The sequence below is a fragment of the Aspergillus neoniger genome (assembly GCF_003184625.1).
Source record: "Aspergillus neoniger CBS 115656 unplaced genomic scaffold BO87scaffold_36, whole genome shotgun sequence".
NCBI lineage: Eukaryota > Fungi > Ascomycota > Eurotiomycetes > Eurotiales > Aspergillaceae > Aspergillus > Aspergillus neoniger.
In genome coordinates this window covers 1-111253 of record NW_020291164.1, presented here as the reverse complement: position 1 = coordinate 111253, position 111253 = coordinate 1, and the positions used below count along the sequence as shown (strand labels likewise).

At 50.6% G+C, this 111253-nt stretch overlaps 34 protein-coding genes across 34 annotated transcripts; 15 read left to right on the top strand and 19 right to left on the bottom strand.

Moving 5' to 3' along the window:
* Positions 1–2829: 2829 nt before the first annotated feature.
* On the bottom strand, positions 2830–3187 carry BO87DRAFT_379780 (uncharacterized protein). The gene has a single exon (XM_025624143.1). The coding sequence runs from the start codon at positions 3136–3138 to the stop codon at positions 2959–2961; it is 180 nt and encodes a 59-aa protein (XP_025475977.1). The 5' UTR covers positions 3139–3187; the 3' UTR covers positions 2830–2958.
* A 1294-nt stretch (positions 3188–4481) lies between these two features.
* BO87DRAFT_152947 (uncharacterized protein) lies at positions 4482–4862 on the bottom strand. The gene has a single exon (XM_025618188.1). The coding sequence runs from the start codon at positions 4775–4777 to the stop codon at positions 4577–4579; it is 201 nt and encodes a 66-aa protein (XP_025475976.1). The 5' UTR covers positions 4778–4862; the 3' UTR covers positions 4482–4576.
* Positions 4863–4885: 23 nt separating this feature from the next.
* On the bottom strand, positions 4886–10708 carry BO87DRAFT_400360 (putative RNA polymerase II transcription elongation factor (Ctr9); the record flags this gene model as incomplete). Its single annotated transcript, XM_025625519.1, has 6 exons — positions 4886–5083; positions 5186–7657; positions 7730–8598; position 9081; positions 9464–9779; positions 9843–10708. 6 exons carry the CDS (start codon positions 10706–10708, stop codon positions 4886–4888), a joined length of 4722 nt encoding a protein of 1573 aa, XP_025475975.1.
* Positions 10709–11257: 549 nt separating this feature from the next.
* Positions 11258–13211, top strand: BO87DRAFT_379778 (NADH kinase POS5). The gene is made up of 4 exons (XM_025624142.1): positions 11258–11477; positions 11539–11729; positions 11810–11924; positions 11989–13211. The coding sequence occupies exons 2-4, from the start codon at positions 11582–11584 to the stop codon at positions 13058–13060; spliced, it is 1335 nt and encodes a 444-aa protein (XP_025475974.1). The 5' UTR covers positions 11258–11477; positions 11539–11581; the 3' UTR covers positions 13061–13211.
* Positions 13212–15464: 2253 nt separating this feature from the next.
* Positions 15465–18259, top strand: BO87DRAFT_400358 (serine/threonine protein kinase CLA4; the record flags this gene model as incomplete). Its single annotated transcript, XM_025625518.1, has 4 exons — positions 15465–15481; positions 15612–17625; positions 17688–17787; positions 17847–18259. 4 exons carry the CDS (start codon positions 15465–15467, stop codon positions 18257–18259), a joined length of 2544 nt encoding a protein of 847 aa, XP_025475973.1.
* A 753-nt stretch (positions 18260–19012) lies between these two features.
* Positions 19013–21512, bottom strand: BO87DRAFT_379775 (uncharacterized protein). The gene is made up of 2 exons (XM_025624141.1): positions 21282–21512; positions 19013–21219 (listed from the first exon to the last, which is right to left on the bottom strand). The coding sequence occupies exons 1-2, from the start codon at positions 21417–21419 to the stop codon at positions 19363–19365; spliced, it is 1995 nt and encodes a 664-aa protein (XP_025475972.1). The 5' UTR covers positions 21420–21512; the 3' UTR covers positions 19013–19362.
* Positions 21513–21748: 236 nt separating this feature from the next.
* BO87DRAFT_152746 (glycine--tRNA ligase) lies at positions 21749–24393 on the bottom strand. The gene is made up of 2 exons (XM_025618187.1): positions 22239–24393; positions 21749–22166 (listed from the first exon to the last, which is right to left on the bottom strand). Exons 1-2 carry the CDS (start codon positions 24078–24080, stop codon positions 21783–21785), a joined length of 2226 nt encoding a protein of 741 aa, XP_025475971.1. The 5' UTR covers positions 24081–24393; the 3' UTR covers positions 21749–21782.
* Positions 24128–26017, top strand: BO87DRAFT_379773 (rRNA-binding ribosome biosynthesis protein RPF1). Its single transcript, XM_025624140.1, has one exon. It carries the CDS (start codon positions 24452–24454, stop codon positions 25796–25798), a length of 1347 nt encoding a protein of 448 aa, XP_025475970.1. The 5' UTR covers positions 24128–24451; the 3' UTR covers positions 25799–26017.
* On the bottom strand, positions 25948–27746 carry BO87DRAFT_379772 (class I SAM-dependent methyltransferase). Its single transcript, XM_025624139.1, has 2 exons — positions 27132–27746; positions 25948–27053 (listed from the first exon to the last, which is right to left on the bottom strand). The coding sequence occupies exons 1-2, from the start codon at positions 27281–27283 to the stop codon at positions 26165–26167; spliced, it is 1041 nt and encodes a 346-aa protein (XP_025475969.1). The 5' UTR covers positions 27284–27746; the 3' UTR covers positions 25948–26164.
* A 788-nt stretch (positions 27747–28534) lies between these two features.
* Positions 28535–29666, top strand: BO87DRAFT_379770 (aminoacyl-tRNA hydrolase). The gene has a single exon (XM_025624138.1). The coding sequence runs from the start codon at positions 28560–28562 to the stop codon at positions 29571–29573; it is 1014 nt and encodes a 337-aa protein (XP_025475968.1). The 5' UTR covers positions 28535–28559; the 3' UTR covers positions 29574–29666.
* Positions 29667–29704: 38 nt separating this feature from the next.
* Positions 29705–31327, bottom strand: BO87DRAFT_379769 (amphiphysin-like protein RVS161). The gene is made up of 6 exons (XM_025624137.1): positions 31080–31327; positions 30934–30984; positions 30782–30827; positions 30638–30711; positions 30415–30562; positions 29705–30342 (listed from the first exon to the last, which is right to left on the bottom strand). The coding sequence occupies exons 1-6, from the start codon at positions 31090–31092 to the stop codon at positions 29889–29891; spliced, it is 786 nt and encodes a 261-aa protein (XP_025475967.1). The 5' UTR covers positions 31093–31327; the 3' UTR covers positions 29705–29888.
* A 3467-nt stretch (positions 31328–34794) lies between these two features.
* On the bottom strand, positions 34795–36423 carry BO87DRAFT_400351 (serine/threonine protein kinase SAT4; the record flags this gene model as incomplete). The annotated part of the gene is made up of 1 exon (XM_025625517.1): positions 34795–36423. One exon carries the CDS (start codon positions 36421–36423, stop codon positions 34795–34797), a length of 1629 nt encoding a protein of 542 aa, XP_025475966.1.
* Positions 36424–41223: 4800 nt separating this feature from the next.
* Positions 41224–42093, top strand: BO87DRAFT_400350 (uncharacterized protein; the record flags this gene model as incomplete). The annotated part of the gene is made up of 4 exons (XM_025625516.1): positions 41224–41380; positions 41468–41533; positions 41734–41800; positions 41922–42093. The coding sequence occupies 4 exons, from the start codon at positions 41224–41226 to the stop codon at positions 42091–42093; spliced, it is 462 nt and encodes a 153-aa protein (XP_025475965.1).
* Positions 42094–45724: 3631 nt separating this feature from the next.
* BO87DRAFT_317235 (uncharacterized protein) lies at positions 45725–46180 on the top strand (the record flags this gene model as incomplete). The annotated part of the gene is made up of 2 exons (XM_025619760.1): positions 45725–45926; positions 46014–46180. 2 exons carry the CDS (start codon positions 45725–45727, stop codon positions 46178–46180), a joined length of 369 nt encoding a protein of 122 aa, XP_025475964.1.
* A 119-nt stretch (positions 46181–46299) lies between these two features.
* Positions 46300–47651, bottom strand: BO87DRAFT_379762 (TRAPP subunit BET5). Its single transcript, XM_025624136.1, has 5 exons — positions 47472–47651; positions 47182–47392; positions 46961–47106; positions 46804–46892; positions 46300–46754 (listed from the first exon to the last, which is right to left on the bottom strand). The coding sequence occupies exons 2-5, from the start codon at positions 47346–47348 to the stop codon at positions 46737–46739; spliced, it is 420 nt and encodes a 139-aa protein (XP_025475963.1). The 5' UTR covers positions 47349–47392; positions 47472–47651; the 3' UTR covers positions 46300–46736.
* A 368-nt stretch (positions 47652–48019) lies between these two features.
* On the top strand, positions 48020–51464 carry BO87DRAFT_366830 (putative calcium/calmodulin dependent protein kinase). Its single transcript, XM_025621857.1, has 6 exons — positions 48020–48467; positions 48604–48673; positions 48784–48933; positions 49002–49793; positions 49852–49989; positions 50059–51464. The coding sequence occupies exons 1-6, from the start codon at positions 48382–48384 to the stop codon at positions 51028–51030; spliced, it is 2208 nt and encodes a 735-aa protein (XP_025475962.1). The 5' UTR covers positions 48020–48381; the 3' UTR covers positions 51031–51464.
* Positions 51465–52563: 1099 nt separating this feature from the next.
* Positions 52564–53853, bottom strand: BO87DRAFT_400345 (putative AT DNA binding protein; the record flags this gene model as incomplete). Its single annotated transcript, XM_025625515.1, has 3 exons — positions 52564–53438; positions 53588–53702; positions 53812–53853. 3 exons carry the CDS (start codon positions 53851–53853, stop codon positions 52564–52566), a joined length of 1032 nt encoding a protein of 343 aa, XP_025475961.1.
* Positions 53854–56553: 2700 nt separating this feature from the next.
* Positions 56554–57397, top strand: BO87DRAFT_400344 (uncharacterized protein; the record flags this gene model as incomplete). Its single annotated transcript, XM_025625514.1, has 4 exons — positions 56554–56742; positions 56918–57014; positions 57080–57205; positions 57273–57397. The coding sequence occupies 4 exons, from the start codon at positions 56554–56556 to the stop codon at positions 57395–57397; spliced, it is 537 nt and encodes a 178-aa protein (XP_025475960.1).
* Positions 57398–61045: 3648 nt separating this feature from the next.
* On the top strand, positions 61046–64376 carry set2 (SET and WW domain protein; the record flags this gene model as incomplete). Its single annotated transcript, XM_025627502.1, has 4 exons — positions 61046–61568; positions 61883–63501; positions 63564–63644; positions 63711–64376. 4 exons carry the CDS (start codon positions 61046–61048, stop codon positions 64374–64376), a joined length of 2889 nt encoding a protein of 962 aa, XP_025475959.1.
* A 1347-nt stretch (positions 64377–65723) lies between these two features.
* BO87DRAFT_317199 (translation initiation factor 6) lies at positions 65724–66775 on the bottom strand (the record flags this gene model as incomplete). The annotated part of the gene is made up of 5 exons (XM_025619759.1): positions 65724–66084; positions 66159–66347; positions 66419–66505; positions 66569–66640; positions 66741–66775. The coding sequence occupies 5 exons, from the start codon at positions 66773–66775 to the stop codon at positions 65724–65726; spliced, it is 744 nt and encodes a 247-aa protein (XP_025475958.1).
* Positions 66776–67209: 434 nt separating this feature from the next.
* Positions 67210–70523, bottom strand: BO87DRAFT_152220 (uncharacterized protein). Its single transcript, XM_025618186.1, has 4 exons — positions 70259–70523; positions 68615–70206; positions 68451–68555; positions 67210–68394 (listed from the first exon to the last, which is right to left on the bottom strand). Exons 1-4 carry the CDS (start codon positions 70350–70352, stop codon positions 67645–67647), a joined length of 2541 nt encoding a protein of 846 aa, XP_025475957.1. The 5' UTR covers positions 70353–70523; the 3' UTR covers positions 67210–67644.
* A 3274-nt stretch (positions 70524–73797) lies between these two features.
* On the bottom strand, positions 73798–75208 carry BO87DRAFT_342523 (uncharacterized protein; the record flags this gene model as incomplete). Its single annotated transcript, XM_025620743.1, has 1 exon — positions 73798–75208. The coding sequence occupies one exon, from the start codon at positions 75206–75208 to the stop codon at positions 73886–73888; it is 1323 nt and encodes a 440-aa protein (XP_025475956.1). The 3' UTR covers positions 73798–73885.
* Positions 75209–77800: 2592 nt separating this feature from the next.
* On the top strand, positions 77801–79337 carry BO87DRAFT_390060 (putative UV excision repair protein (RadW); the record flags this gene model as incomplete). Its single annotated transcript, XM_025624916.1, has 7 exons — positions 77801–77818; positions 77889–77936; positions 78009–78081; positions 78183–78262; positions 78327–78653; positions 78715–79158; positions 79218–79337. The coding sequence occupies 7 exons, from the start codon at positions 77801–77803 to the stop codon at positions 79335–79337; spliced, it is 1110 nt and encodes a 369-aa protein (XP_025475955.1).
* A 1275-nt stretch (positions 79338–80612) lies between these two features.
* smp3 (glycosylphosphatidylinositol-alpha 1,2 mannosyltransferase smp3) lies at positions 80613–82908 on the bottom strand. Its single transcript, XM_025618185.1, has 4 exons — positions 82628–82908; positions 82039–82421; positions 81852–81979; positions 80613–81793 (listed from the first exon to the last, which is right to left on the bottom strand). Exons 1-4 carry the CDS (start codon positions 82734–82736, stop codon positions 80800–80802), a joined length of 1614 nt encoding a protein of 537 aa, XP_025475954.1. The 5' UTR covers positions 82737–82908; the 3' UTR covers positions 80613–80799.
* Positions 82909–83945: 1037 nt separating this feature from the next.
* On the top strand, positions 83946–85404 carry skpA (SCF ubiquitin ligase subunit skpA). Its single transcript, XM_025624135.1, is given in 7 exon segments — positions 83946–84156; positions 84240–84245; positions 84261–84391; positions 84482–84567; positions 84631–84798; positions 84861–85030; positions 85103–85404. The coding sequence occupies 5 exon segments, from the start codon at positions 84316–84318 to the stop codon at positions 85107–85109; spliced, it is 507 nt and encodes a 168-aa protein (XP_025475953.1). The 5' UTR covers positions 83946–84156; positions 84240–84245; positions 84261–84315; the 3' UTR covers positions 85110–85404.
* A 657-nt stretch (positions 85405–86061) lies between these two features.
* BO87DRAFT_379752 (60S ribosomal protein eL39) lies at positions 86062–86852 on the bottom strand. Its single transcript, XM_025624134.1, has 3 exons — positions 86800–86852; positions 86544–86644; positions 86062–86222 (listed from the first exon to the last, which is right to left on the bottom strand). The coding sequence occupies exons 1-3, from the start codon at positions 86803–86805 to the stop codon at positions 86174–86176; spliced, it is 156 nt and encodes a 51-aa protein (XP_025475952.1). The 5' UTR covers positions 86806–86852; the 3' UTR covers positions 86062–86173.
* A 3303-nt stretch (positions 86853–90155) lies between these two features.
* Positions 90156–95086, top strand: mdr1 (ABC multidrug transporter Mdr1). Its single transcript, XM_025621856.1, has 3 exons — positions 90156–90980; positions 91043–94350; positions 94405–95086. Exons 1-3 carry the CDS (start codon positions 90585–90587, stop codon positions 94760–94762), a joined length of 4062 nt encoding a protein of 1353 aa, XP_025475951.1. The 5' UTR covers positions 90156–90584; the 3' UTR covers positions 94763–95086.
* BO87DRAFT_366800 (SWI5/SAE3 family protein) lies at positions 95077–95960 on the bottom strand. The gene is made up of 4 exons (XM_025621855.1): positions 95879–95960; positions 95663–95757; positions 95520–95605; positions 95077–95451 (listed from the first exon to the last, which is right to left on the bottom strand). The coding sequence occupies exons 2-4, from the start codon at positions 95744–95746 to the stop codon at positions 95292–95294; spliced, it is 330 nt and encodes a 109-aa protein (XP_025475950.1). The 5' UTR covers positions 95747–95757; positions 95879–95960; the 3' UTR covers positions 95077–95291.
* A 334-nt stretch (positions 95961–96294) lies between these two features.
* Positions 96295–98234, top strand: BO87DRAFT_379748 (Ytp1 family protein). The gene is made up of 5 exons (XM_025624133.1): positions 96295–96490; positions 96553–96630; positions 96737–97579; positions 97636–97765; positions 97822–98234. Exons 1-5 carry the CDS (start codon positions 96365–96367, stop codon positions 98148–98150), a joined length of 1506 nt encoding a protein of 501 aa, XP_025475949.1. The 5' UTR covers positions 96295–96364; the 3' UTR covers positions 98151–98234.
* A 286-nt stretch (positions 98235–98520) lies between these two features.
* BO87DRAFT_379747 (E1 ubiquitin-activating protein AOS1) lies at positions 98521–100290 on the bottom strand. Its single transcript, XM_025624132.1, has 4 exons — positions 100049–100290; positions 99911–99968; positions 99670–99841; positions 98521–99617 (listed from the first exon to the last, which is right to left on the bottom strand). The coding sequence occupies exons 1-4, from the start codon at positions 100086–100088 to the stop codon at positions 98718–98720; spliced, it is 1170 nt and encodes a 389-aa protein (XP_025475948.1). The 5' UTR covers positions 100089–100290; the 3' UTR covers positions 98521–98717.
* A 149-nt stretch (positions 100291–100439) lies between these two features.
* On the top strand, positions 100440–103119 carry BO87DRAFT_366791 (uncharacterized protein). Its single transcript, XM_025621854.1, has 3 exons — positions 100440–100724; positions 100838–102492; positions 102557–103119. The coding sequence occupies exons 1-3, from the start codon at positions 100722–100724 to the stop codon at positions 102678–102680; spliced, it is 1782 nt and encodes a 593-aa protein (XP_025475947.1). The 5' UTR covers positions 100440–100721; the 3' UTR covers positions 102681–103119.
* Positions 103120–103995: 876 nt separating this feature from the next.
* On the bottom strand, positions 103996–107142 carry BO87DRAFT_151762 (RFX family transcription factor). The gene is made up of 4 exons (XM_025618183.1): positions 107033–107142; positions 106173–106899; positions 105799–106116; positions 103996–105745 (listed from the first exon to the last, which is right to left on the bottom strand). Exons 1-4 carry the CDS (start codon positions 107046–107048, stop codon positions 104149–104151), a joined length of 2658 nt encoding a protein of 885 aa, XP_025475946.1. The 5' UTR covers positions 107049–107142; the 3' UTR covers positions 103996–104148.
* A 638-nt stretch (positions 107143–107780) lies between these two features.
* Positions 107781–110241, bottom strand: BO87DRAFT_342491 (florfenicol exporter). The gene is made up of 5 exons (XM_025620742.1): positions 109550–110241; positions 109252–109492; positions 109149–109202; positions 108638–109066; positions 107781–108580 (listed from the first exon to the last, which is right to left on the bottom strand). The coding sequence occupies exons 1-5, from the start codon at positions 109808–109810 to the stop codon at positions 108024–108026; spliced, it is 1542 nt and encodes a 513-aa protein (XP_025475945.1). The 5' UTR covers positions 109811–110241; the 3' UTR covers positions 107781–108023.
* A 36-nt stretch (positions 110242–110277) lies between these two features.
* Positions 110278–111187, top strand: BO87DRAFT_342490 (uncharacterized protein; the record flags this gene model as incomplete). The annotated part of the gene is made up of 2 exons (XM_025620741.1): positions 110278–110529; positions 110963–111187. 2 exons carry the CDS (start codon positions 110278–110280, stop codon positions 111182–111184), a joined length of 474 nt encoding a protein of 157 aa, XP_025475944.1.
* Between the last annotated feature and the right edge of the window lie 66 nt (positions 111188–111253).

Genomic DNA, 111253 nt, shown 5'->3' with positions numbered 1-111253 from the left:
GATGGAAAAGGGATCATTCCCTTCTCCTTCCTCCACCCAAAGAGGCAACCGAGGGAGGAGGGGGCGAATTGAACAAACCTCCTAAGACTAACCCACGGGATCGTTCGATCCCGAGGCAGTTGAACCAAAGATAGACACTATCATCCTTCGTGGGGAAAAACGACACGATGCTATTTTGAAGGAATACGCAATAAAAAGAAAAGGAATTATTTTACCCCCCCTCCCTTCCCCCTTTCGCACAGACATTCAATGGCTCGACTGCCTAACCCGTGAGCCCCCAATTGACCCGAACTCTCCTCCCCTATTAACCGTCTAGTTAGTCAATTGCCCCTTGAACTACCACCTACGCAGTTCCCCCAACTCCAAGAATACCCAAGTGAGTAATAGGTATCACCCAAGATGGGAAAGGGGACGACAGACTCGGATACAGAAGCAGAGACAGAAGAGAGACAGTGTGAAGACGAGCGGGACTTCAACCGAATCTATGCTCGATTGCTTTCCCTTTTCGGTCTTAATTTTAATCACTATTATCTGTCGGGGTCCATGGATTGCGCCGTGCGCTGATCGATCGGGTTTTTGCCTAGACATGGACTCGAGATGGACAGAGAGACACACAGAAAGAGAGAGATCCCTCAAGGCACTAAAACTCCTCCGGTGCAATAAAACAACACACATGGGCTTCCAGCCATGGTTCTAGGGTTTTCCGTCGAAACGACAGGGGGGATAAGAAAAAAAGTAAGAGAAAAAGCAAACATGCTGATTAGCGGTCGGAAATCGTCTCCTCGACGGACACACACATAAAGCTGTTGTTGTCGTTGTTGCTTATGGAATGATGAGCTGAGACGGTAATCTAATGAATGATATGCGTTCTACCTTCCCCAAGACAATTAACTAAACGATGCCGCAATGACCTACAGAGTCCACTTTGCTACAGATTACTATCGATTATCTATTTCCCCAAGGGCCCAGAATCAATAACATGATAATTAATCTATCTGACCGTCGAGCCCCGAGCTCTCAGCTCGGGGCTCTCGGTCAGACGCGATGATCTCACGGGGACTTCCGTTGGGCGAGTATTGGCGGTGGGTTCGATGGAACCACAAAGGGCTGATAGGGAATCAATTGATAGGCGATGGATGCGATACAATGTGCAATGGGATCATGGATAATCGAAGTCATGCATGGACTTCGGCCATTGTCTTGGAGAATTTTTCTTTTTTTTTCACCGGCTGAAGTAAGACAAATCTATCATTGGCACCTTTACTCTCCGGCGGACTACTCTTGCGAAAGAGAGAGAGAGACAGAGGTCAAAATATTCGCGCGTTTGTTCGGGGTAAACTCCATACTGTCAGCAGGCGAGCACGCTGATTGACGGGTTCATTGTGGACATGCATACGTACCTACATGCATGCATGCAGCTACTGGGTAGGTACAGACAGACTTACGGAGCACAGTGCCTAGGACTACCTAGTGCATAAGCAGTCCTGAGACTCTATGAACCCAAACAGCATGACATCCGAACAGCCTCGAATTTGACCGAGGGATGTTTTGTTCCTCCTTTCCTGCCTCTCCCTTGTCCCGACAATACGAGCGAGACGTCAAACTCAGGCACCACCGGATCTTCATTCGCTTAGAGGGGAGACGTCGGGGCCCAGTTTCAACGTTTCTCTCCACCGGGCAACAGAGGTCGTGCTAGCCCAAAGTTGCAGTGTCTTGACTGGACGCCCGACGGAAGCTTTCTCGGCCTGGCTGAACCTTGTGAGCGCCAGAGCGGATCCTGTGTGTCGGGATAAGCTGGTTGACTTGCCAGATTGGTTCGGGACCCAGAGGGAAGCCACGGGCTGGAAGGGGACGCTTGAACCATGGTTCCGGTAAATGGCAATTGGGTGAAAGGTTGCATCCGCGCCAGGCACAAAACAAACATTTTCCAACATGACAGGTATAACTCAAACTCAAAAATCATTATTCTCATAACTGCTAGCCAAGGGTGAGAATAACAACATATACACATACATTATACATACATACATCTACAGCCACAACCCACTAATATCTACTAGTACTTGCGCTCTTCTCCATTGCTGTACTAACTACTGGATCTACCTGCTGGAATTGGAGGACAGCTCCGACGGGAGGGGACGGTGGCAGACGCGAACGGCGCACAGAATCCGCCCAAGCGGTGGTGGATTATTATATCCACTTAACGTGGTGTGAAATCGACTCATCATATTAAATCGACACGCGACCATCCTGGTCAGTCCCCATCTTAATAGAGACAGATTCATGCAGTGACCAGGATGTCCGGACTTGAGAGACCCAGTGAGGATATGGACAATTAACAGTAGTGCTCCTCTCTGTTCCACCGCGTGCGGTTCAGTCTTAGGTACCGAGGGACACCAGGGAAAATTACCACGCGAGCCACCTGCAAAGTAAATAGTAGTACTGAGTACTGGGGACGCGTTGCTTCCCAGCAAGTGTCATGATTGATTGATGGTTCAGTCGGTCTCCGTCTCCAATGGGTCTTGCCTCGGGCCCGAGATGACAGAATTTCCACATGTGCTTCGGCCGTCTCCAACCGACAAAAAAGACGTTGGATGAATGGATACTCTCCCAGCGTCCGTTGAAAGTCAATTGGAAACGTCATATCAGCTGTCAATTGCTACTTTCCCCATGGTCGGTTATCCTTGGTACCGGAGACTACGGACTCTACGGGGTGGACCTCGGAATCTGGAGGTGAAAGGAACCATTGCAGGATGAGAAGGAGGGGAAGAAAAGAGGGAGGAGAGGGGAAAGGATTCAGATTCAGATGGGTTACTCGATTGAGTCATCCCAGATCTCAGTTCTCAGATTGAGTGCGAACACACCGCTAATATGTTCTCATCTTGACTAACCCAGAACTTGCTTATGCGCCTCTTACATGTACCTGCATCTCTCGTGCAGCCCGTCACGTTTCCCCCTTCACGTTTCTTGCTTTTTTTCTTTTCTTGTTCTTCTTACATGGACCGGCGGTCTAGATGTGCATCCTGCTCGTGGGAGAATCTTCCCAGCCAGCAGGAAGACGTGTCCAATATGGAGTTCAGTCACTCCAATGACTGGGGCAGCTGTGGACAGGAACACTGCATGAGAATCGGTAGGCATCCGCCTGCTTCCAGCCGTCAATGGCTACTAATAATAATGAATAATCCCGACGTAAGAAGCAGTTCTTCCGGTGCAGCTGAGGCTCGTCAGCTGATCCACCGAGGGTCTTTTTTCCCTCTCCTTACGTATATTTTACTGAAATACCCTTCTCCAATCAGGTATTGGAGATACCGAAACAGATACGGATACCCACCAGTCGCACCGCCCATACCATACCATACAAGTATAGGTACTATACTTATCCTCCTCCATCTTTGTGCAGATACCCACAGTAAGGCCATAATGGAGAGCCCCATTGAGAGATAATATATCACAGATAAGAGAAGCCACACACACAGAGAGAAAGAGGGTCGCAGAAAGAGACGGAGCAAGGAAGAAAGAAAGAAAGAGAAAGAGACTGACCGAAGGGAAAAAAAAAAACCCCTCTCAGACATACGCACACGCACAACCATCTCTACAAAGAAAAATCCCATCACCAAACCAACAATTTCCCTCACACACACACATCTCTCCCCCCAAAACTAGCCCCCATCCACATCTCAAATTCTCAAACAAAACAACTAACCTCACACATCTCGCTTCAGCCCCAAAAGGCAGGCAGGCAGGCAAGAAGTAACACCACACCCAGCCTCCCAACTACTAACTACTACCACACCACTGTCTCAGATCCAACCTTATTAACCACCACTATGTCCATCCCTTTCTCTTCCAAGTTACACCTATCCTCCCCTAGCGTGTAGCACCATCTAACCCAACCCACCCACTTCCCCCCTTCCCTTCCCTTGCCCCCAACTTCTTTCTCCATCGTTCGAAGGACTCCTGACGATCCCTGGTGTCTAGACTCGAGACTAGAGACCATAGGTTGTAGCCCAGCCCTTTTTCCTTTCGCTGTTACTGTGGGTGGTGGGGGTCGTGGTGCTGGTCTAGTTTAGTTTAGTTTTAGTTTAGTTTTCTACTTAGGTCTACTGTTTTAGTTTTGTACCGAGTCAGTACTAAAACTAAACCAATTTATGACTTGAATGAGATGATGGATTGGGGGGAGGGAATCGGGGGTTGGTTTCCTTGATTGTTTGTTGATGCGTATCGTATCCCGTATGCGTGTATTTATTGTATGGGTTGGTATTTAGCTTCTATCTATATCTACTTCTATTTCTATACTCTCTATACATAGGTCGACTATATATATGATGCTACCTTACTTGTTATCTAGTAATATAATGTAGGGATACCAATTATACTACTACTTTACAGGTAGAACACGTGTTGTACACGTTTCATATTCAATTTGACTTATTGCACATCTAACAGCATATATACTTGCTATACTGCATGCTTAGTACTTGGAAAGGGTCAAAAAGGCTCTACAAGGAGAGCCATGTACTAAATACTACTACACAGCACATCCATAACAGCATCAATGGCTCATTTCATGCTTCGATCATAGTATAGACAAATCCTGCCCCGCCCCCCGTAGTAAGTACCGATATAAGTAAGTGGTAGCAGTAGTAATAATATCTGAAGTATCGAACATCCAATCCCAACGCCATCTTTTCAAATACATGAATGGAAAGTTGGAATCAAAGGGGGACAAAAAAATAAAAAACAATATAGAGAAAGATAACAAGCAAGGCACAACCATCCGTAAAACTACATGTTCCTTTCTGCTCTGCTCTCCTCCCCACCCAACAACAAGCTCCTAAAGAGGTAGTAGGTAGGTAAGTAAGGTCTAGATCACTCACTCACTTATTCACTCATCCTCCTTCAGATCCATATCATCATCACCACCATCGTCATTGAACAATCCATCATCATCGTCTTCGCCCCCATCGCCCCCAGTTGTGGCCCCTTCGCCCCCTCCTCCAGCCACCGCCGCCCCATTATCCTCATCCTCATCCTCATCTTCATCATCATCAGCCACTCGTCGACTGACCTTGGCCCGACGACGCTGCACCACATCCTGCTCTTCTACTTCCTCGTCATCATTCGCCCCAGTATCACGCATCGCCTGATCCTCATCCCCGCCCTCCTCCTCGTCATCCGAATCCACCACCATCTCACTACTCTTGTACTTGCTCTGCTGCGCCTTACTACCAGACCGACGTTCCAGACGCCGGCGCTTCTTCGGCGCCGCCGCCGCTTCGCCATCGGAGTCCGGTTCCGAGCTCCTCTCCCTGGGAGGAGAATCACCTCCATCATTGATGAAGTCGTCCTCATTGCGCTTCTTCTTGCGCTTAGTAGACGTCGTCCTCTTCTTGCGCTTAACCTTAGCACCCGTCTCCGACTCAGTGGTAAGTTCCGCTTCTTCACGCGCACGCTCTTCTTCCGCGCGCTGCTCCGCCAATCGCTGCGCTTCCTCGATCATGCGCTGCCGCTCCTCCGCTACGCGCTGTTTGCGCTCGCGCTCTGCTTCCTGCGCCTTGCGCACTTCTTCTTCGCGCAGGCGCTTTTCGGCTTCACGCGCCTCACGCGCTTGTTGGAGCTTGGCGGCGTTCTTCTCTTCGTATTCCTTTTGGCTTTGGAGCGCGCGCTCGAGTTGCTTCAGGATGGTGCGACCCATGTTGGCACGCTGTTCCAAGGCACTGGATGGGTACGGTGGGTTCTTGGCTTGAGCTACGCGGTTGAAGGTCTCCACGGCTTGTTGGAGGCCTTCGGCGGCGTCTTGGACGTCTTGGACCGTCTTTTGCGTTTCCGGGAGGCCGTAGGTGAGGGAGGCGATTTGGTTCTGGACGAAGGCGACGTTGAATTCGAGGTGGACTTGGCCCGGTGCGACGGAGTGGGCGCGCTGCGCGTAGTCGAGGGCGGTTTTCATAGCCTGCAGGTTCATCTCTTGCTTGCCCTTGGCAAGCCAGACGCGGCCGAGGCAGGCGAGGATTTGTGCGTCGCGGGCGCGGTCTTTGGATAGTGCGGCTTCGTAGTGCTCGATCGATCGGGTGTATTGGCGGAGCTCGGCGTAGACGTGGCCGAGGTTGAGGTAGACGCTGGCGTCGCGTAATGTGTCACGGATCTTGGAGAAGATGTGCACGGCGGAGGCGTGGTCCTTTTTGTCATCGACAAGGGCGATGGCGATACCTTGGGCGGCGTATGCGTTGCGAGGGTCCAGTTGGAGGGCCTTGTCGAAGAATTCGACGGCCCGCTCGTACATCTTGCGCCGCTTTTCTTTATCCTGGTCGCTGTCGCGGCGCATGTCGCGCGCTGTGGACAGGTGGATATTACCCATGCCCGTCAGGGAGTATCGGTCGTGCTTGTCGTAGTATTGCAGGGTGTGTTTGTAGTGGCGCTGTTCGTGGTCCTCGGCCAGGTTGGCTGCCCGCTTCTTGGACTTGCTGAGGTACCAGCCGAACAGGGCGCGCACTTCCAGGTTGGTCGAGTCGGCTTCGTAGAGCTTGGCCATCTTCTTCGGGCCCTCGTCTGTGGGGCTCTGGCGCAGGGCGATGTACGTCAAGCGCGCATTGGCTTCGGTGTAGTCAGCGTGACGTTCCAGGAGACCCTGGTACACCTTCTTGGCTTCTTCCGGCATGTCGGCCGCCTCATAGGTCCGGCCCAGGTTGAAGCTGATGGTGGTGACGAGCGCGTCGGTGTCGAGCTCGCTTTCCTTCTCCTTGGATCGGACGCAGGCATCCAACGCTGCTTGGAACATGGTCCGGGCACGTTCGATCTTCTCAGCCTGATACAGGAAGCATCCCATGTTGTTGAGGAGTTGCGGGGGAAGGTGGACGCGGAGAGCTGCCTTGAGCTGCTCTTCATCTTCGACGCCTTCGGGGCGCTCCTCCTCTGCGACCTCTGCGAGCTGCATCTCCTCCAGCTGGGTGAGACACTGCATGCTCTTCTCGGGAGCGCTCTGCTCGTACAGCCGGGCCAGGTACACCAAGACGGACTCGTCGGGCGAGATCTTCTTGGTCTCGTCCTTCCAGAGGGCGCGAACCGATTCCAGAAGGTTGGTGGCCTTCTTGATCTCAGCCGACTTGTCTTCCTTGCTGCCGCTTCTCTGCGCAGCGAAGACCTCCTCCGCATGGAGCGCGCCGAGCAGAACCATGCATTCGGCATTCTTCGTCTGCTGAATGATCTTCTCGAGGCGGAACTTGGCTCCGTCAAAGTCCTTGTTGGACACTTGCATCTGTACCGTGCCGAACTTGGCCGGGAGGTATCCCTTCTCACCACCGCCACGAGCCTGGTCGGAGCGGTTGTAATACTCCGCAGCACGCGTCAGGTCGCCTTCATAGTGGGACTTCCGACCAAGGAGATACCAACCGTCGCTGGCAATCTGCATAACATCGGTGTGTTCGATGGCCTTCCGGGCCAGGGTCTCGACGGTGGAGTAAGCCTTCCGGAGGAGGAAGTACCCGCCAAACAGAGAACAAGTCATGGGGTATTCCTTGTCCAATTTGAACGCCTTCTGCGTGTACTGAGTCATTGCTACCTTGTACAATGAACCGAAGGCCGGGTCTGTCGTGGCATGTCGTGAACTGTCGTAGAGATAGTATACTGCGAGGAGAATATTGGCGACCTTGGAGTCTGGGTTCTGTTTCGCAACAAAAAGTCAAGCGGTTAGTAAACAAGAAACTGGTACGGGTAGAATCTGTGTGGAACCCACCAACGCCAGAGCTCGCTCCCAAGCAACCTTAGCCTGCTCTTTGAAGCCCAACTGCCACAAGCAACTGCCGATACCAATCCGCGGGTCGGGATCTGTCAGACTGGGCATCTTCATCAGAACCTTCTGGTAGCCTTCCAGGGCCTCGGCGTATCGGCCAAGCAAGTATTGCGTTCTCGCGCGCCCAAGGATGGCCATGACATTCCGACCACCAAAAGCCTTGGACGACTCATCGAAGCACTTGAGCGCCTGCCGCAGCGATTCTACCCTCTCGGATGTGTCAACGGTGCCCGGGCGAACAGGACGGGGTGGATGTAGCGAGGCGCGCAGCAGCGACAGGACACCTCGCGCCAGGAACAGAGGGGGGAACGCCGGATTCAGTCGTGAAGCCTCGTTCAGAGTCGACGTCGCAAGTTGGAGATAATGATCCTTCGTCTTCGCCTCGGTGTACAATTCTCCCTCGGGTGCAACGCGGGGGGCATTCCGACTCTTCAACATCAACAGCCAGCAAACCCATCCCAGCAGGCCGAGTTTCTCTTTCGTGGCTCCATGAGCGACCGACGCGAGACCTTTGTTTAAGATGTCGATGGCATGATCGAGTTGCTTCTGCTTGGCGTATGCCAGCGCGATCGTGACCCAAAAGTTCTTAGCGGCCTTTTCGTTCTCCAACAATGTACAGAGCTCGGTTGGGTCATCTGGAAGAATCTCTAGGCTGACCTCGACTTCACTGTCGAGGGTGGACGCGGGAATGTCGATGGCGGAGGGAATGTCAGAAAAACGGAGATTGGGCAACGGGTTGGCCGCTGAAAGAGAATCGCCATTCGTGCCATTGGCGTGGCCATTCTGAAGGGACGCCATGGCGTGTGCGGGCACTGCGTTGAGCAATGTGTTGTGTTGTAGATGGGGCAATGGGAAGGATTGCGACTGTTTCGGAGAGGTGAAAGGAGCTTGGCTCGTAGTTCAGCTCAACTCATGATCGGGATGAAGCCAAACTAGAGCGGGGGGTAAAAAGATGCGGTTGAAAGAAGTGTCTTCTTGCCGGGTGACTAGCAAGAAGCGCGCTCCTGAAACTGTGGCAGTCAGAGGACAAAGCCTGTGGTTGCAGCAGATTGAGATCGATGCTTTCTGTAGCGCTCCGGAGGTTTGGCATGAGAGACAGAGAGGGAGAGAGAGGCTGGCCGGGCCGAGTTTACACCGCCACCGCCCGCCAGCTGTGGCTTGTCATTCACTCACTGGCACTCTCCGTATGTTTGTGTTTACATAGTGCCAATTATTTGAATGATGTATTCAAATCATTAGAATATGGTGGAGAATTAATATTATAGCTATAGATGGCATGCAGAGGCTATCATACGCTGTGTTGAAATTTTGTCAATAATTAGTGTTTCACGTAATGCACCTGCTCGGTGCTATATATGGATTACACTAGAAAGCTATATCGATATCGTAGAAGAAGAAATCAAAAACTGCCCCAAGACCACGTCCAAAGCAATATAGTGGAGGAGAGAGGCATCTATCCAAGTGAGACCCATCACGCCAGTAACTGAAAAATAGTCATAATAATACTCTAAGCGCATCTGCTCATGTCATGCAACGGGTTGGTTAGAGTGTCGGTCATAGCACATAACGGCAACATCGATCCACGGCCAAGAAGGCATTCCCACATTAGAATCCCAGGAGCTTGGGCAATTTACAGAGGAACACCGCGCCTAGAAGCACCATGAATATCCGGCCAACCTCGGCCCAGTGTCCCAACCGCACATGTGTCTCAGCATACCCTGCAGCCGCAGCAGTCTTCCGGTCCTCGAATCCATGCCCAACCTCGATAGACCCAGCCAGCTCGGACGGGAACCTCCCTGTCTCGTAGTACTCCTCAAGCAACTGATCCTTCTCGGTCCAACGCTCGCGGAGCCACGAGTCAAACTCTTGCTGGTCATCCAGAGGGATCTCGGACACGGCAAAACGTCTCCAATGCATATTGACCGAAGTGGGCGGTCGCCCCTGCAGATACGTCGACCGAAGGGTAAAGTACTTGTCAGGTAGATTACCCTTTCTGTTGAGGAAAGTAGTTAGTGGAATGCTCATTCGCTTGCAAGCAAGCGCATCGAGTACTTACGGAGGTCCTTCGTAGGCTACGGTGCAGTCATAGACCCACTCCACTGTCCCGCGCAGCTGCTGTAGACAGAAAAATAAACCAGTGGAGCGGGGAATCAGCTCATGCTTCAAAGGGGAGAGTCCCTGCTTTGCGGCATACTCTGCACTCCGCCGCCTGGTGTTGATGGATAGGTTCGTCCCCTCAGGAAAGATCAGAAGCCACATGGGGTCATATTGCGGGGACCCTGACTGCGATCCCGTATGCTGAGTCTTCAGCTTCTCCAATCGATGTTGCAGACGGGGCTTGTCGGACAACCATTTGCGAGCCATGAAAATAAAGCCGTAAAAGGTCATACCCTGGCCGATAATAGGAATGTACTTCAAGGATTCCTTAAGGATGATGAAGATGCGGCCGTGCATCGTATTCGTGTATGCCACCCACCACAGATAGATCCAATCAGTATACACCTGGTGATTGGCTATGATGACCAATCGCTCTGGGAATTGGGTCTTTAAGCGCCCATCCTCTGCGACGTGGACCTGACCCCGTACACTCTTGTCACCGCTGACTCGCACAAAGGTAGGACAGCCCCATTGAGTGAGAGCCGTGATGACCAAGCCAAAGGACTGCTTTGTGTATGCCATATAGGAATAATACCAATCCTTGTTTATCACGTATAGAGGGGAGCCGATGACCTGGGTCGCTAGGATGGCAACGCAGCAGCAGTTGAACCATGTGGCCAGGAGCAAAGAGCGGAGAAGCTGCATCGCAATGCCATGCTTCAAACGGGGTTCCTCATCTTGACTGTCGGAAGGCTGCTTCTTCGGAGCGGCTGTGTGATTCAGTTGAGGGTCATGCTTTCGTTGTCGAACCTCGGAGGTATCCATGATGAGAATCAGTTGTTGGCGACGAGGCGTTACGAAGGGACTTGCAGGCCAACTATATAAGGGAGGATAAAGTTCTAGAGATAATGGAACTGGATCGGGCACTGATTAGCTTTCCCACCCTTGAATCACGCGAGCAACCAGATGCAGCACACTGTACCAGGAAAAGCGGTGTCTGCCGGAAGGCCAGCAGTGTTTGTTGTAAGATCAAGAGGGATCGGAGGACAAAGGGACTAACGGAAGCCGGACCTATACCGGGGAAGTAATGATAATGTGGGAGATGTAAAAATAAAGTAGATTCAAGCCATGTTTTGGGGGAAGAATACTTGAGAGGGAGAGAGAGAGAGAGGAAAGACGGGAGAGAAGTTTGGTTCCTGTCTCGAGGGAGCAGGAAGCTTGAGCCGGAGCACAGCTCTCAAGTGTCTCAATAGTGTGTGGGCGCATGATCAATGATCTCCAGTCAAAAACCACTACGTCAGTTGGCCCGGCCCTCCCCTCAAGGCGGTCAGCGGAGATCCGGGGGGTCTCGATCGGCATCACGCTTGCAGGAGTCTTTTCGACGCTTCGGAGATAGATGAAATTTCTCCCCTGTGCATGATTTTCATTTCATTCCTATATATGTTTCTGTTTTATGGACCAGAAGAATCTTACAGAAATTGGGAGAATATAGATGCAGATGTCTACACCTCCCAACTAAACCTGCATGTCGGGTCCCGCGCAACTTTCTCTCATATGCTGCTTTGGAACAATGAATCAGACCTAGATTGATAATGTGAGCGCTCTAGTCATATCTTAGAAACAAGTCTCGAAGTGAGCTGATATCATTCTTCTAGAAGAGCGTGCATGGTCTTTTTCGATCTCATCAGCTACTAAAAAATGTATTTTGCGAGTATGCGACCACGGCTTGCTCATGTCGGGCCTCCGGTTCGGATGCTTTGGTCACGGAACTTTTCCTCCTCCTCACGACGTTACGAGATTAGAGATGTTGCAACTCTACCGAAACGACTGATACCAAAATACCAAGGTGTGCGTCAACGCAGTGTCGTCTGCGAAATATCTTTAAGCTCTTCCTGGTATGCTGACCTGCTTGTGCGCCCCGAGCAGAATCCCAAGAGGGCGATCTCCTTTCCCTCCAATGGCCAGCCCCCCCGCGGAATATCTTCGTCGTGAAGAAAGACTATTCTCCGGCCATCACTGCCTCTCTGATTGAATTTGCTAAGTACGGAGTCCCAAAATCGGCTGACCGAGAAGTCATGGATGCTAACCCCTCACCGGCAATGCAGTCATGCGACATCTACCTACCCATCGGCCTCGATCATTCTAGAACCCAGTGTCGCAGAGGAAATACACTCGTCACTTCAGTCGCCTGTTTACACCGCCCCTCTCGACCAATTACGACCGGCATTGCACGATAAGGTAGATCTCACCGTTACTCTCGGGGGAGATGGTACCATCCTACACGCCTCGTCCTTGTTTGCCACGTGCTACAACGTTCCGCCGGTGCTGTCATTTAGCATGGGAACATTGGGCTTCTTGAGCGAATGGAAATTTGCCGAATACAAGCGCGCATTCCGTGAGGTATACATGTCAGGAGCCGGCGTTGGGGATCGCGCGACAGTGCTGGGAGACTCCCGGCCGGCCTCGGCCGACGAAGCACTGGATCTGGAAGCGAATCCTACTGGATGGTCCTCGGTACGGGGGAAGTCGATGGGATTAACGCGCGGCGCCCGAATCTTGATGCGCAACCGACTGAAGGTTGGGCTCTTTACGGCAGACGGCAAGCCAGTCCAACGGGAATCCACATCAGCGGCCATGCCAAACGTCTTGAATAACCAGGGAGTGTACGTAATGAATGAGGTGCTTTTGCATCGAGGCAAAGAGCCACATTTGGCGGTGCTGGATGTCTATGTTGGGGGCCGGTTTCTGACGGAAGCCGTGGCCGACGGAATCATTATCTCGACACCGACAGGTAGCACAGCATACAGTCTGAGCAGTGGAGGCAGTATTGTGCATCCACTCGTGCCCGCGGTTCTACTGACACCGATCTGTGCGCGGAGTCTAAGCTTCCGGCCCTTGGTGCTGCCATCCAGTACTCCGATTACCCTCCGACTGAGCGAGAAGAACCGGAGTCGCGAGTTGGAGGTCAGCATTGACGGGGTGAACTTGGGGCAAGGATTGACCGCGGGAATGGAGGCACGAGTATGGGACGAAGAGATGCGACATGGCAAGAATGAATGGCAAGGAGGCGTGCCATGTGTCATGCGAAGAATCACCGGTGGTGAAGCACACGATGGATGGGTTGGAGGCTTGAATGGGTTGCTGAAATTTAACCATCCATTTGGTGAGGAACGCTGATTCAAGTACTCACTATGATTGACTACACACCACATATGCTTGTACAAACTAGCGAAGTGTATGTGTGGCCTGGAAGAGGAGGGTTAGGAGTTAAGCATGTAGCATAGTTAATGACCAAAATCTGTATGAATAGACAATTATTCCACAATGCCTTTTTAGTAAACGAGGTGATGCATGAAAGAAGCCTTAGTTCCATCTGCACATGCAGCAGCACCACAATTGACATGGACTGTTGCTGAAGCGAGCTGCTGGTCTGATCCAATCAATTCCAGTGCAGTTGGGCTTGACCTGAAAAAAGGGGCGGGAAATCAGGGCCGCTGGTGGGCCTCCCTTTCTTTGCGACCCTCGTCTTCTTTCTCGCTGTTGGAGACTCGAGACCACCGACCCGTGGGTCCCTCGGTCTCTCTATCCTCACTGGTGGCTGTTACTTGACCAGGATTCTATATGCAGGGTATGTGGTCTGTTTGACCAGCTAGTAGGCTGGCTGCCCGTGTGTGGCTTTGTTGGGTGAGGATTAGGATTAAGATTTCATGCTTACCCATTTGAATTTGATTTGGGACCGCAAGGAGACGCTGAGGAGCCCTGAATAGCTTCAAAGACTAGGAGAATTTAACGATTAGCATGGCTTGTCGGGGCCATCCGCGCGGATGATGTAATTCGGTCCTGGCCATTAATCAATCTGATTCGAACCGACAAGCAACTGCAATCCAAGTGGAGTGGGCTCTGGCGTACGCTTTTTCTGGCTCCCCTTAATCTGGGTCCCGTTGGCCAAGTTTCTATCTTCGATTTGACGCATGCATAGTAGTTAGTGATTTAAAGGGACAATCAAGGAAGTGACCATCAATCAATCAATCAATATATAGGGATTGCGACAGTAAGGATGCATACTCCTCATTGCCTGAAGGGGGGTCATTGAAACTACCATTCATCGCCCAATTGGACTCTTTCTAGGGCTGGACTTTGATAGTACTATGATGACCATCCATTCCATTGGATAGGAACTACTACTTGATTAATCGCTTCTCGGAGTTGCACTCGCAGTGAAATGCGTAAGGGTGCTTCTTTTTACTAGGATGGAGAGGTTAATTGTGCATCATCACAATCAGGGGAGAGAAGAGCCCTGGCTGTTTGCTGTTTGCTGCTTCGGATTTAGCTTTGTATATGAAACCTCCCAAGACATGCCCACGACAATCCATTATGATCAAAGTCAAGGACCCATCGATCGCTATTTGGTGACCCTCTCCTACTCTGTTTGTGGTCAACCAACAGGAATATTTGAAGTAGTGTATCCCAGGGGGGGCCGAAGACAGTATTTACTTCTACCAAAATAGCGATTGTCAATTAGTTTATTTTTGCTGGATTAACTTGTAAAGTAGTCAATTCCTCTGCTTCCTTGTCTTGTTCTTTGCTTTTCCTCCTTTCCCCTCCTCCCCCCCCAACTTCATTCTATCTTCCGGGGTTTTTTCAGTGATCTGCTTCACAGGGTTGAAGAGGAAGCCCATCACCATCCCTCCAAAGAGATAATAATAATATTCTTGAGGAGAGTTAGAGCCGTGCGCCCCTTGGAGCCGCGGGTGGTGAAACCTCGAGTGCCTTTTGTTCAACTCAACGGCCGGCCTTCCCTTTTTGCCGCCTCCTGTTGGTGCTCCTTCTAACTTCCTACTTACTCCCTCCCTCTTCACACCCTCTTCTCTCCCTCTTCCTTATCCTCTTCCCCCCTCTTCACGTCTTTCATCCTCTTTCCTCCTCCTCATCTCTGTCTTCTCGTTACTCCCCGTGGTTGTATCGTGACTCTCGTTTATTGTTTGCAAATCCGCCACCTCCTTTTCATCTGAACCCCAGCACGCCTCGGGTACCTCCCTCTGCCATCACCTGCATCTCTCTTGCATTGTGTACTTGGCCGCTTTGGTTGGTAACCGCTGGTCTCACCGCGTCTGGATATTGGGGTTGTCACCTTCGAGACGTGCAGTTCACGCTCGGAGCTTCCTCGCGGGCGCGAGGCTTCTTTTCGGCTTGAAGATAGGCTTAAAGTTACCCTTCAAGGTATGTTTAGATGTTCAATTAGCTCTGGTCGCTTTCCTTGTTCCACCTCTATCATCCCGCCGCCTATGGAGTAGGTGGTGGAATATAGTTCCCTTGGGGAAGAAGAGGCTCTACCGCATCCACGGGTCACCAGATTGACAGACCCAGCCTTGCACATGCCACAGTTCTCATGCTGACTGGCCTGCAGTGAACTGCACCTGGAGATTAATCTGGGTGTGTTGTCGGGACCGCCCTCCCCTTCACATTGTTTGCTCCGTGGATTTCACGGTTGCCCCCCCCCTCATCCCTCATCCCCCCCTGAGGAACCCCCCTTCCCCTCCTTGGGAGTTCCGCGTCTCGGTTTCCACTCCGGCCCAGCTTAATGGCCTCTTATGAAAAGTGAGCCAGACTTCATTTCCTTGTCCCCCTCTTTCCTACCTATCCACCCACCCCCTTTGGCCCTTCAGCCCCGATTCACTCACAGGTTCTCGCCTGTGATCAATTCCGGGCGCTGCTGACGCGCCCGCAGGATGTACTCCCCAGACCAGTTCATGAATCCGGGGCCTGCCCCCCGGCCCCCAGCCGACCGCCCACAACTCAACCTGCCTACCAACCCCTCCAACAACATGGCTACCTCCTTCAGCCAGATGAGTCTGAATTCCCCGAGTACCCCCGGTCCGGCCAACCTTTCGCTGTTCCCCAACACCAGCACCCCGTCGCTCACGCGCACCAAGACCGATCAGTCGGGCGGAGGAGGTGTCACCGTTATCAAGGAGGGATACGTCCGTTGCAAGGAGGACAAATTTCTGGCGACGTGGAATCAACGATACTTGATCTTGCGCGAATTCCGTCTCGACTTTCTCAAGAATGAGACGGGAAAGATCGTGCTTTCCATTCCGCTGACGGCGGTCACAGGCGTTTCGAGATCGGAGGATACTCGCATGGCTTTCGAGATCATTCGTCTCGCCAACCCCAAGGATGCCAATTCAAAAACCGCCGTAATCACCCGTGACGTGCCCACCAAGAGCATCACTTGCGAAGTTAAGAGCGATGACGAAATCTACGACTGGATCGACAAGATCTACGAGCGCTGCCCTGGTATGGGAGGGGTAAGCAACCCCACGAACTTCAGCCATCGTGTTCACGTCGGATTCGATCCGCGCACCGGCGCCTTCGTGGGCTTGCCGCCAGAGTGGGAGAAGCTCCTGACCGCGTCCGCAATCACCAAGGAGGATTACAAAAAGAACCCCCAGGCCGTCATTGAGGTGCTGGAATTCTACTCGGACATTAAGATGCGCGAGCAGAACCCTCAGTATTACGCTGGGCTTTCCTCGCCGGCGAACCAGCAGGCGAAGCCCTTCAGCGGCGGCGGGTCCGTGGGCAACTCAATTGCACCCCCAAGACCCCCGCCGCCTGCTCCCGCACAGCGTTTGGACAGCGGTGGCCAGTCGTACTCCAGCCAGTCCCCTGTTTCGTCTCCTTCGCAGTCCAAGTCGGATTCCGATCGTGCTTTGGAGCAACAGCAACAATTGGAGCGGATGAACGAGTTGGCGGATAAGGAGCGTCGCCGTATGGAAGAGGATCGTCGCGCACGTCAGCGGGAAGAGGAGCAGAACCGGCTCGACCAAGAAGCATACAATGCCTCTTTGCCCAAGACTCGCGTCCCCTTGGCCAAGCAAGAGCTCGGGGGCTACGGCCAGTCCTCCGATGATCGTTACAAGCCCAGCCGCCCCGCCCCGCAGGCCCCTGGCTCCTCTCGCCAGGAGCCTCCGCGCCAGCTGACAGCTCAGCGCCCTGCCCCATCCGCTCCTACCGCCGGACAGCGGCCTGGAGACTACGCCAATGGCTCTGCCAGGGCTGAGCAATCCTCTCCGGGCTCCAGACACCCGGCTCAGGGACAGTCCCCTGCACGTGCTCAGAACAATGGCGTCAAAGCGCAGCCGGCCCAGGGCCCTCCTCCCAGCAAGCTACCTGCTCCGGTTCAGCCTGTGAAGCCCCTGAACATCGCGAACAAGCAGACCGCGAAGACAAACGTCCCCGATGGAGTCCGCCAAGCCGAGGCTGCCCTGAGCAAGAAGGCAGAGCCCCGCCAGAGAGAAGTGCGCATGTCGAACATGAGCGAGAACGAGGTCATGGATCGCCTGCGTTCTGTCGTCTCCAAGGACAACCCGAACGAGTCTTACAGCAAGCAGCGGAAGATTGGACAGGGTGCCTCCGGATCCGTGTATGTGGCACGCGTTAAGGAGCATGCTACATCCGGCGTTGCGCGGGAGCTTTACCGGCAGTACGGTCCCCGTACCCAGGTGGCTATTAAGCAGATGGATTTGCGTAGCCAGCCTCGAAAAGAACTCATTGTCAACGAGATCATTGTCATGAAAGACAGCCAGCATGCGAACATTGTCAACTTCCTTGACTCGTTCCTGCAGGAGCAGAGCAACGAGTTGTGGGTTGTCATGGAGTTCATGGAAGGTGGTGCTCTCACGGATGTCATTGACAACAACCCGGTGATCCAGGAAGATCAAATTGCCACAATTTGTGCAGAGGTGCGTGAATAAACATCAACCATAACCGGAAATTTGATACTAACTATGGGAACCGCGAGCAGACCTGCAAGGGATTGGCCCATCTGCACAACCAGAACATTATCCACCGTGATATCAAGAGTGATAACGTGCTTCTTGACCGGGCTGGTCATGTCAAGATTAGTGAGTAACCCTTCCAGTTCTCTGATGACCATGGGGAATCGAAGCTGACCACTTCTTAGCCGATTTCGGATTCTGTGCTAAGCTTACCGAGTCGAAGAGTAAGCGCGCCACAATGGTGGGTACTCCGTACTGGATGGCGCCCGAGGTGGTTAAGCAGAAGGAGTATGGCCCCAAGGTGGACTGCTGGTCATTGGGTATCATGGCCATCGAAATGATCGAATCAGAGCCCCCTTACCTCAATGAGGAGCCGCTCAAGGCGTTGTACCTCATCGCCACCAACGGCACTCCTCGTCTCAAGAAGCCAGAGAAGCTCAGCAAGGAGCTCAAGTCGTTCTTGAGTGTATGTCTCTGTGTCGATGTGCGCTGCCGCGCTACCGCCGATGAATTGTTGGCCCATGATTTCCTCAAGTTGGGCTGCAGCCTCGCGAGCCTGGCGGAGCTGCTCCGTTGGAAGAAGAACAGCGGACAGTGATAAACTGTGGAGAGGAGAATGTGCAATGGCGATGTTGGTAGCCACATGGTCGCTGCCGGTTACCTTGTTCCTCTTATGATTTACACCAGATCTTGTTTTCACGCACATATGGGTCACATTTACGCGCCTCCGGTTGATTTTTGCTGCCCCCTAACGACCTGCATTGCAACTCGATTTCTACTTGTGATATCCTCATTGCACAGCTCTGTCGTCTGCAGACTCGGCATAGGTAATTTGGCGTTCTTTCTTGGAGTCGATTCCCCTTTCTGATTCCTCTTACATTCGCAACTAATCTGGTTATCCCACCCTTCCCGCTGTGCGGTTCCTTGATGCTCCGAACCATGCCTGTGAGACGGCACTTGATGTATGCGTGCAGCTGATCTTTGGCTGCATCTCTGAGACAAAGAAATGCAAAATGAAGAGAGATCCGAAGTACGATGCACAAAAACTGTGTCTCCGAGTACTGAAGATCGATGATGAGCTGAAATGCTCTGGTATATGAACATGCACCAAAAACCTGTTTTGTTACCCTCATGTATACGGTCATGTTTGTTTCAATTGACGAGTCCATGATGGAATACTTGCATTGTGAGCAGCTTTTTAGCAGCTACGTCTGAATGGTATAAAAAAGGAAGAGAAGAAAAGATAGGAGGGAAGACAAAATATTGATGGTCGACTGATGCAGCTAAAAAGAAGCGAGCTAAAGGAGGGTACTTGGGAACCAAGGGACTTAGTAAAAAAGAGGATACTATATTTCTTTCTGTGATCATAATAACTACCAGCGGCCCACGGGTCAATGATAATAGTACAGTTGAATGGAACACGGAGCATGATAGCGTACAATCATAGGTATAGTAGAAGACCAGAAAGGCAGAAAAGGAAAAAAAAGAAAAGAAGAGAAAAGAGCTTTTCATAAACAATTATCGGCACCAGCAAGCACCACATCCAAGAAGGGCAACATGTGCAACGTAAATAACCAACCACAACCACAATCATACCCACCTACCATTACTTGCATCAGGCCCACATCCACACATACATACACACATACCAGCCATGATATAGAAGAAAAAAAAAAGGGAACAAAACCACAAGAAACGGCATCACAACTCCTCATGAATGGGCACTTCCGTACACAAATCCCCGAACCTCACCCCCTTGAAAATCGACTCCACATCAATATCTTCACCAGATGGCTCGTAGCCCGCTTGCGTGAGCTGACTGATCCACCGGTGTCGAGTCTCCTCGGAGAGATCTTCCCAGATATGGATACCCGAATCGGCCTCAGAGGAAGAAGATGAAGATGGATCAGTCGAGTCAATCCGGAGGGTGTTCATCTCCGGATTGCAGTTTATCAAAAGAAATTGACGCCCCTGCTGCTGCTGCTGCTGGAGATCATCCGAGGAGAGTAGGATATCGTTCAGTGAACGGATTTGCGCTGGGTATTCTACTTCTGGGGGGATGGGAATAGAACTGGTAGTAGGGATAGATGGAGAAGCAGACGGAGAAGGAGTAAAAGGTTCATAAGGGATGGCGACAGCATCGCGGATACTAGGCGGTAACCAGTCCTTCGCGCCGAGGTAAGGAGGCATGGCGCCACGGATCTCGGTGAAGGCCTGGAGGATGAAGCAGACGGTGAGGATGGAGAGGATGGCAGCGAAGCTGGAGGTGAGGTTTGTCCAGATTTCGGAGTCGCCGGGCATGGAGAGGACGTAGCGCGGGGAGCGGCTTGTTGGGGGACAGGGGGATAAGGGGAGGGTGTGGACGACGACGGTGTTGCCCATGCTGACAGAGGCGAGTTTGATGTATTGCGGGGGGGTGTCGGGGGAGACGGGGAGAGATGGGGTGTGGAAGCGGGAGAAGCAGAGCTTGGTCATGGAGAAGGGGTGGACGTCGCGGAGGGAGGTGTAGGTTTGGAAATGGCTGTAGCGGTTTGTGGAGGGGTTGAATTCGAGGGTGAGGAGCTCGATGGATTGGTCGCTGCCGGAGATGGCAATGACGGCTTGTTGTTGGTTTGTGGTGGGGTCGGGGCTGAGGAGGCAGGTGTCGAGACCGAGGCCGATCTTGATGGTTTTACGGAGCTTCTTGCGGCGGAGGATGGATGCTTTGGCGCCTTTGGTGGTTGGTTCTTTGGTGGTGGTGGTGGTGGCTATGGCGGAGGTGATGATGGCGGGGCGGAGGTCGAGGAGGACGAGCTCACAGCCCTTGCGGTCTGGGGCGTTCTGGAGGAGGAGAAGACTGGTTGAGGAGAGGAAGCGGAGGGCGCGGAACTTGGGGCGCATCCGAGGGGATCCCTTGTCGGGGATGGGGGTGGTGTAGACGCATTGTACGTCGGGGGAGGCGTTGGAGCGCGTGTCGGCGGAGATGGTGCAGATGCAGATGTCGACGCCGTTAGTGTAGGCGACGCGGAATTGACCCTTGTTGCCGGGGAGAGGGGTGAGATCGACGTCCTCGGCTTCCTCGTCGCTGTTGAGACGGATTCGTCCGATCACGTCGGATGGACTGGGGGTGGGGGTTGCGCTGAAGAAGACGATCTCGCCGGCCGGGGCGAGACCGGTAGCGATGGCAGCGACACGCGGGGAGGTCGAGTCGGATTGCCAGGGGGAGAGGCGCAGGGTGCGCTGGTAGGTGTCGGGAGAGGCGGCGGAGGAGGGGCCTTTCACGGTGCGAAATAGTGATGTTCGTGAAAGCGCGGTGGTTTGTCCATTGTTCGTTGTCTTCTCGTTCTCCTTGTTGTTGTCCTTCTCTTTCCGGGTGGGATGATCAATGCGAAAGGAACGCAGATGCTGGTTATTGCCTCGCTTCTGCTCCGCCACGGAGCTGTTGATGCCGGCGAGGGCGACGATGGCTTCGTCGTCGGCTTGGACGGCGGCGAGAGAAGTGACTGAGTCCTCATCGCGCGACAAGTTGATGTCGACAACTTCGGAGATTTCGGAGCGCTTGGAGGTATTCAAGAGGGCCTGAGAGATTGACGTGTTAGCATGGAGCTGCACAAGTATCATGTCGCTCAGGAGGAACTTGCGATTTTGTTGCCGACACCACTACGGCCTTCACCACCTCCTCCACCGACCAGTAGCAAGCCGTGATGACGCGGGTCGAAGTCGGCGGCGAAGAGCGGGCATGAGAGAGTCAGTTTGGCCGAGGGAATGGAGGGAGCCATGTTGGGCGGGTGGGATCCCGGGGGATGGATCGAGTTCAATCCCCGAAAGATGTAATTATTATCCGGATGGCACGGGAAAGAGATAGATTGTAGGAGGGGGAGAGTTGCAGAAGGAGAAGAGAAGGAGAGAAGAAGCGAAGAAGAAGCCAGAATGACGAAGCGGAGAGCATGTCGATCTCTTGGCGATCGGCCGAGGCTCGAATCGATCCCCATCGTTACTTTTTACTGCCAGCAACTTCTATTATTGATAGATCTTCTTACTATTCATGCAATCAATGAATTGAATATGGTCTAGGGCCATTCTTCAGCCCTTCTAAATAGACAGCGTTCTTTTGATTTAAATTAGACAAATTCTCTCTTCATCTACTCAACCTCCTGGCCAGTGAACTCGGGCAGGCGCTTGCGCACATCCTCCCAAGTCTCCTCACCCTCCACCAGGGACTTGATCGCCTGGGCAATCTCATCCTCGCTGGCACGAACCTGCTTGGTCGAGTCACGGTCACGCAGGGTGAAAGTGTTGTCCTTGACAGACTGGAAGTCGACCGTCACACCGAACGGCGTACCCAGCTCGTCGTTGCGCGCGTAGCGCTTACCGATACTGGCGGAAGAGTCATCAACACGGTTGGACACTCCCATGCGACGCAGCTTAGTCGTCAGGCGCTGCACCAGCGGCGCGAACGACTGGTGCGTCGACAGCGGCACGATCAGCACCTTGGTCGGCGCAATCGCGGGAGGGAAGGACAGGACCTAGCAATTCATCCATTAGCATCACAAATCAACCATAGTAAAAACAAGATCGAAAGAGGGAAGGAAACTTACACCACGGGCCTCATCACCCTCACGGGACCAGTAGACCTGCTCGATCATGCTGTACAGGATACGACCAATACCGAACGAGGGCTCAATGACATTAGGAGTGTACTCGCGCACATTCTCCACGCGCGTGCGCTTCTCGATCTTGATCAACTCCTTGTCCAGCTCAACCTTGCCGCCAGCGACACCCTCAACTTCCACCTCGATCTTGCCGGTCTGCTCGAGGTCGAGCGACAGCTTCTCGCGCAGCTCCTGCGACAGAGCATCAATCGCCGCCGTGACGGTCTTGCCGTCCTTCTTGAAGCGGGGACCGAACTTCTTCTTGTCCAGGTCAATCTGCCACTCCTCCACCTTGAGGGGCTCCGCCCGAGTCTCACGGACAACGAGCGGGGCGCCGGTCTTGTTCTTGTGCACGGTCAAATCGTAGGCACTGCGGTCAGCGCAGCCCACACACTCGATCCAGCCGTAGCTGGTCTGCAGCTCGGCATCCCAGCAGTCGGTGGCGTAGTGGGCCATCTCGTTAGCCATGTGCTGGCGGAAGCGCAGCTTCTTGGGGTCCACACCCAGCTTGAGCAGGAACAGCTGGATACGAGCCAGGAAGTAACCCAGGGTCTCGTTGTCGACGAGGCCAGTCTCGACGGCCTTGCCGATGGTCATCTCCTCGGTCTTGGTGCTACCGGACAGCTGGATGTCGCGGTTGAGCAGGGTCATCTTGACGTCCTTGACCTCCTCGAAGCGGGCGTGCTTCTTGCCACCCTGGGGGTCGACAAAGTGCTCGATCTCAGCCATCAGGAACTCACGCACCCGCAGCAGACCGGCGCGCGGGGAGATCTCGTTCCGGAACGACTTGCCGATGGAGGCGGAGGCGAAGGGCATAGACTGCTGGTTGAACTCGAGCAGCTTCTGGAAGTTGAGGAACTGACCCTGAGCGGTCTCCGGGCGCAGGTAGCCGGGCATGTTGCTGCTGGGGCCGATCGAGGTCTGGAACATCAGGTTGAAGGCCACGGGGGGCAGGAGGTTGCCATCGGTGGTGGGGTTGCGGATGTCGTACTTGGCGATGATCTTCTCGAGTTCGGGGCCGTCGAAGTTGTCGATCTGGGCGAGGGTCTCCTCGTACTCCTTGACAACGGCGTCATCCAGCTTAACCGCCTTGGTCTGCTTGACCTTCTTCTTCTTCTTGGCCTCCTTCTCCTCGTCCACCTCAACCTTTTGGCCACGGGCCTCCTTGTCACCCTTCAGGCGGGCCTCGAGCACCTCCTCGACCAGGTGGTCGGCGCGGAAGATCTCGCCGGTCTTGGGGTCCTTGCACATCCAGTCGGCGAACTTGTCGACGTGACCACTGGTCTTCAGGATCTCGTGCGGGGTGAGCATGGTGCAGTCGACCTCGAGCATGTCCTCCTCCAGGACGAAGTGCTTGCGCCACAGATCGACAATGTTGTTCAGGACGGCGCAGCCGGGCGGGCCATAGTCGTAGAGGCCGGAGACACCACCGTAGATCTCGAAGGAAGGGGTATAGAAGAGACGGCGGCGCAGCATAGAGTCCAAGACGGACCGGTCGACGACCTGGCCGGTCTTGGTGGAGAGGGAAGCCATTTTGGTGGACTTCTTTTTGGAGGACGGCTGAGGGAGATGATGTCGCGTACGAGGGAGGGAGGTGGAAAAGGAACGGGGAGAAAGAATAAAGGAGGAGGAAGAGGAGCTGGCGCAAGTGGGGGGAAGACGAAAAGCCAGAAGTTGGCGATGAAGAAGACGATTGGGATGGCGGGGACAAAAAGACCGAAAAGAGGGACCCAATGCCCGCCGACACCTCAGGCCGCCCAGCCGCTGAGCGCTGCTGCAGTGACTCATCCGCCTGCCCTTTTGCTCAACTCTCCACCAATCCACAAGTTTGCCGTCGATAAGGAATGCGGAGACAAGGGACTTATGCGGGGCTGTAATAGCCTTGATTCTCTTCCGGCGAATTACCCTCCTTCTTCCGCCAAATAATCACGAAAAGGAATCCGATTCCTGGCCGATCGCGAGAAAGCTGAACTTCCCTTCATTTCCCAATCGAGCCGCGCCCTGGCTGACTCAGCAGGACTTTTCTCACCGCCGGATGAACACTTGATCCGCCAGATTTTTTTGGATAGCCCAAACGGGTAATCCAATATTGATATCTTCATTTGCTTCGACTCAACTACTTCCTACCCCTCCATCGTTCACCACGATTCCAGCAAACGATGGTTTCGAAGAAAGCTTCCCACCGGCCGCCTCCGGGCGTTGGCCTCGACGCAAAGCCCCGCAACAAGATCCAGCGCAAACTCCTCCATATCAAGCGCAAGCGCGCCAAGGACTCTACTCGCCGTGCCGAACGATATGCTTTCAAGAAGGAAGAGGCCAAGAACCCCAAGCTGAAGGAGGAGCGTCTGAAGCGCAACATTCCCCTGACTATCGACCGCAAGCGAGTCTGGGATGACGCCGGCAGCGACGTCGAGGACGGTCTGGGACTGAGCGTGGACGTTGAGCGCATCAAGCGGCGCAAGCAAGAGGAAGAAGAAGAGCTGAACCGGCCCCTGAACGAGGACGAGCAATCCTCCGACGCCGAAGAAGAAGGATCAGAGGATGACGAGGACGACGACGTGGACAGCATGCTCGCCAGCAGTGACGAGGAAGACGAAGACGCCTCGGACGACGACGAAGACTCAGACTCAGACTCGGGCAAGAAGAAATCGAAATCCTCCTCCGACTCGACTCGCGGCCGCAGCAAATCATCCCTCCCCACAGCCACAGAGCGCGCCACCAGCCCCTCCCAATCGACCAAGAGCACCAACCTAAATCTCGTCCCCGAAGCCCTCGCGTCCAAATTCCCCTCCCTCTTCAGCACCGAGAACCCCAAATCCCCTAAGATCCTCATCACGACGTCCCTCAACTCGTCTCTCCACCACGAAGCCGAGCTCCTCACCGACCTGTTCCCCAACTCCGTTTACGTCCGCCGCACGCGCCACCGCTTCGCGCACCAGTTCTCCATCCGCGAGATCTCCAAGTTCGCCACGAACCGCAACTTCACGGCGGTGGTGATCCTCCGCGAAGACCAGAAGAAGCCCGCCGGTCTGGACATCGTGCATCTCCCCACGGGACCCATGTTCCACTTCTCCATGACGAACTGGGTCGAGGGCAAGCGCATCCCGGGTCACGGACGCGCTACGGACCACTGGCCCGAGCTGATTCTGAATAACTTCCGCACGCCGCTGGGTCTGTTGACGGCGCATTTGTTCCGGACGTTGTTCCCGCCGCAGCCTGATATTGAGGGCCGGCAGGTCGTGACGGTGCTCAATAGTCGTGATTATTTGTTCTTCCGTCGTCATCGTTATGTGTTCCGGGAGAAGAGGGAGACGGAGAAGGCGGTTGTGGGTGCCGATGGAAAGGAGATGAAGGGGGCAGAGGGAATTAGAGCGGGTATGCAGGAGTTGGGACCCCGGTTTACGTTGAAGTTGCGCAGAGTTGATAAGGGGATCCAGAGAGCTAGTGGACAGGAGTGGGAGTGGAAGGGACAAATGGAGAAGACGAGGACGAAGTTCCAGTTGTAGTTTATCCTTTGCTTCTTACTTGGTTGATAGCTGCCCGCTATTGTCTTTGTTTTGTTGTTCTGTCTAGCCTGTTGATGTTGTGCTCGACTGCATTGGGTTCGGGGCGTTAGGATAAAAAAGGTCTCTTCTGTTTGTTTCACTTGCTTTCTATTGTTGTATGTACGTTGGAGATATCACATCTATATGGACTGTGCGAGAGAATAGATACATAAATGTCCTAACTGTCTCCCTTGGAGGTTATATCTTCAAGATAAAGCCTGATCAAAGTCCATACCGATCCACGGTATGGTATAAGTGATAATAAAAATCATAATCATAAGGTCATCAACAGAACAAGAAGAAAGAAATAGATATCCACATATCTGCTCACGTCAACGGCTTCCGCCCCGTCACGATCTTCACCCTCGCACTAATGCGATACACGCCTTGCAAGATTTCCGCACGCACCTGGTCACATAGTTCGCGCACTTCCTCCGCCACCCAGCCATACGTTGTGGTCAGGGCACGCAAACTATATGATTCCAGGCCCTCCAATAAGGCAATGAGGCCCATCTTGCCGACGGTTCGGTCATGCGGCGACTCGGGCCACAGACCGATGGGGAACGTGTACTCGCGGACATCGATATCGATGAACCCCTGGGCACGGAAGAGCGCGGGCTGGAGATGGCTCAGATCGCGCAGGTAACCTGCCGAGTAGTCTGCGGAGCGAAGGGCGGAGGCAAAGAGACGTAGGTAGGAGTTCGGCGGGAGGGAAATCATGGTTTCAGCGGCGAAGTCGGTATCTGCGACTTCGAGGTAGCCGCCGGGAGCGAGGTGGTCAAAGGCTTGCTGGTAGATGAAGGACCAGTTGGGAAAGGCACCGGAGAGGCCGCGGAGGTGGATGAGGTCGAAGGGGATGTCGTAGGCCCATTCGTCGCGGGCGTCGTCGAGGTGGAAGGAGAGGTTGGGGAGGTCGACATGGCCGAGGGCGTTGTCGAAGACGCCGATGTCAGAAGCAATGATAGTGCCGTGAGGGTAGGCGTGGCTCATTTCAATGGCCCAGTCACCGGGACCGGTGCCGATGTCGAGGACGCGAGGCGCATTGGTGACTATGGGGGCGGCGGTTAGATGACCGTCTAGGAGGATGAGGTAGATCTGGTGGACGATGTTCAGACGGGTTCGTTCGGGTTCATCGTTGGGCATGTGGTATGAATCGTTGGGGTAGCGACGGTTATTCTCTTCGTAGATGTCGAGCTGGTGTGTCTCGTATGAATTGCTGGTGGTGGTGGTGGTGTATGGTTAGCAACTCCACTGGGGGTTGGCATTGCAGGATACCAAGAAAGGCATTGCATACATGGATGCTTCGTCCGAGTCTGCATCTGACTCGGAGTTGGACTCGGGATCCGGAGGAGGCTTGGTCCATGATTGCTTCTGCGCCTTCTCACTCTCGTCGGGCTCGACGATTGGCTCGTTTTGGCCCAACGGCTGGAGATCTTTTGCCTCCATGACATGACGAAGTTGAGAGGGGTGTTCGGTGAAGGGTACGACGTGCTCAGGTTTATAGAGAAGCTTCTCTTGAAGACAGAGGCCAACGTCAGGCCCGATCAAGCTTAGGGCAGCACTTTCTGTAGCAACTCTCAAGGTGCAACCACAATCAGGATCATACGAGGCCGTCAAACATGTGCCACGAGGGCTAATAGCGAGCTTCACTGACACGTAGGAGGTGAATAGTTCATCGTTTCTGTTCCAGCCCAAGACCACAGGGAGGAAGAAAAAAAAGCAAAGATGGCGGAAGATGCCGAGAATGACGCAGTTGGTCCAAGTGGTGCTGAAGCACAAACACGGAGATTTCTCAACGGCTTGGGGAGCACGAGAAATTGGACGACGGACCCCGGATGGTCGGATTATAGTACATTGGCTGGCCTAGTAAGAGGACTCGACCAGGTGGGCTGTGAACAGTGAGGGAGAGGAAGAGTAAAAAGCCGGAGAAAAGAATGGAAAGATGGCATAGAAGCTATGCCAGCTTAGAAGGGCAGTTGATCAGCACCGAGGCCGTGATAGACGAACGACCCTAGGCCGCTGGACTAGTTCGTGCACCGCGCATGCTGAGAGGCCGAGAGAAGTCTCTAGACCCATCGATGCAGAGGCAGACTGGAAGGCCCCGTTCTGATCGACGGGAACGGGCCAGTTTCTGGGAAACCAACTGCAGTGCGACTAGGCAAAGCACACGAGACGCCATGCAGCCAGCGGTCCTTTCATTTCCCCGTTTTGTGGCAGCCGGGGGGTGGTCGTTCCCTAGTCCTGGGTCGATTTTGGCCCGATCGTCTGGCTTAGTCTGGGAGTGTCGGGGCAAGAGACGAGACGCTTAGGCTGATAGGCTAGAGGGACAGTTCGGGCGGTCATCTTGTAGTTGTTGTAGCCTTGTGAGTTCTGTTTTTAGTGCAGTGTGGCGTCTGGCACAGCCTGACGCTGAGGCTGCAGGGACAAGGGTATGTATGGTATTTGGTTGAGCATTTCTCCACATGAGATCCATAAGTTGCAGCTTTGCTATTAGTTAATTACTAACAGTTCGATTTGTGAGTCAGAAAGTGAGTCAACTCAGCGGAATGAGCATGCGAGTAAGTCGGGTGGTCCTGTTGATAGAGGTAAGAAGGAAGTATACAGTTCCTGCGATGATGAAATGAGTAGCAGTCAGTATAGTATAAGAAAGCACCACAAACCCACACCAGTAAAATGATGACCTCAGAAATAAACCATCACATCCACACTAGAAATATATGCCATGGAGACCAATCCATCCCAATCAAGTGGAAACAGCAAAGCAAAGCGAAACAAAAGCAAGTTCCCGTCGATGCATGAAGCAGTAGGGCTGCGCAGCACCCAAACCACGGAACAGGAACAGGAACAAGAACATCATCACCACCACCACCACCACCACCACCAACAACCATCCGCAAAATCCACCACCACCACCACCACCACTATCATCCCCAACCACAACCCCGACACCACATCCACACCCTCAATGACCGCCCCTCCCCCCCTCAAAACCCCCCGCCGCTTCCTCTTCATCGCCTCAATCGGCAATCCACGCCCATACCGCACGACGCGACACAGCGCCGGTCACATCCTCCTCGAAGCCCTGACGCCACTTCTCCCACGCCGAGTCCCTCTCGTGGGCACCTCTCCCAACAATGGCAACATAATCAACCCACTATTCTACAAAACCTACACCAGTCCATCATACATGAACGAATCGGGTCCTAAACTGCTCCGCAACTTCCAATCGTGGCTTTCATCCACCCAGACAGAAATATACCAGAAGATCGTGCAGCCGGGGAATGTACTCTCCACAGACCCTACATCAGGCGCTACAGCAGCCGCAGAATGGCATCTCCGGGGCGCTGACCCGACAACCCTCCGAAACTTCTCCCCGACACTAGTCATCCTACATGATGAATTGGAGGCGCCGTTGGGGAAAGTCCGGGTGAAGAGAGGCGGGCCTGAGAAGGCGAGTTTGAGGGGACATCGGGGATTGATTAGTTCGTTTGAGAGTTTGAGGGGCAAGGGGATGTATCCTCCCAATCCGAAGAAGAATGTACTTGGGGCCGGGGTGGATTTGTCGGTCTTGAGGATTGGGGTGGGGATTGGAAGGCCCGAGACGAGGGATCGAGGGGGTGTTGCGAAGTATGTTCTCTCTGAGATGAGTGAGCAGGAGTTGAAGGCTGTGAGGGCTGCCGCGGGACCGGTTTTGGAGGTATTGGTGGATGAGTTGTATAGGGATGGTGCGGAGTGATTCTTTGGGGGGGTCTTTTGGTGCTTATGGCAGTTGTATGATATTGTTACTTATTGTGTAATTATAGATAGATCAGATAGAGGTGGTTTAGAGATACCCATATATTATTAGACTTGCTTTTTCCCTCTGCAGTCTACGCTTTCATCTACGTGCATATGGACCCGACTGAAAAATATTCCCAAAGAAATAGTGTTAACAATAATACCAAGGCTTGGATGCAGAATGATTAAAGCGGCTATCATCGCACGCAGCTTAAAAGAAACAGACAAGCAAAGAATTGAACTCCACTCCAAAGTATCACAAACGAACAGGCTATCAGACCGTGCCTGCTATGCTCAAATCCCGAATCTCCTGCAACACCTCTTCCACCCGGTTGTCCAGGTCTCCCCGAGCATACTGATCCCTCGTCTCCGCATCCAAGTACTGTTGCACCTGCGCCATGCGCGAGTATGCCTCCGCGCAGAACCGCAGTTGAATCTTCACCAGGGCCTCGAAGCTAGGATCCAGGTACGGCACTCGCAGGTCGATGAGCTGGGGCAGTTCTGTGAAGAGCTGTTCGTTCAACTGCTCATACGCTTGCTTGGCGATTTCCGTCTCGCGCTCCGTCCGGGGCAGTTTCGTCGCATCCTTATCGGGCTTCTCAACCAGCTTCTTGACCTTGGCGCGCATCGAATCGTAATCGAGTAACTTGTGGTTGCGCTTCTTGATGCACTCGTTGATATCCGGGAAGTAGGCACAGAACCGAGAGATGGGTTCCAACACAGTCGAGCTATAAAATACCAGTCAACCAATGAGTCGCCATGCCCAAAAGGGCGTCCATAGCAATGACTCCAAAACGTACCGGTACGGACCGTCCAGCGCCTTGATCGTTTCCGCATCCAGATCCTCCACAGCCTGCTTATAACTCCGACTCACTCCGTCGTTGGTTCCAGCATCACCATAGAAGGCATCAATAGTCTCAGCGATCCGCATCTGCGAGGCAGTCATAGCTATCCAGCACCGTCCAACGTCAGCATCCGCCTCCGCATCATATTTAATATAGCGACCGGAGTATCAAAACACACCTCGTAGCGAATCCAAGTATCCCTTTGCCTCTTTCTGTAACCGATTTGCGGCGGCTTCCATCGTCCGGTACCGACTATATCGCATCGTGTCCATGTCAGTCAAACAAGTTGCCTCCCCTTTCCAATCAGTCGGACAATCCATACCGCTCTTCAATTTCATAATCGCGATCACTTGTGCGCTCCACATGTCCTGTTTAACCCAAACCAATGCGTCAGTATATTCCTTGCAATACCACCAAGCAATATGTCGTAGAGGTATTCGTCCCCGACTCGAGCGGGGTTGTGATCCAACATACCCGTCTTCATCATCACCTGCGTGGTAGCGCGGTTGACATTTTTCTTGAACCCTGTAGACCCGGTCAGAATGACAATTCAGGTAGGGATGGGTGCCTATACGGCGCAGGATCCATCGGTAGGTAGGAACGGGGAGTATTCAGCGCACCTGCCCAGGACATGATGGCGACTTCAGTAGCGGTCGGTCGGGGGGGTCCGGTAACCAGTTAGGGGGTGGGGTGTGTATGTTCGAAATCAAAGAACCGGTAACTCCGTAGGTGGAGGACAAAGTGGGTTACTGGATATAGTAGACGTATAATGTGAGGAGAGGGGGGGAGGAGAATAGACACAGGGTTGATTGAATGAATGCGAAAGGCCCTCAGAAAGCAAGATGCCCGATGCGGGACGGAATGATGTTCGGAGACGTTCGATTGATTGATTGATTGATTGGCGTGGCTGTGGCTGTGCACTTTTCTGCCTGGATCCCGTGGCTGTGTCGTGATTAGTATTTACTAAATCTTACTGTTCGGTTGTTTAACTTACAGCCCTACGAACTGGAAAGTGTAAAATTACCCGCAAGAATTTACGAAACAGCCGTTTTGAACTTCCGACTGCCGGTTCTGCTCGTTTCTGACGTCATAAGGCCGGCCCCTCCTCTCCGTGTAATTAATGGAATCTGGCAGCCTGCAATCCGAGACTTCTCCAGACAGATGGGGATGGTGATGTCAAAGAGGAAGGGGGTGGGTTTGGTTTGCCTTGTGCCTGAGTATGACTTTGGATGTAGCTGGAGACGTCATGATGCCAGCCAGATCGAGTGACCATCATGATGTGACACAAGATACATCGGAGTTTCGATGTCCTGTTGCCCTATGAGGCAATCAGAATGTATCCTACACCATCTTCATGCCGCATAATGCACTTCATGCGATGGCATTAAACTTCATGTAATAGTGTAGCATTTATCTGGAGTGCATTCGAGATTCTGTCAAGTGACAGTAAAGGTTGTAAGCGAAAGTATGGGGTACATGCAACCCTGATCTCGATGTTTGTGGTCGCACAAACATTCTTCACGCTTCCAATACCCCTTAGGCAAGCGCACACTATACAAAATCACCTGCAGCTCGATGCTTCTTATGCCGCGGCTATAGTATACTAGGATGAGCATCTTCTTCATGCGAAGCAATCCGTGTTTATCCGCGTTTGTCGGGATCCGTCCTCTAAAGACCGCTAAAGTGTACCAGTGACGGGGCAAGTCTAGTATTCCTCACTCCAGCATTCCTGAAGATAGTGGATTAATTAATATACCGAAGGGATCAATCCTCTTGCAAAACACATTTAGCAGCAACTTCAATGGACCAACCGGCACTTGAAGATTCAAAAGGTAGGCGCTGATGGTAATAAGGACGAGGGCACTAAATTGACTTCGCAATGAGAGACAATTTGCCAAGTATAATCGACATCGGCACCTCCCTTAGTTTGGGATCCAGACACAAATCCTACTCAATGAGGCTAGTAAGGCCAGCCTTGCATGGCTGACATCCACCTGTTTTCCAATCGGCCTTCAGGTGGGTGTTCCTTACCTTCAGGGTCGTGGTTGTTGGCGGCCCTGGATTGCCCATAATTAGTCTCGGCTTAGGTAAAAAATGGTGCTGCCTGTCCGGGTTGCACGACGTGATCCTTCTGGGCGAGGACAACTGCATAGGGCTGGCCAGACTGCCGAGGGCGGCATTCCACAACGGGATCGGGCAGTGGCTCGAACAAAGGGGGATGAATCATGCATGCTTGTGTTGGGAAGACGGTCAGGAAAATTAGTAATGATACATAATAGAAAGGGAAAGTGCTTCAACATAGATATGCAGTGTTGTGGTTGTCGTCCAGCGGACAAAACAATCACAAAGCTAGTGGACACACAATACCTATCCATTCCAACAGACCAGACTCACCTGCTGAGCGCTGCTGAGCTGTTCGAGCTCCACCAGGCCAGGGTTTCAGCAAGCTAGCCTTCCTCCGAGGATTGGTTCCTATTGAACTACGGGCTCGCGTTCCTTTTTGGGGCTGCATGATGCGCCAAGCAAGCTTGATCTGGCTCGCGTCCGGCGTCCCCTCCGTTTGCAGCTCCGTACGGCGCATATTTTGTTATGATGACCCTTATTGATTGGGCAGCCGGCCTACCTGAGGCACCTGATGCATCTGATGCATACACCCTTCTCAGGCGTACCTAGGTACATTAATTGGAGTCTTCCAGACCCCCAGACCGATTCTCTTATCCATTGGCATGGAGTGTTGAGGATTGGAGAATGCTGTGCCTCTTGGCTGCCTAGGAAATCTTGGCATCGATAGAAGTATGGGCCCAAGACAATAGTAAGAAGTCGCTCACGCATCGGCCCCTATGCTAGTTGTACTTTCGATTCAGAAGTCCCTCATGCAAACATTATTGGACGGATCCACACCTTTCACCATCCTGGTGTGAGAATTTTTCTTCGGCTGCTGGAAGAAGGTTGGCCCTATTGCAGACGTCGGCGTGTAACGATTTCCAGCTGTTGAAAAGGGATAGTCAGAAGCCGGCCTACCTTGCACAGGGCCCGTTGCTTGCATGGTAATATGATCGGAAAATGTAGCGTTTTATTCACCCTAGACGTCGACTAGACATGGCGTCAGCAGCAAGTAGAATAGGGGGCAGCCAACGACTGTCGAGACGCACTCAAGAGTCATCATCAGGTATCGGCCGACCGACTGGGAGGGGGAAAAAGTCTGTTTAGTGTGGGAAGCCCCATACTTCCAAGGCCAAGCGGACACTGCCAACTGTACTCCAGCCGGTCATAGAGCTCCTGGAGCCATCTGCTCCTGGGTCACTCAGAGGTGCTGCAGCAACAACATAGATGATAGTGCCGGCACTAGGTTTGAACCAGAGGTCTGCTAGTAGGGTCGAGTCATGAGTCTGTCTACTCTGGGGGTAGTCATAGGGAGATGTAGGAGGATAGAAAGGCTGATGGGTGGGAAATATCATATACGATGAGGTTAGGAAGGAGCCATCGAGCAATACTTTCCTGCTCGTGCGGTGTCAGGCCAACTCACCTGACCCCCGGCCGGCTCATCCCAAAACGTCTCCCCAAAAAATGATGCTTCAAACTCAAATAAAGCGCAGGTTTGATTCGTAGATATGATGCGGATGCTCATAGTTATACTGGAATATGTGCTGCAAATGGGTATCCCAAGATAAATCACACCGCCCATACTAATACAACCTCCCGATGCTACATCTCACAAAACCCATAATGCTCCAACACCGTCCCATGAGAATGAATATATGCGCGCCCAGACCCAAAAAAGGTGGAAGCCGGCCAGCATGATCAACATAACCCGGGCAGAAAGGGAAATTCCCCTGTCGGTGTTTGTCATTCAGCCACTGACAAGGCCCATTAAAAACGCATATAGGGAATGAGACCAATCAAAGAATGCCTGAGATGCATGAAATGCGAAAGAAAAGGTATCGAACGTAGAAGAGAAAACCATGGCGAACAAAAAAGAAAATGTGGGAGGAATGAAAAGGTGGCTCATAGGTCATGACTCTTCGTTGCATTGGCATGAAAACATGACGACCAAACTAAGCCCATAAGCTAGTAGGCAGATGAAAAAGAAGAAAGACAGAAAACATGCGCCGGTATAGTAGTGTAAAATCAAGGTGCCTCCTTCTATAGAACAGCTCAGAAGGACCGGGAATAAATAAAATAGACAACCCTCCCAAAAGGAACGGGAGAAACACATAAACCACCCGGGTTAATGGTTTTAAGCAGTCGCCAGAGGCAGACAAACAGAAACAGGCAAACCACCATCAGGGATACACAGCCCGGAACAACGTCCGATCAATCCGTCGAGACCATGTATCAGTATCCTTCCTCACCAGCCTTGCACAGCTTGATCTCACGAACCCACTCGGATTTCAAGACTTGCGAGGCGTTGATACGGCGGGAAGGATTGGGATCCAGAATAGAGTAGATCACGTTTCGGCAACGCGCCTGGGAGACATTGTGAGCCAGTGTCAACTTGAAGCGAGGGGTTCGCTCAACACTTACCCGATGCAGAGTTTCAATGGGAGCGTAACCATCCTCATGCTTACGACCCTCCAGATAGCGTTGGTAAAATTCATCCTCATCCTTGCGGGCCACACGCCACAGATGGCGTCCAGTCCTCATGGCCATGTAAATAACACCCGTCGCCCATACGTCCACCGCTCGAGGGTCGAATTCCTTCTCGACGTATTCCTCCGGGGCGATGTAAGGGGCTGAACCACAGAGGCCCGCAGTCATGTGAGCTTCCTTTTCCCATGCCATGCGGAAGCATTCACCATTTCCAAAATCTGTAATTTTGAGAGCTCCGTGGGTGGTCAATAACAGGTTCTCAGGCTTCAGGTCACGGTGGGCAACACCCATTTCGTGCATGTATTCCACGCCACGCATAAGCTGCTTGAAAAAGCAATCCGCCTCGGCCACTTCCAGTTTTCCGGCCGCCAACACGAGGGTATAGAGATCGCCTCCAGCGCAGTACTCCATCACCTCACAGTAGTCACCTTTGGCATCCTGTAGAAGATCAAGGGTGTGAATGACGTTGGGGTGGCGAAGGGAAGAGGAAATGCAAAACTCCGAGGTTAATCGCTTCTGATACTTCTTCGTCGTCTCCTGTGGCCGACGACGGAACTCTTTCACGGCATACAGCTGTTCAACTTTCGAGTCTCTCGGGTCCACCTTGTGGGATATCCGAACAATACCGAAGGCGCCACGGCCAACGATTTCCTGGCATTTTCCGTATTTGTCAACCAGCGAAGCGGTGGCGTTGGGGCCGCCCTTCTTGTCGGCGGCTAGCTTATCCCGTTCGTTTTTAAACTGGTCGATCCATGTAGACATAAGTGATAGCTGTTGCTCGTCCACGTGATCATCCTTCTTCCTGCCACCGCCCAGCATGTCACGTAGTAGATCCGTCAGCTTCTCCTGTCGTCTTGCGCTGCGGAGGTGATGGTTATGAGTGCCATCTCCGGGCAACTCGAACCGTTTGTGAACGGGGGCAGCTTCTTTATTATCTTTGCCATTGCTGGACTTTGGCTTCTTCTCGGCCTCCTCTTTCGTAGACGCCTGTCGCGAGGGGGCTCTGGAGGATGGCTTGGAGTTAGGCTTGGAGGAGGGCTTAGAGGTGGGCTTGGATTGTTTGATGCTGGCGTTCGAGGGAGCTTTGATGCTTTCTGTACTGCTGTCTGAGAAGTCGCGATGCGATTCCTGCTCTTTCGGAGTCGACTTCCCAGTATTGGAGAACATGCGAGAGATGCGATTGGCCATGGTAGGTCTAGCGATCTTTGCGGGGGTGGGAGGAACGGGGAGGACGTCCCCGTTCGCGGCGGACAGATTCATGCCCGCTAAAGCACGTGTTACCTGGGGCTCTCCATCTCGGGAATCATAGGATATCTGTGACGCTGTGGTGGAGGAGACTGCGGAAGGTACTGGTGAAGCAGATTGTGGAGTCATGTGCGGTAGTGAGAAATGAAAAGTACACGGAGGTAAAGAGGCACAAGAATGCCCCCCGTGACAAGGTGGAAGAAAATTAAAAGCCTACAGCACGAAGCTGCAAAGGCCAACGACAATGGCTATGGAAAAGAAATTGAGAGATGAAGAAGAAAGTTGGGAGGAACGGGGGGAGAGGAAGAGAGAAAAAAGTTGCGGTGGCCCCAGCCGGTCGTGGTGGTGGCCTGAGGCGACGGGATTGTGTTCTTCTAGAGTGACGAAAGTGACTTTGGGTTGTGGAAATTACAATAAGACTTTTTTTTTTTTCTTCCTTTTCTTTTCCCTTCCCCTCCGTTTTGTTTAGTCAAAGGGTGGGCAAAATTGAAAAGGGAAAATGAACCAGCGAAAAAATAAAAAATTCAGAAAAAGAAATAATAATAATAATAATAAAAGAAAAATTCAGTTTAAAGAAAAAAAAAATCGATGCACGGCGCAACAAGGCACGGGAATGCCCAGATGGAACGGTACAGACAAGACTAGGGTCCTTAAAAGAAGACTTGGCTCGTTGCCTTGCGAATTCCACTAAAGTCAGGAGGGAAAACAGCTGTTGTGCTGATGAAAATTACCCCGGGGGAAAGGCTCTCGTAAGAGAATAGGGAAGAGTGAGGGAAGAGGGCTCAGCCTAGTCCACCGGGGGTGCCCAGGTTGAAATACCCTAACTGGTACCGTAGTACGCCGCGGGCGTCGCAGGTTGGTGCCGGGCAGGTAACCTAACCTGAAGTATGAGAACTCTGGATGATGGAGGCAGTGGTCGAAGTAACCAAGCAATAGTTAGCTGAGGAGCACCTTATGGGGGGGTGGGCTTGCTTAGTTAGTAGTCAGTCCCCTCTTCTTTCTCCTTCCAGCTACCTAAAGGAACCGCAGGTCTTTTTTTTTCAATTATTTCCCCCATTCGATGGATGGAATGATTTTATTATTCTGCCATTTCTTTTATTATAATTATGGACATATTATTAATAATCTTCAAATTGTGGGAACCTGCGTTGACCTCGAATGGATACAAGCCTCTGATTGAGGTTACAAAGATGAGGGACTTTCCCGTTGTTACCGCATGTGGAAGAAAGGATAGCCCCCTCTCTCTGTGTCTCTCTCACTCTCCCCCTCGAGTCTTTGATCTAGTCTAATCAGTTGGCCGTCTTTCTCTTGTGCTTCCCCCAGTGGAATTCCGTGCTTGGGTCAGCATCGAGTAATACCAATAATAATGAAATCAAGGTGAAGAAGGCTCTCGCTACCGCCTCCCGTTCGCAGGTCTGCGTTGGCTTCCTGTTACTGTAACGGTATGGTATCATACAGTTGCAGCCACACTTGTTTCCACTGAACAATATTCTACTTTGGTCTCCGATGTAGGTATTTGGTTGCGATTCAAGTTGTATTTGATCGGCTTCATTGATTGATGACTTCATATGAAGCATTTCTTTATACCAACACTTGTTCCTCTGGAATAACATCCTGATAACTAGTAGATTTGTGCGTGGAAGAATAGCTGTGACTAGGGTACCTGGTTATGTGGGCAGCAAGTAGTATTCTACGTAGTGCTTAAACCGTAAATCCGTCACAATACCACAGTGGCGCGGGCGTCTCTGCTCCAGCAGTACTAGTTAAGTGACTGACAACTTACCTGCTTTCTTAAAAAAGAGAGGGCTCTCCTGTCCTGCAAGACCAAGTCTCCATCCGCTGTAAGATGTAAGATTAATTCGGAAGATCCTTGGAGCTAATACTCCGTTACTGGGGCTGCTTCCGCGTTCACATTCATCAGCTACTAAGCACTTCCTCTTGTGTTGCTTTTTTGCTAGCGATCCCGATGTCCAGTCGACTGCTTCGTTGTCCCGTCGTCATTTACGCGCAACCACTCAATGTTAGTTAAGAAAGTAACCGACTGTCAACTTTGCCTTTTCGACGTGAATGGGTCCCAGAGCCGATGGGATTGCAGATTGTCACTCTACCTTTCTCTTTTCTTCTAAACCAGCTTGACTTTCCCCTCATTTTGCTACACGAAAATCAGTCGGATGACGTCCGCCTCGCGACCAGTCTCAGCGCTTGGTCTCGCTTGGTCTCGCACATTCTCTTTTCCCCTTCCCCCCTCCCTCAAAATCATGACGTTTGTGTCATCGCCGTTGTCCGTATCGAGGATGCGATTAGTCACTGACTCCGGAACGACCTTAATTTTCGGATCACAACACTGCAGATGCCGCACAGCCTCAATCCAACCCTCGGTCCCCGCACATCATGGATGGGGGGAGGGGACCGATGGCTTGGGTGGCTCACTGGCTCGAAGCACGAGTGGTCGGATGTTCGACTAGTATCGAGTAGTATAGTACAATATAGTATAGTAAGTTAGTCAGTAGGTAGTAGGTAGGAGTTGGATGCCTGGCGTATTATCAATACTATTACGGTTCCGAATAATACCTATTACAAAATAGTTAGTGATTTAGTATGTATGAAGTAAAACTAGAACCTTGGCCGGAGCTTCGTGTGGCGGCTCCTCACCAGCGTGGCAGGGCGGAGCCACCATCATCTTCAAGTATGACTCTGATTAGTGATGGACTGATAATTAATAAGTTAGTTAGAGCCCATCACTTACTTTGTAAGTTACTCAAGGGTCATGCTACCCGCATGAGGGGTAACATTTCCCCCAAGAAAAGTAAATCATCCATCCAAAACAACACACACAGGTGAAGTAAATCAATTAAGTGGACTACACCAGAGCGAATACTCTGGTTAGCGGCCAACTTGAACCCTCTTGACCCCCTTCAAAGGGGGGGAATCATCCACCAGTCGTTGGTTGCATTTCACGGTGGCCTCCTTCTCCATCTATGACCCCATTTCTGGTGCGCGCGCACACTTATGCCAAGCATATATCTTGTCTGCCTACAGCTGGCCATGTAGTGTCTGCTTAATCTCATGCGATCCTGCAGAGTCTTTTATGACAATCGTTGAGGGGCAGAGGGTCGCTAGTAGTAGTTCAAGTGCCACTAAACCAGACGGGAAATACAGCCACTGCTATTACTTAGTTGGGTAGGTGGGCTGGATGCCCTCTCGGTGGCACCGATGCTAGTATTCAGCATATGCTACCACTACTACTATCATACTAGATATGTATGATGTTATCAAAACAGCTCCCCGCGCCAATAATGGAAGGTGCTACATGGTCCTTCATTTATACTTACATACTACTTTTTATTGTCTGGACCACCTGCTGGTAATGGCGGTGCTTCTAGCCAACGGGTTCTATTCTTGACCCGCAGAAAGGTAGCATCTGTCTTTGAAGGCCCCTTACTTGGATGTGTCCTTAGCCTGTGATTAGATGAAGGAATGACTCTCCGTTTCTTTCCTAACCTCTTGACCTCCGGAGCCTTTTCCTTAGTCTGCGATGGAGGCAACTTTCCTCGATGCACATACCTCCATTTGGGTGTCAGAGACTCGAATTGTCCCGTGGGGGGGCAAGGTCAGCAGGGTCCAAACTTCAAGGGCGAACGGATATCGAAAGTTATCAAACCTCATATTGTTTCTGGAGCTGATTGAGAAGGAGGAGCAGCAGCAGGCCAGGCCGAGTCGGTCGCCGCCTCTCGTACCCCCAAACGCTTTAAACAAGCAACTATAGGGTGCAAGTCAAGTAACTCTCAAGCCGTCTAGCGGTCATTGCTCTGCCGAGCATGTCCATCATTTGTATCTCAGAAAGCAGGGTAATCATCTGCAGCGCTACTATTACCTGGCGACCACTCGGATGTGTATTATTGCAACAGACACTTCTGCTATTATGCGGACGGGCTAGCGATGTCTTCCGGCTTGTCGCGACTGAACGAAAGGCGATATCCACCAGTGCGCTAAAAGGTTGCAATGACGTGGGTTTCCCATGAACAGCTGCACCGGACCTCGGTCGTAAAGGTATTAGGTTGGCGGACCTAACTACGATTTAGAGGAGGGTACGGAGTACTACTACTGTGTAGCTGACTGGGTATTAGTGCAGTGGGCAAAGGAAGGTAGGGAGGGTTAATGGATTGACAGCCACCACCCTGACCCATGTCAAACACATAGCCCGGATGTTGATTTGCGGAGATCCGCTGATAACCAGCATGCTCCATGGGCATACCTAGCAAGCTGCTTGCTCCATCGAACCGACTTGTCAGTACTTAGTAGTGACTTACGGAGAGCTAAGATAGCGTCTCATCTTGTTGGGCAAACAAATGTCTCGCAATGGGGCTATTGTCGCTTGCCGGGATTGTTCCACCCAGGGTAGTACGAACGCGAACATCCACACACAGAGAGATTTGGAGCTTTGAAGTTCCCACGCGACGAGGCTAGACTAACTAAAAGTTGGGGGCAGAAGAAGGGGAGTGAAATGGCCTGCAGGAGCTAACTCGACACCATACCAGTTACTGCTAGTTACACACAGTTTACACTCCTCCTCACTCCCTACAGAACACGCAGTATCGACCACTTATCGGATCCACCATCTACCACCAGTACCCGTGTTCCGGGTGGCAGGATATTATCCAGTGGATATGGAGAGGGAGAGGAAGAGGAATAAGTTGAAGGTGCGGCGGAAGCCCCATGCTTTTTTCTTTTGTCCATTATTCATTTTTTCCCCTTCTCCTCTCCACTACTGCATGATGTATCGACGGGAACACACACGGTGGACGGATCGCGTTCAGATTCAATTAGCACGAGGGATTTTTCCCAGCCAATGATAGGAAGAGCGATCCAACGAGAGAAGAAAGGGAGAAAAACGGTCCCGTCGAAATTAGCATGATTGTCCAGTCCGCGATGCAGCTCCAAGTGGGATGGGATGCACCACACCGAGTGGGTCGGTTCCGAGGACTCTCATGTCTTGTCTACATTACTAGTCCAAGGACACTAAACCTGGCCGAGTCATGGTGGAAAGCTAAGTATTGGAATTTAATCACTGATTCATTCACGGTTAGTCTTAATATTTCCCCTTCCTCCCCGGTTTTGCAATCCGGTGTATAGATAGTACGTACCCTAATTTTTCTACTGAAACCCGGGCAAGGGCTCCATCTTGAAGATGTCCCCGCCAGTGGGGGATGTGACGGTGTACCGATCCAGCTTGGTGCGTGTGTGAGACAGAGATACTATCCAGTTTCTCGCCAGTAAGAGAAAGAGGGAAAGAGGAAGAGAGAGAGAGCTGAGCTCTGGATCTTCCATGAGCTAGACCTAAGCAGCTGCAAGAGCTACAGCTTGCTTTTTTTTTTTTTTTTTTTTTTTTTTTTTTTTTTTTTTTTTTTTTTTTTTGGTAATTACAACTACTACGTATAGCTTTGCAGTCCAATCTCGATGGGACGATGGAATATCAGCAATCTACGGAAGTGAGGCCACATCTTCCGTACGTTAGAAGATGCAGTAGTTGATTGTGATTTGGACCGGATCGCTGATAAAACCCATGGATGATTTGGTGGGATCAACCCTGGCTTCGGCTGCATACATCTGCGGGCGCGACCAAAAAGCAAAAAGGTGAATGAACAGCTCGGCATCGTATCGCCAGCCAGCTTACTTGCTATAAATGGTTATAATCATCATTTGGTCAATCAGTTTACTGATCAGAGGCAAGAAAACAGAAAAGTAAGTGATAAACGAGAAAGCATAATCAAAGACTACTACTGTGTAGGTACTACTTAGGAGTAGTACTACTACTAACTGAAGAAAGTTGAACTGGCAATCATAGTTGGGGAGGGGAAAATTCCACGAGGAAAAATGAACGAACATTCGGAAACGAGGAACAACCGCTTTCCGATACGGTTTCCGGCTAAGAAATACCCACGAGTGGATGTGGATGTTTGTTCCATGGATACGGATGAGGTACGCGTGCAAACTAGTGCTGTTTCTTACTTCCTCCTCCTCCTCCTCCTCCTCCTCCTCCTCCTCCTCCTCATCTTTTTCCTCTCCTTCTCCTCCTGCCGAAAAAGACCCGGCCGAACCCCAGCCTGGTTATGGATACAAAGATGGAGAATAAGTCCGGAGTACTCCGGACTAGGGTAGAAACGGACTTAGTTAGTAGCAGGGGAAACAGAGTCTGTCTGAGTTGACTTGGGCACCACCGTCGGCCAAATCGATGACAATATGGCATGGTATTTGTTATTACTACGGGAAAAGAAAAGAAACAATGCCAAAGCTAAAGCTAAAGCCTAAGCCTGTCAGGTAGTGAAACCTAGGTATCTACGGAATTAGTAGGCATCTAACTACTAGGTATCTATCTAGTAAGAGAGGAGAAAAGAGAGACAGCTCTTGGTTGACCGCTAGTATTCCGATCAGACAACCCCATCATTTCATTTCATTTTATTTCCATTTCATCCCGCGGAAACCATAAGGGAATAATCCATCCATGCTTTTCAGCCCTTGTCGTTTCCCCTGCGCGCACTGATGGGATGATCGAAACTGCTAGACAGGCGACCGCCACCCGATTGATGAACATGAACATGGATCCCGATGACGGGGATAATAATGCCAGTCAACAAGACGCCGGGGTCCTCGTAATGCCAAATACGGGTGCTGTTCGCTACCCTTCTCTTCTTTCCTCTTCTTCCCTCCCCCCCCCCCTCTCTCTCTCTCTCTACCTTCCCTGTAAAGTATGGTGAAGATCCAATCCAGGACCAGCGATCAATTGCGGGCTGAACCATTCTGTGGCGGGAAAGAGTAACTTGCCATGTGGTATGATGATAACGAAATGGATCCCCGGACATCCTTAATTTCATCGTCATGGGTGCTTTGCTCCGTATTTCCTCCCCTCCTGCCCCCTCCAATATGCGGGATCCAGACAGCCACCGCATGGTGATCAACCATCCTGTCAGTCACCCTGTAGCTAGGGTACCTAGTAGAAACACTGAGAAGAGGTGGTCCTTGCGATCCATACAATTAGTTCTATTCAGCAGGAAAATGCAGCATAAACCAGCAGCAGAAACCTGAGCTACAGCTACTCACATCTCCAACTGTTATCTCTACCTAACTACAATGCTTACTTGCTTGCTTCTTGCTTTCGTATCTCCAAAGACGATCTTCCCCTCCTCCCTCCATCTTCCCCCTGGTTGGACATTCCATTGCGGGATATGACTTCACAGGCACACGGACTCCGCGCACCCCGTCCAACCCAACGTTCATAATCCAACAGCGACGAGAATGGAGTCAGTGGTGGCTTGGGATGCGGGTTTATTCGCCCGGATTCCGGTAGCAGTGGGGAAGTTAACTGTTTAGTTTGCTGGTCCTCCTCTTTCTAGGATCCCTCTCCACGTAAACTAGCCGAAGAGAAGCGAATGACTGGACGGGTAAGCCGGTTCAAGCTTTTCGTCGCATCCGCGTGTTCCTTTCCCGAGGCAGATTAAGCTGCTGCTGCTGCTGCTGCTGCTGCTTCCATTTCTCCCTATATCTATCGATTTACAAGATACTGCAATGGCTGTGGATTTGGAACTTTACATGAAGGACGGTGTGGGACTGACTGCAGCAACTCCCGGAATTGCCTGCCCTTCCTTTGCCCGACGATCGGACAACTGCTGCTGCTGCTGCTGCTGCTTTGTCAGGATCGATGTATATGCCCAACTAACTATCTGCTAACTTGCCTAATCTTAACCAGCTAATTGACTAGTCAACTACTATTACTACTAAGTTAGTATGACACTCAAAAGGACAAGTCGCACATATGCCCGGCAACACGGCACATCCTCATGTCGAAGTATCAGCTGATTGTAATCGGAGACATAAATCTTGATCATGCGGAGAAGAGACACTTGAGACTGAAAGGAACTGAACAGTTCTAACATCTCGGACCATCGCCTTCATATGTATGCGTTTCTTTCCGACTCCCCGACTGACTTGACATGATGCTCGCGCTCCGATTCAAGTTTGTCCAGCAAATCCGTGACGAAAACAACAAAGCCCACCTGCCAAGAGACCGGGTATAGACTTGGCTTTCTCTCTCTCATCCTGCGAAAGTGAAAAAAGGAAAACAGCCAAGCTGCCCGTGCTGTGCAGACCAGAAACAGCCCAAGTGCCTCTGACCGATCTTCATCAATATTTTTTTTTTTTTTAAGTTGATCGCCCCGTGAGTCACTCACTCGCTGCGAGAGCTGAGCTTACTTGGCACAAGCACAACTCGTGTTCTGGCGCACGGCTTAAGCCGACCCGTTGTACACAGCCTGCTTCTCTCTTCTCCCTCTTCGGTTATCCTCGCGCGAAAGGAAGGAAGGAAACAGTCAGATGAACCATGCCAAATAGCATTTCTGGAATTAAAAATAGGGTCATAATGGAGATCTCTTATCGTGTGTGTACATACACACAGACCTGGTTCGATGGAATGGATTAGGTAAGGCACATATAGTTAGCGGCCATCAACGGGAGAAGGGAAGGCAGCGAACAACAACACCATATCCCGTCACGTCTCCTCCGGGAATGCCGCCATTGGTGTCTTTCAAATCCCTCATCAGCAAAAAGCCCAGGAACACCGAGAAACACGGGTTCACACCGATAGGACCTGATGGAAAAAGGATGGCGGCGGCGGCGGCGGCGAGTGAGTGAGCGAGCAAAAGGTCTGGCCAGGCCGTGGCGAATTACTTCACCGTGAGTCAAGGGCGATGTCATGCCCGCCGTTTGAGCTCATCTGTGGTTGAGATGATATTGAATCAACATGTAGCTTCTAGAGCTTTGAGGTTTCCCTTTCGTGGGAGCCGTTGGCTTTGATGCTGATTTGCTATTTGGGGGTTACTATGTCTGGGTCGCCCGCTGCAGCCGAACCAGCCCTACCATGTGTATACAAACTAACTGCGCAGCAGTAGCAACAGGGACTGACTGAACACAGCATGGCTGCCTTAGACAATTGGCTCCATACATCTACAGTGTACTGTTATCCAAAGATGACGATTGAAAGCCTATCGTGACACCATCACCATCACTATCCCCACAATCAATCACCTCATCCCTCTCACGATGACCTACCAATCTGTAGTAGTACAGCAGCAGCAACAGCACTCAATAGATACTATACCCCCCACCCCCAAGCAGAGTCTTGACATCAAAAGCAAAGAATAGCAACAATGAATTAAATGACATCTTCCCCAAACCTAAACCCAAACCCAATCTTTCATCCCCATCAACCTGACATCAATCTTGCATCAACCCTCCATCACCATATAGAACCAACTATAAATACCCCATTTAATCACTACTGAATAGCTATGCCTATCTCAAGCTATATCCCCAACCAACCAATCTACCAAATCAACCCATCCCAAGCTAAAAGAGCTACGCAGCAACAACAACCAAAATGTCCAACCAATACGAACGTCAAGCCGAAGACCTCTACGAGGCCGAGAACGACCCGTCCCCGGTATCTGGCACCTACCGGGATAACTCGTACGCACACGAGACGCGATCGGGTCTGAGGAACCAGGTCCCTGTGACTCGGGATGATGATATCTATGAGGATCCGATGCAGCCGCCTTATTCGAATACGGATCAGCAGCTTGGTATGTCACCCCCTCCCATACTGTATTAAATTGATTATGTGTTGTGTGTAAAGGACTAGGTGCTAACGAATCTGCTTGTTTGTACAGCTCAAGATGAAGACGAGGCGATTGATCAAAGTAATGTGATCCAGGGAAGGACGAGGGGCGCGAAGCCGCAGACTCGGAACCAGTATAATGAGGGTCCTGATGAGGATGAGTTGCCGGATGAGGTGTTGTATGGCAATGTGGGGACTTCGAGTACTCGGTATGCTTGATTGTGCACGTCTTCCATATTGTGAATGATGGGAAGGGTGTATGAATTATGATGTTGTGGTTTTGTTTTTATAATTATGGTTGATTTGGATAATTATGTGATATGTGTAAATTATCTCTGGGAGAATATGTACGCTCTCAATGTTTCATTTTTGGATATTATATAATGATAAGACGTCAAGTCATAAATTCGTTTGTCCCATACTGACCAAGAGTTTGTGCCTGGTCCTGGCTTGGTCGCTGTCCGTGCCGGACGCGGCCCGGTGTCGGGTTTAAGTCAGGTCTGCGAGCAATGGGCTTATGTAGCTTTAACGCTTGTGGCTCGAGTAACGGACCTGTGACATGTGTCGACAGTTGACAGTAAGGGACGCCGGGGAAGGCCTCCGCCGCACCGGACCGTTGCTGCACGACGGCACTCTTGAGGTCATAGGGATGCAGGAGGGGCTGATCCCGCTATCGCATGGATGCTTGTTTGCGGAAGCTTGACAATTAAGCTTGGGGCTCGCTTCGGCTCAGATCCATGAGCGAATAGAGTGTTAATGGATTTTCAAGTCGGTTTCACGATAGAACCCGAGTCTGCTATCGGTTAGATGACATCCAACTAGACAACGATGAAAGCACATACCACGAACTGCTCCAGAGACTCTTCAAAGAGCTCGTTATTCACTCCAATACCACCTGGATGCTCGGCGGGAGATAACGGGTTCTTGACCACTAGAAGTAGAGGTGGTCAGCGTACGGCTGTCCAGAGAGTCATCGTCGTAAGCTAAGCCAGAGCGTACCGTATTCGACGTAGAGATTGATGTAGATCTGCTGCAAAGCAACACGCATGTTTGGACTCTTGAGGTCCGTCAGCATGACGAACTTGATGTTGGTCGGAGTTTCGTAGTAGTGGAGCTTGTATTGGCTCGTGCGGTAGGTAACGAAACTATAAACGTGGCCGAGTTGTTAATGACTGTCCTCGCAGTCGAGTTGCCTCGTCGCTGTGGTGTAGAGTCCTTACTTGTCGTCCTCGCCTCCTAGCTTGCGAACCATGTTGCGCAGGGAGAAAACAGTACCGAAGATGAGCTTGGCATCGTCGTCCGTGGCGCGCGCAGTTTGGCCTAATGTTGCGGGGAGACCCGGAGTAGATGTCTCGGAAGTCGGTCGTGAGGATTTGCTGCCAGTCATGGAGGTTGGGCGTGGGAGCCAGCGCCGATTATAGATGCATTCAGCTAGAAACGGAGAGACAGGGTTAGCAATGTCAATTGGAATGGCTGGGGATGGATGGATGGATGGATGCGAGGGAGGTACCATGACGATCGAAGATATAGAAGGAGTAAACAACCATGATGCCGACAGGGGAAAGTAGCGAGGATAACGGTTTAGAGACGAACAGTCTATAGTTGGAGTGTCGCAGAGGTGGCTTGAATCGTGTCTTCCGGACGATAGAGATTCAAGATGATAAGCCCCAGAAAAGGAGATCGAGGGCGGGTCTGACGGGGGGAAGAAGGGGAGAAGGTTAAGCTGATCAGTTGAATTAGACTCGGGGATCTTACTCGTGGGCGGTGAGTCGCTCAGATCCACGGATTCTCGATCCAATTCCATTTAAAGAAAAAAAAAAACAACAATCCGATTATATGTTGCTACTCTGATTAAGGATTCCGTTTGTGGTTGATGAGTTGTAGGCTGGGGATCTATTCAAACAGATCGTCCAGTGATGCTTTGAAGTTCAATAAATCGTGCCTATCATTATTTCTTCGGGGAAATTTTGAATTAACGCCTCGTAATGCTTAGTATCAGCCTTACATAAATCTGGTGCCCTGGGCATCCACCACTTCTTCAACCACCACGATTTCCCCTCTTAATCCCCCCCGTCGATCTCTTTCAGCTCTCTCCCTCTCTTCGATCCTGTCTTTTGATCTCGCACCGCAACCTTGAGGAGAAGTAAATCTTTCCTTACCCCTCTTCTTCCCGCAGTCCCTGTTTCACAGCACTGAATCTTCTTCAGTCGGTCCCTCTTGCCAAATCTTGACTTCGGCGCAACGGCTGCTTATCTCCATTGCCTCGTAAACCCCGATCTTTCCCCACACTTCATCACAGGCAACCGTCATTTTTCCTCTTCTCGTCACGGCCGACCCAAGTCTGCCAAGTTCCGATCTTTGTGTGAAACACTCGGGACCCTAAATCCTTGCCGCGGTGGTTCTGTCGTCGACATCTTCCAATGGCCTCAGGGGACGCCGAGCTCCCCCAGCAGGATGCCAGCCCGATCACCACCGAGCGGCCACCTCTGCCGCCCTTTCGCTGTGTGTGAGTTGCACTGCTTTGCTCGTCTCATCTTCCGAACCTGCCCTCAGGCCTGTCTCTGGCTTTCTTCAACCGTTCACTCATGCTTCCCGGATGCTCCTACATGGGGATACTGATTCACATCGACTTCGGAAATTAGTTCCACTCCTTCATACGAAAGTCCCCAGAGACATCATCGCCGGAACCCAATAGTCAGGCGTCCAGTCAAGGTAGGTCCTCGTTGCTCTAATAATGCGCTCTCATACGTGCTGTTTGATTACCGCTTATGACTACGCCTGCCTCTTCATTGTATAGCTTTTTCGCTAATCGTTGTTACCAGGAAACGCTGAATGCTCGATCCGAGTATTATACCAGCCAGGATGATGGCACTGCTGAGCACCGGATCAATCAATATGTGATCAAACAAGAGATCGGCAGAGGATCATTCGGAGCAGTGCATCTTGCCACTGACCAGTTTGGAAACGAATATGTACTTGCCCCTGCGCAACATCATCTCGGGTATCTCCTGAAGAAGCTGACCGAGAATGCACCGTTCAGGCTGTAAAGGAATTCTCCAAGGCCCGTCTACGGAAACGTGCGCAGTCGCATCTTCTGCGCAGGCCCCGAGGCCCTAAGCGTCCCTCAGATGGGTTCAACTCCCCACTGCATCGCCGCCCGCTGGGTGGGGATGAGCACAAGGAAAACGCTCTCTACTTGATCAAGGAAGAAATTGCCATCATGAAGAAGCTGAATCACAACAACCTTGTGTCTCTAATAGAAGTCCTCGATGATCCTACAGAGGACTCGCTATACATGGTCATGGAGATGTGTAAGAAAGGAGTGATCATGAAGGTCGGCCTCGAGGAACGAGCAGATCCTTATGATGACGACCAATGTCGCTGTTGGTTCCGCGATCTGATTTTAGGAATCGAATACCTACATGCACAGGGTATTGTACATCGCGATATCAAACCGGACAATTGTCTATTGACGAGTGACGACGTCTTGAAAGTCGTCGACTTTGGAGTGTCGGAAATGTTCGAGAAGGATTCAAACATGTTCACCGCAAAGTCAGCAGGTTCTCCTGCCTTTCTTCCGCCGGAACTGTGCGTCGTGAGACACGGTGATGTCTCAGGAAAGGCCACAGACATATGGTCTATGGGGGTCACACTGTACTGCCTTCGATATGGCAGGCTCCCATTTGAGAAGGCAAGCATCTTTGAGCTTTACGAAGCCATCAAGAACGACCCTGTTGTATGCGAGGGAGAGACCGACGAGAACTTCAAGGATCTGATGTTCCGAATCCTGGAGAAAGACCCGGCCAAGCGGATCACAATGGAGGAGTTGCGGGTAGGTGAAGCATGAACGTTGCCTTGACGCCATTATCTTACTCATAGACTGCATACAGGAACACCCCTGGGTGACGAAGAATGGACTTGATCCTCTTCTACCAGAGAGCGAGAACACCGCTGAGATCGTCGGTCTGCCCACAGAAGAAGAGATGAACTCCGCCATTACGAAAACTATTGGTCACGTTATGGCCGTGGTAAGTTGACAATCTCCTTCAAGATACTACTATCGTGATTGGTAAGTTTCAGGCTAACGATTACAAAAGATCAAAGCGGTTACGCACTTCAAAAGACTGATCGACCCGGCAAAGGCAGACCCGCCCATGCAGAGTATCCTTGGTCAAGAATACGAGACGCACTTTGTTGAGCCTCCAATGGAGATGGAGCCAGAGGAGAGCTTCACAGCCAGCGGCAATATGCCCATACTAAACAAGAGCCAGAGTCTGAACATGTATAATAGGCGACCTTGGGAACGTGATAACGTGTTGCAAGGCTTCCATCAGCGTCGCGACGATCTAATTCACAACCAGCTTACCGACAGCAGCGAGTCTCTCAGCCATCACAGTAAACCCGGACCTGCGCCAGGCAACAACGGCAGAAATGCTTCCAGAATGGAGCCTGAACGGAAAGATTCCGGGTCTATTCGCAGTCACAATATCGCCGGAGGGTCGATTGACGATTTCCAATCCAACTCCAACCCTCAGTCCCCGTCTCCTTTCGTCCCGCTATCCCGGGCTAGCTCGGTCACCACAAAGCGCAGCGTTGAAGGAACCCGTGGCCATGCACGTGATCCTCTGGAAGAGGAATTCCCGTTCCTATACATCGGACCATCAACATACACCGGCTCGTCCAACGAACCCAACATGGATACTGACACCGATCCCATCTTCGAAGAACCTGACACCATGATATCTGCCGAACCCGACGAGATGGACGTCGACGTATCCCATCCAATTGTAAGCGAGTCTCCCGGTGCCGCTGATTTCGACATCTACGAGACCGCCTATCGACAAGAAATTGAACGCATCCGGACCCGCACACTCCCCCGGCAAGGCACCATTCCCAAGATGTACCTCACCCGCCGCGTGGAAGGACGAGACGATGTGAAGAAACTCGTGGGACAACATAGCCCCGATTCACCTATAGCATCAGGCCGAAAGAACACAGGCCTAAGCCTGAGCTCTGCAGTTAGCGCCATCAGACTTCAATTGGAGCAACAACAGCGACAACAAGAATAAAAAGCACAGCAGGCTGCAGAGAATCAAAAACCGGCCCCACTTCGCCCATCTGCGCCATCTGCCTCCGGTGGCATTCCGGAGCCAGTCGCATCGTTGTCTGCGGCGGCTGGTACCACCACGACTAGTGCCCCTGAGACATCTAATCCATCAGATATCTCCTCGACAACCAGATTAAGGTCCTTGCTTGATCGGGTCAGGAGTAGTCAGGACCCGTGATCGAGAGAATGATGGGAGAGGACTGCCCTGGGTATAGGTCGACAGCGGGCAACTACGGAGTCATGTCTAGTATAATAGAAAGGGGATTATTATTACCGTTGCATGCAGCAGCCAGAAGGAAGAAAAATACCTGGCGACACATTCATTCCCTACTGTACTTATGTCAGATAATAGCATTTCTGACAAGCTTAGATATAGCAGTGTAATGCAAAATCCTTAGAACACTCGGTATGAACAATAATCATGCAACGAGCAACCACCAGCCAGCCACAGGCTCGACGGCGGCCCAAACATATTACGATGCACAAATATTACAGTAAAGCAGTGCTAGAGCTAGAGATATTACATCTGACGTCTACGCGTTTGGAGCTGTGCTTGATAGTGCTTGCTCCTCTTCAACTTCTTTTGATCCTCTGTTCGTCTTTCTCCAATATGGCACGATGACCTCTTGAAGAAAGAGCTGAAAAGCTGTACATATAACCTTGTCAAGATCTGATCACTAAAGAATTAGTAATTATACAATATATTATGTCCTGACCATAGAAGAACCACGCGCCCAGAGACAGCGGAGAGGGTCAAGGCAGAGGAAGAGGAAGAAAAGCTGGCTAGTGTGGAGAAGAAGCCACAAACGGAAGAAGAGAAGAATGCCAATAAGGGAGACATGAGGGGAGGGAGAGAGATAGAGAGCACATGATGCAAGGCAAGGAAGTTAAGCCCAAAACAAGGAAAGTCAATATGTCACGTCATATTCATGAAGTTCGTATGTATGGAGACTTTGGAATAGTGCTCCGAAAGCCCGATGATGTGTGCAAATTTCAATATGCATGGAAGATCATCAACTCAGTGCATCATTAAGGTGCATGTACGCATAAGGAAGGAGAAAAAAACGCAGGAAATTGATCAAGGAAAGTGGACCAATCAGGCTTTTGGTGACGAGGTTGACCGACTTTTGCACAGCTTCAGCCAGATACGCGCAAGTTAAGCCAGCCCAGAGAAAGTAAAATTGGACATGTCTGTCGGACGCTTCAACTCGGTCATAGGGATATCGATCCGCCAAGCATGAGCGATCAAATTGTCCATCAAGCCGCCCCGCCGAAGAGCGGGACCCCGATGCGCAATAATGTGAGATGGGAAGAAGAAGAAAATAACGTATGAAGGATGTGGCGCTCATTGCCTTGCTTCCTTTACATTCCGATTTGCTTTTCTGGTGAGGGATTCCGAACCAATGCTAACTATCGTTCATATTCAATGTTGTAATTCGTCCGTCATGCCATGATAAACCGGGAAATCGGAGACGCTGTGTGCTTATTCTTCATGTCATTCCGGCCTATTCTCTGGTGGTTTGGATATGGGTAGATCGGAGGCTGGTGTGGGCGGTTCATCTGGATATCTGCTAGTAGGATGTATGAGACTCCTCCGGTTGCTTTGTGAGAAAGGATGTCTGTCCGGTGGGAGAGGCTCAAAAGGCACCCCCGGTTCCCGTCGTATGAGTGGTGTATCTCTATGACCTAAATGTAGGGTTCCGGGTGATGGCAAAGTCTGTCTCAAATCCGGACGCGGTAGCTCTCGCATCGAAGAGCCTATGTCTTGATTCGGCATATCCCTTGGCCGCTCGTCGCTACTCGGTCCCATCAATGGAATTGGTCTCCCCGGCGGAGGAACGTAGTGCATTTCATGTCGTGGTAATTCCGGCGGGCGACTGCTGCTGGCCTGGGGCGAAAATGACGGCAACCCTGGTGCGACTCCGGAGGGACTAGTGGGCGTAGACGAAACTTTCAGCTTGTGAGATCCAGACCGCCGTGGGGGTGGATACGTTTCTCCACGAGCCTCAGCAGCTGCCTTGCGCCGTTCCGATTCGGCCTTACTAGGCCGTCCACGCTTCCGTGGAGGCTCTCCTCTGGCAGTGACGCTCTCCGAACTTGGGGACAAGAGGGCCGAAGCTCCACTTTCGCTACTGTAAGAAGCGGTGCTCGTCGCAGGGCGTGGTTGTATCGCACGCGGGGCACGAATTGCCCTGTCAGAAGGAATTAGGGGCCTCTTGCGCAAGACGCTACTGCTTTCTGAGGGAACGGTTGCTGGTACGGAGGGTTCATGGGGTTGCGGGGGAATCGAGCCGAGGCTGTGAGTGACGGATAGTTGAACATGTTGCAGCATGTTACAGAACGCTATTTGACAGGAATTGAGGGAGCGACCTGGACAGAATCGGATCAGCAATGCTAAGTCAACCATCCAGAGCATGAAAGGCTGTCCTCGTACGCAGTCAATGCGAACAGGAAGTGAGTCGCATTAACTCAAACTGCCCGGGGCAGAGGACAAGCGGAAGGTGCTGGCAGATCTGTACCTGGAGGAAGGGGTATATCCGCCCAGCTTGGGGTAATGTTGAAATCCCTAATCATTCTGACAAGATGGCTCGAAGGCACTCGGGCCTTCTTCAGAATCTCCGTAAGCAGAGTGTACTAGAGCCAGCCATACCTCCGTCAGCAAAAGCACCGGTAATTGCGACGACAGAGGGACTTCCATGCCCAAATCTGTCGTAGAAAGAGGGGCGAGGATTGGTGGCCCTACCTTCTCCTCCTCAGTCCATGGCCTCTCTGGTTGATTCGACATAGCCAGCAGACCATGGAAGTATAAGGAGGCGGTTTACCTGCTTGATGAATGACCAAACACACGAACCGAATGTAAAACCGATCCCAGAATCTAGACTGGAAGCAAGATATAAAGAGTGACGCGTCACGCGACTACGGATGTAGAACAGTCAAGAGCAAAGCACAACGCCAACCAGGTCGACACGCACCAAGCACGAATCGACAAGGGACCGAAGAAACGATAACAAGAAAGCAGGGAAACAATAAAAAAAAAAGGAAGAACAGAATTTGCCACGGAGCCTCCCAAACGGAACGATGCGTCTACACCAGTAAGTGTATCAACACGTGGGTTCTTAAATAGAGATGCAAAAGCAAGCTAGGAGAGCAGCGAATAAATGTCAAGAAAGAGGAAGAGGGTCAAAACAATGGTCAGCAAACGAATGAAAGGAAGATGAGCCGATGCACATCGGTTGAATAGCAGACATTGAAAGTCAAATAATCGTTCACTGAGGTAGTGGAACACATGAGAGATCGCAAGGGTAAAAGCAAGAAGACGGCGTAAGGAGAGGCTATAGAAACAAAACAACCCAGTAGGAACACCTCCGAATGGATAACAGTTGCCTCTGCGATTCCAGGCCACCGCGTGGAACAAAGGCTTGGGAAAGTTCCAAAAGGAGGAAAGAAGAAGAAAACAAGGGGAATTAAAAAAAAAGAAAAAGATTTAAAATCAAAAGCAGAAAAAAAAAGGGAACGGAGATAAAAATAAACGATGGAACCAAAGTGGATCGTGGCCCTAAGAGAAAAACGTCAGGGCAGTTGGCTGCCGTCGTCGCTGGAGATCGAATGGATTTCTGGAAAGAACAGTTTCAACGGTGCATACTGGTACCACCTCGAGGGTGAAAACGAATGTAAGAAGAGGAAAAGGGGGGAAGAGAGACGCTCGACCAGTAGTGAGGTAACACCGTACCCTCTCAAAAACGTTTTCTAGCCAAACGGACTTTTTAAGTCGGGGCTGCGCAGGAGAGCACTGGTGCAGATGCCAGACATGCGGCCGGTAGGCAAGAGGAAGGCTGCAGGGACTCCTATTCTTTAGTTTCCCCTCTACCTTGCGACCTGCGACTTTTGGAGAGTCGAAGACGAGAAGAGAGCCACAATGGGTCAGAACTTAAGTGACCCGAATCAAGGACAGCGGACCCCAACCTGCCAGAGAGGGACTAGACCGGAAGCTACCGAGAAAAGGATAGTGTTTCAAGAGCGATGGTTTCAAAAATGCCATCAAGTGTCGGTGGCATTCGCAGCAGAGGGGAAGGGGAGAGGGGGGAGGGAAGCCAACCGCACGCTCAACCAGGAGGGGCGCGTTAGCTCTGGAATTTCCAAGCCAGTTCGAATAAGACCAGGAGGGGTGCCAAAAAGCAGCGAAAGGCTAAAGATGCATGAAAGCTGGGAAAACGATGTAAACCCGGACGGGTAACAAGAGCAGGGGGGCCACAAGACCAAAACCGACTCGGCGTGAAGAAGCAATGCAACAACAACCTGCGGCTACTGCTGTACGCCCTGGCTACGAAATCAGACAAAGTTAAAGTCCTGTGCACTAGAAAAGGGGTGGATAAGTTGAGAAGACGATAGCAAATGAGATGAGAAGTAAAGGAATAACATAAAATGGGGGGGAAATAATATAATAATAATAATAATAATAATAATAATAATAATAATAATAATAATAATAATAAAAATAAAATATAAGGAAGAAAATCGAAGAGGATCGTCTAGGCATATCCAGGAAGGCAAGACTTGCCGCCTCTGGGTCAAGAGGCGTTCCTCTGGGGCAAAAAAAGACCCTCTCACGGGACGCAGCGCGTTCTGACGGTACATGATGGGCGACAGGCGATTGATGATGAGTGGGTACGGGCGCCCCAAGATGTTGGGTCAATGGCCTGGAATCGACAGGTTGCTCAGAAATGAAGGCACTCTTCGCCTAAGGGAACGAGGTTCGGGGTTGGGGCCCGGAAGTAGGTAGTGCGGTCGATCCATCCCGACAGCAAATTGTCTCTTGTGTGTCAGTCCGTGTACTGTAATGCATACAGTTACAGGAAAATGCAGAAGCATGCATTGGCCCTATTCACGATAGTGGGAATGCATCCGGCGATGACTGGCAGAAAAATGATAGCAGCGGAGGTGGTTGATAACCGCAGAGTGGGGGTGTTGGGCTCCGCAATAGGCGCGGACGAGAGCAAAATCCTGGAGGCTGGGTAGAGAGGATGGATCCCGTTAGTGCAGAAGGCGATTGAACGAAGGCTGCAAGGATGTTCCGGAACGGCCAGCCCAGACACTAAGCCGTCTGACTGGATACTTCCAGTCCACTCACAGTATTGCTCATCCTGTCTAGCATCGGAGCAGATTGAGTGTATGGTCCAGAGATCATGTTGGCCATCTGGATGAGAATTCTCTTCGGAAGCTCAGTAGCATATGAAAAAAAAGAAGACCGACTCATGATAAATGAGAGTCAGGGAACAAGAGGTAGCTGCCGGCATTAGTATGGATTGTTGCGCAGAAGCAAATTTTGCGGTCGTTCTTCTCTTCCCGACTTTTATTTTCCTTCTTTATAAATCCGATTCCACAAATCGCCGTTTCGATTTATTTTTCACCATAATTTTTTTTGTCGACCAAATTGGTCGGCACGGCGGGCGCTCAGGGACAAGAAAAATAAATCCATCGGTAGGAGATGAAGCAGACCAACCAGCCGACAAAAGCCTTCCCCCACAAGGCAGGCTGGGCTCATACCACCGCGCTTGTGAACTCGCTAGACGGGCTAGTACTATACAGTACATCGTCAGGTCATCGTGGTGACGATCTAGGCAATGTTGCCGCTGATTTTCATTTGACGGGTCGATTGTCGGAAGGTGGCCAACAAGTAAGTATTATTAGTAGCAATGCGAGAAAGCAAAGTGGTCTGTCTGCACCTGTGCATCGTAACATCGGATCGAGACAGACAATGGCCCATGCACGAGAACCATGCAGGAGTAGCAAAGCCCCGCCAACATGAATCAACCGTCAGACGGTAGTCCACTATAGTCCTGCATGGACAGGTTGTCACTGAGGCCGATGGGTTTCCCACCGGCTCTCTTCGACCTTCCCCGACGAGTCCGAATCACGGTCGTTTATGGCCAGGAATGAAAGACAACCGTATCCATTGATCAACGGACCGTAATGGAGATGAGCGGGGGTTTCGAGGTGTGAAATCGACCAAGAGCACGAAGCACATCGCGGGAAAGGGGGAAGATCGAAACAAAGGGAGTTCCGAGACGAGGAGGACTTGCCTTTGGGGAATGGCAGAGGGGCCTGTGGCGCAGTCTGTAACCAATTAACCGCTGACCGTACCATACTACGATAGTACCAAAAACTACCAGTAGGAAGGGTAGAACCTTCCGGCAACCAGGTAAGCTTACCCTACTTGGCCGCTGTTTGGTTTGGTAAAAAGCCAGCACTTCGGTACCCGCCGCGGAGGTACCGGTGACTTCCTGGCAGGCGGGAACATTGTGGCAGACCCACACCTCAGGTACCCGTAGCGCTTGTAACTAAAGGGAATTCCAGACTGCGGTAAACGCTGGCGAGGGCTTGGAAAACTTGCGGTGCGTAAAATCGTGATGATTTTTATTTTTTTATTTTTCATTTTTACTTTTCTTTCTTTTTTTTCTTTTTAAGATGAAAAAATATGTCCGATTGATGAAGAGATTGACTCGAAATGATCCAAATGTATGGACTTGATCTATTAAATTTTTATAATTTACTACTTATTATGTGCTTGCAGTGTGTATGTCGAAGTAGTTTATCATTTAGTCTCTCAATATTCGAGACTCTTGGATCTTGTCTTAGCAAGTTTGACCCATGTATGGCGCTGATGCTGTTCTTTGCACACTAGGCGCCCTAGTAGGTTAATTAACTTCAGACCAACGTATCTTCACCCTCCGCCAGGGATGTCCATCGTGGTCGTAGTAGTATTTCTTAGTATTCTCTTTCCTAATATTAATAATACTTTGTAAACTCGGGCTACAAGAATTGCTCCTCCGTATAGCTAGTGCTCTTTCTATGTACGTGTGTATGTGGGCGTGCGTATATGCTTTAGTGTCTGTGTTCTCTTCACCGTCTGGTAGTATAGCGGAAAAATTCATCTTAATTCATTCAAAGATGCATGACTAGTTAAAGTTTTCGAGGGAAGTATCTAGCATGTAGTTTTACCTTCCTGAAGAAGGCAACTGATGATATCCACCAGAGAGTATTTGTGTGGAAGAATTGGCCTGCGCTTAGGTGCAAGATCCATGTTCTAAGACGGTCTGCCTCTTCTGCGCACAGATGTGTCTTCTGACAATCCACCGATACTCTGCATTAGTTAGTTAAGTTAGTCGATTCCTACGCTTATTCATTAAGCCCATCACGGTTTCACTTCGGTTTTCTCCGTTCCCTTCTCGTCTTACACACATTCCTTTTTTAATTTTTACATTAAGTAGCTACTATTTGTAATGATGATGATTTCTCATCCTTTTCTTTTTCTATAAGCCCTAAAATAAAAAGCACCCGGGGTTCTGTGTTAGAGGACGGAATTGGCCCTAAGCAGCGATGAAATGCACGCATGTGGAGCGCATACCATAATCCTCGGCTATAGGTATCTGCTATCTCGCTATAGTGTGCCGTGTACCTAACGGGGTACACGTAGGCACAACTCAAGGCCTGAACATCAGTGCTGGTGGGTTTGCTCCGAAAAAGGTACCTATCATGGCTGTTGAAACCCAGACAGGTACTTAGGAGGTACCAGTTACCTCGGAGGCTCTCTCTCTGGGTGTGTGTGAAAGTAAACTAAGTACTCTCTGAAATGGCCCCAACACAATTCTCCCCTCATCCTAGTTATAACAAGAATGTTATAATACCATACAATACTGGTAGTCTAGTGTAGTACATACACAGACAGGCCAACTCCCTCTGCGGTAATCCAACCCACTTCTATCGAGGCAACACCGGTTCATGCATGGTCATATCCTGATTGTCATGGCTTCAATTTCCCATCATCCCGTCTTACGTTTGACTGGATACACAAGCTCTGTATCACGATTCGCTCTTCCCTCTCTTTCCCTTACCTTAAAATGCTGAAAGGCTGGGGATCACTGCCAGGTCCCATGGTTCAGACGAAGGTTTCACAGAAAGAAAGTTCAAACTAAGCACGGACTCCGAGAAGAATGGGAGCGTTCCGTCCGGCGTGGGACGGCCTGCATCTTGGAATCTCGAGATCAGTCCAGTCATCCAGTGAGTTCTCCTCCGTGCTAGGTCCGTCCCTGCTCCGGATGGAGATTCCGTGTACCTAGTGCTGCCATTAAAACGGTAGTGATCCCATTTGACTCCATCCATCCGGCTAAGTCTACCTGACCACCACTCATTTTGAACTCTGCTACGCTACCTACGGAGTGCATATACTTCCTGCCTGCATTTACCCAAAATGCGATGGCCTCCTCCAATCGCTAGCCGCCCCGAACCACGTCAGTCTGGAAGCACGGTAGAAGAATGCTCCTGAATTCGACATGTCGTCCAGTACAGTCATTGCGTTGCATCCTAATGCTTCTCTTGCAGATCCTTCTTTTTTACCTGCGTTCTCCACTGCATGTGAGTCCAGTACACCGGCCGTGGTATCCATGTTGCCATTTGATCTTCCGTCCGACCACCTAGCCATTGGATGGGAGGATTAGGAGAGGGAGCTGCATGGCCAGGCGGACCCCTAGCCCTAGTCTTGGTGATTTGGGCGTCTCGTGGCCTATGATTCTGACTCCCGCATAAGCGAACCGCAAGTTGGTTGGAGGACAGTCTCTCCGTCTCCCCATCTGCAGGTGCCGGTCGTCTTAGCTTTCACGCGCTCTTCCTGCTTCATAACTACCCGGTGCCCCGTCCTCGGAAGATGCGACGGGAAGGTAGCTGGACTTGAGATGGTACAGTAAATCTGTATCTCCCAGGATTACGAATCGCAAGTTCCCTCCTGTGCTTTGACCTACGATGCCTTCGCTTTGTCTTGCTGGCCTGTCATTTTCCCATTGATTGTAGTCCGTTTCTGCAACCCCCGTTTTCTCGGTCGTTGGCTTGAACTTGGCCCCGAATGCAATGTCCAGGTCTCATAACTCCATTGAAAGCCAGCTTTGCTTAGAAAGAAACCATTCCAAGTGCTTCTGCTGACACTCTGATTTCTGCAAAGGTATCGCAGAGCCGAGTATATACTTAGGGACTATGATAACATGGATTGCCTACCAGATATGCCCCGTCCTAGCACCATGACACCGTGAAGCCGAGTGCTCAGATCTTAATAACCCCACGATAGCTACAGTATTGAACAACTCCCAACTGCAAAGAGGTTGAAAGGGCAGAAAAGACCACATATAACAAGTGACCGTTAGTGGACCCCGAGTCAAACATGGGTTGGTTTATGCTAGGTCGATACTCGGTTAAGATCAGTTGGAATGCAAACACTCTCTCGCTGGGATGATAACACGCGTCGAGCACCCACTGTCTCGTCTGTGAAAGCGATGTATTCACAGAGGATGAGAACAAAGGTATAATTCAATGCGTGTTTAACCCCGCATTCTCGATTAGACCTTTTGTGTGCTTTGAAAGAGATATACCGACAGTGAAGGATTATTGTCATGATCTAAATGGGCGGGTGTCGGGTTTGTATACTGAGCCACCGGATTGTTGAGTCGAGGTGAATAGATAATGGACCGCCATGGCTTAGAATAGAATGACAATAACATTGAAATGAAAGACTCCCAATTTCTCAGTCCTCTCTGTAGGCTATTCCCGGCTAACACTGGGGTGGTCGTGAAACCTTGCTCTCGACCCTTTCTAACCTCGAGGTATTCTTGGCACCCGCGGAAAACGTGGGCGATGCTTTGACTTGCGACTTTCTTTCTGGTGGTTAAGTTCTCGTCGAATTATTCTGCCAGTCTTTCCTCATCGCTTCACTTTCCCTTCTTTGCTCTCTCTCTTTTTATTTTTCATTTCTCCTTCCGCCCCCCTTCTTTTAATTTCACCATTTACCTTTTTTCTTCTCTTTTCTTCTTGTCTTCCACCAGACTGGAACTGCAACCACAACGACAACTTTCTCGCGCGGTCTCCGATCTAGCCTAGCCACAGCGCATCTCCCACCGGGCACCGAATAAGTTGCGCGCTCCGTCCGTGTCGTCATGTCCCCTCATGACTACGCGGACCATCAATCAGAATCTGTCGCAGATGCGGTGACCGCGATGAAGCTGGAGTCCGACGCAGCGCCCGAAAATTCAGCCATGCCAAACGGCGGAGGAGCCATGATCAAGGATGAATCGTCAAACGCGGCCTCCAACGCCTCCCCCGTCCCGACCCCAAAGGCAGAACGATCCCGATCTTCTTCTCGAGCCCCGGTGAAGAAGGAAGAGAACTACGAAGACGACGGAAGCAATGTGAAAGGGGCGGAGAACAATCATGGGGACAACGTGGAGGAGAAAGTCGGAGGCGACATTATTGTCAAGCTCGAGCCTGGACAGCCTCCCAAGTTAACACGGAGCTCTTCCCAGAAGGTTGTTCCACGGCCACCGCAGTTGTTTGCCCATCTGCCGGATAGCACAGCTGAGGCTCAAGCGACGTTTGACTTAATGGACGCATGCACGTACGCCAATAAGTACATGGGTTATACTGAACATGCGATGGAATGCGATTGTGCTGAAGAATGGGGTAAGTTTTTACTGAGATATCTCCTGCGCTGTCTGTCTACTCAACCTCGCCGTCACTGGCTTCATCGTTTGGCTCCTACGCGTGGTGGCGTTCCTCAAACCCATCTTGAGAGGGGGGTGGGAACTGCCACTTGGTCTACGCTCCTGCCTTATTGTTTATTTTCTGTCCCTTCCCTATTTATTTAAACACTCTGTTATTTCACGTTGTTATTTCGATACATCTCCCCCTTTTCCTTGGTTGTTGGTTTTTCATGTCTGCGTTGTTTTGTGTGTCTTCCCCCCACCTACGGACCTAATTAGTTAACCCATGACCAGAACCGTCGGTCTCCAAAAATCTGGCATGCGGTGAAGACTCAGATTGCATTAACCGCGCGACCAAGATCGAATGCATGGGCGATTGTGGATGTGGGCCAGAGTGTCAGAACCAACGATTCCAGCGAAGGGAATATGCTCCGGTGGCGGTGATCAAAACGGAAAAGAAAGGGTTCGGTCTCCGGGCGGAGGCTGACCTGCGACCGCACCAATTCATCTTTGAGTATGTGGGCGAAGTCATCAACGAGGGCCAATTTCGGCGCCGCATGAGACAGTATGACGAAGAGGGAATCAAGCACTTTTATTTCATGTCCCTCAGCAAGGGCGAATTTGTCGATGCGACCAAAAAGGGTAATCTTGGCCGCTTTTGCAACCATTCGTGCAATCCCAATTGTTATGTCGACAAGTGGGTCGTTGGCGAGAAACTTCGCATGGGAATCTTTGCTGAACGACACATTCAAGCTGGGGAGGAACTCGTCTTCAACTACAATGTCGACCGCTATGGGGCAGATCCGCAACCCTGTTACTGCGGCGAGCCTAACTGTACCGGCTTCATCGGGGGTAGAACTCAAACGGAGCGGGCTACAAAGTTGTCGAATGCTACCATCGAAGCTTTGGGTATTGACGATGCAGACGGCTGGGACACCGCCGTTGCGAAGCGGCCACGCAAGAAAAAGACGGGAGAAGACGATGAAGAATATGTAGACAGTGTGCAGCCCAAGTCCTTAGAGGAGAATGGCGTGACCAAGGTCATGGCGGCGCTCATGCAGTGCAAGGAGAAATGGATTGCGGTTAAGCTCCTGGGACGAATTCAGCGCTGTGATGATGAGCGAGTCCGGAATCGGGTGGTGAAAATGCATGGATACCAGATTCTGAACTCCCAGCTGGGCATGTGGAAGGAGGATCACAACGTCGTTTTACAGATTCTCGACATTCTAGACAAGTTCCCTCGTCTGACGCGGAACAAGATTATCGACTCCAAGATCGAGTCTACCATCCAACCACTGACCAGCTGTGGTGATGAGCGTGTGGAGAAGAAGTCAGCCACCTTGCTGCAAGTCTGGTCGACCCTCGAGGTTGGTTATCGCATTCCACGCATGAAGAGAGATCCCAATGCCATGACGCCAGCCGTTAATCAGTTCGGGCGGCGAGAGAATACTCGGGATGAGCGACGACGGTCAAAGTCTCGTTCCCGATCGAGGTCACGGTCTATAGAAGCCCCTCGCGGGCCAGCTGCTCAAACGCGAGGCGGACATGGCCAGAGAAATCCTCACCATCATGGTCCCCGACCCTTCCGTCGACAATTCAACCCCCTCCCGCCAGGATGGTTCCAAGCGGAATCAAATGGGAGAACCTACTATTACTCCGCTCGCGGGGACACTACCTGGACACGACCGACAAAGGCCGCTCCTCAACCGCCGCCGGCCCCGAAAGAATCGAGAGACAAGGCATTGCAGGATATCATCGATGGTATCATGAACGCCAAGGAGAACACACCAAAGGATAAGAGCGGAACTCCAGCTACACCACAAACGTCTAGACCAACACCGGATATGAAGGATGGTCAAGAAAAGTGGAGGTCATATAGCGAGGAGAAGCGAAAGAAAATCTATGAAAACACGGTGAGTAGTACAGTGTTTGAGGGATACGACACGAACGGCGTGCAAGTACTGACGGTGAATAGCTCTATCCCCACGTCAAGTATGTGGTGGACAAGTTCAAGCACAAACTTCCGAAAGACGACTTGAAACGCTATGCCAAAGATGTGAGATGAAACCTCTCAAAGCCTCTACAGAAGAATAGTCGAGCTAACGAATTGTTGTCGACACAGGTGGCTAAGAAACTGGTAAATTCGGATTTCAAAAACAACCGTGTTGGGGACCCTACCAAGATCGATGACAAGCAGCAAAAGAAGGTGAAGAAATTCTGCAAAGAATTCTTCGACAAAGCTGTCGTCAAGCACCGCGTATACGAACAACGGAAAGCAGAGCGACAGTCGAAGGAGCCAGATTCGAAGCCCAATGACGCGGCAGCGGAGGCTGTCGAGGATGACGGTCTGGACGTAAAGATGTCTGACGATGAGGACGATCGGGTTCCAGCACAGGATGAGGAGACGCCTACGACCATGACAGACGAAGTGCAAGGCCCCTTGAAACGTAAGAGAGAAGATGAGCCAAACACCGGTGATGGAAGCACAACCGAGTATACTACCCCGTCTTCGTCCAAGCGACAACGATCCTCCACGCCGCCACCACCACCCCCTCCTCCCATGAGCCCTGGTAACGAGCAAGGCCAAAGTGGCGAAAATGGGAATATGAAGAGCGATGCAGATGAGCCCACTCCTGCGGACAAACAAAATCTTGGCTCTCCTCCGCCTCCTCCGCCTCCTCCTCCCTACCCTGAACAGGAGATGGATACCAACAACAATCATTTCAGCCCCGAAGATGGCGTGAAGGAGCTAAACCCGACACATATTGGCATCGAGGGACGGGTATAGCATGAGGAACTCCAGCCAGCTAGTAAAACCAAAGCTAGCCAGCTGATATCCCCACCATCCATTCCAACCCAAGGGGGGAGTTCCAGCATCGGGTCTGGTGTTCTAGGAGTTCGACTTGACTTGATATGATATGACTAATTGGCTGCCATTTATTCTTAGCCCTCCTTCTATTATTTTCCCCTTCTATATTCCCCAATACCTTAAGGGGATTTCGTCCGGAGAGCATCTGGTTCGTTTTGAATTGATCTGATCTGATCTGACTCGATTTGGCCGTTCATCTTATTACTTGTGCCATTCTTCCCCTTGTGCTATTCTATTTTTACTATATTCTATTCCTTCCCTTCCAGTTGCTCTTTCCTTCTCGTCTGGGTTTTCTTTTATATCTCTTTTTCTATATTTGCATTCCTATCCCCTTTTATTATCACTTTTCCTTGTTCAAACATGAATACCCCCAATTCGTACCCGCGATAGCTATGATGATTGCATACCTCCCGGTCTTAGAGGAGAGAGAGAGAGAGAGAGAAAGGAAAACAACAAAACGTACTCAATCAACAAGGACATTTCATTTCTTTTTAGGTTTTGTTGACGAGAGAGTGAGGGAGAGAGGATAAGTAGGATCATGAAGTGTCTTACTAAAAGCACATATCTATATCTATTCTTTTACCACTTCTAGATGCACCCATACGCAGTAGTGATTAAGTGTAGTGCATACATGCGTGTACAAATATATACCATCATCATGAGTTGATATGATGCTAATACTAGTTAATCCCATAATAAGTAGTAGTAGACCATGATTCCAAAATTGGCAGTTAGCATTCTCTCTAAGCTCCCTGGTACTTAAACTTACTTGGTCGTCCTTTACCCCCCCCCCCCCCCCTCCAAACACACACCCATTCGACTAAACAAACTTCTACTTCATAGAAACATGGACAAGTCAATTCAGATACAGGTAGTAAGTACCTCCCTCACCTGAGATATTTTATTGATAGTGACCATACATAGTAGTTGAATTACTCACGAAGGTATTAATTTTCTTTAATATCTTGTGTACGATGTGGCGCGGAATGGAATCATATGTGTCTGGTTTGTTGGTTTTCTGTATTATGTATGTATGTTATGTATGTGTTTGCTTAGTTCCATTTACACTACGAGGATGATATAAATAAGAGGTTTTAGGGAGAATAGTGTCCAGTCAGTCCACACAAATACACCCCCGGATATTCTACCCATTCCATTCATTCATAGCACAATAAGGATATTCATGTATGTTCGAGAGAGGCAAAGAAAAAAGAAAACGTGAAAAAAAAGGGAAAAAGGCGTAAAGGATAAAAGGAAGAAATTCCTCTAGTAGAAACTCTCCACGATACTCTCCTTGTTGGCGTTACCCATGCCAACACCACGGGGACCCATCTCACCCAGACGGAAGACACTTTCAATCACACTCAACTCCGTGGCTGTCGTGTCCAGACCCGTGACAGCGAGCCAGTCGTTCACGACCATACCGGCACCGACGACGGGGCTACCGCGGTTGACACTACCAGCGACGAGGGGCACTTGCAGGAGGGAGGAAAGTTCATCCTGGTCACGGATGGAGGTCTTGGGGTGGACGATACCACCTTGGTTGGAGAGGGCCATGTAGGAGCCAGTCAGGACGTTGTCGGCGACGGTTTGACGGAAGACTTCGACGCCGAGGACATCGGCGATGCTGTTGGTTTTGACATGTTAGCATGAGTGTGCAAAAATTGCATGTATGTGTGTGTAAGGGTATCACGGGCATACATTTCTTCGGTTTCCCGCTCGAGATCCGGGTGGATCAGCGCGACATGGTCATTACAGCAGATGACGTTCCCCAGAGCCGAAAGACGTTCCTCTATACGTTGAATCTTCACCGAATCGGGTAGCGTATTCCGGAGATGTTGAAGCTCTTGGTCTGTCGTGGTGGTGGGGACGAGGAGACCATTGCGGTTTCTGATATTGGGCGAAAGATAGTCAGTGGATTTTGATACGGGAGATCAATTTGAGTCCGGGCCTAGACATACCCTGCCGTCAGACGGCCAACAATGCGGGTTCCAGCGATGGTTGCGTGGCAGATGGGAATGACATCTTGCAATTCGGCCTCGAATACACTAAATGGAGCGTTAATGGGACTGGGTTGTGGTTCTGGCAGGAACGGGTATATATATATGCACCTGTAGAAGTTCTCGGAGGCGCCAATGGCAACAATAGCGTAGGAGTTGGTGAGACGGGAGAAAACACCGACCCTAGAAAACAAATATGCATTAGTAAAAGGGTCCAGAAGCTGCGAGGTCTGGGCTGCATGGTCAAGCAGGCCAGCAGAAAATTCTCCGGGGTGCGTCTCACTCGTTGGAGTTCTCGAACTGCGCGCGGACGGCCATAATTCCTTCTGTCGGAGTCGGAGTACTAGTGGTGGAAATAGTGAAGTTTGGAGAATTCTAGGTCTTGCGCTTCGAGAGAGCGAGGAAGGTGATCGAGTGCCCGTGAAAGGGAAAGAGATCGCTGGGAGGAGAGAGAGAGAGATTCGAAGTGGTGAAGGCGGGGTGAGGGCGAGGCAGAGCCTGTCGGGAAGAGGTTCGTGGCGGGGAAAACGGCGAGAAAGGAACACAAAGTGCTAGAACAGGACTTTGCGACTCGCAATTGACGAGAGACGGGACTCGATCAGGCAAAAGATGCAGGCAAATTAAAGAGCACAGCAGGGTCGTGAACCGCAGTGATGGAGGAAAAGCCCGAGGAAATAAAAAGCTTCGAGCGATAGCCCCGCCTATGGCACTAGTCCCAATCGGGGTGGAAGGCGGCGACCGGGCAGAACCAGTCATGAGTCAGCAAACAGCATCAGTCATCATATCCCCCCGTCGACTCATCGCCAGCAAGACATGAGCCATTATGATTCATCCTCCGGTGGGTCTAGATTCCCCTCCCCAGTAACTACTAGACCCAGCCCCCTTTACATAGTTAACACCGCCGCATAGTACGGTTCCCCACTCCGGGTGAGAAGAGACGTGAGATCAAGAAGGACGAACTCAATAAAATCAAAATTAGAAATCATGTTTATGAAGAGAAGATCCTAACCACTCAACGCCTAAGGGGAATCCTCCGTAGCTAAATACATAACCAGTCGCTAGGTAATCGAAAAGAGAAAAGGCCTTACATATCCCAACGAAGAAGTCTACTTCAAAACTCCGGGTGAGAATCCTAGCGCGAAAAGACAAATCAAGATAAGCCTGCGCGCACACTCATCCCCTTCCCGCTAAAAGGGGGGACGAGGCCCTGGGGGAGGTGGTGGAGGCGGCGGCGGATAATAAAGACTTGGGGGGTGGTGTCCCGTCATAAAACCGGGTAGGGGAGGTCGATGAAAGTTGGACCCCGGCGGAGGAGGAAGGTGAGGAGGCCCTCCCATGGAGGCAAAAGGATCAGGCAAGCCGAGCTGTTCGTTGATCGGGGGAATCTGTTGCCCCGCTGGAAGAAGACGACGGGGCTGTTGTCTCTGGGGGGTGGGTGGAGGCAGCACAAATGGTCGAGTTTCGGCAGGGCCGTGGGCCAATGGCGGCTGTGCAGGCTGGGGCAGGAGGGCTCGATGAGTCGAGAGGCGTGGAGCAGCTTGTGACAGGGGAGGGCGCGGAGGCTCCGCCGCAGCAATATCTGCCAGGGCTGACAATGCTCGGGGACGAAAGTCAGGCAGCACCACCGGAGGACTGATCTCTGCCGGTACTGTGTTGCGAGGAACTTCAACAACCCCGGTCGCTTTCACCAACATATCGAGAATCTGTTCAGCGGTCATGCCGGCAAAAGGGCCTGCGTCCCGGATCTCCTTCATCTGCGGATCGATGTCGTCGCCCACCTTGGCCCGCTGAACGAAGTCGTCCCAGCCAAAGTAAGCACGATCGTAGAGGGCTGCCCCAGAAGGATTCCGAACATAGTTGGAGTTGAAGCCTCTGAACACTTCCCTGGCGGGTGGTACCACTCGTCCGCGCTCCGGCTCGGTTTCGGAATCATCAGTCTGCAGTGTAACGTTAGTAGCCATTCCTGGTTCCGAGCACCGGATTTTATACGTACCTCAGTATGCTCATCATCTTCCGCGGCACGGCGGCCTTCGACAAAAGTCATATACGCCCCTTGACTGGCCAGCAGGTGCTCTTCGCGAATATTGCAGGCTTGGGCCTATTGTTCGTTGGTTGTCAGGAGCCCGTCTAATGAAAGGAATAAGCGTCATAACTCACCCGATATCGCTCCTCAATAGCTTGCTTGTTGGCCTCGAATAGCCGGTGCTCCTGCGCCACCTTGAGTTCGTATTCCCGGCGTAAAACCTCCTTCCGTCCATTTAGTCTCTCCTTCAACTGCATATTGACTTCTTCAAACTCTGGCACGTTCTTATGCGCGTTCTTATCGCGGGCCAGTCGCTTCTCAGACTGCGTGGCTAGCACTGCCAGCGCCAGCCGCTGAGCAGCAGCCACTTTCTTGAAGGCCTTATCCAACTCCCGTTGCCTGTCCCGCAGCTTCTGGGTAGCTGCACTTGGGGAAGGAGAGCGGTCAGGCTCCACATCGCTCGAGCGATCCAGTTGTCGACCGGTGCGACCACCACGACCACTGCGTGCGGCGCCTCGTCCTCGTTTGTTCACTGCGAAACGCGCTGAGCCGCGACTCCGTCCACCACGACCGCGGCCTCGAGTGCGTCCACCACGGGTTGGTTTACCGGCCGTCGACTCCGTGGCTACCTCTGGCGTTGATCCTTCAATCTCTTCAGTCACCTGGCGAGAGTCGTAGTCAATTCTCGAGTCGGCCACGGCCTCAGCGGGGGACCGTGATGCCGGATTACCACCGGTGCCATTCTGCAATTGCTGATCTAATGCGTGCTCCAACTCGCCCTCTTCCACTTTAGGCTTCTTGCTAGGGGATTCCGAGACACTCTCGCTCCCAGCCGCACCAGTATCTTCTGGTTGAGATGACGACTTAGGCTTCTCGGATGCCTCTGGACTTGGGGTGGTCGCTGTATTCTGACGATCAGCAGTCTCAGGGGCTGCCGGTTCAGTGACACCACTCTTGTCTTCATCAACAACGGTGCCCTTTGGTGACTCTTCCTTCGTAAAAAGATGAAGGTCTGGCACGATGCTCTGAGGCTCATCTTGCGGTGGCCTGGGTTGCTCAGCCGGTACAGGAGTGGTCCTGTCTGGTGAAGGAGACTTGACCGCAGGAGCAGTAGAAGTAGCATTGTGAGTAGTGTCAATGATATTGTCAGCGAATTGCCGGCTTCTATTTCTCGTTCTGGTACTCGGGGCAGCAGTGGTAGAAGGGCTCGGCTCTGAGGATTTCGGGACGATGCCCTGATCGTTAGAACCATCTTCAGCTGATGTTGGAAGCACATGGGCCCTGAGTCTCGCCGACTGCCTCGTAGTCCGAGGAGTCTCTTCAACCGTCGGGCCCCGCTTGACGCGCTTGTGCCGAGGGGTTTCTGGAACGGCTGTTACTGGCGTTTCAGGTTGGGCAGTGGCCAACTGGGCGCTTGCGCGAGTCCGAGTATTACGGGTTTCGCGAGCGGTGTTTTCACGAGCTACATTTTCACGCGCTGCACTCTCACGGAGCGCCGCTTCGCGAGCTGCATTCTCTGCGGCAGTATTGGCTCGAGCAGCACGAGTGCTGAGCGTGATAATACGTGATGGGCGATTGGTGTTGTTTCTTAGATGATTGTTGCTGTTCCCAGCCGTAGCAGCAGTGTTGCTGGGGGCTCTAACATCATGTTGAGAGGCACGCGCATCTCGACTCGAACGTAAACTCCGAGTCACACGAACAGATGAAAAATCATCATTTGTGGAGTCTGGGGAGCCATAAGAATCTGCTGCGATAGCTGGAAGGGGGTAAAAACTTACTAGTATTGTTCTGGGAAGCCCCTGCGCCAGCGTGACCACCAGAGGATGTAGCTGAGGCTTGGGTAGCTTCAAGTTTACGCTTGACCCCCGCCATTGCTGTCCACTATCTAGTTGAGAATTCGGTTAGAGGTAAGGATGCGTGAACGAGTCGAGCAAATGGGGTGGAGGGGCAATGGAAAGAAACAAGACGAATAACACCGTCAGATATGAGGATCCACTTCTGAGAATCAACGTTTTAGGGGAAGACAGGAACAGACAACAAGGCTGTTGAGATGCAGTCGTTGATGGAAACACAATGATAAGATGAGGCAAAAATGCAAGATCTTCAGGCAAGCAACGCCAAAAGGGCAAGCAGTGAAGTGGGTCACGCGAAGTAGATGAGAAAGCAGGAGAGAAAAATAAAAACAAGGAAAAGACGTATGTCAAGCAGGCCCCATTTAGATCAAGTAGGAACTGCAAGAAGATCAGGGAAGGGATGCAGGCATTAACTATCTTGAACGGTGAAAGGCCATGCTAAGCGACATGGGTACGTGTGGTTGAGAAAGGGAATGGGAAAACGGTGAAAGAGCCAGACGTATGGTACATTGGTTGGAATAAAGTTAAGGATGGGGATATGCTGGGGGGAGAGGACGCATCAGGAAGTACAGGGAAGAAAAGGGCGGAGGATGGCAGCCAGGCAAAAGGCCGAGATGAGACGAGAGGTATGTGACGATGGAAACGTGCCGGGAGGATCGCTTCCCAAGGAAAAAGCTGGGGGTCGCGTGGTTGCGGGAAGGAGAGCAGAAACAGAAAAGTAAAACGGGGGAACAATCGGGCAAGAAATGGGGGAGATGAGGAGGGAAGAGGATGAGAACATACCTGAGGGGGGGGAGGGAATAAGGAAAAATTCCTCCTCGGAGCGTGGAACAGCAAGCAGCGTGAAGGTAGGAAGAAGTAGTAGATTGATTGAATGAATCCCCAGGCGGGAACGCGAGGGTAGTAAAGTCGAGATAGTAGTAGTAGTAGTCAAATGGAGATTGGAGAGGGAATGAAGTAAAGAGAGGTTCGGCCAAGTGGATCAAGTGAGCGAAGCAAGAAAAGCTACCCGCTGTTTGGTTGGTTGGTTGGCGGGCCTGGCAGAGAGAGACTGTCAAGAGGGAGTGAGAAAGGAAGAGAGAAGAGAGAACAGAAGAGAGGAGAAGCCCGTCAGTACAAGGACGAACTTCGCCGGATGTAGAAGTAGTAAAAAGTAGAAAGTAGTAGTTAAAAAGGTTGGTTGGTTTAGTGAGGTAGCAACAGCAAGCAGAAACAGCAGCTCCAGCTTGTCGTCGTCGTCGTCGTAGTAGTAGTAGTAGTAGTAGTAGCAGCAGCAGTAACTACGGTCTACCAGAACGATCGATCCCCCAGCAATTGATGGAGCTTTCGGGTGGTTGATCCCAAAAGTTGATCTTCATGCGCGGGCAGAGAAAGTCCGGTGATGTTTCGTAGAGCAGCGAAAAGGAAAAGGAAACCCCAGGAAACGAAAAGGGAGGGAAAGACAATAGAAGGAGAAGGGAAGAAAAAAAAAAAATAACACCACCCCAAATGACACGCAAAAGGGAGTGTTTAAACTAAGTAGTGCCGTACCTTGCGATGGTCGAGAAGTCCGTGGGAAGGAAGGGGAACAGGTCAAGAGAAAAACTGAGGAAGAAGACACCACCACCACCACCACAACTAGACAAGATTATGATGGAGAATCTTGAAGCTGATGGGTGATGAGTTCAGTTCAAGCCAGTGTTAGTGTTAGTTGAACTAAAAAGACCGACGGCGAGGAATTTGACTGGGCCGTTTGGCTGTCCCGGCCGCTTGGAGTGGCGCAAAAGCAGGAGCCAGGGACCGACCACCCCGGCCCACGTTCCCAATATCCGAGTAGAAATTAGAAGATAGAAAGGAGACATATAATTTATTATTAAATCATCAAATAATAGTCAGATGGGCCTTTAACCCAGCATAGCACAAAAAAAAATACGCAGAGGTTTATAATTTTAAAAGGTTAAAAAAAATAAAAACCAGATGAGCGTGGAAAAGCCGAGCGAGCGACTGTCAAAAAAAAGCTGGATGGAATGAGTCGGAAATACGTCGTAAAGTCGAGCAAGGCCGTGTGGCCGTATAATTCCATCCCAGCCAATTCTGACCAACTAAACCGAGTAAGCTCCAAGCACTAAAATCACCGCTAAGGGAATTATCATCGTCGGACTCCGGACTACTTACGACTACTTACTCCCTTCTCGACAAATCGCGTTGAAACCGTGCAACAATTCGATGAGACTGCCAATGATCCTTTGAGTGACAATGCTCGAAGGGAAAAATGGTGGTCCATAAAGATAGGTACACACGTGTTAAGATCCTTGCGTATAAACTTAGTCCGTGGTACCTCATGTACGACTTACTATTTATTATCTACGTGGTCTTGTAAGTAGTATCTATCTATCTAGTAATCTAGTAGATGATTGATGGATGGATGGGTTTTCCGAAAGTGGGTACCTTCCTGCTTCCTCGTACTTTATAACTAAACTCTCCATTTCCGATTACGGAGTAAGTTAAGTAAGTAAAATGTTAAAAACTCTCTTTCTCCTATGATGCGAGACAGTAGTACAAGTTCTTCAATTCCTCACCTAGAGCCATTTCTATTCCCTGTCAATATCCCACCTTCCCTTCCATATATTGTCAAAAATAGACACAGATCAATCACCATCATCAAGCCTTTTCTTCCCCCTCCCCCCTTATCCCTCCTTAACTTCGTCACTTCAACCCTTAATCCTAATATTTCCCAATTAATTCATCTCTACCCAACTCACAATGCTGATGAGAAAGGTGATGAGAGATGATTCAATATCCGCTTACCCCCTCAGCCAGAAGTCCTTTCCCGGGGGACAAGGAAAATAAGAGTATCAGCCAGTCACTCAATTTCTGATTTACCTCGTAACACGAAACAAACTTTAGACAAGAAAAGAAAAGAAAAGGAAAGAAAAAAAAACATCGCAAACCAGAAATCCGCCAATTCATAACGAATGTGCGCCTTCGTAAGAGTCTGGCCCATGACAAATGTACATCTGCATGGATATGCACGAAATAAAAAAGGCCGCAACTTGATCCAAGTTCACCGTATGATGGATCAGGTTTTTGAGGGAGAGAATCGGGCTCTATACTTAGGTCGGAATGACGCAGGCATTTATGGTTTTGCTTGGCTTTTTTTGGTGGATATTCTAAGGTATAATTGATCGTGTTAATTTCTTATGCTGTCATTGGATGTTGTGTTTGACTATATAGACATAATACCTTGATCTCCATGATCGAGGATAGTGGCTTCTACTTAGAATTCGATCATGATTCGTTCCTATGATGTATTTCGATACCTCGGAGTTCCAACTTCACCTCCGGTTAAAAACTAGCACTGACAAGCCACATATAATGTACTTACTGGCTGTCAGCATATCCGCCATTCAGTAGAGAGCCATGATGCATTATATGATCTATACTTGTCTAGGAAAGTACTTGCTAACTACATCAAACGCTATGTCCAGGATATCTATCAACATAGGAAAAAAGAACAAAAGAAAGACATGTAAGCCCAAACCTGCAATGCGGTCACGCCCCTTTTTGGCCCAGCTAGCTCTCATCCGGTGATTCATTCAAGTCATACTTCTTTTCATACCGTGATATACTGCTCCGCACATCTGCCGCCATGATGAAGCTGGGCATGGGAGATCCTCGACCGCTGGGTTCCGGTGACTCGGTATTCCGTTCCATCCCGTTCAGTGGTTGATCGAACAGCGGCGATCTGCTGCGTGGTGCTTGGGATCGCAGCGAACGAGTGGATCTGACCCGGTTCAAGGCCTGCACGGAAATAGTCTGACCGGCTGCTGGTGAGGCAATCACCGTGGTACCTGGCATTGGGGTCGGGGGCGGCGATGAGCTGTCAGAGCGGAATAACGGATGAATGAAGCTCTCATCGGGGAGTTTCAGCTTAGGAGGGGCAGGTCTGGCGGGAGTCACCAGCTGTGTTGATGAAGTCGCGGGTGATGACCGTGCTGACGAGGGTTGGCGAACCAAGCCATCCAAGGATCGCTTTGTATCGGAATAGCTTCGTCGAATTTTGGGGGGTTCAGGGCGAAGCTTGACCCCAGCTGCTGCACTGCCGGCTTGGTCAACGGGATGCTCCTCTACTGTGGCCGGCGTGGCTGTGCTGTCTCCATGAGGTACGTATGATCGCTGCAGGTCAAACGAGCTTTGCTTGGAGTCATGCTGGAATAGTGTGCGTCCAGAATAGCGATTTGAGGCCTGGGACTCTGTATTTGAAACAGACGGTTGGATCGGAGGGACAGTATCGGAGTTCGTCTTCAGATCAGCGGATGGTCGCTGGGACTCGCTGGCCAGAGAGGATGATTGCACGGTGCTTGCGTCTTTCACGCTTGCTTTGTCAGAAAGCACCTCAAGCTCTTGGGATACGGATGGCGGCGACCATTTGCTAGTGGATTCCCGTCTCGCCAAGGTTGTCAGGAAATAGCCTCCTAGTATGCCTTGGCTGAGGACCGAAATGGCCCATATGGTGCAGCGAGCCACTAGCAAGGACTGATGCCTTGTGACCGACTTCTTGGCTGACACGGACTGAGCTGCACTCCATGCTATTCCTCCTGCCGTCACGCCAGTGGCCACTGACAAATATGCAGCAATAAGCCCATATGCAATGGCTCGGTGGTTTCTGCACTGCTCTGTAGGCTCACTTTTTATATCTTTGATCCAGAGGAGCATCAAGGATACAAGCGCAAGACAGCTGACTGCGCCCAAGCTGACAATGGCCGATTCCACCGAAGACACGCGAGATGAGAGGGATCTGGAGAAGGTGAAGCACATGCCATCGAGGATAGTAGTAATGAACGTCGATAATAAGGTAGTGCCACCTAGGATCCGGGCCGGGGAGGCCCTGGGCATACTAAGAGACATGAAAAAGGGGGGTCAGGACTATACGAAGGAAGATGGATGCTGCGGACTTCGTGGTAAAGACAGTGTCCAACGATCGCCCTTGAGGGACAGGTGCAGATGCCAGAATATTTCTAAGGGTCTTCTCAGATATTCAAATTAAGGGGCTCAAAGATGTCGAGTCTAGCAGCAGCACAGCTCAGCCGAAGCGATTGAGGCAGTTGGTACCAAGCCAAGCCGGCCGTCGTAGTTTGGACTGACCGTGACGTCGAGAGCGTTCTGGACTTGAGGGAAAGCCTTGGGAAGTACAGAGGCAATATGATAGCATGGAAGGACAGTGTGATAATGTCTCGATGGAAAAGATCGGGCGGACAAAATCGTGGGCGTGACGAGTTAGCAATGATCAAACGAGGGACAATGGTGGACGAGGGTCGAGCCGGAGTAAATACCCAACAACCCGGAAAGAACGAGAGTCAATCAATTAAGCTAAAGAGGGAAAGACGGGGGGAATGGGTTCCCCGAGGATAATTGAATAAGGACGCATGGATTGTTCGAAGAAAAAGCGCGTATGCATTTACCAGGATTATCATGACAGGGGGGGCGTTGACTACTTCGAGCAGCGGTCGAATGGCAATGGCGAATGGACCTGGAGCCGAGCAATCTACGCCTCCAGGGTCTCGATCTCACTAGACTAGCAGGGGCTGCCAGAGGAGCAGATGGGAATCATACCAATCTTAGTGCGGATCGGTAGGCTCGGTGATCGAGGTGCCTTTCTCGACCATTCCCTCGATGCCCTAGTCTTGCCAGCTATTGGGGGAAATGGGCCCCTCTCGATTGCCACGAAAGGGAAGGGGGTGGTCGTGTCAAGTCAAGGTAGGGGCACCAGGAAGGAAAACGAAAAAAAGAAAACATATTAACAAAGGGTTTCATGATCACTGTCAAGCTGACTCGTATTTATATACGTCAAAGGGAAGCTCATGGTCTGGCGATGACTTCCAACGGCCAGGGATGACATGCCTTTAACATCAGAAACTGTCACCCACGCAGCCTTCATGAACCTACATGTTTAATCTTCGTATGATTATCTCCCAGTACGATGCAAAGACAAAGACTCTGAGCTTGAACCTCAAGTTCACCACCAAAGGGGAGTGACGAATTAATCGCCAACTCTGCATGGCATACCTCAGAGGTATCCTCATCATATGGAACAGGTCTAGAAGAGAATTTGTCAGATCAGGCTGGCTTTGCTATTCGCAGCGGCCAGGAGGATCTCCAGAGTTCCGGGAAAGCCTTAATTGGGAGATCGTCTGTTTTGATTCCTGGATGGGACTTGGGGAGCGCCCAAGTCCTGCAAAGCAGAGCTGTGATCTATCACTCCGTTCCCGGGAGGGGCCGCTATAGTTACTTGTGAGGATGAGAAGCGGGGAGGCAGCTGCTCCCCCTAACCAATGGTTTGGGAGGGGAGGTAAAAGAGATTAGAATCATCATCTAATGATTCTGGCTGGAAGAGCAAACAATCAGTACAGTAGAGATGGAATTATATGGAGTCTTATTGAACTCTGCAGTTCATGGGGTGAGAATTTCCCCTGATGGCTTCGTGTTGGTAAGAGTAGTTCTCTCCACCGCATCAACCACTCCATGTGATACATCTATACGACAGGTCGATAGGGCCATACCCCTTGCCACGAGTGGCACGGCATCCAAAGTACCCAAGCACTGCAACTCCGTATAGGTTACAGAATTATTGTATATGGTTTCATCATATCAGGGAAGAAGAGAAAGCGGCGCAGAACGAGAAGAGTTAACTGGGCGCATCGCTTAGTGGAGCGGGCAGGAAAAGGAAGACTGTCGCGTAAGTAATAGGTAGTAATAGTAATCAGATGATACTTTTCTGTATTGCAGAGTCATAGTATTGAATATGTAAAGTGGATGGTAACAAATAAATACTGGTAGTACTAGTATTGCTGTGGTCAATTCTTGATTCAGGACTGGTGGTCGGCATGATTGAACGAAGATATATTTCCATCGATAACTTCCCGAATGGCAATAGTACTAGTAACAGCAATTGCCTGATTCAAGGTACAAAACTAGTACTTTACTTTCAATACACCCTATTTCTTGGAACTGGCTGCCTACAATATTCTGGGGAGCATTTCGAGCGAATAGTGATATTTTCGGAGCATTGATTTAGCCTCCAATTATGGCCATCACATTGAAAGTTAATTAGATAGATAGATAGATATAAGTAGTATACCCTTTACTATGTGAAAAGAGTGGCTGAGTAGTACCTTCCCAAACAAAACAAAACCAAACTAGCGAGGGGTTTCGTGTGGCTGAGTGGCTGGGGAAGGAAAGACCGTGAGTGACCGCCTCCCGCCCAGCTCCTTCTCTCGCTCCGGCGTCATGATTGTCATCATCAATCATCGCTTGCTGCTCTTCCGGTTTATTCCCAGACCGTTGATTGTTTCCCCCCTCTTTCCCTCCCCCTCATCAAACTACATCAACAGGTGCTTCTAGCTCCCCCGTGTATCCCTTCCTCTACATCGCCGTGCTCCCCAGCATACCACCCCACCGAGCCATCTCTCTTCCATCCGGTGGCGCAAGATGAAGCTCACGTTCAAGGTACGCGTGATTTCTACCCCACCCCCTCTGCTTGTCCTCGAGTCTGACATGTTTGTTCTCCCTCCTCTAGGACCTGAAACAACAAAAGTTTGTAATCGATGCAGAGCCCTCGGAGACGGTAGGTCGTTCCCTTCTCTCAGCGTCGTGACTTTGCCGGCGTCAGTGCGGGGCTAAATGAATTATCCGACAGGTCGGGCAAGTGAAGGAAAAGATCTCCAAGGAGAAGGGATGGGAGGTTCCTCAGCTTAAGCTCATCTACTCTGGTAAGTATCTTTTGCATCTTACAGTTGCTGCAGCATTCTCGATGGCCTCTGCCACTATGTTAGGCTGTAATTTCAGCGCTGACCGTTCTTCCCTCCAACAGGAAAGATCCTTCAAGATGATAAGACGATCGAGTCATACAACATCGAGGAGAAGGGGTTCATAGTGTGCATGGTCTCTAAGGTACGTAGCCCTCAGGCTAAGGATACATGCCTTTTGGATGAAGGACTAATTTCTCGTGGTGTAGCCCAAGGCTACTTCCTCCGGCACCTCGTCACAAGCGCCCTCCACCCCATCCAGAGCAGTCACCTCGACCCCTGCTGCGCCTCCCGCCCCAGCCCCTTCTGCCGCTTCCACTACACCGGCTGTTCCTTCGACTCCCTCCCCGGCCGCCGCGGGGGCCTCCCAGGCACAGGGCTCCGCATTTAATGACCCCTCCGCATTGCTGAGTGGCACTCAGAGCGAAGCTGTCGTGGCTCAGATGGAGGCAATGGGTTTCGCTCGGAGTGATGTTAACCGTGCAATGAGGGCTGCTTTTTTCAACCCCGACCGTGCTATTGAATACCTTTTGAATGTGAGTCCATGGCGCTGGCATCCGGCCATGGGTTGCCCGATTTTGCGCTGACTTTAAGCAGGGTATCCCCGAGAACATTCAACAGGAACAGCAACAGCAAGCCGCTGCCGCTAGCGCACCCCAGACTGCTGCTCCCGAAAGCGCTCCGTCCGCTGGTGACGACGAACCGGTCAACTTGTTCGAGGCTGCCGCTCAGGCTGGTGGCCAGGAGGGAGGAGCTCGAGGAGCTCGAGCTGCTGGTGGCGCTGAACTCCCGAGTCTCGAATTTCTTCGCAATAACCCCCACTTCCAGCAGCTTCGTCAGTTGGTCCAACAACAACCACAAATGCTCGAGCCCATCCTTCAACAAGTCGCCGCTGGAAACCCCCAAATCGCGCAGCTCATTGGTCAAAATGAGGAACAATTCCTGCAGCTCCTGAGTGAGGAACCTGATGATGACGAGGCGCTGCCCCCTGGTACGACCCAAATTCACGTTACGGAAGAGGAGAGAGATGCCATTGAACGCGTGCGTATACCATATTCCGATCATCCCCTGTGAAAACGTAGCTGACATGTTTTTGCTAGCTCTGCCGGCTTGGATTCTCTCGGGACTTGGTCATTCAAGCTTATTTCGCTTGCGACAAGAACGAAGAGCTTGCAGCTAACTATCTGTTTGAAAACCCCGATGATCCCGAGGATATGTGATTCAAGCACGGCCCGTGTATTCCCATGTGTTTGAGATGCTGCTCACTGCTTCGAATCATGTTCTCTTTTCCTAATTAACGTCGATATGTACCCACTTTTCTCCTCTTCCCCTTCGCCTCAAGATCTTATGAGAGTCGACGATTACGTAGATCAGAAAATGGCTTCAACCTCATGTCTCTGGCTTGCGAACCCTAGGCCAGGCTGGAGCGTGTCTTTTATTGTCGGATCCACCCCCCGATAGTACTTATCCTTCACACGCTCGTCTTAGTTAACACTGGGCGACATATTAGTAAGCCAGTGTCACTGATGGACGGACGATGCTTCCATTTTCGCGATATTCTCATGTTTCTTCTCTATTTTCACTTCTATTATTCCATCTCCTCGGACTCTCTTCAATATGACCTTCCAGTCATGTATCTAGTTAATGGAAACGAAAACAAGGCGTTGCGCCCCCTTCCCTCTCTCCCCCTTGCATCAGTCATTCTACGACCCCAATCTATCTATCTATCTATATCAAGGAATCATCTATTGATTCGGAGTTGCTAAAAGTCAAGACCCCCGATTTGTTGTGTTATGCAGTACAAACTACGAGTAGTACTACTTATAGCTAGAGGTGTAGAGGGAGGTAGGAAGGTAGGAAGTAAGGGTGGTCGAGGATCCCGAACGCATGACCGACCGACATGACTGTCTGTTTGTCCCGATCTGCGCTTGATCGGATGACATGATACATACTACTAGTAGGTTGGCACGGATGACTGGGTGCCAGCATGCGGGATCACTATTCTGGTATGTTGTGCTATGTTATGTCAACGGTTACTAATTAGGTACTAGTTGATCTAGGTGGTTTATATTAGTAGTACGTAGGATTGGTTGCGTAATACTAGGTATTTGTGTGATATTATATATAACAGTCTTGAGATTCTCGGAGTTAGTATATATTTTACGAACTGGAAAGAGTTCAGACGTGATTATGATTTTTTTGTAGTTGGGGTATATTCTATTGTCGTGATGGTGTGAGTTATATGATATGTGGGTATATAGCAATGGGTATGTGATGGTGGGTACATGCACGCAGTAATAGGGCACCATTAAGCGTGTAGTTTTGTACCGATTGACTATTAGTAGAGAGATTTTGGCTGAGGATGAGAATGGGAAGATGTTTCATGTGGTTGGTGGGGTATATAATGGGATATAGTAGCATGGGTATGTAGTATAGTCTGCTGGTGATAGGTAGGTTAGGTAGGTTAGGTAGGTAGGATGTGTGGTGTGAGAAGGGGCTAATCAAGAACGGGTGTGCCAAATGCCAAGAAAAAGGGTTAGAAACAATGACTAAGAAAAGAAGAAGAAAGAAGATGTGAAGGTTGTCTCCGTCGACTCCGTCGAAAGCCCGATCTAAATTGTTTCCCGCTGCCAGCTGACCGAGTGAGCTTCAACGTCATCTGATGCTTCGAAGCGTAATCTGTCAAACACAACCACTTCTTCGTGCGGCCCAGACGGACAATCCGCGTCTGCCGATCACTCGGTTCAAGGTAGGGAGGATGCCATCAGTGCCAAAGTCCAGGTCATCCAAATTGAGATGCTTGCGCCAAGTCCACAGCTCGTGCAGTGTGAGACCTGAATTGTCGGGCGAGGGATGTGTATACCGGTCGAGGAAAGTAGCGGATTTAGGTGCGACCACGAAGATCGAGCGTTCGGGATTCTCCAAGCTGTTGCTGTCGTCGGGGTTCGGGCATTGTGGCACCAATTTCTCGAGCTCGCTGGCCATTTCTGGCCCGGAGATACCCATCAAGTCTCGCGTTTCGATGTCCAGCTGGGTGCTGGTGTTATCTCCTAACAACCACAATGGAGGGGAATAGGTCTTCCACCAGAGTATTGTAGCAGATTTCTGGGCATTGTCGCTGGCACCGGCCTCGAAGAAGCTATCGGAGACGATTGAGGGGATCGCAAGTTGAGTAGGGACTACACCACCCTGATGGTACACTCCCATGAGGAACCCTAGAGCGGCATTGAAAATCACCCAGGCCGCCAAGAAAAGACGCGATTTGCGCACGCGGAGGCAACTAAGGAGGAGCGGGACGCATGGAAGCAGGAACCGGGGTTCCTGGTGCGGAAACAAGGAAAGCATAGCGGTTGCTGATATGGCAGAGACGGCGCGTATGTTCTTTAGCGAAGACTGGATTGCTTTCGACTTGCTCAAAGAAAGTATTATCGCCACATACGCTGGCCCCAGGAGTTGCGGCAGATTGACTAGAAAGTGATGATACCGAGGGTGAAGGCCATGGAGAGCTAGGTTGGACTTGTCGCTATTGTAGAGCAGATTATTGAGGGGCGTGATGATAGGTGCGTGAACAGCGTCCCAAAGCGAGGCAGAAGGGTTGTAGAATGTTGTATCGACAAGGACAGCGATGCAGAAGAAGAATAAACCGAACCCAGCAAATGAAAGCAAGGACAAAGGCCTAAGAGATGTTAGGCTTGGTGAAAAGAGGGGGGACCAGAAGGCTGCGCAATACGTACTTGCGCCAAAAATGAGGCAGTAACCGCAGTCCTGGGACGAGGAGGAAGGCCGGAAAAGTGATGCGGTTGAAAACACCCACGATGGCGATGAGAGATAGCACGGCGCACGCGAAGATGGACGAGCGTCGCTATAAGCAGTGATTAGCCAGGAGCTAGCATTATCTGGATTCCGCACTAATAAACCTACCTTGTTATCAACAATGCGCTGAATCAAGACTAAGCCCCAGGCGACCAACAGGGTCTCGATGGAGTTGGAGAAGGTGTGCGTCTGATATGTCCAGGTGACATACGAGGATGCGACTAGGACCACCGTCGCGCGGCGATGGCGCGGTAGGGGAACCAGCTCATAGACGGCCCAATCCTCGAGCACAAAGCTCAAGAGAAACATGACCCCTCGCAACACATAGTAAACCAGCTCTGGCGGAGGGTTTAGTGTTCCGCTTTCTGTATAGAATCCCTTCAGCAGGTTCATCGGTACGTCGTAAGTCGGCCATAGTGGGAAGACGCTGCGTATCGGCTTATCGGAGGTGAACTCCCAGGGTAAGCGGGATGGATAGGAGAAAATGCGACCTAGGGAATCACTTGTGAGCAGTGCGCATTCAGTTCCGACGTAGTTTTGGGGTTTGCGGCGGAGAGGACAAGGCTGCTTCGCTGCGCGGGATGCGTCGGAAGAGCGCCATCTTCAGTCACAAGCGGTCGCACCGCCCGGGGAAAAAAAGATCAAGGTCGCAAGGGAGAAAGGAAATAATCTGTGCGACTCAGTGGAATTGACTCACCTGCAAAGACTTCAGGGCCCTGGAAATTCTCATCCGGGTGTACATAACTTGGAGACAGTGCGAAGTACACCCGGATTACCAGCAGCAGCAGGTACGTTCGTCTCCACATGGCTTGGGATTGGGGGAGTTGATTGAAGCACGGAGAATCTCAAGGCGACAAGGGACCAGTCTGATTTTGGGGGATACTGTACATGCCGGTTGCCTAGTACTAGTAGCCGTCCTGCATCCGAGAATATATCTATATGGAGGTGAACGTGGAAAGAGAAATCAAGGAATGACTTGTTGGGACATGAAGGGCGGGCTATCCAGAAGCAGGAAAAGGGAAAAACAATAGAAGCAAAAGCAACTATAGAGCGATAGAGGGAGAGGGAGGAAAAATAAAAAGAGAAAAGAAAAGAAAAGAAGGTCAAAACGTAAGATTCCAGGAGAAACAAAGCGCACTGGAGATAAATGTTTATCCCCGAGAAGTTGAAGCGTTAGACTCCGAGTGGATGGGAAAAGGATGGTTGTTGTCGTGTTCGTGGGGTGATATCACTCTTTTCTGCCAGGAACTATTGGCTTTTGGGGTGAAATTACTCCGTTGATAGTTAAGTCCTGGTTTGTGCTGGTGGGTCAGACAGCCCATCGAGGATCCTCAGGAACGGATCTATCGGCAATTTTGACACCCAAGCATTGAGGCAGATGGGAATTTTCCAACTTGGCAACAACTGGAGACCTTTCCCTTCCACTTCTGCATCCGTGCACCCCCAGAGTTAGTGCGACCGATCGATGGAATGTTGAATGCTGATGGGGTGTGTTGTTGATGCAGCGGTCGGGATTTCCTCCATTGGGAAACACTAGATTCTAGATTATTTCTAGAGGATGAAGAGCGTTTGATCAGCTTCTGCGAGACATCTAGGGAATACCCTTGTTATCGTATATACTGATCAAAGAAACTTAGTTGCTTGTTGGACCTTGGTGGAAGGTACTATACAGATGATGTATAGTTGATAGTCTTTAGTCAACTTCATTCACATCAATGAACACAATAGATCAAATAAGCCACAATGGGCATAAGTTTTAGACAAGGTCAATGAAAACTAGAATAATAGGTAATACCCTTATTGTGACAAAGTGCTGTGTAATAGTATTCACTCTGCTGATTCATTTGCTTGTCTTGTGAGTAAGTGAGGAAAGGAAATCGAAAGAAGAAAGAAAGACCATCCATTCAGGCAGCACCAGGCCACAACCGCCCGGGTGGAGTCAGCAGCAGCGAATGACGGAGGAGTTTGCCGGACCCTCGTCAGCCTCAACGCCGGGCCATTCATCGCTCTTCGCTTTCATCGGTCTCGGAACTCTCCCAAGCAACCTCCTTCCCTTTCAACCCCCAGATTTGAAACTTTGTATCTCTTTCTCATCCTCCTCACTTTCCCACCGCTGGTTGAGATATTTATATTTCTCTATATCTCTGTTTGTTCACCCATTACCCTTGTTCACAACCAACTCACTTGAACTCATTCACATTCCGCTGTCACGGCTAGATTTGCAAAGTAAGCAAACGTCTTCCCCCACCCAGGTACCCCTCATATCTTTAACGTCGTCGCTGGCCTTTGACCCAACAACAACACAACTCACTCCAGTGCTGAGAGCTGACATCTTCACCCAAAGAACTCGAATCTTTTAGACACTTCCTAATACACCTCAACAAAATGGCCGACACACCTGCTCCTTACTCCGGTCCCATGTTGACCTTCATCAGTGGCGACGGCGTGCACATTGAGTGTGGTAAGTGCACGCGGTTGTTCGAGCTCGGCAGACGCGCTCGCCGTCTGTGTTACGATTAGAGCAGATATGCTAACATTTGTGAAAATACAGAACGTGATGTTGCCGAGCGCTCCCTCCTCATCAAGAACATGCTGGAAGATCTGGGTGACGCCAACGAGGAGATTCCGATCCCTAATGTGAGTTATCCGTGAAAGTAAAAGGACCATTGGGGGCCATAGCTAACCACAACCGAAACACAGGTCAACGAAGCTGTTCTGAAGAAGGTCATCGAATGGTGCAGACACCACAAGAACGACCCCCCTAGCACTGGCGAGGAGGATGACTCCCGCCGCAAGACCACCGACATCGACGAGTGGGATCAGAAATTTACCCAGGTTGACCAGGAGATGTTGTTCGAGATTATTCTGGTACGTGTTACGAACTACTCTCTAGGAAAGCCCACCTGCTAACTTGGCGCTTAACTCGACAGGCTGCAAACTACCTCGACATTAAGGGTCTTCTGGATGTCGGATGCAAGACTGTCGCAAACATGATCAAGGGCAAGTCTCCGGAAGAGATCCGCAAGACCTTCAACATCCAGAACGACTTCACCCCCGAGGAGGAGGATCAGATCCGCCGTGAGAACGAGTGGGCCGAGGAGTAAGTCTTTTACGGAAACCCAACACCCGCTATCTTACCATCTGAGCGATGCTAACATTATACTCGCCATAGCCGCTAAATCTGCGTTAAACCATGACATCAGTATGCTGACTCCGACGGCTTGTTGATTGCAAGCAAGCCGAGGAAGGTGAGCCATCATGATGTTTTAATTCGGGTCTCGTTGGGTCTCAGGTTGCAGTTCATGGAGTTACTAGTCTTTTACTTTTTCACTCAATTCTCTTAACGTCAGCGGGTTGCTTTCTCAATCTCTCTTTTCCCTTTGGCCCTTGCCATTCGTTCGTTATGAGCAGGGGATAGATGTAGCTCTAAAGTAGTACATGGTTAAATAATGCTGTTAACGCCATTGCGCATATCTTTGCTGTAAAGTTATTATGTTCCATGTTCCATGTGCAGAGGTAGAGAACTGTAATCATCTTCTTCTGCTAGTAATAGCTTGCATAGCAGTACCGGTACTAGTTGTGACGTAGCAGGCAAGACGGGTTGCTACTACTGTAATGTCTATAGACATACAGCCTACAAAGAACTTGACCTCGAATCCGCGCAAAGCGGCAAGACTACAGCGACACAAACCATACCATATACAGACATAGGAAAAAGATCTTCGTTCAAACTGCTCATTAACCCATCATGAATTTTCGATTTTTGTCGTTCCTTTCAGCTCGTGTACACACATCTTGCAGAAGCACCACTGCACCACCACAAGACCAGTTGAGAAACCCCTCCATCAAAAGAGAAGAAGAAAAAAGCAAGCATTATCACTCCCTCCCCGCTTATGCACTCTTCCTTCCCCTCGCGCTTAAAATAACTTGTCGGGTTTTAGAGCGGAAGAAAGAGTAGAGCAAAGGAAAACAATAGAGAATCAAACGGGCATCTCAAAAAGCGGGTTTTGATTTCAGGCAACATAATCTATAATGATGCAAGTGGATTTTTTGTTTCTTTTTATTTTTTGTATCATCGCGAGCAGTAGCGGCACACAAGAGTTGTTGTCATTGTTGGCAGCGGTATCACAGCAACTGAACGAAACATTTTCCCCCGGGAAAGTAGCAGCAGGTGAACAGAGACATTTCTCGGGGCGGAATCGAAAAAGTCGGTTGGTGTGGAAGGTTCCTCCAAAGGACGAGTTTAGACTCCGAGACGGGACTTGCGCCAGTGCCTACGCTTGGCGTTGTATCTGGGTTGGGAAGAGATATGTTAGTATTCGGAGTTTTTTGGTTCATGGTAGGATTATGTGAGAGGATGTAGAATGTGGGATGTGCTGTGTCCTTTGATGTTGTTCCCAGCGGTCGACTAGTTGATTGAGGGTTTTGGTGTGTGATGGCGAATCATCTGGCGTATCTTGAATATTCCTCCTCTTGTTTGCTCGTTCGTTCATATTCGTTTCTCTCCTTCTCATGCTCATTGTATTTCTTCGCTGGGACTCATCGAGGACTTCGCGGGATGTGTTGTATGGGTTGCGTGCAAATTGGGAACAGGTGACGGTTTTCTTATTTACCTGATGGTGTTACCGGTCCTGAGACGAATCCACTGGGGGATAGGACGGTTCTGTCTCTGAGCTTTGGCAAGCTTCTGCTTGGTGCGGAAACTCTTGTGGCTCTATATTGAAAGAAGAGAGTTGATCGTTAGCCTGCTGTTCAACTTCATCATCCCGACCACTTTTCCCTCTTCCGTGTAGCCGTAATCATATTTTTTATTTCCAGCACAAAATGGAGTGGTTCACGGTCATTCGAATGACAGGGAGGGCTGCTAACCGGCATCTTGAAGACTTGTCGCGACGGCGAGCTGAGTGTATGGACTGGCGATGATGAGGTTGTCGACCGTCTGTCAAGCCGTTCAGTAGTGGTAGTTTTTTTGTGCGGGCAGGGCTTAGCGTTTCGCTTCCGTGGGGTCATGTGATTTATGCCTAAGGCGGAAGGTACCCCATCATTTTGGTTTCTTGGTGGTTCCAGTCGGGGAGATTTGATTTGAACGAGGATAGGATGTTTGTATTTTGCTTCTGATTTGATATTGTGATATATCTAATAAGCTATTGCTGAGCTGGGAAGGTTTGCAATGTCTATGGTATTTGAGCAATACTTATCGTGGTATTGTCCCTGAGTGACTGAACCCCAAACGGGAAGTTACAAGTCACGTGTTATATCGCCCAGTGGCTACAACATACTAAGCGCTCCAGTAAAGATCATTATCGTAGCATCCTGAAGAACAATGTGATGTGTCTGCCCTTTGATATGTCCCTGGGGATATCACGGCGCTTGGGAGGGCGATAGCGCGCGTTTGCTGCTCGATAACAATGTAACACCCCCTCGAAGAATTGGACAGTCGATAGTAGACATGAAGAGCACAAAACCAGCCGGTTTCGAGTTTTCACGCTACTGAAGATGCGCTCCTGCATAGTTACATCCCCAGTACAGAATACTCGTAGAATAATACATTGTTGTATTGCAGACAGCCCGCTTGGATGGCGAGACAGCGCGGGACCATGGGAGTCCATTACATTGATGAGGTGTGGAAGTTGCGTCACGAGCTCAGTTCACGAGCCAGGATCATACTGTAGAAAACAAGATTTGACAACTGGGAGTAACATTGATGGATCGGATGTCATACCGATATTCTCCGGATATTTCAAGCCACAAACTTTGTAGATGGGAGCCTATGCCTTAGCGATTCGACGCATCATAGACAACTGTTGACTTATTAATGAAAGCGTCTTGTTTGCTGCCTCACATCGGCGTCGGCCGCCCATCCTCCCGTCGACCAGTCAATTAAATGAGCTTATCAACATTATATACGAATGCATGGGATTCGTTCGGAAAGCCTATGTTCCGGCCTAGCGTAGACGGTATCTACCGCACATTATAGCGTGCATGGCCCTGTATTTGAACTTGGCGGGGGTTAGCAAGTCCCGAGCCGCTTCAGGGATCCAAAAGGCTCGGAATGTTCAATGTACAGTTGAGCAGTTGCTGGGGTAGCTAGGTGTCAGGGCGTTACCACAAAGTAACTTTTTCTATTCGGGCCAGAACGAGCCCGTCAGGTTATTGATCAGATAGCAAACAGTAGATAAGTAGGAGCTATATCACCTAGTTTGACCGATATTGGGAATCCAACGTGCTGTTCTAAATTACACTGTAGATTTAACATTCCAAACAATAAATCACAGGCGGTGAACACAACTGATAACTTCGTACAGAGTACAGCTGCAGGATTCAATAAAATCATGTCGGGGACCCAAACAGGTCAATTCTCGTAAGCCGAACACGAAGCTAGACATAGTGGGAGATGAGTCAAAAGTAGACGTGGTAGCGAAGATACTATCAGCATGTAGCAGTGGATATGTCCATGGTAACGGGCTATTCAAGGATTTCAGATGGACCAATGGAAGAAGGCACAAAGGACCAGGACCGGTTAGTTTATGGTGTCGATATGCCTAATCTGGCATCGACTGCGATCGGTAAGAAGTATCTAGCGGGCGGCGGTGCTCGGAGACCCCGACTCGCCGACTTCTATGCAGAATACAACAAAGATCCTTTCAAGAACCTTTGTCTCAGGCACACACGAGCCAAACCAATATTGCTAATTAGGCTGCCATTTCGATGACATCCACGCAAACTTGCAATCCTTTCGCCCACATGGCCCTTGGTTCGGTGGAACCTGAAACATCACTAAGATGGACAACATCACAGGGATTATATCATGATGAAGAATACGTACCTAGTAGATGCCTGCTGTTGGCGAAAATAAACAAAGGCATCTGGTGCGGCATGTTTTGATGTAGATCACATATTCATTGGAGTGTTGGAATGCACCAGGAAAAGGTACCCGCCCCTGATTTCCTTATGTCAAGTGTCCATCCATTTTCAATGTGTATGGAGTAAAGTTCAAAAAAATTGGGGCTTCTCAAGTCTCAGATTCCACTAGCTTAACTGTCGAAGCATGAATGGCAGCCCCAGCCTGCGTAGTTGTAGCTCAAGGTTGCTACCTACAATGCTATCAGCCTACCGCCATGAATCTATCTAACTCGTGCCCTAGCAGGTATAGATATTAGATAGTCATACAAGGGACGGAGTAGACTACTTTGCCTTCACTTCGGTACCCAGAAAAGCCCATGCGGGTCTTCGGTAAATTAAAGCTAATCTTCTCCGTACTCTCAGTCGATTTTTTTTTTTTTTTTCAGGCGGAGTTGTGTCGGACCCCCGCCAATTACTACTAGTAGTAGTAAGTACTAAGTAGACTAGAGCCCTTCAGCCATACACAGCTGGCGTCGTATTCGTAATACGATTGGTAGGGCTCTTGCCTCTTCCTTCAGCAGGGAAGATTGAGGAGGTTACGCGCTGTGGTTCTAGAACCAGATCCGAAGCATCATCACCATCATCCATTGAAGGTTCAATTTTGGAGTGTGACTGTTGTGACTCAAAAGTGAGTTTCGCCCCTAAATAACTGAATAAATTATTATGACTCCTGGTTTACGAAGGTACTTGCTATCCTGGGAGAATCGGTAGCCCATGCAATGAGGTAACAATTATTGTTGGTGTTCTTGAAAATTCGAGCGAGGGCCGGTTCATAGAGTGCTGATCGTAGGTAAGATCTTCGTAGTTTATGTACGAGATAGTATATATGGGTGGACTTTATCGTTTGTTATTATTGACCTGCAGTGTAACAGAGTACTGCAAATTGTACCAATTAGACATCTGATAAGCTTCCTTCTGCAGAGACTTTGTGAGATTATTGTTGAGTATTGCAGCAGTCTTTCGTGAACTGCGACAACCAAACAACGACTTACTATCATCTACCAGAAGGAGATATTATTAATAGGTTAGTAGATACTGTAAATAGTAAATACCACCGTCTACCGCATCTGGAACAGCATCAACATAAAATCTCGGGAATATCAGCAGGTGGAGGTCCGGTGGGGGAGATGCATAAAATGGCCCTCGGGAAGTCGGGGCTCCGACCCAGCAAATGGAACTAAACGCGACGGCCACTAAAAAAGTAATCCACCATTCAATCAAGCAAAAGAAGATTGGAAGGCAAAGATGGGGACTTGTCGCTGACGCAGATACCTTTTTTGTCTCTAGTTAAGTTGAAAGGCCAGTTTGGGTTCCAGAATCAAGTCTGATGCCTATTCTTCTTTAATTATGATTAATATTTAGAGCCTCCTCCCCTTTTTTCCCACATTTTTAATTCCCATCTTGTCCTGGGTCCCTTTCAATCCAGTCTGACTTGCCCTCCACCACATAAGTTGTAGTTGATCATTCCATCCCTATCTGCCACGCGTGTGGAGGAATATCTCACAACAGGGCACCAGCCATCCTATCTCTCTTCCTAACACCCCTCCCCCTCCCTGCTCCCATCCCTGCGCGTACTTCTCTCCCTCGCGTCTGTTATTTTGGGGGCAATCGGCCAGCTCCTGCTTCAAGCAACTTCAACTTTCCCCATCAGCTGTCCCACCTCATGGAGTAGAGCGATCTCTTGTCCTCGTCTTTCACCCTCCTCCATATATACCAGAGAGTGAGGCTTTCGTTTCGACACCTCGAACGGAATGTCTCACCCAGAGAATGAGCACGTCTCGGCGGAGACATCCCCGAACGACGTGGAATTGACTGCAATGGACGGAGCAAGACCGTCCTCAGCAGAGCAGCGCAAGTCAAGCGGCCAGTCGTCAATCACCAGTACGACAATGGTTCCTGCAGGAGAAAAGGGCCCAGCGTCTCAGCCATCTACTGGCAATCAGCTAGCCCGAGCAGATGATTCAGATGCGCTGTATGCGCATCTTCCCGAGCATGAGAAACAGATCTTGAAGATGCAGTTGGACGCGGATGATGTGAATGTCGCCTTCTTTGGTCTGTTTCGCTATGCTTCCCGAATGGACCTTGCGATTATGTTCGTGAGCGCAATCTGTGCCATTGTCGCAGGCGCTGCGCTGCCTCTTTTTACAGTGAGTGCCTATCTATGACGCCAGTTAATAACCATTCAGTTCATAGACTGACTTCGACCTAGATCCTCTTCGGTTCCTTGGCCTCAGCTTTCCGAGGCATAGCCTTGTATGAGATTACGTACCACGACTTTTATCACCAGTTAACGAAAAATGTTCTCTATTTTGTTTATCTCGGCATTGCAGAGTTCGTCACCGTATACATCTCCACTGTCGGCTTCATCTACACTGGTGAACATGTCACCCAAAAGATTCGCGAACACTACCTTGAGTCGATCTTGAGACAAAACATGGGTTACTTCGATAAGCTGGGTGCCGGTGAAGTGACTACGCGCATTACGGCCGACACGAACCTCATCCAAGACGGTGTCTCGGAAAAGGTTGGACTGACATTGACCGCCATCGCCACGTTTGTCACTGCCTTTATTGTCGCTTATATCAAATATTGGAAGCTGGCCCTGATTTGCACTTCGACCATTGTGGCGTTGGTTCTGCTTATGGGAGGTGGATCTCGGTTTATTGTCAAGAACAGCAAGCAGGCTCTGCAGAGCGCCGGTGCCGGTGGTACTGTAGCGGAGGAAGTTATCAGCTCCATCCGCAATGCAACTGCTTTCGGAACTCAGGACAAGCTCGCAAAGCAATATGAAACTCATTTGGCTGAAGCTGAGAAGTGGGGTATCAAGACCCAAGTGACCCTTGGTTTCATGATTGGTGGCATGTTTGGTATTATGTTCTCCAACTATGGCCTTGGCTTCTGGATGGGTTCCCGCTTCCTCACAGACGGTGAGGTCAATGTTGGCCAGGTCCTGACTGTGTTGATGGCTATCCTGATCGGTTCGTTCAGTCTGGGTAACGTCAGCCCTAACGCTCAGGCATTCACCAACGCTGTCGCCGCCGCTGTCAAGATCTACGGTACAATTGACCGCCCCTCGCCCCTGGATCCTTATTCCGAAGAAGGTGAGAAGCTTGAGCATTTCGAGGGCAACATTGAGTTCCGTGACATCAAGCACATCTACCCTTCGCGACCAGAAGTCACTGTCATGGATGGTGTTTCTCTTAGCATGCCTGCCGGAAAGACGACTGCCTTGGTGGGCCCGTCCGGCTCTGGAAAGAGTACCGTTGTCGGACTCGTTGAACGCTTCTACTTCCCCGTAGGGGGCTCTGTTCTGTTGGACGGCCATGATATCTCGACTCTCAACCTTCGTTGGTTGCGTCAGCAAATCTCGCTGGTCAGCCAAGAACCTGTTCTCTTCGGCACTACGATCTATCACAACATCCGTTATGGTCTCATTGGAACCAAGTTCGAGCAAGAATCCGAGGAGAAGATCCGAGAGCTGATTGAGAATGCGGCTAAAATGGCCAATGCGCATGATTTTATCACGGCACTTCCCGAAGGATATGAGACCAACGTTGGTCAGCGCGGCTTTTTGCTTTCCGGTGGACAGAAGCAGCGTATTGCCATCGCGCGTGCCATCGTAAGCGATCCCAAGATTCTTCTCCTCGATGAAGCCACGTCTGCATTGGATACGAAATCCGAGGGCGTCGTACAAGCAGCACTGGACCGAGCTGCTGAAGGTCGAACCACTATCGTGATTGCCCACCGCTTGTCTACTATCAAGACGGCGCACAACATCGTTGTCATGGTGAATGGCAAGATTGTGGAGCAAGGAAACCACAACGAGCTTGTCAGCCGTAAGGGTACCTACCACAGTCTTGTTGAGGCCCAGCGTATCAACGAGGAAAAGGACGCGGAAGCCCTGGCTGCCGACGAGGATGTGGATGAGGAAGATTTCTCCAAACAGGAAATTGCGCGTATCAAGTCTGCTAGCAGCGGGTCTGGCTCTCTCGATGATGAGGATGAGAAGTCCCTCGCCGGGAACGGACTGAACCGCAGTGGAACGCACAAGTCCATCTCCAGCGCCATTCTTTCTAAGCGGGAGCCCGAGGTGGCTCGGAAGTACTCCCTTTGGACGTTGGTCAAATTCATCGCCTCTTTTAATCGCCCTGAGCTCAAGTATATGCTCATTGGCTTGGTCTTCGCCGTCCTTTCCGGTGGTGGCCAGCCGACTCAGGCTGTGCTCTACGCCAAAGCTATCAGTACACTTTCCTTGCCTACTAGCGAGGCCGCCAAAATCCGTCATGATGGGGCTTTTTGGGCTCTGATGTTCTTCGTTGTCGGAATTGCTCAGTTCATCAATCTTTCCATCAATGGTGCCGCATTTGCCGTCTGCTCAGAGCGACTGATTCGCCGCGCCCGTAGCATGGCCTTCAGGTCGATTCTTCGCCAGGATATCACCTTCTTCGACCGAGAGGAAAACAGCACTGGTGCGCTCACATCATTTCTTTCGACGGAGACTAAGCATCTTTCTGGTGTCAGTGGTGCGACCTTGGGAACTATTCTCATGACCAGCACTACTCTCGGCGCAGCTATGATCATCTCTCTATCTATCGGATGGAAACTGGCTCTGGTTTGTATCTCTGTGGTCCCTGTCCTTCTGGGTTGTGGTTTCTACCGTTTCTACATGCTTGCAAGATTCCAACAACGATCCAAGACTGCCTATGAGGGTTCTGCAAGCTATGCTTGCGAGGCGACATCTGCTATTCGCACTGTCGCATCCCTTACTCGGGAGCAGGATGTCTGGGCAATGTACCATTCTCAGCTGGAGGACCAGGGCCGGAAGAGTTTGATATCCGTGCTGAAGTCTTCTATCCTCTATGCATGCTCGCAAGCTCTTGTTTTCTTCTGTGTTGCACTCGGCTTCTGGTATGGAGGTACTCTCCTCGGCCATCACGAGTACTCAGTCTTTCGCTTTTTCGTCTGCTTCTCCGAAATCCTGTTTGGCGCCCAGTCCGCTGGTACTGTTTTCTCCTTCTCTCCTGACATGGGCAAGGCGAAGAACGCTGCAGCTGAGTTCCGGAGACTGTTTGACCGGAAGCCAGAGATTGACACATGGTCCGAAGAGGGCGAGCAGCTCGAATCTGTGGAAGGAGAGATTGAGTTCAAGAATGTGCACTTCCGGTACCCTACCCGGGCCGAGCAGCCTGTCCTGCGAGGCCTGAACCTGACCGTCAAGCCTGGACAATACATTGCCCTCGTCGGGCCTAGTGGATGTGGCAAGAGTACGACAATTGCGCTCCTCGAGCGCTTCTACGATGCCATTTCTGGCAAGGTTCTTATTGATGGAAAGGATATCACTCAGATCAATGTGAACTCATACCGCAGTTTCTTGTCGCTCGTCAGTCAGGAACCCACCCTGTACCAAGGCACTATCAAGGAGAACATTTTGTTGGGAGTCCGCGAAGATGTGACGGAGGAGCAACTTGTGAAGGCTTGCAAGGATGCCAACATTTATGACTTTATCATGTCCCTGCCGTAAGTTCCACCCTTTATTGTCCGGAAAGGATTTGGCACTAACAACCATTCCAGTGAGGGTTTCAATACCGTTGTTGGTAGCAAAGGAGGCATGCTGTCCGGAGGTCAGAAGCAGCGTGTGGCGATCGCACGCGCCTTGATCCGGGATCCCCGAGTGCTTCTTCTGGATGAAGCCACCTCTGCTCTCGATTCCGAGTCCGAAAAGGTTGTCCAAGCTGCATTGGATGCTGCGGCTAAGGGCCGAACCACGATCGCCGTCGCACATCGTCTGAGTACGATTCAGAAGGCCGATATCATCTATGTTTTCGACCAGGGGAAGATCGTCGAAAGCGGAACCCACCAAGAATTGATCCGGATAAAAGGCCGTTATTACGAGCTGGTTAATTTGCAGAGCCTGGACGGTGGCCACTAAAATTTATTGCATCCTGTTTAGATCTCTACTGTCTGTTTGCTTTGCTTATACCCCCCCTTATACTTGCGATTATCTCTCATCTCTATTTATCCTGTAATGTGTTATGATCTCTTCTCAAAAGCCATGTTTGGTGTTGGCTCTGGTGGTCACTCAATTTTCTTGTTACTTCTTAAGCTGCATTCATCGGCTTGGAGTGGGCGGGCATTCAGCTTGCTTAGAATGGAAAATCTCACGACTGTACTTTAGTTTTGAGGGCAACTCCCATTTTGTCATCAGCTGGCGCATATAAAAGTAGTAGCATTGCATGACAGCTTCAAGTTATTTTGGTCACATATTCAGGATGGCTCCCGATTCTACTGATGTAGAAGTCTGTATTCATAAGAAGATTACCCCTCGCCATTCATAAACGCCAAACCACAAAGCCATGCTCAAACCTGTTTACCCGTTCCTGAACTCCGCAAGAAGCGACAACTAATACCCTGGACGCCTGCATCAATCGCTAACCCCATCAATCAACATCATAACGAAGTCAGTCCCGATCATCCAAACCATACTCCCTCTGCACGTCCACCTGCCGTACACCACGAGCATCTGCAATCAGACCCATCAATCCCTGGGCGATATCTTTGATTTCATTGTACTCATGGAGAAGACGAATGTGTCGTTTGACCGTCGTGGATGGGTCGTTTCTAGACTTAGTGTCAATAAGTGAGATTACCGGTTGATTGATGGACTGGTTATGTGCTTGGTTTCATACTTCAATTTGGCCTTGGTCTGTTCTATTTGCGTTTCTGTTTCTGTGATTTGGGATTGTAGACTGGCGATGGATGTGCGGAGGGTGGACTAGGCTTTTTCTTTAATTGGATGTTGCTACTTGTTGGGGGGAGGGTATATAGTTACCAGCTTCTTGTCTTTTTGGGTCTGGGTCTGGTTGTCACTGGCTGGAGTTGTAGTGGAGGAGGTGGCTTGCTGGGGTGGTGGCATGATGGTCTTCTCTATAAGTTGAAACCGGGCTGTTATGTTAGAGGGAATAACCAATGTAACAGGATATCCTTGGCAATGATTCAGAGAGCTAGCTGCCTTGACTGCCTGGTGTGTGGGGAGAGAATAGCGTACTTTTTGTAGATATAAGTAGAGTGAGTACGTAGGCCTGGATGGGGCCCGTCTCTTCTATGCCGTCCGATCTGCAGTTTCACAGATAATTCGAATCCACTGTCAAGCGATGATGAAAATCTTTCACCACGGGGTTTGGTATATTTTTGCTTATTATTCTAGAGGAATAGATTAGAAATGGCGATGAGCTGAATTGTTTACTATCCTTAAGGAATTAGTCGTGCTTTTATTGTAGTAGTAGGTACTAAGGTAGTATACTAAGTAGTACTGACTGCCTGGTAATTGTGGCCATACAACGCTGGGCGACCAATCCGCTTCGCCCGATTTCGCGGCTCCCTTAATAAGGCCGAATAGGGAACCGAACTCCCGCCTCCGCCTCCATCAATAATCCTCATCCTCAATCGTCTGACTCTCTCTCTCCCCCCTCCCCCCCCCCCCCCCCCCCCCTTCTTCACTCTTTCTCTCCTCGCAAAAAGGGTGAAGTTGATCATGGCGATATCGAGTCGATTTGGGCCCCAAGGGTTGCTAGCAGTCCTACTGCTTGCTTCCCCGGCTCTGGCCCATGGGGGCCATGAGAGTGTCCCCGAGGGTGCCGCCATCTCCGAGGATCCGATTGTATGTTGTCGCACCTGTCTGCGATCGCAGCGGTCTCAACAATGTACTGACTAGTCGCCTAGGACACAACACTATGGATACACATGATTCTTATGGGTTTCGCCTTTGGCATTATTTTCCCCTTGGGCATGGTTCTTGGGGTAAGCTGGCCCTGTTACATCCTATCTCCGGCCTTCCGCGGTCGGGGATATCTGGTTGCATGATTACATGAGGTTCATATCTGACACTTCCGCTTTACGATCGCAGATTGTACGCTCGCGCTGGCACGTCCCTCTCCAAATTGTCGGAACGATCATCGCTGTGCTCGCATACTTCCTCGGACATGCTCATAAAGGTCGCCAGTTCTCGAAGAACGTCCACGCGTCCTTTGCGAACACACTGATGCTCATGATGGTGGTGCAGATCGTCCTCGGCATCTATCTCAAGCTGCACCTTTCCAAGGGAATTCATGGCCGGATCCGCCGGGTTATTGTGATTGCGCACGGAGTGGTCGGAAAGGCGATGCCTGTGGCGAGTTGGGTCCAGATGCTCTTCGGAGGAATCACCGCCATGGGATTCTGTCGCGATGATCACTTGGGACAGTGTCTGGCCCATTTCATTATGGGTAGCGCTTTCATCGCCTACGGTATCCTGCTGACCATTCTTCTCCTCGTTGGCCAGTACTGGCTGCGCCGCACTGGCCGCAGCCAGGAGTTCTTCGACTCGTTGATTATCGCTGCATGGGGATGTGTCAACACCTTCACGGAACACCGCTGGGGAGGTCCCTGGGTCCACAATGATCTGCAGCACACCACTATGGGTGTTGTTTGGTGGTGCGCCGGTCTACTGGGTATCTGGATGAGCCGGAAGCGCAACGGCCGGCCCAAGCGGAACTTGATCCCAGCCATTGTTATTCTCCTCACTGGTTATGCTATGTCTGCCCACCCGCAGACTCTGATGATTAGCACCATGATTCACAGTATCTTCGGTTACACCTTGATGGCTGCTGGTTTCACCAGAATCGTCGAGATCTCCTTCGTGCTTCGGGACAAGGGCAGTGTCAGCCCCGACGGATCCGACCCTAACAGCTTCCAATATCTCACGCCTTTCGTAAGTCTTCCACAGCCCTCTGGCTGAAGTGTATCGTCGGTCTAAACATATCACAGCTTCTATACGCCTCAGGATTCCTCTTCATGGGCGCCACTGAGGAGCAGATGCAACTTCTGAACGATGCAGGAATCACCCACGTCTCCTACGTTCTCATCCTCTACAGCATCGCCTTCATCCTCTTCCTCTGTAAGACTACTTTATTCCCCTCAAACCAAAGAATTACACTAACCCACTGAACACAGTCGTCAACGTACTCCTCCACATCTACGCCGTCCACGCATGGCCCGAATCCGCACAAGCGCCTTCCCACTCGCGCTCCTCCAGCGCCGCAGATGCCGGCGAGGGCTCCTCCCGCTACAGACCCACCGGTAACGGCCGCCTCATGAACGGCCATGCCCGCTCCCCCTCGGAAGCACAGCACCTGCACGACGCGGAGGAATTCGAACTCCAAGGCCTTATCTCCGACGAGGAGGATGACGCAAAGGACACCCACGCCATGGGTCCGAGGAAGACTGAGGACGAGGAGAATTCTCCTTTGGTTGCTAATGGGACGGCAGCTACGACGCATTAATTTGGCTCCTTAGAGTGTGCATTGGGTGTTTCTTACATATTCTTCTTATTTTATCTTTTTCAAAAGATCGTTGAGATATCGGATATATTAGTTTTTTTTTTTTTTTTTTTTTTTTTTTTTTTTTTTTTTTTTTTTTTTTTTTTTTTTTTCTTTTTCATTTTCTTCTTTTGGTTCGTATTGTATGCAGAGATCTCTGGTACTATGTAGTCTTCTAGTTCGCTGTAGCTATGGGGTTCAGCGTGGGTATTGGGTTTGGTTTGGGCACATTCTGTACATGAGTAGGCTTGAATTAGTATAAACTAATTCCGTACTTCTCTAATCAGTGTAATGTTCATCAATTCCTAACACTAATGCGAGTGGCCTATTTATGGAGAGAAATAAGAAAGAAATCTAGATGGCTTTATTTTGAGTAATTCCCCCGGAAGATATCGAAATCGTGTTATCAGATCTATCGTACACGTCGTAAGCGGATCCCCCCACCAAGCAGGGATGCCCATATGCAAAAAGGAAGAAATAAAAAAAGGTCAAGACGCAATACTCCTCATCGAGTAGACTGCCGTCTACGACTTAGCGGGAGGGCATTGAAAGTGCTGGGGCTGGCTCGCCATCCAACGGGATAGCCTGAACAACTGGAACCACGGGTGGAACGGCGTTCTCAACTTCCGGAGGGAAGAATGGATGTAAGGGGTAGATGGGAGCGGCGGAGCGTTCTCCATCGAAGAGAAGCATGTTCTGGAGGGGGTGTTCTCGTGCGCTCAAGACGTTGATCACGTCCTGGGCGAGATAGCCGCCTACACATGCGGCTACAGGGCTCAGTTCACTTCCCAGGTTCTGGAGGAAAGTGCGCAGGAACCCGGCGTCCAGGGTGGTGATGTCGAGCTTGAGTTCCTGGTGACAGTCGCGAGCGTGCTTCGTGAAGAGTTCCAGGTCTTGGTGGGAGAATGTGGGCAGGGCGCCGCCGGATGATTTCTGATATTCCCATAATGCGCGGAGACAGGTGAGGAGAGGTGTTACTTGTTTGCGCTTGCGTGCGATGCGGGTGAACTCCTCGGGAAGTGGCGAGGTGTTGGCGAGGATCAGCGGGGAATACACTTCGCGCTTGGTCACCATTTCGATGACCTTCTCGTTCTCTTTCTTTGTGGTGATGTTTAGGATACTGCGGGTCGGGGTTTCCTGCGTGGCGGATGGGACGTTGGGCTTGGTCCGCTCAATGACGAAATCGTGCGAGATCAGATCGGCGAACATGAAGCCGTAGAATCCGTGCAGTCCGGCGGCATAGAAGGGGCGGTTCGCGATGCGACAGGCCGCATTTATGGTGGTGTAGGTAGCAAAGTCAAGCTCGGTCGCGATGGTAATATCGAATTGGGCGAAGAAGTCGGGCTGTTTGAGGTGGATGTCTTCTGTGTCAATGTGAAGCTGAACACGCGGGTTCATGGCCCGGACAGAGGGCGCTGCCGCTTGCGCGCGCTGCGTTGCGATCAGTATATGGACAAAGCTTGCTAGGAATGGAACAGCGCACGTTTTGACCCAAATGTTCCTGATTTATGAAGAACTGCGCGCCCAAGTCCTCTTCTGTCACCACCTCATGATCAACGATGGTCAAGGAGCCAATGCCTGCCAATACTAGATTCTTCGCAACTTCGTTCGCCAGCGCCTTAAACGTGATGAGGAGGATGTTCGCGGATCGGAGTCTATAGAGAATTTACTGTCAGCTTGATCGGGTTGGTTGGTAAGCATTGTAGTTAGTTGGGAGAGCTCACTTTTCCTGTGCTTTAACTCCCCAGAGGCGGATCTGGCGATCATACAGAGCTATCTCGTCTATTGCGTTCCATGGACAAGTCAAACGTCGGTTTCCATTGGATAGTAGATTTTTATCGGAGATGAGATAATCTTCTTACCAGCGCTGATAGTCTGAGCTGGATCGGGCTGTGGCTCCATTGCGACTGTTCGCGAAAGCTTTCTTTCTGGTCTATGTCGGAGTGCCGGAGAAGAGTGAGGGGAAGAAGTATGGGACACAAGACCGCGAATGGAAAGTAGCGGATAAAGGCGGATCGGCCAGCAGTTGTGGGACTTGCATGTATCTTCGCCGTCGGCAACGGGGTCTTCTTGAAAACGGAATCAGGTGAACGAGTGATTGTACTTATACGAAGAGAGTGAAAGAAGGGAAGCGGAGAGTAGTAATAGGCAGGAGGAGAGCTTACCCCAGCATCATCACGTGCATGGGCCATTGAATGAATGCTTTTGGGGAAATCAACCAAATCAACTTAACTTATCATTTCACCCCCTCATCAATCATCCTCCCAATTTCAACCATCTCGCCTCCTTCTTATCACCCATTCATCAGCCTTCATTTCTTGTTCGAGAGCCTTTCCCATGTCACCGCTGTGGCATTTTTGTGCCTCCCCCTCGTCTGCTTAGCTGCTTTTCTTAATCGTGTCCCTCGTCATTGCCTCATAATCGCGGTATAGTTAGTTACTCGGCCTCCGCTCCCGCTTCCGCTCGCTCACTGCCTCTCCCTCCCGCTGCTCCGAGCCAACTCCCACTGATCACGGAACAACTCACTCTCACAGGATGGTACGTTTGTGAATCTAGCCTTCCCTCCGCTACCAATAGAAACCTTACACGGCCTAAGCATCCACATCCCACCCCGCTTTGCTGCAGCTATTGACTAGCATGTACCACTGTAGTCGGGAAATTACGACTATCCTCCTGCCTCTCGCCGTCCTTCTCGTGGAGCTCGAACCAATGAGCGACAACAACAGCAGCAACAGCAGCAACAGCAGCAGCCTCCGCTGAATCGTTTACAGCATCTCCGGGAGCTATTAACGTCGGAGCGTAACCGCGGTGACCTCGCCTTCGCCCGTGCTGTGGAGACTTTAAACCAAGAGATGGACGATTACCGCTCTTCTCGCTTCTGGGACCGTTCTAGCTTTGAGCAAGCCAGGGCAACCCTCGACCAACATATGCAACAGCTCCAGGAACGAACGAGACAAAGCCGTGCCAATACGGGCAGCTCAGGGCCCCCGGTGCGTCCGCGTCCAGGAGTACCGAGACTGCAGCCTTTGAGTGTTCCAGTGGCGAACCCAGACGAAAGCGCTTCCGATCCCTCACGTTCTGATAGCAGAACTCCAAGGCCCCGAGCTGGTAGGGGTAGCGACCGACCTAATCGTCTGAGGCGGCCCAGAGATTCCAATACTTCCTCTCTCCTAGATACGCCGGTCCCTCACTTAGACTCTCCCACCGCCATGCCTCAACAGGTAGAAGATGAACACCAGTTGGACCGTGCAAGGACGAAACGTCGAAAGCTTGACACAGATGATAATAGAGAAGGATTACAGGGCTTCCGCTACGGTCAATATGGCCAGGTGGTGCCTGGGGCACTCAGGATGGAGTTGACTAGCTGCGATGGGGGAAGATATGAGCCGCATGGCGAGAGCTCATGGCCAGAGAACATTCTTCGCAATGACGCTTCCGTATACTGTACGAAATCTGATCGCTGCAATCTTGTTCTGAAGCACCAGGGGGAGTCTCCGTTCTGCCTGAAGAAGATTGTAATCAAAGCGCCAAAATCAGGCTACAACTCCCCGTACGTTTCAGTTGGGCTAGATACTCTATCTCAGACTATCACTGACAATTTCAAAAGGATCCGGGAAGGCATGGTTTTCGTATCAATGTCATGTGATGAAGTCCTAGCCCGTACAGCTGCTTTCGAAGTGCAATGGGAATCAACTCGGCCCTTCGCGCGGCGTTTACCCGGCGGAATGCAACCATCCCAGGAGTATCTAAATTCATATCGACCTCCGCTGCAAAGCTTAGGTCGGGGCCCAGTTATTGACCCCTCCTCGGATTCAGAATCAGATAGTACTGATGACCCCGGCGCTGTAGAACCTAGTGCTAGCAATGTGCCAGACCCCACGTCTGAATTTCGAGTCACAACCGAGTACAGTGCGCAGTCCGACGTACGTCATGATCGTCTTGACCATATGGACGACGACGACCTGATTTCCCTTACGGATACCGATAGCATGCCCCTAGGGCGGATGGACGAGGACAACACAATATGCTCGGACAGTGAGATGAGCTTAAGCGACGATGATTCAAATGTCAGTACATTTACACGACGTCAGCGAGAGCTATCACGACGGATTCGAGCTATGCGTCGCCGCTATGTCGCAGAGCGAGAGGGCCAACCAAGGCGACGACCATACCTAGCCATGCCAACACCAGGTCTGCGCCCTGAAGGCACACTTGGCTCAGAGTCTCCTCAACTAATGAAACCACATGCTCGCTTTTCCATTGAGCGCAATAAAAGCATGGTCAGCATCAAATTCGATCCCCCTCCGTACGTTCCTTCCCGTCATGCTTCTCTCAATAGGTATACATCAATCCCTAACCATCCACTACAGCTCAGGACGATATATCCTCATCAAACTATGGAGTCCTCACAGCGGCAAAAACATAGACATCCAAAGCATCATCGCCTACGGCTACGCCGGGACCAGATTCTTCCCTGCTTTGAGTTTCAGGTAAACCAAACCAGTGGGATTTCTCCTTTTTCTCCTCCCCCCTCTTCCTTCTTCTGAACCAAATCATACCAGAATGTTCTCTGGGCCTGCTACTGTAGATTTCACTTGCATACAATAATACAGCAAACCAGCACAACTAGACGAATGCACATTGCGAAACCTCGGAACGGAACTGCACGGAATGGAACATAATGCTTGGTGTATATGGAGTATGGCGTCCATTGACTATCATCTCATGGTGTCTTTCTTAACTTTCTCTTTTTATCTTTTCGAGTGCTCAAACCGGGCTGCTAACACGAACTCACCATCCCTGAAATTACTGGTCATTGCTTGATGCCTTCTCTCATCACCTCACATGCTGAATTACTTCATGACCCATTAACCCAAGAACCCATTGCATGTCCTCATCTGACCATTCTCAAATAACAAATGGACATCATATTATTCTTTAGGTAGTAAAATATTCCATCGAAATGGAATGCCTAGAATGTACCTACTATCTATCTATCTTACTATCACACCTCCGATCATATTTCAGAAATTGTAAATTTGAAAAAGAAATGGCTATTTATCACTCAATACATCAATCGTCAAAGGCCATGAACAGAAAAACACAGGAAGGAGGTCAAGATCACTCAATCCAGCAGAAGTAAAATACAAGCAAAGTCATCATCCAACGAAACCCAGACTAGCATTGCGCCCTTTTCCGCGTGGAGTAAATCACAGTAAGAAGGAAGGAAAGTGAGAGATCAGCTCTTGTATACTGAGCCGTCATGTGAAATGAGTGACGAAGGTAGGAAAGTGTGATTAGGCATGAAAGACCCTGTCTGGGGTAGATCAGAGTGTCATGATTTGAGAGAAACCAGGCCCAAGATGCTATTAACGCATGGAACGAATATGCACGTATGTCGAGTCCTATACCAGAAGGACGACCGGGTAGGCCAGCCAAAGGCAGGTAGGTATTTAGCAAGTTGGGGGTTTCCATAGACGTTGGTTGTCGTTATTAGCTGTTCCTGGAATGAACCAGGCCAGAACAATGAAAACGAGGGGAAGGTATTAAAATGAGCGTAGGAAAAGGAGGCGCCAGGAAGAATGGCATCCCGACGACAATAACCTGAGAATCGTCGGCAGACCGAAACATATGTACAAAGACGGGCCTCGGTCATCTGCAGCCACAGCGTGAAGTGAAACAAAATATGAAAAATTAGCAGGATCAACCCGCTATTAGATTTGTACGATCGTCAACCTGCACAGACAGCATTGCTGCAGGTCAACGTATCTCGAATCGATGCTGTCATTTCTCGTCTCTCGTGCAAAGATCGTCGAACGCCGAGCTTTCCTCTGAAATAGACGTAAATAGTGATCAAGCCAAATAGTACTCCGGGAAAAAAAGATCCAACTCCGCCCATAAGCAAAGAAAACGGGTTTTTTTCTTTCCAAGAACGAAATTCAAATGGATATGTGAAGGTAAATTATATGACGACGACATCTCCCTCAGCATCCGCTGGGTCAGAGACCATCATATCACCATATTTACCAACAGTCATGAGCATCGAATCATCGTCAAGGTCAATGGCGCTATCATCATTGTTGGGAGCCTGGAAACCAGTCATGCTATCGGAAACACCGCTAGGCTTCTCGTTTTCCAATGTGTTCTGGTTCGATTCGGCTTCCATCTGCGAGCGATGCATTGGTGTCTGCGTTTGTGTAAGACTCTCCGCTGATGTTGGACTGGCGGCCGACCTTGTCCTCGAATGAGCGGCATGTTGGGACTCATTCTTGTCCGGCACTGGGCAGTTAGACGGTTTCATGAGGAAGCTGGTTGGCCCCTGCTGGTTGGAGCTCAGGGTTGCGTAGTGCAAGGTGCTTGGGGTGTAACGCATAAATCCTCCTTTTTCGGCCTGCCATAGCATCATTTCATGGAAGAAAACCTTGGTCATCCACCAGGCGCTGAAACTCTGGGCACCACCTAGAGTCAACCGTCGTAGTATGCAATCCCATAAAGCATCGACTTTCTCGATGATACACTGCGTACTATGATGGGGGAATACGGAAGGTAGGTTGAGGATGAATGATATCCACTTGTCTGGAAAGTTGTAGTCATCTCCCGCAGCCGACTCCACGGGGTACTTGTGTGCCTGGATGTCTTCATCGGTATCTGGCCGGGTGTAGAACGGGAGGGCAGCAGAAGGATTCATGTCCGCAACAGGAGTAAGCAAAGCCCGAACATCGTGCTTCAATACCAGTGCTGTTGCAAGTTCGGAACAGCGTGGGATATTCGCCTTCACGATCATCTCCTGGGGATCCACCAAGGTTTTGAAGTCGAACCACATCTGATTTCTGTTGTCGGGATGGCACAACCAAGCCGCAGCCGCGTTCGCAGATTGATTCACATCGAGCATGTGCTTCAGAAGGTTGCAGAAGATATGAGCCGGAATTAATCTTGCCTCCGATACATGCAGTGGCTGAGACTTGAATGTATCGGCAATATGGGCTGTAAGTTTCTGAGAGATCGAGCTGAAAGCATCCAACACGAGCTTGGGAACCACCTGCGTAGTAAGGGGCGCAACGAAAGCGATCATTTTCTGGTACATTATCCAGTCACATTCCTTGATCCACGGAGCAAGATTCGGGTGGGTTAGGAGTTTCTGGACTGGTACGGTCAAAGTTCCATGGAAGGCGGAGAAATATCGTAGCATGTTTCTTTCCTTGCAGTATCTGAAACTGTCGATGACGGAGATGCAGTGTGAACGGTAGAGAGCCGCAAGAGCCGCAGCAATCTTCGAATCCGTATTGGCTGGCAGATAGTCACTGATATCAGGAAGCTGCAGAGATTCGTTGTCCATTGGGGGAGAGTCGGAAGACGGTAGGTGAAGCATTTGGTGTATCAACTTTCCTGATGTGCTTGCCATATTGTCAAGTCTGATGGATGAACCAGTGTGAGACTCAGATGAAGATTGGCAGTCACATCCCGAAGTAGATGGGGTTGCAGTGAACTTTGGTGCAAAAGATGTCGTAGGCGAAGGGAATACAGCAGTATCTGCAGGAGGCTGTGGCGCAACACTAACACTGTGATCTATGTAAGTACTTGAATCCGTGAATGAGTCCATCACGTGACGCACCTCTTCTGCATCATGTCATCAACTTTGCTTTCAGTGAAATTTGCTGCGCTGTTCGTGTTCGATGGCAACTGTGGATTGAGCGGTGGTGGCTTCTGCTGCTTCTCCTCAATAACAGTGAGGTCCACATAGTGATACTTCGATTCGCCCCGCACACCAAGTCTTCTAGTCTGCACATTTGGGAAGATAATGCGCACAAGCTTGCCGAAGGAAGCAGGGTTCAGAACTGATACTCGTTCTGTTCCACACTTCTCTGCATAGCAGCAGTACACGCGATCGCGGCGCACTGAGCCGCTGCTCTTGCGGCAGTTCTCCTTCAGCCTAGACTGTTGTGAGCGAACATTCCTATGCATGGAACTGCAATGAACAAGCCTTACCAAATCATCGCAAAGACTTGTTTGACTTTCTCAGCCTTGCCTCCAGCCCCTTCATGCTTCAAGACCTCGGCTGCCATTTGCTTCAGCGAATACCCTTCATATTGACGGAGCAGTTTGCGCAATTCGTTATCGTTGGCTAGCGACGAGCTGGACCCCTTCTTCTTCTTCGCCCCAGCCTCGGAGATATCATTTTCTTCCAGGACATGCTCAGGCACATGGTTCTCAATTCCACTGTCATACATAGCTGTGTATTGGGGCATCGGCACGCCCGCCAATCCATGGCTTGATAGACCAGAAGGGATGGAGTGATGTGACATATGGTGACTATGCATTGCATGGCTTGGAAATTCCTCTGCCCTGGGCATGACAGCATGGTGAGCATCCTGCATGGTCGGGTCGAGGGACGCTCCGTTCACCGGGTGCGACAACTGTTGGCCAAATCGCATGATGATATCCTCCGGGTTACCGCCGAAAACATTGTGACCAGCAGTGGGTTGGGTGGGCAGGAACTGGGAAAAGCCATCGGCAAGCTGTTGGTCCTGGGTCTGCTGGGTCGTGTTGGAGTGGATGCTAGCCGTCGAGCCTCTGGACCGCGGGCGACGACTGTTCCGGGACACTACCGTTTCGGAGCGTGATCTCATGAGATCAGCCGTCCCAGGGCGACTGTGAGTTGCTACTATCTGGGTTGCTTGGGAAGCAGCACTCGATGATTGGGAGGCCGCTCGGGCTGCGGTTCCTGCAAGTTAGCCGGCAGTCCAACGTACAGCAGATGGAGAGGGAAGGCAATCAAGGTCTCCAGGTGCGGAGAAGGTCAGATGGAAGCAGACACGTCGCCTGCAGGAAGGAAGGCAGCTTCTTACCCATCTCAGGAGGCATCTCTTTCTCTTTTAGGATCTGCTACACTGTGCAGTGTCTGTCTGGGTTTCCTTGTTGCTGGGTGAGAGGCGATCGGTAACCACGGGCAATAGCGTCTGTTTTGATCCTTCACGGAGCCACCCTCGACCGCACGAGGTCCACACCGCAAGAAGGACAGCAAGAACGTGAACCAACGGAGCTAGAAGTTGATGAGTTGTCGTCAAGGCATCAAGAGGGGTTGTCGAGCTGAAACAGGCTGGCTATGGAAGGCTCATAGCGACAGTGTCCAGAAGGTCGAAGTGTGGTGTTCGAAGGAGGATAAACAGAGAAATTGGTTCCTCAAGCAACGACCGGGCGCTTGTTTGGGTCACGCATCACGTGGTGCTTACCTAACTGACATTCCTCGTCACAAACAAACAAGTAACTAACAAGTATGTACTCCCGACCTCGTCGTGTTCCCCCCATTTAGATAGAGATAGGTACCCTTATAACAACTATCTACTGGCTTCTAAACTAGGGGTAGCTACACTAACATTCTTATCTCTATAATAGCCATTATTATACCCTTTTGCGGCAACATGTTCTGCTTGACCGACCTGTGTTCACAACTATGACGACCCATCGTCGGTCACTTCAGCCGCATTTAGATTATCTAAGCTAAGCCCCGTGACTTCATCGGCCACGTCTAGTCTAGTCTCAACACTAAACAACAGACTTCCGGTTTATACTTCCATCTCCACTTGAATCATACTATTTCAACCACAATGTCAATCCTTTTTTTCCTCAACCCATTCATGCATCTACCAAACTATAATAGAAAAACAGCGAGATAAAGATGGAAATGATCAATTCGTCTATAAATCTAACTGGTATCGCTTGCAAAACAGTGGTATCGCCAAATGCCGCTAAAAGAAAACCCGAATCAAGAATGTGTGGAGAAGAATCAAACATCTACTTCACCAGTCCCACTACACCATTTTTAAACCCTTTTCCTCCCTAGTTTCCGTTGGCTTTGGCCTTGAGTCTCCTTTCACGGGCATGTCGCCAGCCAGGGCCCCATCGATCTTCGACATACAGCAACGGAGTCATCACGAGGGTAATGCCGGCAAGCAAGAGGAAAGTATAACCCGGATTCAAGGCGTCAAGGATAGGCTGCACGACAGCCACACCGCCAGCTCCAAGCAGGCACCGCATCAGATTGTTCACTGCTGTCGCACTGGCGCTAGCACCTGGGTAAAGATCAATGACCAGAGCGCTGTTGATAGTGAAAAGCCCTGTTGAGCAGAACGCAATGAAGTACTGCAGAATGATAGGAACCGCCAGGTGTGTCCGCAGAGACACACCGTACAGAGCAACGGTCACGATGAAGATGGCAATCACCCACCAGGTATTGCGCATCCGGGCAATCTCAATGGGGAAGTCGGGGTGTGATTTCAGATTGACACGTGTGCCTGCCGGGTAGCCGTGTTTCTCGCAATATTCGCGTTCGGTAAGGCGGTGGTTGTAATCCATGAGATAGCCGACCAGATAAGAGCCAGACATGCACCCGAAGCCTATCGATGCATGAGCGATCATTCAAACCAAGTGTCAGAGAGGATCATATTACTTACCATTGCCCAGGAAAGTAAGTCCAATATCCAGGGATGACAGGCCGTACACTTCGCTGAAGAGGTCGGTGGTACTGGATGTCACCATACTCCACACTGTGTACACGATACTTCCAAAGAACAGAGTGATGAAAACGTCCTTTTCGACGAGGAATGTCAAAGGAGCGAAAACCGATTTCCAGCTGCTTTGGGTCTTCTTCGCTTCCGGTTGCGCTCCCTCAACAACCCCCTTCTGGCCGGTGATCGAGTAGATGAAGGGTTTATGGATGCCATTAAGCTTCACAGTTCCATTTCCAGCAATTGGCCTCAATGTCTCCGGGAGGAGCACCAGAATGGACAGGAGACTCACGCCCCCGGCAATCGTGAGGAACCAAAAGATAGATCGATATCCGAGATACTGGGTGAAGATGCCGCCGAAAACCGGCCCGATTCCTTGTCCAAGCATGCGAACTTGATTCTGTCAGCTTAGCCATCCAGCAAGCAAAGGGGGTATTCTTACCTCCACCGAAGATACCCACCAAGCTACCTCTTTCTTCCGAGTTTGTGATATCACCAATCACTCCGGCTCCTAATCATGGTTAGCAAGATGCTATGATAGGCTGTGAGGTCACTCTTACCGATTGAGATGGTGGCCGCGCTACCAGCAGCCTGCAAGGCTCGGAAGGCCATGAGCTCACCATAATTCTTAGATTCGGCAAGAGCGATATTGGCTACGAGGTAAACGACGAATGTTCCAATAAAGACAGGCCGTCTACCCGTGGCGTCTGACATGGAACCCCAGAAGCTAGGGGCGAGGCCTTGGACGATCATGTACACGGTGATGGTGAGAGTTGCGAGAGACATGCTGATGTTGAGGGACTATCATGATACAGTCAATATGCCGGGTCCAGGAAGGCATGGAACCAAGGTACTCACTTTTGAGACATCATCCAGGGCGGGGAAGTAAATGTTCGACGAAAGCGGGGAAAATATGGCGGCGAGGGAGACGATGCAAACCATTTGCAGCTTGCGAGACCGTGTGAAGATATGATGCGGTGGCTTCTCGGACGACTGAGCCTCGAGGGTCGAGGGCTCCGGAGAGAGAGATCCCTTGTCGGAGTCATTGTCTCTAGGGGTGACCTGTGGTACAGGGACCTTTTCAAGGTCTGATCTTGATGAAGATGTGGTTGAAGACATGATTGTTGATATGACTCGGGGCCAGCCTCGAAGCACGTTGGCAATCTGTGAACCACCTTGGGGAGGAATATCAAAGCTGAGATTGCAAGCCCGGAAGTGCGAGGCCAATGCACTTTATGTTCCGGAGTTTTGGAATTGATCTGGCACTGGGCCAAAACATCTTCGAAAACTCGATTAGAAAGCAGATGCAGGATTGCTCCACTGCGGAGCATCTTGGACAGACGGGGGGCTATCCATCATCCATGACCTTCCTAAAGAGGGTAAATGTGGGTGGCAAGAGCCGGTGTTATCGCCAAGGTATGAACGGAGACGTGGGTTTAGGAGTATCTCTTCGGCCGGTCTTACTTGGCGACCAGTAGTCTAGGTCACATCCGAGAGAGTCCAAGCCGTCGGGCAGCCGACGAAGAAACAGAAACAGAAAAAAAATTAAAAAGGGCGAAAGGGCGGAGCTACCAAGATCTGCATACATGACGTGGGCCCGGCGTGGTGATGAAATTCCAGAACGAGCATGCTTTCCAGGCCATCCTGGACTACGACTAGCGCCTGCACCTCGAGAGCTGACGGATTTAGTCAACTTAGCATACAGATTTCCAGCGAATGGTGTGTGTGAAGGACCGGGCACGCCTGTCATGCGCAAGGGCCTAGATGGAAGCGGAGCCCGTGATAAGGGAGCTGAGCAGGCTATTCAGTGGCGCCGTGGCGGAGCGTTGGGCTACATGGTATGGAGTAGATAGGCCGTCGACTCTTCTCAGCCAACATCTCCCACATGTGTTGACGGAGAAGGCTGTCTCCCACGCAGAAGCTAAGCGTGATCAACACGGAGAGGCCCGATGCAACGCGAGACGGCAAGGCAAGTCATCAATTGACGACTCAGGGCGCCAGGGTCCCTATCCCCCCCTTTAGAAGGAGTAGTTGTAGGAAACAGGGAGCACGCACGCGCGCCAGTATGAGCAATCTGAGATCAGCCTGATTGGCGAACTGCTCAGGTGTAGTGGGTTGCTATGGATCTCGGGGATCTACATCAGGCCCATACGCACTAAGAAGGGGGGGGGTTGTGGAAGGATGATTGCATGGGAGGCGAGGACCAAAAAAATCGAGTGCGACGCCCAGACAACGAGTTTTCTTGGGATGGATCCCTGACAAGCTGGCCAGCCTCGCTGGGCTGGTTCCACCGTGGCTGCAGATTGCGGAATTGGGGGTGGAGTGAAGCTATACCAAGACACCTTGAGGGAGCTCTCCCACGGGAGAATCGCTAACCACAACTCCACAGCCAATGAGCACCTGATCGGGTCAGTGCGGGAGGTCTACGTAACAGATGGTAAGCTTAAATATGAGACAAGTAGAAATTGCCATCAGGGGTGGTGGATAGGGTGAAAAAGGAGTAGTTGCGCAAACAGGATGATAGTAGAAGTGAAGCAAAGAAACTACAGGATGGGGGGGGGG

Bases quoted from the DNA above. Each gene is read 5' to 3' on its own strand.
- BO87DRAFT_379780 (XM_025624143.1), bottom strand. From the start codon at position 3,138: ATGCCTACCGATTCTCATGCAGTGTTCCTGTCCACAGCTGCCCCAGTC.
- BO87DRAFT_152947 (XM_025618188.1), bottom strand. From the start codon at position 4,777: ATGGTTGTGCCTTGCTTGTTATCTTTCTCTATATTGTTTTTTATTTTT.
- BO87DRAFT_379778 (XM_025624142.1), top strand. From the start codon at position 11,582: ATGTATTTTGCGAGTATGCGACCACGGCTTGCTCATGTCGGGCCTCCG. The intron at 11,730-11,809 runs GTGTGCGTCAAC...CGCCCCGAGCAG, and splicing joins ACTGATACCAAAATACCAAG to AATCCCAAGAGGGCGATCTC. The intron at 11,925-11,988 runs GTACGGAGTCCC...CCGGCAATGCAG, and splicing joins TCTCTGATTGAATTTGCTAA to TCATGCGACATCTACCTACC.
- BO87DRAFT_379775 (XM_025624141.1), bottom strand. From the start codon at position 21,419: ATGGCTCCCTCCATTCCCTCGGCCAAACTGACTCTCTCATGCCCGCTC. The intron at 21,220-21,281 runs GCAAGTTCCTCC...TCAATCTCTCAG, and splicing joins GTGGTGTCGGCAACAAAATC to GCCCTCTTGAATACCTCCAA.
- BO87DRAFT_152746 (XM_025618187.1), bottom strand. From the start codon at position 24,080: ATGAGTCACTGCAGCAGCGCTCAGCGGCTGGGCGGCCTGAGGTGTCGG. The intron at 22,167-22,238 runs GTAAGTTTCCTT...ATGAATTGCTAG, and splicing joins AGGGTGATGAGGCCCGTGGT to GTCCTGTCCTTCCCTCCCGC.
- BO87DRAFT_379773 (XM_025624140.1), top strand. From the start codon at position 24,452: ATGGTTTCGAAGAAAGCTTCCCACCGGCCGCCTCCGGGCGTTGGCCTC.
- BO87DRAFT_379772 (XM_025624139.1), bottom strand. From the start codon at position 27,283: ATGGAGGCAAAAGATCTCCAGCCGTTGGGCCAAAACGAGCCAATCGTC. The intron at 27,054-27,131 runs GTATGCAATGCC...CACCACCACCAG, and splicing joins GACTCGGACGAAGCATCCAT to CAATTCATACGAGACACACC.
- BO87DRAFT_379770 (XM_025624138.1), top strand. From the start codon at position 28,560: ATGGAGACCAATCCATCCCAATCAAGTGGAAACAGCAAAGCAAAGCGA.
- BO87DRAFT_379769 (XM_025624137.1), bottom strand. The intron at 30,712-30,781 runs GTATGGATTGTC...GATGCGATATAG, and splicing joins GATTATGAAATTGAAGAGCG to TCGGTACCGGACGATGGAAG. The intron at 30,343-30,414 runs GTACGTTTTGGA...GGTATTTTATAG, and splicing joins GCGCTGGACGGTCCGTACCG to CTCGACTGTGTTGGAACCCA.
- BO87DRAFT_379762 (XM_025624136.1), bottom strand. From the start codon at position 47,348: ATGACTGGCAGCAAATCCTCACGACCGACTTCCGAGACATCTACTCCG. The intron at 47,107-47,181 runs GTAAGGACTCTA...CCACGTTTATAG, and splicing joins CTAGGAGGCGAGGACGACAA to TTTCGTTACCTACCGCACGA. The intron at 46,893-46,960 runs GTACGCTCTGGC...CTCTACTTCTAG, and splicing joins CAATCTCTACGTCGAATACG to TGGTCAAGAACCCGTTATCT.
- BO87DRAFT_366830 (XM_025621857.1), top strand. From the start codon at position 48,382: ATGGCCTCAGGGGACGCCGAGCTCCCCCAGCAGGATGCCAGCCCGATC. The intron at 48,674-48,783 runs GTAGGTCCTCGT...CGTTGTTACCAG, and splicing joins TAGTCAGGCGTCCAGTCAAG to GAAACGCTGAATGCTCGATC. The intron at 48,934-49,001 runs GTACTTGCCCCT...TGCACCGTTCAG, and splicing joins ACCAGTTTGGAAACGAATAT to GCTGTAAAGGAATTCTCCAA.
- BO87DRAFT_152220 (XM_025618186.1), bottom strand. From the start codon at position 70,352: ATGGCGGGGGTCAAGCGTAAACTTGAAGCTACCCAAGCCTCAGCTACA. The intron at 70,207-70,258 runs GTAAGTTTTTAC...ATGGCTCCCCAG, and splicing joins GGCTTCCCAGAACAATACTA to ACTCCACAAATGATGATTTT. The intron at 68,556-68,614 runs GTGAGTTATGAC...AACGAACAATAG, and splicing joins CTATTGAGGAGCGATATCGG to GCCCAAGCCTGCAATATTCG.
- smp3 (XM_025618185.1), bottom strand. From the start codon at position 82,736: ATGTGGAGACGAACGTACCTGCTGCTGCTGGTAATCCGGGTGTACTTC. The intron at 82,422-82,627 runs GTGAGTCAATTC...GTGATTCCCTAG, and splicing joins GGGCCCTGAAGTCTTTGCAG to GTCGCATTTTCTCCTATCCA. The intron at 81,794-81,851 runs GTACGTATTGCG...AACATCTCTTAG, and splicing joins CTGCCTCATTTTTGGCGCAA to GCCTTTGTCCTTGCTTTCAT.
- skpA (XM_025624135.1), top strand. From the start codon at position 84,316: ATGGCCGACACACCTGCTCCTTACTCCGGTCCCATGTTGACCTTCATC. The intron at 84,392-84,481 runs GTAAGTGCACGC...GTGAAAATACAG, and splicing joins CGGCGTGCACATTGAGTGTG to AACGTGATGTTGCCGAGCGC. The intron at 84,568-84,630 runs GTGAGTTATCCG...ACCGAAACACAG, and splicing joins AGGAGATTCCGATCCCTAAT to GTCAACGAAGCTGTTCTGAA.
- BO87DRAFT_379752 (XM_025624134.1), bottom strand. The intron at 86,223-86,543 runs GTAAATAAGAAA...TTCCCAACCCAG, and splicing joins AGGACCGGTAACACCATCAG to ATACAACGCCAAGCGTAGGC.
- mdr1 (XM_025621856.1), top strand. From the start codon at position 90,585: ATGTCTCACCCAGAGAATGAGCACGTCTCGGCGGAGACATCCCCGAAC. The intron at 90,981-91,042 runs GTGAGTGCCTAT...ACTTCGACCTAG, and splicing joins CTGCGCTGCCTCTTTTTACA to ATCCTCTTCGGTTCCTTGGC. The intron at 94,351-94,404 runs GTAAGTTCCACC...CAACCATTCCAG, and splicing joins GACTTTATCATGTCCCTGCC to TGAGGGTTTCAATACCGTTG.
- BO87DRAFT_366800 (XM_025621855.1), bottom strand. From the start codon at position 95,746: ATGCCACCACCCCAGCAAGCCACCTCCTCCACTACAACTCCAGCCAGT. The intron at 95,606-95,662 runs GTAACTATATAC...GAAAAAGCCTAG, and splicing joins CCCAAAAAGACAAGAAGCTG to TCCACCCTCCGCACATCCAT. The intron at 95,452-95,519 runs GTATGAAACCAA...CACTAAGTCTAG, and splicing joins CAGACCAAGGCCAAATTGAA to AAACGACCCATCCACGACGG.
- BO87DRAFT_379748 (XM_025624133.1), top strand. From the start codon at position 96,365: ATGGCGATATCGAGTCGATTTGGGCCCCAAGGGTTGCTAGCAGTCCTA. The intron at 96,491-96,552 runs GTATGTTGTCGC...CTAGTCGCCTAG, and splicing joins CCATCTCCGAGGATCCGATT to GACACAACACTATGGATACA. The intron at 97,766-97,821 runs GTAAGACTACTT...CACTGAACACAG, and splicing joins CGCCTTCATCCTCTTCCTCT to TCGTCAACGTACTCCTCCAC.
- BO87DRAFT_379747 (XM_025624132.1), bottom strand. From the start codon at position 100,088: ATGGAGCCACAGCCCGATCCAGCTCAGACTATCAGCGCTG. The intron at 99,969-100,048 runs GTAAGAAGATTA...GGAACGCAATAG, and splicing joins AGCTCAGACTATCAGCGCTG to ACGAGATAGCTCTGTATGAT. The intron at 99,618-99,669 runs GTGCGCTGTTCC...ATCGCAACGCAG, and splicing joins AGGAACATTTGGGTCAAAAC to CGCGCGCAAGCGGCAGCGCC.
- BO87DRAFT_366791 (XM_025621854.1), top strand. The intron at 102,493-102,556 runs GTACGTTCCTTC...CATCCACTACAG, and splicing joins ATCAAATTCGATCCCCCTCC to CTCAGGACGATATATCCTCA.
- BO87DRAFT_151762 (XM_025618183.1), bottom strand. The intron at 106,117-106,172 runs GTAAGGCTTGTT...ACAACAGTCTAG, and splicing joins CAAGTCTTTGCGATGATTTG to GCTGAAGGAGAACTGCCGCA. The intron at 105,746-105,798 runs GTGCGTCACGTG...CATAGATCACAG, and splicing joins GATGACATGATGCAGAAGAG to TGTTAGTGTTGCGCCACAGC.
- BO87DRAFT_342491 (XM_025620742.1), bottom strand. From the start codon at position 109,810: ATGTCTTCAACCACATCTTCATCAAGATCAGACCTTGAAAAGGTCCCT. The intron at 109,493-109,549 runs GTGAGTACCTTG...GTATCATGATAG, and splicing joins CCCTGGATGATGTCTCAAAA to TCCCTCAACATCAGCATGTC. The intron at 109,067-109,148 runs GTATCTTCGGTG...TGCTTGGACAAG, and splicing joins AGAAAGAGGTAGCTTGGTGG to GAATCGGGCCGGTTTTCGGC.